The 144,179-nt window shown below is 41.3% G+C and overlaps 4 protein-coding genes, 2 long non-coding RNA genes and 1 pseudogene across 15 annotated transcripts; 3 read left to right on the forward strand and 4 right to left on the reverse strand.

Moving 5' to 3' along the window:
• Positions 1-3,301: 3,301 nt before the first annotated feature.
• Positions 3,302-5,592, reverse strand: LOC135528516 (uncharacterized). The gene is made up of 3 exons (XR_010453553.1): positions 5,124-5,592; positions 4,384-4,601; positions 3,302-4,148 (listed from the first exon to the last, which is right to left on the reverse strand). It is a non-coding gene; the product is annotated as an uncharacterized LOC135528516 (long non-coding RNA).
• A 295-nt stretch (positions 5,593-5,887) lies between these two features.
• Positions 5,888-21,226, reverse strand: LOC135528517 (probable E3 ubiquitin-protein ligase DTX3). Of its 7 annotated transcripts, XM_064957654.1 has the most exons (6): positions 20,843-21,226; positions 20,619-20,660; positions 17,368-18,034; positions 15,058-15,271; positions 10,345-10,562; positions 5,888-8,447 (listed from the first exon to the last, which is right to left on the reverse strand). In XM_064957654.1, exons 2-6 carry the CDS (start codon positions 20,629-20,631, stop codon positions 8,372-8,374), a joined length of 1,188 nt encoding a protein of 395 aa, XP_064813726.1. In that variant the 5' UTR covers positions 20,632-20,660; positions 20,843-21,226; the 3' UTR covers positions 5,888-8,371. The 7 variants fall into 7 exon arrangements, with proteins under 7 accessions (XP_064813726.1, XP_064813728.1, XP_064813727.1 ...); XM_064957656.1 differs by lacking the exon at positions 20,619-20,660 and having other exon boundaries at positions 21,098-21,226; XM_064957655.1 differs by lacking the exon at positions 20,619-20,660.
• A 2,760-nt stretch (positions 21,227-23,986) lies between these two features.
• On the forward strand, positions 23,987-28,859 carry LOC135527483 (nascent polypeptide-associated complex subunit alpha-like; annotated as a pseudogene).
• A 771-nt stretch (positions 28,860-29,630) lies between these two features.
• On the forward strand, positions 29,631-34,788 carry LOC135528518 (prostaglandin E synthase 3-like). Its single transcript, XM_064957660.1, has 8 exons — positions 29,631-29,848; positions 30,896-31,009; positions 32,354-32,423; positions 32,560-32,658; positions 32,909-32,998; positions 33,113-33,184; positions 33,360-33,378; positions 33,555-34,788. Coding segments are annotated over exons 1-8 (486 nt in total). The 5' UTR covers positions 29,631-29,846; the 3' UTR covers positions 33,575-34,788.
• Positions 34,789-36,792: 2,004 nt separating this feature from the next.
• Positions 36,793-48,001, reverse strand: LOC135528521 (lens fiber major intrinsic protein-like). Its single transcript, XM_064957664.1, has 4 exons — positions 40,638-48,001; positions 39,563-39,727; positions 38,798-38,878; positions 36,793-38,582 (listed from the first exon to the last, which is right to left on the reverse strand). Exons 1-4 carry the CDS (start codon positions 40,995-40,997, stop codon positions 38,397-38,399), a joined length of 792 nt encoding a protein of 263 aa, XP_064813736.1. The 5' UTR covers positions 40,998-48,001; the 3' UTR covers positions 36,793-38,396.
• An 841-nt stretch (positions 48,002-48,842) lies between these two features.
• stat6 (signal transducer and activator of transcription 6, interleukin-4 induced) lies at positions 48,843-100,128 on the reverse strand. 3 transcript variants are annotated; one of them, XM_064957662.1, is made up of 23 exons: positions 99,820-100,128; positions 90,728-90,890; positions 87,729-87,874; positions 83,552-83,694; positions 83,286-83,430; positions 80,156-80,239; positions 79,616-79,805; positions 75,586-75,695; positions 75,094-75,242; positions 68,370-68,486; positions 67,591-67,767; positions 61,558-61,645; positions 61,210-61,332; positions 60,491-60,583; positions 60,111-60,314; positions 56,621-56,715; positions 56,129-56,262; positions 55,787-55,936; positions 55,496-55,562; positions 55,228-55,296; positions 55,064-55,111; positions 53,080-53,187; positions 48,843-51,758 (listed from the first exon to the last, which is right to left on the reverse strand). In XM_064957662.1, exons 4-23 carry the CDS (start codon positions 83,680-83,682, stop codon positions 51,698-51,700), a joined length of 2,343 nt encoding a protein of 780 aa, XP_064813734.1. In that variant the 5' UTR covers positions 83,683-83,694; positions 87,729-87,874; positions 90,728-90,890; positions 99,820-100,128; the 3' UTR covers positions 48,843-51,697. The 3 variants fall into 3 exon arrangements, with proteins under 3 accessions (XP_064813734.1, XP_064813733.1, XP_064813735.1); XM_064957661.1 differs by lacking the exon at positions 90,728-90,890; XM_064957663.1 differs by lacking the exons at positions 87,729-87,874; positions 90,728-90,890.
• A 580-nt stretch (positions 100,129-100,708) lies between these two features.
• On the forward strand, positions 100,709-120,739 carry LOC135528522 (uncharacterized). Of its 2 annotated transcripts, none has more exons than XR_010453554.1 (3): positions 100,709-100,795; positions 103,016-103,073; positions 118,741-120,739. It is a non-coding gene; the product is annotated as an uncharacterized LOC135528522 (long non-coding RNA). The 2 variants fall into 2 exon arrangements; XR_010453555.1 differs by lacking the exon at positions 100,709-100,795 and adding an exon at positions 100,938-101,371.
• The last annotated feature ends 23,440 nt before the right edge of the window (positions 120,740-144,179 follow it).

A 144,179-nucleotide genomic window follows, 5' to 3' on the forward strand; every position in this document is an offset into this window, starting at 1 on the left:
AAGCTGGGGATGATTCGGTGGCCATGATGGTATGAGGGCCAGATTGGGAATTTAAATCCATCGGGGGGCACAACTAGTATTGCTTCAGAGCCCTAATAAAACAAGGTAGATTGGTGCTACTGCTGTTCGAATGTACAAAAATGTATCTGAAATGCAGCCGCAGACCTACACATTATTTGCGCCTACCAACATGCACAGATCAGCTGGACAGGATGAACACCACTAGGCTATCAAAGATTCTTACAGGCTTCATAACTTAAACTTCAATAACTCAAACTATAGGCTACACTTTCCATTACAAAAGGTCTTTATTGTAGATAGAAATACTCAGTTGCATTAGCTGTCCATGTGGCTGGTCTCTGAAGAACTCGTAATGATCATGCTGTTTATTCAGCTTCTTGATATGCCACACCTGTCAGGTGAATGCATTATCTTGGCAAAGCAGAAATGCTCACTAACAGGGATGTAAACAAGTTTGTGCACAATATTTGAGAGAAATAGCTTTTTGTGCATTTCTGGGATCTTTTCTTTCAGCTCATGAAAAATGGGACCAACACTTTACATGTTGCATTTATATTTTTGTTCAGTATATACATAATATACACATAATAATATATATAATATACATATACACACTGAGTATACAAACATTAAGAACACCTGCTCTTTCCATAACGTAGACTTATCAGGTAAATCCAGGTGAAAGCTATGATCCCTTATTGATGTCACATGTTAAATCCCCATCAATCAGTGTAGATGAAGGAGGAGGAGAGGATAAAATGCAAATTAATTACTTAAAAATCATACAATGTGATTTTCTGGATTTTTCCGTCTCTCACAGTTGAAGTGTACCTATGATAAAAATTACAGACCTCTACATTCTTTGTAAGTAGGAAAACCTGCAAAATCGGCAGTGTATCAAATACTTGTTCTCCCCACTCTATATATATATTTTAATAATATAAATGTTCTCTTAGCTCTCTGATACATGGATCAAAAGCTTTTTTTCTGCCACATAATGTAACGGTTGTCGTCTGGAGAAAGAGAGGACCAAGGTGCAAGGTGGTAAGAATTCATTGTAATTTAAAAAATATAAATAAAACGAACAGTCCTGAACGGTGCAACAAAACACAGAACAGAAAATAAACGGCCGCAAAACCTGAACCTATAGGGGAGGATCTGGGTGGGTGTCTGTCCGCGGTGGCGGCTCTGGCGCGGGACGTGGACCCCACTCCACCATAGTCTTTGTTCGGCTCCTCAAGCGGCAACCCTCGCCGCCGACCTTGGACTGGGGACCCTAGCAATGGGTTCCGAATGGACGGGAGATTCCGGCAGCACCGGACAGGCGGGAGACTCCGGCAACGCCGGACAGGCGGGAGTGAAGGGCGATTCTGGCAGCTCCTGGCTGACTGACGGCTCTGGCAGCTCCTGGCTGACTGATGGCTCTGGCAGCTCCTGGCTGACTGATGGCTCTGGCAGCTCCTGGCTGACTGACGGCTCTGGCAGCTCCTGGCTGACTGACAGCTCAAGACAGACTGGTGGCTCTGGCAGCTCAGGACAGACTGGCGGCTCTGGCAGCTCAAGACAGACGGGAGACTCTGGCAGCTCAAGACAGACGGGAGACTCTGGCAGCTCAGGTGCGGGGGGCTGCCACCGGAGGGCTGGTGCATGGAGGTGGCACCGGACCGTGAAATCACACTGGAGCTCTCGAGCACTGAGCCTGCCCAACATTTACCTGGGTGAATGTTCACCGTAGCCAGGCCAGTGCGGCGAGGTGGAATAGCCCGCACTGGGCTGTGCTGGCGAACCGGGGACACCATGCATAAGGCTGGTGCCATGTACCCCGGGCCGAGGAGACGCACTGGAGACCAGATGCGCAGAGCCGGCTTCATGGCACCTGGCTCGATGCCCACTCAAGCCCGGCCGATACGGGGAGCTGGGATGTAGCGCACCGGACTAAACACGCGTACTGGGGACACCGTGCGCTCCACCGCATAACACAGTGCCTGACCAGTACGACGCCCGCCACGGTAAGCACGGGGAGTTGGCGCAGGTCTCCTACCTGACTTCGCCACACTCCCCGTGTGCCACCCCCTACATTTTTGGGGGGGCTGCCTCTCGGGCTTCCTTGCCAGCCATGTTCCCACATACCGATGGTTCCTCTCTCCGGCTGCCTCTGCTCTCCTAGCTGCCTCCACCTGTTCCCATGGAAGGCGATCCCTTCCCGCCAGGATCTCCTCCCATTTGTAGACTTCCTTGCCGTCCAGAACGCCCTCCCATGTCCAGGAGTCCTGAGATCGCTGCTGCCTGAAATCAAGCTGCTTGGTCCCTTTTTGGTGGGTGTTTCAGTAACGGTTGTCGTCGGGAGAAAGAGAGGACCAAGGTGCAGCATGATAAGTATTCATTGTAATTTAATAAAGAATGAATACTGAAACAAAAACAATACACGACAAACAAACGGCTACCTAAGTATGATTTTCAATCAGGGAAAACGATTGACAGCTGCCTCTGATTGAGAACTATACCAGGCCAAACACAGAAAATCCCAAATTATAGAAAAAAGAACATAGACAACCCACCCAACTCACGCCCTGACCATACTAAAACAAAGACATAACAAAGGAACTAAGATCAGAACGTGACACATAATCAGTGGAGAAAAATACACATTTTTAAACAAATAAACTGCAACATAGTACTGAGAACACAACTTTCAAGCATGGAGTCAAAACCCACATCTTCGATGAACCATCTTAAAGCTATCCTACCATATACAGTGCCCTCCATAATTATGTATTTATTTTAATTGTATTAAACCTTCATTTAACTAGGCAAGTCAGTTAAGAACAAATTCATATTTACAATGATGGCCTACCCCGGCCAAACCCTGACGACGCTGGGCCAATTGTGCGCTGCCCTATGAAACTCCCAATCACGGCCGGTTGTGATACAACCTGGAATTGAACCCGGGTCTGTCATGAAGCCTCTAGCACGGAGATGCAGCGACTTAGACCGCTGTGCCACTCGGGAGCACAAATACTTATTGGGACAGTGAAAAATCTTCTTCTTTTGGCTCTGTACTCCAAAAGTTTGGATTTGAAATTAAACAAAGACTGGCTGCTTTAATTTGAGGGTACTTTCATCCATATCGGGTGACCCATTTAGAAATTACAGCACTTGGTCCCATATTCATAGCACGCAATGACCTCATCAAGCTTGTGACCACAAATTTGTTGGATGCACTTGCTCTTTGTTTTGGTTGTTTCAGATTATTTTGTGCACAATAGTAAATAATGCACTGTCATGTTGAAGTCACTTTTATTGTAAATAAAAATCAATATTTTTCTTAACACTTCTAGTTGCACAAATATCACCCCTGTTATTGTAACAGTGAGAGGATAACATGTCTTGGAGATATGATATTTTTGTACGTCTGTAACCAACCTTTTTGGGAACGGTTGGCTACAATCATAACTGCTCAGTGTTGGGGAGTCGTGAACAACATGTCGTTCAACTAGTAATTTAACTACATTTTACAGTAGTTTGGTGGTAGATGAACTGAATTCAAATCTAGGTAGTGTTTTCAGTAGTTAATTACTTTTCATGCCATGTGGTGGTGTAGCTAACTACTGGAAATCCACACTGTTTTGTTTTGCGAAAAGAAAAGAAAATATGGGCGAAGTAAAGCAATACCTTCCTTTCTTAATTTGAAGTTGTTGTGTTTAATAGGCCAAATTACACATTCTGTTAACATTTGACCAGTAAAGTGATCTGTTCTTGCAACTTGTAGTCTATGACATTTCAGATTTAAATTTGATAATTTTTCACAAAGTAGTTTTGATGTAGTCTACTACTTTGTCAAAGTAACTTTAAGGAAACTACATTTTTCTTAAGGGCAGCTAAGCTTCTAGTGTGAATTGGTAGCTCGGTAAGCTATATTTTCAGTGTAGCTTCCCCAACACCGTTACTGCTCTTCTCGTCTTGTGTTTGATTCCTGAGCGTGACAATATGTATAGAATTTGAACTAAGAGTAGTTCTAGTTCTATGGTTTCATGAAGCTCCAGTGGAGTCAGCTCTCCTCTGTCACTCCCTTCAGACGAAGCTCCTCCTGGACCCGAGAGAGGTAGCCTGGGTCTGGATACCCGAAACTAACAAGGAGAAAAGAGAGAGGGCGTAACAGCTTCAGTGTCACATTGATCTGCCATTTCAAAAACATGGCAATGTTCGAATGCTCTCAAACGTCAATAACACTGCTGCAACACCGTCAATCACTGATATGGGTCTTAGGGATAGAAATGTCACAATGGAACTTCAGGAGCATTCAAACCGTGTGTGAGTATTCTGATTCTATTTCATCAGACTAGGATAGATAGGCCTACTTACAACTGTGGTCCTCCACTAATGTTGGTCTTGTGGTGTATGTCGTTCCATGTGATGGAGTTGTTGAGGCCGGTAGTGGCTGATGTCCCGATCGTGAAGATGAGCCTCCTGTGAAAGGCTGTCTGGAGTAGCCTCAGTACCTTCTCTCCTTCCTCACAGGCTGGCAGAAAGGCTGTCCTGGATGTGCTGCAGTACTTCTCACCCGGGTTCGGATGCTCAGGCTGGAGGGATGTGGCGAGAAAGAGGAATATCAATCAATCAACTGTGTCTATAAAACCATTTTCCACAGTAGCAAGGAAAAACTCCCAAGAAGGAAGAGACCTCAAGAGGAACCAGACTCAAAACCGGAGATGGGTCTTCTCCTCTGGCTGTAGGCCTAATCATGTTATTTCAAATAACTGACTGGTGGTGGTAAGATGAATCCTACTACTTATAATTAGGGACTCATGGAGGATCACACTCCACCTTAGGTGATAAAGAAGTCAGCAGCTAATCTGTCTGGCATGACATCACCAGCAAGACTGTAATGCCATGGAGGGGCAGTACCAAAGCAATACATCGACTTTCATATAAGGGCTTTCAAGAACAACATTAAGATGAATCTCTAACTAATCTCCGACTTTACGCATTCCATCTTCAAATCAATTGTGGCACAATGTCTATTGACACTTTCAATTCTGCGATACAATATAAAGCCCATCTGCGTCACATATAAAGTAAACATAGGCTACAATAAATCTCACCCCTTGTACTCCGGCTGGAAAGTGATAATCAATCGTGATATGTCCATTCCCCTCCTCATAGCCAGGTAAACACTGCCAGTTGCGTCTCACTGTCATGATCCCGTTCCGGGGCTGCGTTCCTTCGTAGGTCCCGTAAAAACTATTACATACCGGACATGCGGGTTTAATTTTGAAAAACGAGTCAATACAACTTGAACAGAATGAGTGAGAACATTTTAAAGTTGTCTTTTCCTGAAAACTATCCATGCATATTATGCAATGGTCCTCCGAGTCGCCGCCGAGTCGCTGCTCTGTTGCAGAAATACATCTGTCGCCTATGTTGGAGAATCCAGATGATGTCATTATAGATTAAGCGTTTGAGGACATTTTGTACATAGCTAATTTGAGGCAGAAACAGGAAAACCCAAAGTCATCTGACCAACTCGTCTGTGCTGAACTATGATTTCCAGGAAGACTATGTCGACAGAAAGAGGACTAAAGCCTCCCACATCTAGTCATTACCATACGTCACCCGTTGCTAATGTTCGACAGAAGGTACAATGTAAGTGTAAAAGCTACAGTAACGTTCCACTTCAATAGTTTACACTGCCATGCGTGAACCAAGAAATAGGATATCTTCCTGAGGGTTGAGTTGTGTTACAACCATAAATAAAATAGTCTTGCTATAATATTGCAATATGGAGTGAAAAACATGTGATCATAAATGTCAGATTTGTACTGAGGCTATTTACATAATATGAAATCAATAATTAATACCACCACCATAAACAGAACCTTTTTTATTCAAGTATTAAAAATGTAAACCACATAATTGTTTAACATCAGACAAACACAAATGAACACAATTAGAAAAGCAAATATTTAACTTTTCACAATCAATTGGCAACACAATCCTTTTCAGTATTCATTCCCCTGCCTGTACCCCAACCCCCAGCTCACTTACATAGTTTACTGCATAGAAATATTTGCGTGGTAGCTTGATTTGAACTACTATTCCGGTCTCTCAAAGATATTCAAGTTGGTCCCTAAACAATAAAAATACAAAGAGATGGGGGAAAAGGCCAAGTCACAAATGGCACCCTTATGTAGTGCACTACTTTTGCTATCATAAATAGGGTGCTATTTGGGTCGTAGAAAGGGATATTTAATGTATGGGCCAAGTAAATTCTTTCACATCCGAATGCAGACAAATAAGAGGTTAACACCGACTGGACTATATGCATATTCTTCTCATCAAAAGGTGTTTTATTTATAAATCACTCACACACAGCTTGATCATATGAGTGAGACTACATTTTTGGACCACGTCGACTGTTTATAACAAAGGTTACGTCAAATACACATCCGTTTCTATATTCTCAAACTGTAGAAAGGCAGACAAAGCACAAACATAATTCCTGCTGCGGCTGACCCTCCAAATAACAATGATACAGTCTACTAAAGAATTGCTTATCATTCGTTAGTATCAACATGCTACATTTTCTTCAAAACTTGAATAGAAGGCACGCTAACAATGAGAAATGTATCAAAACAAGGTAATTAAATAAATCACTGACAATACACCTATAAGGGACTGCAGTATTCTCCTTAACATTTTCATATTACAGGTACTTATTGTTAATCCTAGATTATCTCTTAAGACAAACTTTAATTACAGCAGATAGATACCTCTTTATTTAGAGACAATCAAACATCTGGTCAGACAGGGCTGGCGTCCAAAATGGCACCCTATTCCCGACACAGTACACTACTTTTAACCAGTCCTATGGGTCCTATATAGTGCACCACTTTTGACCAGAGCCCTATGGGCCCCTATCAGCACTCGTGCACTATATTGGGAATAGAGTGCCATTTCAGACACATAGTTAATTATTTCAGAGCCCTTTTGTCTTTGATTTGGTTTAAGTGGTTCGACATCTTGCCCTTCTCATTTGACATCGTGTAAATCTGGTCATCAGGAAACGAGAACCAATGACTGACTGGACATCAAACTGAACTGAACTCAAGGCAGTTCAAAACCTGGTTCCGTATTCATAAAAAGAGTCTCAAGAGTACGAGGGCTGATCTAGGATCAGGGTCACTCATTTATTCATTATGATTTAAAAAAGGCCACACCGATCCTAGACCAGCACAAATAGAAAACCTTCCTAAGTGAAGAAATCAAAGGAGAGGAAGATCAAAAGGGAAATGAAGGGCTCAAAGCAAATTGACATCAACTTCTAGCTTACCAGGCTATTAGCTTCAGGGCTGTTAACGACTAACACCTGCCCGATTTGCTCAGAGCACTATTCCATAGACTAGTCTTCCCTGAAAAGGTAGCAGAGAACCATGATCATTCTAATGATATGCAGAGAACAACCAGCCCTCCACTGAACGACTGACCGACTCCCTTGGTCAAAGTGCCTGTGAGTGCTTTAGATTGCAACGTCTTTTAGAGAAATTAAATTATTTAGTTCAAAGCTTTCTATTGAAGCAGACAGTGCTATTCTGCCAGCCACCTATCTCAGATATGGTCTTTATACAAACTGTAAGTAACAGGTTATCACGGAAAAGAATTAAAGAAAAAGATAATTATTCTACGAACGTACTGGAAAGACCACCAATACTGTGCGCTTGCAACTGGTAAATAAAGAACGTGTCCCCCAGCATGGAAATAAAGATATCAGGCAAAATAGACTTCTCTTTTACTTAGATTTCAAAACAATATTTAAGTACTTATTACTTATCAACTTATTAAATCCCTATATTATTACTGCTCGGATGAGTTCAGCAAAAAAATGTCCTGCTATTGTCAACACCAGGTGAAAGGTAGAGAGGATTGTGTCACACAGAAAATCACATTGCTCTCACTTTTATGTTTTCTTCCACACAAAGTGCTGCTGGATTGAGCAGAAGATAGATACCTAACACAGGAACACAAGGGTGAAACCTAAATTCCACTTAAGTGGAAGTGAAAATTTGTCTTAAGTTGAATGGTTTCCCATTGACATCAATGCATGATTAAATGAAAATTCAATTTAAGTGGAAGTTAGGATTTTCCACATAAAAGAGGTCTTGGAGTGATACGAGAGTCTTGTAGTCCTGTTTCTGCTGTGGAGCTAAAAGCCCTGTCCCCTGTCGAATTCATCCACAGCCCTGCCGGGTCTAGGTCCAGGAGCCTGCAGCCTAGCAACCACCAGCAGCAGGACAACTAGAGGTTCCTAGAATTCCTAGTGTTCCTAGAATGGAACATTCTGAAATCTGGACGGTCAGTCCGCAGTGATGCCTTTCTCTCTGAGTTCCTCAGTCACTCTCACCAGGTAAGTGGGGTCTGGGTAGCCAAAGCTGCCAGGGAAGATGAAATAAAAACACAATTAGCATGTCATTGAGAGTTGTCATCGCAGGAACAGCTAGAGTGCCTTCTATGAGCAAATGGCCGACAGAAATCATAATTGAACCTCTCACCACATGCTCAAAACATGGATAGCTTTCTTGTTCGGTCACATCTCATAAGACTAAAGCCATGTGATTCTATGTAACTTGTGAGTGATCGAGTGAAAAAAAGAGTTAGAGATACAGTGGGGCAAAAAAGTATTTAGTCAGCCACCAATTGTGCAAGTTCTCCCACTTAAAAAGATGAGACCTGTAATTTTCATCATAGGTACACTTCAACTATGACAGACAAAATGAGAAAAAAAATCCAGAAAATCACATTGTAGGATTTTTAATGAATTTATTTGCAAATTATGGTGGAAAATAAGTATTTGGTCTCCTACAAACAAGCAAGATTTCTGGCTCTCACAGACCTGTAACTTCTTTAAGAGGCTCCTCTGTCCTCCACTCGTTACCTGTATTAATGGCACCTATTTGAACATGTTATCAGTATAAAAGACACCTGTCCACAACCTCAAACAGTCACACTCCAAACTCCACTATGGCCAAGACCAAAGAGCTGTCAAAGGACACCAGAAACAAAATTGTAGACCTGCACCAGGCTGGGAAGACTGAATCTGCAATAGGTAAGCAGCTTGGTTTGAAAAAAATAAACTGTGGGAGCAATTATTAGGAAATGGAAGACATACAAGACCACTGATAATCTCCCTCGATCTGGGGTGCCACGAAAGGGGGACCTAGTGAATGACCTGCAGAGAGCTGGGACCAAAGTAACAAAGCCTACCATCAGTAACACACTACGCCGCCAGGGACTCAAATCCTGCAGTGCCAGACGTGTCCCCCTGCTTAAGCCAGTACATGTCCAGGCCTGTCTGAAGTTTGCTAGAGAGCATTTGCATGATCCAGAAGAAGATTGGGAGAATGTCATATAGTCAGATGATACAAAAATATAAATTTTTGGCAAAAACTCAACTCGTCGTGTTTGGAGGACAAAGAATGCTGAGTTGCATCCAAAGAACACCATACCTACTGTGAAGCATGGGGGTGGAAACATCATGCTTTGGGGCTGTTTTTCTGCAAAGGGACCAGGACGACTGATCCGTGTAAAGGAAAAATGAATAGGGCCATGTATCGTGAGATTTTGAGTGAAAACCTCCTTCCATCAGCAAGGGCATTGAAGATGAAACGTGGCTGGGTCTTTCAGCATGACAATGATCCCAAACACACCGCCCGGGCAATGAAGGAGTGGCTTCGTAAGAAGCATTTCAAGGTCCTGGAGTGGCCTAGCCAGTCTCCAGATCTCAGCCCCATAGAAAATCTTTGGAGGGAGCTGAAAGGCCGTGTTGCCCAGCAACAGCCCCAAAACATCACTGCTCTAGAGGAGATCTGCATGGAGGAATGGGCCAAAATACCAGCAACCGTGTGTGAAAACCTTGTGAAGACGTTTGACTTCTGTCATTGCCAACAAAGGGTATATAACAAAGTATTGAGATAAACGTTTGTTATTGACCAAATACTTAATTTCCACCATAATTTGCAAATAAATTAATAAAAAACTCCTACAATGTGATTTTCTGGATTTTTTCCCCCCTCATTTTGTCTGTCATAGTTGAAGTGTACCTATGATGAAAATTACAGGCCTCATCCTTTTAAGTGGGAGAACTTGCACAATTGGTGGCTGACTAAATACTTTTTTTGCCCCACTGTATATACATACATTTATCACTAGATAATGTTTGAAATTTGTAAAAATAAATAAATAAACATTTTAAAGCTACTGTCACATCTCACATCTTAGAAACACACTAAAATCTCCATTAGCCTTCAGTAAAGACAGGCGTTTTCATACCAGCGTGGTCCGCCCCATATGGAGGTTTTGTGGTGGATGTCATTCCAGGTAATGACGTTATGCATTCCCGTAGTCATGGAGGTCCCTATAGTGAAGATGAGGCGCTGCTCAAAGGCCCGGCGGAGCAGGCCCAGGACCCGGTTCCCCTCTGGGCTGTCTGGGAGGTAAGCCACGCGGTCCGTACCCGGGTAGCTTACACCAGGGTTAGGGTGCTCCGGCTGCATGACCCAGGGATAATTCAGAGGAAAGTTTGAAAAGAACAGGAACAAAAATTAGATTTATATATATATATATATTTATTTCACATTCTGTTGTGCAAATGGAATAGACAACAGGTGGAAATTATAGGCAAGACACCCCCAATAAAGGAGTGGTTCTGAAGGTGGTAACCACAGACCACTTCTCAGGTCCTATGCTTCCTGGCTGATGTTTTGGTCACTTTTGAATGCTGGCGGTGCTTCCACTCTAGTGGTAGCATGAGACGGAGTCTACAACCCACACAAGTGGCTCAGGTAGTGCAGCTCATCCAGGATGGCACATCAATGCGAGCTGTGGCAAGAAGGTTTGCTGTGTCTGTCAGCGTAGTGTCCAGAGCATGGAGGCGCTACCAGGAGACAGGCCAGTACATCAGGAGACGTGGAGGAGGCCGTAGGAGGGCAACAACCCAGCAGCAGGACTGCTACCTCCACCTTTGTGCAAGGAGGAGCACTGCCATAGCCCGGCAAAATGACCTCCAGCAGGCCACTAATGTGCACGTGTCTGCTCAAACGGTCAGAAACAGACTCCATGAGGGTGGTATGAGGGCCCGACGTCCACAGGTGGGGGTTGTGCTTACAGCCCAACACCGTGCAGGACATTTGGCATTTGTCAGAGAACACCAAGATTGGCAAATTCGCCACTGGCGCCCGGTGCTCTTCACAGATGAAAGCAGGTTCACACTGAGCATGTGACAGACGTGACAGTCTGGAGACGCCGTGGAGAACGTTCTGCTGCCTGCAACATCCTCCAGCATGACCGGTTTGGCGGTGGGTCAGTCATGGTGTGGGGTGACATTTCTTTGGGGGGCCGCACAGCCCTCCATGTGCTCGCCAGAGGTAGCCTGACTGCCATTAGGTACCAAGAAGAGATCCTCAGACCCCTTGTGAGACCATATGCTGGTGCGGTTGGCCCTGGGTTCCTCCTAATGCAAGACAATGCTAGACCTCATGTGGCTGGAGTGTGTCAGCAGTTCCTGCAAGAGGAAGGCATTGATGCTATGGACTGGCCCGCCCATTCCCCAGACCTGAATCCAATTGAGCACATCTGGGACATCATGTCTCGCTCCATCCACATTGGCGGATGCTTTAGTCCAGGTCTGGGGGGAGATCCCTCAGGAGACCATCCGCCACCTCATTAGGCGCATGCCCAGGCGTGGTAGGGAGGTCATACAGGCCACAAACACTACTGAGCCTCATTTTGACTTGTTTTAAGGACATTACATCAAAGTTGGATCAGCCTGTAGTGTGGTTTTCCACTTTAATTTTGAGTGTGACTCCAAATCCAGACCTCCATGGGTTGATCAATTTGATTTCCATTGATAATTTGTGTGATTTTGTTGTCAGCACATTCAACTATGTAAAGACAAAATTAGTTAATAAGAATATTTCATTCATTCAGATCTAGGATGTGTTATTTTAGTGTTCCTTTTATTTTTTTGAGCAGTGTATATACGCGCACACACACACACAATAACCACAAAAATGGTTGGTATAGTGGTATAGAAATTCAATAACATTACTTCAAGCATGGCATGTTTTCATTGAAATATCCAAGCTTTTTGTTAAAACAAACATTTGGGTAAGATACTAATTGAGTGCCCAGTTATGAAAGATATGCTATTCCTGGATTTTCATAGCCCCAGGAAAACTACCAAAGTGTATGAATTTTCTTAAGTGCAAGGAGACCTGAAATGGACTTAAAATGATCCCACCACACCGGCACGGTGGTGAAGGTGGCACAACAGAAAATCTTCAACCTCAGGCGGCTTAAGAAATTTGGCATGGCCCGTAAGACCCTCACAAACGTCTACAGATGCACCATTGAGAGCATGTACATGTACATGTAGGTATAGTTAAAGTGACTGTGCATATATGATGAACAGAGAGTAGCAGTTGTGTAAAAGCAGGGGATGGCGGGAGGTGGGACACAATGCAGCTAGCCAATGTGCGGGAACACTGGTTGGTCGGGCCAATTGAGGTAATATGTACATGGGATGTATGGTTAAAGTGACTATAAATATAAGATAAACAGAGGGTAGCAGCAGCGTAAAAGAGGGGTTGGTGGGGAGGGGGGGGGGGCACACAATGAAAATAGTCCGGGTAACCATTGGTTACCTGTTCAGAAGTCTTTTGGCTTGGGGGTAAAAACAGTTGAGAAGCCTTTTTGTCCTAGACTTGGCACTCCGGTACCGCTTGCCATGCGGTAGTAGAGAGAACAGTCTGACTGGGGTGGCTGGGGTCTTTGACAACTCTGTGCCAAAGGACGGCCAAAAAGAACATTAAGGACCTTAGCCACCCGAGCCAAGATCGGTTTACTCTGCTACCATCTAGCAGATAGAGACGGTGCAGGTGCATCAGAGCCGGGACCAAGAGACCAGGCCATCAGACTGTTGAACAATTATCACCAGCCGTAACCTAAAATTGATTTTTTTTTTTTTACCTCAACCTAAACACAATGCCCCATAATGACAAAGCAAAAACAGGTTTAGAAACGTTTGCAAATTTATTTTAAAAAACTGAAATAGTACATTCACATAAGTATTCAAACCCTTTACTCAGTACTTTGTAAAAGCACCATTACAGCCTCGAGTCTTCTTGGGTATGACGCTACAAGCTTGGCACCTTGACACACCAGAGTTTCTTCCATTCTTCTCTTCAGATCCTCTCAAGCTCTGTCAGGTTGGATGGGGAGTGTCGCTGCACAGCTATTTTCAGGTCTCTCCAGAGATGTTCCATCATCGGGTTCAAGTCCGGCCTCTGGCTGGGCCACTCAAGGACACTCAAGAGACTTGTCTCAAAGCCACTCCTGCATTGTCTTGGCTGTGTGCTTAGGGTCATTGTCCTGTTGGAAGGTGAACCTTCACCCCAGTAGGAGGTCCTGAGAGCTCTGGAGCAGGTTTTCATCAAGGATTTCTTTAGGAAACCTGGCACCATCCCTACGGTAAAGCATGTTGGTGGCAGCATTATTCTGTGATTTTCAGCGGCAGGGTTTGGGAGACTAGTACCTGGTACCTTTCCCCAGATCTGTGCTTCTACATTCCTGTCCCGGAGCTCTACGGACAATTTCTTTGAACTCATGGCTTGGTTTTTGCTCTGACATGCACTGTCAACTATGGGACTTCACATAGACAGGTGTGTGCCTTTCCAAATCATATCCAATCAATTGAATTTACCACAGGTGGACTGTTGTAGAAACATCAAGGATGATCAATGGAAACAGAATGCTCAATTTCGAGTCTCATAGCAAAGGGCCTGAATACTAATATATATATATTTTTTTTTTAAGGGGTCTGAATGCTATGCGAATGCGCTGTATATAGAGTAATTGAACACTGGGTCACCTCATATTCTGTTTATGGGTCTTTGTATAAATAAAATGGGGCCATTGCCTAACATTGGAGTCAATTTCAAAATGGTTTGAAATAAAAAATGATTTTCATGCAGTTACACCTGCACTTAGGGGAATAAAAGTAAATGTATGCAAAATGGCTCATAACTCTAGCTATAAAACATAGACCTAAGACTATGCATCCTTTAAGCACGGTTCTAACAGATAACTGGCTACAATAATTACAACTTTTCACCACCAAATGCTTGAAATGTCTGATTTTCAAGCTAGTCCTATTCCAGTACTTAATTTCTGAGCTCCAAATTCAAGTAGGCTACTTCAAGCTCCTTGTAGTTTAAAACTGCAGCTCTAACATGGAAAACTAAATTGATTTGTCAGGTTATTTCATTACCAGATCATATTGTCAATAAACCCACTACGCTATGTAATTTGTTGTCATTGTATCCAGAATAATTAATAGGAATAGCGTTGTGTGTTGTGCAATAGTCTATCCTACACAGGCACAACAGTAGGCACAAAAACAAGTGGGAAAAAATTAACTCATTACCTTTTCTGTTAAATCTAACGAGACCCTGCTGTAAGTCAATCAGACAACAGATAATCAACATCAATTCTCTAAGGATATTCGATCCAATGTGGATTCAGGCACAACAGTCTTAACTTGCGTAATGAATGTGGAAACCAAAATATTCTGGACACTCCTCGTGAACAATTGACTCAAATGATGTCAATTAGCCTATCAAAAGCTTCTAAAGCCATGACATCATTTTCTGGAATATTCCAAGTTGTTTAAAGACACACTTTTGTACATACAAGTTGACTGTATGTAAAACTTCTGACCCACTTCTGACCCCCCAATTGTGATACAGTGATTTATATGTGAAATAATCTGTCTATAAACAATTGTTGGAAAAATTACTTGTGTCATGCACAAAGTAGATGTCCTAACCGACTTCCCAAAACTATAATTTGTTAACAAGAAATTTGTGGCATGGTAGAAAAACAAGTTTTAATGACTCCAACCTAAGTGTATGTAAACTTCAGACTTCAACTGTTCCTCCTTGTGGTTTTTCTCATGAAATTGTTTCTTTTGTCATATATACTCACCGCCTGTAGACCAGGTGTGAAGCTATAGATGATGCAGATACACCCGTAGCCCTCGTGTCCCGGCAACTCCAGATCTGGGTCCCTCTCCACCATCATAGTCCCGGAAGCCGGCTGATTCCCTATGAGCTGGCCGTACACCAGACGACACACCGGACATGCTCTCTTCACCTTGAAGGCCTGGTCCAGACATGACCGGCAGAATGTGTGGCCACACCTTGGGAGGGAGTGAGAGAGAATGGTTTTACTTTCAATTTTGAAAACATTACATACACTGCATGGTCTAGAGTATGTGGACACCTGCTCGTCAAACATGGGCATTAATATTATGTTGGTCCCCACTTTGCTGCTAACAGCCTCCACTCTTCTGGGAAGGATTTTCACTACATGTTCAAACATTGCTACATGGACTCGCTTCCATTCAGCCACAAGAGCATTAGTGAGATCGGGTGATTAGGCCTGACTCGCAGTCGGCGTTCCAATTCATCCCAAAGGTATTTGATGGGGTTGAGGTCAGGGCTCTGTGCAGGCCAGTCAAGTTCTTCCACACTGATCCACAAACCATTTCTGTATGGACCTTGCTTTGTGCACGGGGGCATTGTCACACTGAAACTGGAAAGGGCCTTCCCCAAACTGTTACCACAATGTTGGAAGCATAGAAATGTCTAGAATGTCATTGTATGCTGTAGCATTAAGATTTCCCTTCACTGGAACTAGGGGACCTAGCCCAAACCATGAAAAACAGCTTCAGACCATTATTCCTCCTCTGCCAAACTTTACAGTTGGCACTATGCATTTGGGCAGGTAGCGTTTTCCTGGCATCCGCCAAATCCAGATTCGTACGTCGGACTGCCAGAAGTGAAGCATGATTCATCACGCCAGAGAGCATGTTTCCGCTGCACGGTCTCCATGTACACTCACAGGGCACTACACACAAGGCACACTGATACTCCAAACCACATACAAACAATCCATTTGCTTACACACATAATATGCACATACATTTATACTGACTCTACACACACAGTCATATGTGCTGCAGCTTCTCTGTTTATCATATATCCTGATGCCTAGTTACCTTACCCCTATACATATCTACCTCTATCGATGCAGTATGCATTTTTTAACCTTTATTTAACTAGACAAGTCAGTCTTAGGGATAGGAGTCCCGTCAACGGGACAGTTGTAAATCATGCAGCGCCGTGTGTCACGATCGCAGATTTGAGAGAAACAACAAATGTCAGTACATAGAAGTGTCTAACATCGGCTGAAAGCTTAAATTCTTGTTAATATAACTGCACTGTCCAATTTTACAGTAGCTATTACTGCAAAAAAAATGCCATGCTATTGTTTGAGAGCTCCTAACAATAAAATACTTTTTTCACCACGATAGGTTTGATAAATTCACCTCTGAAGGTGAAACTTGCTCTGATTTATCATCTAAAAGGGTCCCAGAGAGAACATAAAGTGTTGTTTTGTTAGATAACTTGGACAGAAATTATAAGAACATGGAGAGTTATGAAAACTAGGTGTTTTACAAATGTTGAACTTATAATATGGCTACTAATACTAGAAAAACGAAATCAAAGTCCAAGTATAAAGATTTTACGATATTCTTGCAGAAAAACTTCACACTAAATGTCATGTAGTTCTCATACTACAAGTTATCCGTCTGAAACTATGCACATACACTGTTGCCATCTTGTGGACACCATTGGAATTACAACCAGAGTGATGGCTAGATTTGGAACCTTTCTGTTGCATTTCAAAGATGGTGGTAGAAGAAAAAAAAAACAGTTGTTTTTTCTTTGTATTTTCTTCTACCAGATCTATTGTGTTATATTCTCCTACATTCAATTCACATTTCCAAACTTCAAAGTGTTTCCTTTCAAATTGTACCAAGAATATGCATATCCTTGCTTCAAGGCCTGAGCTACAGGCAGTTAGATTTGGGCATGTCATTTTAGGTGAAAATTTAAAAAAAAGGGGATATCCCTAAGAAGTATGAACAAATTCTTATTTACAATGACGGCCTACCCTGGCCAAACCCGGACGGCGCTGGGCCAATTGTGGGCCACACTATGGGACTCCCAATCACGGCCGGATGTGATGCAGCCTGGATTCAAACCAGGTACTGCAGTGCCTGCACTGAGATGCAGTGTCTTAGACCACTGTGCCACTCGGGAGCCCTACCCTGTTATTTTTAGAATTACATTGTTATTGATTACTGCATTGTTGTGGTTAGAGCTTGCAAGAAAGGCATTTCACTGTACCTGTGCACATGACATTAAAACTTTAAATATGTAGCTATACCTCTCCAGCGTGGTCCTCTCCACCATGTCTCCCATGCAGATGGAACATGAGGTGTGGTCGTCTGCTTCACTCTGGGAGTGGCTATGAGAAGATGCCATCATACTGCAGTTGACTTCCATGTTGTCCTGCTTCCTCTGTCCTGATGCATCGTGGGACATGCAGTTCATGGAATTCATGGAGTTGGAGAGGACCACACAGGCCTCATCCTCCGCAGGCTTCCTACACCTCTGTTGCTGCCTCTGAGAGCGTCTGGGCTGGGGAGGCTGAGGTGTTAGCAGGCTCCCCTCTCCATCCCCCTCCAGGACCCTCACCCCAACACAGGGCAGCACGGACCTCTTCCACTTAGGACCCCCCTCCTGTTTGCTCATCTCTTTCCGGGCACAGCGGCATAAGTCTATGAAGGACTTGCGTGTCTCATTGGAGATGGGTCCCCCCTCCATCATCCCTGGTCCTCCCCCAGAACGGGAGCCCTCTACGGGGCGTAGCCGCACTGCGCAGCAGCCTCCCCGCTCCCCTCTGCGGATAATGCCTGCGCTGAGGCCCTGCTTGTCCTGGAAGTCTATGAGCCAGGGCCGGCCGGCGGCGGCCAAGTAGTCCCACACCGCTTGGGACACCAGAACCTCGTCGCTACCCTGCCCCGCGCGCACACTCATTTCAACAGATGAAACTGCATAGGGAAACACAAGAGAGAAACCATTAGACACCAGTAGTGGTCGGTGACGTTTAAGATGAGGGAGGAAGATTTTTTAATTTTATTATGAGCATGGCCTTATTTCTATTATAGCATATTGGATGACTGTTATTCATATTCCATTCATACTGCTCAATAAAACATTGATAGGTTTAAGCTCCTACATGATACTCAAATTTTCCCTATGACCATCATGAGGCTGCTACAACCTAGCCTATGAATAAACGTTTACAACGTAGGTGCTCAGGTTGAGAGAACATTATGAGTTATCAAGGTAACAGACTGACACATTCAATACCGCCTTGCACTCTTGCCTGCATCTAGCTGATCTAGGGTGTAATCATTAGTCCAACAGTTGCAAACGAGAGATTCTATTGGACAAATTCAGGTATGTTTATCCAAGTTTCATTTGCTTCCGTTTAAGAAATGGATTTCAACAGAATTGGCAGAATGAACACACCCCTGATCATGAAAACAGTTCACTTTCATAGCATCCAAATACAAACATGATAATTTTGCTCATATAATTCTCTCTCGCATCAAAGCTCTCTCCTCCTCTCACCTTTTCCCTTGCTTGTGGACTTCATAGCACAACACATCAACTGCCTGTGTCCAGGCAAAAAAACTTTCCAAGCCAAACCTTCATAACATAACCGCTACACACAGCCTACATAGTTGTCAACATATTAGCTAATATCATAATCAACATAGCTACTAGAACTAACGTGTTAGTACAATCATGCAGTAGAGTACAGTCAGCAAGCAGTTTAGCAGTTACACTGGCAGGCAGGCCCCGGTGGCAATAAATTAATAAAACCAAAAACTTACCTTGACTTGGAAGAGTTCCAATGTTGTATAGCCATACCCAGCTAACTAACATAGCATCCCTCTCTGTTTGAGTAGGCTAAACTATCTAGCTGCATTCGCTTGCTAAGAGAAAGTGAAAAATAAATACAACAAAATATAGCTCTCTCCATGTCATTCTTTTTTAAAGAAATTAATTTGTTCAAAACTGTAAAACTATTGTCTTTCATTCTCTTTGAGTCACATTTTATGCACTGCAATGCTAGCTAGCTGTAGCTTATGCTTTTAGAACTACATTTAAACTCTGATCGTTTGACTGAGTAGACAACATATATTAATGCTGCAAGTGCTCTGATAACTCCTGAAGGACGTCCTCCAACCTTTCATTATTGCTGTCCAAGTCTATGGAAGGGGGTGAGAACCATGAGCTTCCTAGATTTTGTATTGAAGTCAATGTACCCACTAGGAGGATGTAAACTAACTGTCCTCAGGCTACACCATGGTGCTGACCCACAGAGTGCTGTTTAAGCTACTGTAGACCTTTGCAAAAGTGTGTTTTAATAAATTATTTGGTGAATATATTGAGTAGTTTTATATAAAAAGTATAACTAATGTTTCACTATTTCAAAAAAGCCATGAAATGGCTGTTAGACACATATTCAAGCCATTAAAGGAAAATATGTCATGTTAAACTTATTACACCGGGATGAGACTGTACTGTAAACAGGGAATTGAACCCGTAATCCATTGCACGTGCCATGCTCTACTAACTGAGCCATACAGGACCAACAAAGTTTCTAATATATATGTCATTCTCTTATTTCAGGCAATCCCAATACACTCTGATCTGTATACATTTTTGAAAAGCTGAGCTAAAATTAAACTGCACAGGAAACACCAAGGGGGGGGGGGGGGGACATACAGCCACCTCATAATCAATAGTGGCTTGTGTTTAAGGCAAGCCACTTGTGAAACAAAAACATGTCACGTGAAATAGGCAACATCAGGCAACATCCTTAATAGGAAACGTCAGAATTAAATGAACATAATTAGGGAATTTGGCTAATCCCATATTCTGAAATGACTAATTTCAGTTCATAAAACTTTAAATGAACACAATGTAATTGACTCCTTCCTTAATCTGAACCATAACAGTGTAACAATGCACTGTTTACTAGCCTACCATGACAATAATGACAAATTAATGAGATGAGAACACCACGACTAGACTACATATAAACAGTTTCCATTCGGTGCTTGAATGGACTGTTACAACAATAACAAAAAGCATGCAGCCAGGTTAAAATGTTGACTTGTGGATGTTCTTTGAACCAAAAAACGATTAAATCACTTATTTCTGCTGGTACATCGTTGCTACTCGGCCTACCGGTATGTTGCGTGAGGCAATGAAAGCAAGGTGTATGCACCGCGACGCAATACAGACAGAACGTTCGAAAATCGCTAGTCTTAAACCACTACAAATAACAACATGTCTGTTTTTGCGAGTGCTACCATTCCGCTTGAGCTCGTATGTTTGGTGTCAGTGGTCGCAGGACAAGTCAAAGTACAACACGCTGGCTGGCAGTATCGCGGCAGTGCTGAAATGGACGTATCAGCTGTTCTGAAATGCAGACTGAGTAAACAAAGGAAACTGAGACTAGCTCAACCCGATCTTCTATCAACATGTTTGGTTGTGTGCAACGTTTAACCTCTGACAGTCATATGAAACAATTATAAATATTTATTAGACAGTTACCTTGTGATCCCATATATTCCCTTCAATCGAGATAATATCCCCCTGTTGAACATGAAGAGAAAAACTGAAGTAGTACAAAACGTGACACGTCAGATTACTAGACAAATATTAGCTGACATTCGAGTTGCGCAGCTAGGAACCCGATGAATCTGTTCAAATTCCAAAGTGGAACGTCCATAATCAATTTAATAAATTAGAATGCGGTGTGGGGTGAACCGTCTCACCTTTTGCCGTAGCTGTCGGATGGGGTTTAGATTACGGAACTAGCTAAAACATATATGGACATGGCCTGAAAATCGTGTGCTGTAGTGGATATGTTGATAACACGTATTTTGTAGTCAATATATACTTAGTATCCATTTGAATCTATCCATAACGTAAGCTAACAATTAATCGAGTCCCCTTCTCCATATTCGAGGTTGTCTTCCTCTTTCCACGTCCTTGAGACACAGCCTAATACAAAATCAACCCCTACTTACATCATACACATTCTGAACTTTCACATAACCACGTTAGCTGTTTCATTATTATGACAACCGCGTACTCAAGAATATACGTATAGAAATTGTTTGTACTTTCAAGCCATGACCAACAGTTTAATGACGAGAGACAACTGAAAGCAGGAAGTTCGTCATAGAACACTCCGTGATTGGTTAAAAATTGTTGGCAAGGAATTGGGGAGACTCAAGCATCTTCATTAGCAATCCATTGCAATCTACAGACAGAACTCCAAAAACAAATATGTACAGCGCATGCATTACCTTAGTGAAACGACCTATTTAACCTTGTTCCCAACATTTTCCCTAACATGCCACTATGCAAATGTAATGCCATTAGGAACCCTAACATGTAACCCATATTGCTTATATCTATAATAAAATTAACAGACATTTACCTCTATTACTCAGCCCCAATATCTATATACCTCAGCCCACATACCCACATACCCACACACCTAAACCCCATTACCCACACACCTCAAATCCATTACTCAAACCCCCATGTCCTAACCCTAACACCCATATGCCAATAGCCTAATATTGATACAATCAAGTACCGATACACCCATGTCTTAGCCCTAAATGCCCTATTTGTTACTCATAGACCCAGTTCCTTCGCCAATACATCTCATATCTGTTACTTGCCTATCCCAACCCTGTTACCCACATTCCTTAGGCCTGCATTCCCCAATTCACCAACAGTAACCTATATCCAGCTATTCACTAGACACCCCAACGCTGTTATTTGCATATGTTAGTCCTGTGATCTCGGACATGTATACACTCATAATTTCATAGATAATTTCTGAGTACAGTCGTATAATAAAACATGTGCCCCAGCCCCATTGGTTGATACTTCCTGCTTTAGTTTTTACTTGTAAGCAGAAATCAGGAGGATAGAATTATGATCAGATTTGGTCAAATGGAGGGCGGGGAGTGCTTTGTATGCATCTCTGTGAGTGGAGTAAAGGTGGTCTAGAGTTTTTTTCCATCTGGTTGGACATGTGACATGCTGGTAGAAATTATGTAAAAGGATTTTGACGTTTGCCTGCATTAAAGTCCCAGGGCCACTAGGAGCGCCGCTTCTGGATGAGCATTTCTTGTTTGCTTATGCCTGGCCTTATACAGCTGGTTGAGTCCGGTCTTCGTGCCAGCATCGGATTGTGGTGGTAAATAGATGGCTATGAATAATATAGATGAGAACTCTCTTGGTAGATAGTGTGGTCAGTGTGGTCTACAGCTTATCATAAGGTACTCTACTTCAGGCGAGCAATACCTTGAGACTTATATTAGATAATATTATATTATTAGAAATCGCGCACCAGCTGTTATTGACAAATAGACACACACCCCCACCCCTCATCTTACCAGACGTAACTTCTCTATCCTGCTGGTGCATGGAAAATCCCGCCAGCTCTATATTCGTCGTTCAGCCACGACTCAGTGAAACATAAGATATTACCGTTTTTAATGTCCCGTTGGTAGGATAATCTTGATCGTAGGCCATCGATTTATTTTCCAATGATTGCACGTTGGCCAATAAAATGGCTGGCAGTGGGAGTTTACTCGCTCGCCTACAAATTTTTAGAAGGCAGCCCGACCTCTGCCCCCTTTTTCTCTGTCTTTTCTTCACGCAAATGACAGAGATTTGGGCCTGTTCCCGAAAAAGCAATATATTCTTCGGGACGACTCGTCGGACCTGTTAAAGGAAAATGTTTCTTCCTGTTCGAGGTCAGTAATCCAGAAGATCTTCTCGGTCATAAGAAACGGTAGCAACAACATTATGTACAAAATAAGTTTAAATAAAAGTTACAAACAACGCAAAAAAACTAACAAAATAGCACAGTTGGTTAGGAGCACGTAAAACATATATTTTTTATAAATATATATATACACTCTCTATTATATATATATATATATATATATATATATATATATATATATATATATATATATATATATATATATATATATATATATATAATATTACCATTTTATAAATGGTAAATTGTGTGATATAATTACATTTTGCAATCCCACTCCCCCCCGTTTACCCAAGATCAATGGTTTTGACCTCTAAAGTTTTGCTTCACTACACGCTCCACTGCTTTTATTGGTTCAGCTAGAAACCACAAGCCTATAATTTCACTTCCCCTGTGAGAACTATGAGCACAGGACTTGGCTTTATTGTACCGCAGCCAAATAGCCTGCCAGCCTACCAAAGCTTGCACAGTGTCCATTACAGTGTAGAAGAACTAGTCTCTAGCCCAAACCATTCAATATTTACCCATATTATCAGAGCTTCATCTTATTCTTTCTATTTCTATGGCGGATTTGAGTCCGCAATTTATGGAAAATGCCAAAACATTGGAGATAACAATCAATGGGGAAGTCAAATATACTGGTTTCCGCTATCCAACTATGGCTAAGTTTTCCCCTTAATGCTTATGACAAATCCAGCTCCAGAACCAGCCATAGCCTCGACAGCTGGCAAATCTTTTGTATACGGTGTAGTAAAAAATAAAAAACAGCAACAACAGATAGTATTAAATAGCAAGATAAGGTTAGCATGCTAGCTAGCTACACCTACTGCTGTCAATGCCCCTTTTTGTTGTTTCTCCACTCAACCTGGAAATCACTGCTATGTAATTCTTCAGAGGTGGAACCTAAACAAGCATTTCCACTATAGGACAGGAATTATGTTGAAATAGGGGTCTGCCTTGCCCTCTGGTGGGGCCCTTTTTAATGGCTGTAATGACTTTCAGATCAGTTTCCTACGGACAATATGTTTCTTGCACACTATAGGCAATACGTTTCCTATGGACAACAAGTTTTCTATGGAGAATAAAGCAATGAACTTTCCTATCAACACCAGGCCAGGTGATGGGCATAACCAGGGTTAACATCAGGAAGTCCAAGAACATCCTGTTTGTCATCCCCAAGCCAGACGTCTACAACAGCTCCGCCTCCGACGCATATATTTTCTTCGGGTAAGCTAAGGCAAGTGACACTATTTGAACCATTGTGTGTGTTACAGTTTTCTTCCGTCGAAGGAGACTCGGACCAAAATGCATATCTTTGATACATGTTTAATGATGAAGAAAAAACGAACAATACAAAAACAACAAACGGAACGTGAAAACCTATACAGCCTATCTGGTGACAACAAACACAGAGACAGGAACAATCACCCACGAAACACTCAAAGAATATGGCTGCCTAAATATGGTTCCCAATCAGAGACAACGATAAACACCTGCCTTTGATTGAGAACCACTCCAGACAGCCATAGATTATGCTAGATACCCCCACTAAACCACAAACCCAATACCTAACAAAACCCCAAGACAAAGCACACCACAATAAACCCATGTCACACCCTGGCCTGACCAAATAAATGAAGACAAACACAATATACTTCGACCAGGGCGTGACAGAACCCCCCCTCCCTAAGGTGCGGATTCCCGGACGCACACAATAAACCATAGGGGAGGGTCCAGGTGGGCGTCTGTCCATGGTGGCGGCTCCGGTGCGGGACGTGGACCCCACTCTATCAAAGTCTTAGTCCCTCCTCCTCGCGTCCTTGGATAGTCCACCCTCGCCGCCGACCATGGCCTAGTAGTCATCACCCAGAACCCCACTGGACTGAGGGGCAGCTCGGGACTGAGGGGCAGCTCGGGACTGAGGCAGCTCGGGACTGAGGGGTAGCTCGGGACTGAGGGGAAGCTCGGGACTGAGGGGAAGCTCGGGACTGAGGGGAAGCTCGGGACTGAGGGGAAGCTCGGCACTGAGGGGAAGCTCGGCACTGAGGGGAAGCTCAGCACTGAGGGGAAGCTCCGCACTGAGAGGAAGCTCAGCACTGAGAGGAAGCTCAGCACTGAGAGGAAACTCAGGCAGGTGGTTAGATCTGGCAGATCCTGGCTGGCTGGCGGTTCTGGCAGATCCTGGCTGACTGGCGGATCTGGAAGAGTCTGGCTGACTGGCGGATCTGGAAGAGTCTGGCTGACTGGCGGATCTGGAAGAGTCTGGCTGACTGGCGGATCTGGAAGAGTCTGGCTGACTGGCGGATCCTGGCTGACTGGCGGATCTGGAAGAGTCTGGCGGATCTGGAAGAGTCTGGCTGATTGGCAGATCTGGAAGAGTCTGGCCGACTGGCAGATCTGGAAGAGTCTGGCTGACTGGCGGATCTGGAAGAGTCTGGCTGACTGGCGGATCCTGGCTGACTGGCGGATCTGGAAGAGTCTGGCTGACTGGCAGATCTGGAAGAGTCTGGCCGACTGGCGGATCCTGGCAGACTGACGGATCTGGCTGCTCCATGCTGACTGGCGGCTCTGGCTGCTCCATACTGACTGACGGCTCTGGCTGCTCCATTTAGACGGGCAGCTCTGGCGGCTTCTTGCAGACTGGCAGCTCTGGCGGCTTCTTGCAGACTGGCAGCTCTGGCAGTTCCATGCAGACTGGCAGCTCTGGCAGCTCCTTGCAGACTGGCAGCTCCTTGCAGACTGGCAGCTCCTTGCAGACTGGCAGCTCCTGGCAGACTGGCAGTTCCTTGCAGACTGGCAGCGCCTTGCAGACTGGCAGCTTCTTGCAGACTGACAGCTCCTTGCAGACTGACAGCTCTAGCTGCTCCATGCAGACCGACAGCTCTGGCTGCTCCATGCAGACTGACATCTCTGGCTGCTCTATGCAGACTGACAGCTCTGGCTGCTCCATGCAGGCTGGCAACTAAGTCTGCAAATTAAGGTCGGACTACACACACAGTTTTACTGTGTGTTGCAAATGTATTTTTTGCACTTAATCTCTGTCTTACTGTCCTTCTTGATGCTACCGGCTACAATCTAGAATGTTGAAAACACTTAGTTCAGGAATTGTACTAACATCTCACTCACTCACATATATAGTTACAGCAGGCCAAGGCAGGAGAGTCAGACACACACACATGCAACAACATCACTCACACTTACTTCCAGTATTGGAGTTGTTGGTTCTGTGGGTCGGGCAGATGGGGCACCAGCATCCTCCTCCTGAATCCTCTTCACGATGGCTGCAGAAGCTGTGGTCCTTGGGATATGTTGCCTACTCTGGATTTGAGGTCTTACCAATGCCTTTCCCAGCTCATCAAGAAAGAGCCGTCTCCTCTGGAGCTTCCTTCTGTTCCAATCTTGGTTCAATGCCATTCAGATGATGTCCAAGATTTGAAGAATATCACAAGTCAACTTCCTCTTGAGGAGCTCCTGTCCCAGCTTGTGCGAAGTACATTTTTTATTCCATGTGATGTTGTGGCCACGGAGTCCCTGTGTCACGTCCAGGACAACCTGCATCCCTTGATTATTCTCTGGGGCTCCTCCATCTGGCTTCCCCGTATACACTTGCAAGTTCCACGCATATGATGAAGCAGCATCACAGGCAGCCCAGATCTTGATTTCATATTTAGAGGGTTTAGACCGTATGTACTGCCTGAAGAGGCAGTGGCCCCTAAATGGCATAAGCTGCTCATCAACGTTGGGCCCTGGGTTGTAAAACAGGGGAAGGCTGTCCACCCACTTGTCCCACACTGACCTGATTGCAGCTAGCTTGTCTCTCTACCGCCGAGCTGGTCTGGTGTCTCAGTTATCAAAGCGGATAATCCTGAAAATAATGTGGAAGTTTTCCAGAGACATTGTAAAATGGAAAAGTTCTCTGCCAGTTTCTGCATCCCATAGGGATTCTGTGGATTCCACATTGGATCTGAAAACACCAGCAAGGATAAGAACCCCAAAGTATCCACGTAAATGAGTTTGGTCAATTTCCTTCCATCTCTCTACAAAAATGTGCCTTCCCTCCAAATTAGTGTGGTCCAGAATGATTTTCTGGATGGTGTCTGGGATGAACAGTTCAAAAGAAGACTTTATGTCCTGCACATGAGTAAACGCCATCTGCGTCGGCCCTAGTTTTATCCATCTGCGGGGTGGCTCATTCCTTGGGCAAGAAGACCATTCAATTACACCATTCTTTTTACATGCTTATTTCTCCTCCTGCAGGCTGCTGATGAACTGGTTGTTGAAGGGCTGGTCCTGGGGCTGTCTGCTGATGGGCTGGTCCTGGGGCTGGCTGAGGGTCAATCTTCTCCTCTTCTTCCAACTCACTGTCAGACTCCGAATTGACAGAGCCTTGATCCTCATATGTGGAAAACACTAGCTTCTCTCTCTGCAAAAATGATTTCTAAGAGATCATTTTTGCTATACTGATTGATTGTGGTATGGAGCCACACATGCAAAGCTATTTATTTGTTGTGTCTCAATTTGTACCAGCTGGGGTAGAGTGTGGGAAAATATAGAATTTTTCACAATGTATCGAAATAATGTATTGTAAAGACATTGTGCTTCTACACCTGCATTGTTTGCTATTTGGGGTTTTAGGCTGGGTTTCTGTACAGCACTTTGAGATATCAGCTGATGTAAGAAGGGCTTTATAAATAAATTTGATTTGATTTGTGTAGTTTCACGCACTACAAAGGGTAAAGAGTGCGAGAAAAGTTGGAGACAGGCAGACAGGTTCTTGGTACTATGTTGAAACAGCAGGCCTAGGGAGGAGGAAGACAAGAGTGAAGTCCCACAGCAAACCTTTTTGTTTAATTTTGATGTGTTTGTACCTACACACCCACCTTTCCACACTTTTATTACACTTGGATAACCACATATGTAATATAAATGTGTAGGGGGGTGTGCACTCAATGAAAATGTAATCTTTTACATGTTCGTCACAGAAAATGAGCCAAGGCCAATGAGTCTCAGGTTAAAAAAATAGTAATTGTATAATAAATATTTTAGTAAACATTGAAAATGTAACCACACAAGGGTTAAGTAGTAATCAGAAATGCGAGGAGAATCATTTATCCATTGCATCTTGGTTGGATCTGAAAAAGTGTCTTCTCATTTCAGATCGGACGTGATTTACTTTCAAATAGTTTACAAATACCTTAAAAAATTGCTATAAATGCCATAAGAAATTTATTTATTAAAGTATTTATGTTAAGTTCTTTATGAATCAGCGATATTCTTGCAATTCTGTTTTCTGAGAGTGGATTTCCTTTTCTTCCAGATTGAGGAGTTGTCCCAACAAGCTCAGCTGGCAGCGGCAGAGAAGTTCAAGGTCCAGGGAGAAGACAGAACGTCCAGCATCCAGGAGAACACACAGAAGCCCACAGTATACAAGAGGAGAGCAGAGAGGAAGAGGTGAAGGGTCGAAGTTAGCGTGGCCCCATATCTGTTTGTGCTGTTCTGTCAGATCTTGAACCAGGCTTGTTCCAACCTCCATCCTCTGGTGTTTACTTAACTATCATAAAACATTGTTTATGATGTCAGCAGTTTTTACTTCCTCATTATGCTCTAACAGTATAAGCAGTTCCTTATTCACTACCAATGTGTTCCATCATGCTTTGCAGGTTGATGAGACAGCCGTGAAGGACATTGAACTGGTGATGTCACAAGCCAAAGTGTCTCGACTGAAGGCTATATGAGCGCTCAAAAGCAACAATGACATCGTCAATGCCATCATGGTAAGAATATTTAATTGGTTGTCAATCTGTTGTAAATGTAATATCATGTGTAATTAACGTTTTTCTTTGATTTCTATGTTGTAAGGTAATTACAGGCACATCTGGACATTACAGTTCTAGATTATATTCTGTTCTATTCAATGTTGGAATCTCCTAAAATGCAAAAACCTTTTGAATTCTTCTTTGCAGGAGCTGACCATGTAAACACCTAACAACCATGAGGACCAGCTCCAGTCCAACCTTTTAATAGACGTTGTCGGAATTTATTTCAAGGCTAGAAATAAAGTTGTTGAATAAGGAGCCAGCAGCATACCACCCTGCATACCACTGTTGGCTTGCTTCTGAAGCGAAACAGGGTTGGTCCTGGTCAGTTCCTGGATGGGAGAACAGATGCTGCTGGAAGTGGTGTTGGAGGGCCAGTAGGAGGCACTCTTTCCTCTGGTCTAAAAACATATCCCAATGCCCCAGGGCAGTGATTGGGGACACTGCCCTGTGTAGGGTGCCGTCTTTCGGATGGGACGTGAAACAAATGTCCTGACTCTCTGAGGTCATTAAAGATCCCATGGCACTTATATTAAGAGTAAGGGTGTTAACACCGGTGTCCTGGCTAAATTCCCAATCTGGCCCTCATACCATCACGGTCACCTAATAATCCCCCGTTTACAACTGGCTCATTCCTCTCCCCTGTAACTATTCCCCAAGTCATTGCTGCAAATGGGAACGTGTTCTCAGTCAATTTACCTGGTAAAATAAAGGAGATGGAAGATTTTGTTTCTGTTTAGTGTATTTATGTTTCCCATTTATTGGTAATTAAATACAAAAATCACGTGTATATATATATATAAAAAAAATGTTTACACACGTAACACCTGTTCGTACACACCTGCGTTGTACAGGTGAAATCGTTGAAATGTTACAGATCGTGTGTGTGCGTGTTGCCACGATAACAGCGTTAAACCTAGGCTTCAGGTAAAGCGCGCGCAAGAAACTTCCCCCGGCACGAGAGAATGATCCAGAAAGGTCTCCAGACGGTGATAGTGAAACCAGCGATTTCGAGAGATACGTCATTGCGCAGGAGAACGAGGAAACATTTTGCCTTGTCATATTTAGCTACGGATTGAACTCGATTATCCAACAGTACATTGTGACGAATACTGCGTTTTTGGAGCGGAAAGAACTAGATAGCAAGAGATGTAAGTGTGGGATGGAGGGTTGGATGAGAGAGCTAGCGTCCAAAGCAATGGCCACCCTTGCGAATGCAGGGTAGCGTGCTAGCAATTTAGCCATAGCTAGCTTCAAGTTTTGTTACTCAGAGCTTAGCTATGTTAGCTAGCCAACGTTACTTGTCTGGAATGATCCGACGTGTATGTATAGCAACTGCAATAAAATTAAATTTTGTCCACGGGACATAAACGGCAACGCTATAGCTTTAGCTAACCGTAGCTAGCTAACGTTAGGCCTACATGCACATGGGTTTACGATTAGTGGGAATGAATGGAGCGCTTGTCAGTTCACTCTAGTCGAATTGTCAGCTTTACACGCCAGGAAAAGTCTCATTTGAGCCGTAATGAGATATTATCAGTAATACAGGCTGGGCTTTAGTTCTCCACAACGGTTAAATGAGCAGATAGTCCTTTATTCACGTGGGCTAGCTATTTCCTTGCAAATAGACTAGACTAGCAAATGTTACTGGCTTGCAAGTTGGAGTGACATTCCATGTGACCTAGCTAGCTCATGAATTAATATATGGAAGGGTGTTGAATCTGGTTAGCCAAGAATAACCATTCGGAATTGCTAGCAAAACCACTGAAATAAGGTCAGAGACCAATGAGCCACCTGATCAAGTATAACCCTGGATCAGGTTGAATGGGTGGAGGAGCTAGACTAGCTTGGCCACCTGATGATGAATGTACTCGATGTATTGTATTGAATGTAACCAAACAATATTATCTATCTTCGTTAGCTAGGTAATGCTTAAATTAAACGTGCATGCTTTTTCTCTTTCTCCTGATGACGCATGCAACAGACCCAGAGACTGCTTTCTAAACAGCAATTTTTTCAGTTTTGCATCCAAAATGAAAGTCTTTTATCCCTTCATTGTTTTCCATCCCAATTTCCTAATGATGGGTTTGCAATTTCCCAAATCTTTATGTTTGGATTTTATGAACAGAGCCTAGAAGACATTGGCTGGTGCTTTGTATTGGACTAATAAGTCATCTCTCTTCTCTATTGTCTAATAGGCAGCCAGCAACAGCAAAGTGGTTTGACAGAAGGGACTCAGTGTTCATTGAGTTCCTGGTAGAAGACAGCAAAGATCTTAAAGTAAAGTTTGAAAAATCAAAACTTGATTTTCGGTAAGCTGCTTCACCATTACCCGGGACACACGGCAGTTTAATTGACACTGATGTTAGCGTCAATTATGAGCTGTCCATAAATTACGCCTATTGCACTTGCAGAAGCAGTTTCCCGGACACAGATTAAACCAAATCCTGCCTGGACTAAAAAATAATATTTATTTTCCTTTTAGTCCAGGAATAAGATGAAATTTATGGCCCTTACTGTCTGAATGAGCCAACCGTTCATCTACAGTGCCTTCAGAAAGTATTCACACCCCTTGACATTGACTATCCCTTTGAACATGGTGAAGTTATTAATTACACTTTGATGGTGTATCAATACACCCAGTCACTACAAAGACACAGCTGTCCTGCCTATCTCAGTTGCTGGAGAGGAAGGAAACCGCCCTAACCCATGAAGCCAATGGTGACTTTAAAACAGTCAGACTTTAATGGCTGTGATAAGAGAGAACTGAGGAAGGATCAACAACATTGTAGTTACTCCACAATACTAACCTAATTGACAGGGCAAAGAAGGAAGCCTGTGTAGAATACACATTTTCCAAAACATACATTGTTTGCAACAAGGCACCAAAAGTAATACTGCAAAAATGTGGTAAATCAAATCACCTTTTAACCTGAATACAAAGTGTTATGTTTGGGGTAAATACAACACATTACTGAGTACCACACTCCATATTTTCAATCATAGTGGTGGCTGCAGCATGTTATGGGTATGCTTGTAATCGTTAAGGATTTGGGAGTTTTTTAGGATATAAATGAAACTGAATAGAGCTAAACACAAGCAAAATCCTAGTGGAAAACCTGTTTCAGTCTGCTTTCTACCAGACACTGGACAATAACCTAAATCACAAGGCTAAATATACACTGGAGTTGCTTACCAAGAAGGCAGTAAATGTTCCTGACTGAGTTACAGTTTTGACTTAAATCTACTTGAAAATCTGTCAAGACCTGAAAATGGTTGTCTAGCAATGATCAACAACCAATTTCACAGAGCTTTTTTTTTTTTTAAAGAATAATGGGAAAATGTTTCACAATCCAGGTGTGGAAAGCTCTTAGATATTTACCCAGAAAGATATGGCCGTAATCGCTACCAAAGGTACTTCTACAAAGTATTGACTCAGAGGTGTGAATACTTCTGTAAATGAGATTTCTGTATTTAATTATCAATACATTTGTTTTCACTTTGTCATTATGGGGTATTTGTGTGTAGATGGATGAACAAATATATATATTTAATCAATTTTTAATTCAGACTGTAACACAACAAAATGTGAAGTAAGTCAAGGGGTATGAATACTTTCTGAAGTCACTGTATTTTACTCTGTTCTGTCTTTTCAGTTGTGTTGGCGGGATTGAAAACCTCAAACACCAAAATGAATTGGACCTTTTTGACTCAATTGACCCCAATGTAAGTATTATTTTTTTTCATTTAGCTGCTGAATCACCAACTGCAATGACCTGGATGTTAAATAGGATGAAAAGATGATCCCTCATACAAAATGACTTGTAATATATTATGAGCATCTCTCTTCATCTCCTTGTAGGAGTCCAAGCACAAACGTACAGACAGGTCTGTGTTGTGTTGTCTAAAGAAAGCAAAGGCGGGTATTGCATGGCCACGGTTAACGAAGGACAAGGCAAAGGTCAGAAATGTTTTGGTACAATATTCTACATTCCCTCTTCTGTTTTGTATTTCTGGGCTCTTCTTCAGAAAGTGTCTCGGAGTAAGAGTGCTGATCTAGGATTACATCCCTCATGTTCATGTATCTTATTCATCAAAAAGGTCAAACTGATCAGCACTCCTACTCTGAGACTAAGATCACATAAGAGGGGCATTTTGTCTTAAATGTTGGTTAAAATGTTGATTTGCGATGTCTGTTTTGTTTTCCATAGTTTCAATGGCTGGGTGTCGACTTCAACAACTGGAAAGACTGGGAAGATGATTCTGATGAGGATCTGTCCAGTTTCGACAAATTCTCAGAGGCAAGCTAAAAGCAAACATGTCATGTTGCACAAAGTGTGTAATGTTTATAAATGTGTTCAATTATTGTAGTTTATTTTTATGTCCAAACAGTGATTGTTGTCTCTTATTTTCAGATGATGAATACGATGGGAGGAGAAGACGGCATGCCAGATCTGGGCATGGGTGGTATAGAAGGTCTAAAAGAGGTTTGTGTTTCTCTCTTCTTTTTTTGTTATCTCCAAATGAACTTTACAGCAAATGTCGAAGGAATTGCAAACATTACTGTGATATGATTATGTATGGAAAAGGATATCTACTTGCTTTTATGTTTTGCAGTTTCGAGTAAATTTGACACTAATCGTCCATTTCTTTTATTTACAGCACGACAGTGATGATGAAAGTAAGTTTTGATAACATTTTAGCACACGACCAAAGAATGTAGCAAGCAGACATTCTTGAGCATTTTCACAGTACATTTAATTTTAAGTTTCTTGAAAATCCTCATACCATCCACACATGAGTGATGTTGTGGAATTGGTAGATTAACTTTTTACCTTAAGTCTTCTAACTTTTCAGAGATGCCAGACTTGGAGTAATGGGAGCATTAAAGGATGTTTTGTAACCGATGACAACAAGGAAGTAAAGCCTCCGAAGGTCGGTTGAAGAGAAAAATTAGAGATGAGTTATTGGTAGCCGTATTTGAAAGGAGGAAACGTCACCAGTTTTCCAAACACATCACAGGAAACTCGCTGATGAAAGACTGTCTGTCGTAACATGACACCAGAGCATTCTTTAGCCACTGTCCTAGTGTGGTGCTGTTCTAATTCTGCATGGAAAATTCAGTTGTTTCCATGATGTGTTGTTGTGGGGTTTAGTACCATCATCCTTTAACTTAATCAGGGGCCACGTTGTGGAACATTCAGATTGAAATACGTCATGTAGATCACACACGCCTCTGACATGTAGAGTTAAGGAATCATGTCGGTTCTATTCATGCAATTTCTATCTGCAACGTTTGACAATGTTTGCCTGCTGAATGTGGCCCTGCTCTGATGGGATAATATCTTAGTTACACCCCACCTCTCCCTTTTTTATTTAATAATGTCTGTGAGGTTACGTATTAAATTTAGACATATTTGTGAATTGTAAATTAGGGGGAAAAAACAGGTTTCAAACAACCGCCTATTTTCAATAAAGTAGTTTCTTTTTTAAATAAAAAATGTCCCATTTTATTGTTCATACTGTTCATTTTGTTTCAGTTTGATTTTTGTTATGTATCTATAGTTTTAACTCCAAGCAAATATTTTCCCAGTGTACATTAACGTGCAAATATTACAGGTAATAGTTCATTCATTGATTTTAAATATTGAGGTATTTAAATGAATATGCATGTTAACCTTATTTTACAGTATAACTTAAGTTGTACGTTATAATGATACAACCTTTCCTTGCAATCACATTTTGCGAGGATGTTTTTTCTTTAGTGTATATCAATGTAAATACCGAACATTTTCAAAGGATATACCGGTAGTTTATTTCAACATTTTGGACATTTTGTATCAAACAAAAGTGTTGGAGCAGATGTCAAATATTATTTATTCTATTTTCAAAAGCGTGCAGAAACATAACAAAAACATAACTTGTCAATAAATTACCTAATTTAATTTGCAAGTGTTAAAGCAAATGCACTACTATGTTTCAGCAACTTTTTTTTTTTTTTTTTGCAGATCAGGTTAAATAAATTTCAGTTTGTTAAATGCAGTGGGAATTTTTGTTTCCGTATTTCTAATAAACTGTGAGACTAAGTTGATGTTTGGAGGTTGTCTGGTTTAATACAGTGTCTCTTGCTTCTTAAAGTGAGAATAACATGTCTCCAATAGAGGGTATGAACAAAGATAATTTGTTATTTCAGCATTGTCACTTACATGCTTATACATCCTCTGGCCACTTGGGAGTGCTGATGGTCTACCATGGCTACAAACCCAGATATAGTCTATTGAGAGAATCTATTCAGATTAGGAACCATCATATCAATATTATGTGCTGCCAGTCTAGGATACCTTGCCTTTTGGACAGTCCCACTTGAAGTTTTCATTTTCCTCAATAAAATGATTTGCTATTGGGTCAGTATAGGAGCATGCTAAATGTCACAACTGTGTGCCATTCAGAGAGAATAATATGAGACTTTAGTAAACACTAACACACACTAATTGAGTTCTTAATGTTGGTAATATTCTCCTTATTGAAGATGTATGCACAAACCATTAATTCCAGGTCCATTTTTACTTACATAAATTCAATCCCTGTTGGAGTTAATAAATATCAAATTTATATTGCGGTTTGATTTTCAATTTGGTTAGAAATAATGTATATTCGGTTCAAGGAGATTGGAGCCAATTGAGTTTATCTTATTGAATTTAGTACCCTAAATGAACGCTCTGTAATATTGTATGTCATTGAGACCAGTAGAGACAGTGCCCATCATTTACCAAAATATATGTGTAAAATTGAGAGTTGTGAAAATAAAGATATAAAACGCCTGTCATCTCCCTGGTAATAATGAACATCAAAACTGTTTTTTCCTACAGTTCAATCTAGAAAAAAACAGACCGACAGAAGAATCTGAATTTTAGGAAGTTTTTTTTTTTTTACATGTTAAATAATAAATCCAGGGTTCTCTGCTTATGAAAGTATGTTTATAATATGTTCTTGATAGGATCCAAGCATATTGTTATACTGTATCACGTCTTTTCCCATACCTTTCATAACCAAATGGCCAAAGAGGAGACATTGTATAGATTTGAAATTATATTGTCTATCCATCCAGTTTCAACAATCATGGTCAATTAAAAAATAACATTTTACACTGTACATCACAAAGCTTTTCAATGGAATACAAACATAATTATTTTAATTTCAAAATGTTCAACATAAGTCATAAACTAAAATAAGGAATGAAATCTATTCTATCTACCGCTGGAGAAATCAAGCGAAATGAAAGTGAATGTAAAAGGAGAATCAGCTTCATGTCTTGTTCAGTTTATTGCTCTATCAAGTAGTGAAAATGGAAGTGGTTTGTAATAACACTATGAGCTGGTTCAACACTGCAGTACCCCTCCATCGCATCACAAGAGTCCCTGCAGCATCAACTGTCCTGTCACCTTTAGATCGGAACACAAAATGGCCGCCTTGTAAAGAGCGGGAGGAGGTAGGGTGTGAAAGCAGGAAGGAGGAATGGAGGGAAGAGTAGGACTTAGGAGTCAAAAAAGGGGGGTTTGACCTCCAAGTTTAATGTCCCTCTGATGCAGATGTTATGAAGAGATCATACAGGTGCACATTTAGTTTACCTCACGTCCACACCTAGTAACACAAAGCTAATGAATTAAATCGCCTCAGTTTAGGTGATTATCTTCTCGATTCTTCTCAGTTTTTACCCCCCAGGTTTAAGAACCATAGCCTGGTTTCAGATCTGTTTGTGCTGTCTTGCTAACTTGGTGGCAACATAGCACAAACAGAACTAGGACCAGGTTATATGAACCTGAGTTTGGAGGGCAAAACAGACTAGATATCAGAGAGGTGGATGGAGGTGGATACACTGAAAATAACTCCCTGATCTTAAATCGATCCCGCTTCCCCTAGAGAGAAGAGAAAACGCACCAGGTGTCTGCTAACACCAGCAAGAAGCCACTGCATCATCATGCACTCGTTTTGGTTTTCAGCCACATTTGGGTGATTTTTTTTCTTTTAAAGGTTATGTATAAGAAAGAACTACAATCAACTAAGAAAACGAGCTTGATCCACATAACAAAGCCAGTCAGGTTTTTTGTCATTGTTGTTATTACATAAAATGACACAAAATGAAAGCCAATCCAGCTGTCACACCTCTGTACATAAATCCGCTCTAAGGGCACAAGCTTTAATGAAAAAAAAAAGGCATTCCAGAAACGGAGTAAAACGTAACAGTCTGGTACAGACAATACTGGTACTGAACTGCATACAGTAAAAACCCTTTTATCTTCTTAGGCACTTAACATGGCTGTATCGAAGTCAATGAGAGCCAACAGGTCAAAGAAGTGGAATTTTGTAGTAAAAAAATGTATAATAATGTACAATTTGGTAGCTTTGCAGTAGGAGACTTGCGCCAGTAACCGAAAGGTTTCTTGATCAAATCCTCGAGCTGACAAGGTAAAAATCTGTCATTCTGCCCTTGAGCAAGGCAGTTAACCCACTGTTCCCCGGGCACCGATGACAATTAAGGCAACCCCCCGCACCACTCTGACTCAAAGGGGTTGGGTTAAAAGGTGGAAGACACATTTCAGTTGAATACATTCAGTTGTACAACTGACTAGGTATCCCCCTTTCCCTTTCAAGATGTGTTGAAATAGAGATTGAGTTAACAAAAGACCTGTTCAATTTTGTGTGTTGTGTGTTTATTCTGATATAAATCTGACTGTGTTTGTGCTCCCCTTGAAGAGACACAGACTCAGCACAATTTAACTTCAACACAAAAATTGAAGGGCTTTGCACTCTAAACATGTTGTCTGTAAAACTACTAGTGAAACAGAACTTTACTGTAACAAAATCAATGAAGGAGGGGGGGGGGCAAAGGATGCTTCTTTCCCTTAGAATAGGCTACAGCGTGATGAATAAAACAACAAAGCATGATAACGAACAAAGGAATTGTGGTAATGAAAAAAGGCCAGAATAAAAATGGTTTGCTAAAACAGGCACACACACGCACACACAACACACGCGAGACTTGAAAATGGAATTTGAGTCGAATAAAATCCTCATAAATTCTTTAAAGGTATAATATAACATACATGTCAGGTTCCCGAAGTTTCATGAAACAAAAACAAAAAAAACACAAGGGAGAGATTCAAACTGGATGAAAAAAATTAAAAAGCATGCAGAAGTCCACTGCTCTACTGTAGCTTCACTCCTAGCAGACTACAAACGTGCGCGAGAGAGAGAGAGAGAGAGAGAGAGAGATGCCCCTGTCCTGAGCAGTTATAGCCACCTGGTCAGCCAGGAGTGACCCATTCCCTACACCACAGGCCACAGCAGGGTGCTTTCTTCAGTGGCAACTAAGTCCTCTTCTTACCCTACATCTTTATCCTGCAGTCCAAGGGGGGAGGTATGGGTGAGGGTCAGTGGTGGAGTGTTGGAGGGTGGTTAGGGCTGTTTCTGGAACAGCAGAGTGAGAATGAGGATGGTGAGGAAGGTGGAATTGTTGTGAGGGTGAGGAGGGTTTGTGTCTATGGTCCATATGTACTATGTGTGTGGGTGAGTTAAATGGGAAGGGGGGGAAGAGGTATGTGTGTGCGTGTGTGTTGGGTGGGGTTGAGGGTTCGGAGGGAGTTTGGGTACAGAATAGGGGGATAGGGGGTTCAAAAAGCCAACCTTCTTCCACTAGGCTTATAGGGCCTGAGTCTTGAGCTCAATGGCCTCTCCTCGGGTGTCCTGCTGGCTCTCAGCCTCTGGGGGCCTGGTGCCCTTCAGTATGGCCATCCTCTCAGAGAGACCGCGCATGCGGGGAAACAGCATGAAATCATAGATAATAGCTCCCATAGCACCACCAATCATCGGACCCACCCAGTACACCTGGCACAGGACCAGACCAGACCAGACCGGAGAGGGAGACAGAGACACAAAGAGAGAGATAGAAAGGGGAATGTGTTGGTGAGTTCATCTAGCTATTTCACAGTTCTAAACTCCAAACAACATATTGTAAGTTGTTGCAAATTGCTATAAATTGTTGTAAAATCTTTAAATTGCTGTATGTTGTGGATTTGTAAGGTGTGAACAAAGTGTCTTACCCAGTGGTTGACAAAGTTTCTGACCAGGACAGCGGGGGCGAAGGACCTGGCAGGGTTCATTCCAGTACCAGTGTAGTACATCTATATCAAAGAGAATATCCTGGGGTTATATTTTGGTAACAGTATGTAGAGTGCAGTGGTAAAAAACCTACCTACATCATACAATAGTACTTTTTAATGCCTTCATATTGGTCTATCTAGAGTCCTGACCAACCCCATCAAAACAATGGATTTACACACCCCTTCTCTTTTGTAGTCACAGAGATGGGGATTCCCATGTTTAATTAGGCATTCTGCTTCTGACATCATCTACTCATATACATTTGTGGAATTGACCTATCCCTAAATATCCCACTTTGACTGATGTTCTATATTGTTCAGGGCCAGTTTTCCCAAAAGCATCGTTATTGTAGCACTAAAATCATGTTTCGTCCACTCAATTTCAATGGAATTAAGATGATCTTAGTGCTCCACCGCATTTAGGAAACCTAGCCCCGATCATATCATAATGAGTCATAATGGTCTCTTACCACCCCACTCCAAGCCTATGTCTCTTAGTTTAGTTTATTGCTCTTTCAGCATTATTACAAGTTATTAAAAACAGTTGTCAAAAAAGTTAAGTAAATACAACATTTTTAAAGTGCAAAAAATCTCAACGCTTCAACCAACCCAACCCTGTGCCTAAGCCCATTTTCACCCAATACAATTCCCTGTATTCTGTGGTCTATGAACATATATTTTATATATTTGGAATACATGTCTTACCCCCAGCAGGTGTCCTATGAGGACAGAGAAGCCGATGGCTAGGGCGGCAGAGCCCAGGCGTCCATTACGCCTCTCATCTGTCACAGCGAAGATGCAGACAACCAGCTGCAGAGTGAGGAACACCTCCATGGTGGTGGCCATGCCCAGGCTGATACCTGGCTGCAGCTGGAGAAGGGGGCGAGATAGAACAGACAGTTGAATGAATGATTACTGTTCACTTTTTGAAGTTATATCTACTCCATTGGCCGGTATGAAAAACTCTAACAGTCAGTCAATCAATCAATAGGTTAAACCTTGAAGGCATAAAAATAGCTCACTAAAAAAATATAATTGGCAAACCTTACATCGCGCATGCATTCTAAAGTGGAGTGGTGTTTTTGTACACATTTAATTACAGATATTTTATGACTATTCATTTATTCATTCATAACATCTAACCTTGTTCAAATATATATATATATTTACGGTACCAGTCAAAAGTTTGGACTCACCTACTCTATCCAGGGCTTTTCTTTATTTTTTTTTTACTATTTTCTACATTGTAGAATAATAGTGAATACATCAAAACTATGAAGTAACACATATGGAATCATGTAGTAACCATCCTTTGCCTTGATGACAAGTGCTCAGCATATTTGGGAACTCCTTCAAGACTGTTGGAAAAGCATTCCCCATGAGAGAATGTCAAGTGTGCAAAGCTGTCATCAAGGCTACTTAGAAGAATCTCAAATATAAAACATATTTTGATTCGTTTAACACTTTTTTGGTTACTACATGATTCCATATTTGTTATTTCATAGTTTTGATGTCTTCACTATTATTCTATGTAGAAAATAGTAAAAATAAATAAGTTGTGGTTACACACACAGATGTTCTTTATCACCTGTCAAGTTAATTTCATTTATTCATGGCACATGACAATGGAACACTGAAATGTGTGATTGTCTCCACAGATTTTCCCATCAGGGTTGTGATCAATTCCATTTAAATTCAGCTGAATTGACAGAATTGAAATGGAATTGACCCCAACCCTGGTTCATTCCTACATCACCTGTCATTGGTCAGGTAGTCTTACCGTGTTGAGTGCCAGGTTTCCCCTCATGTTGTTGGGGGTGACCCCATAGAGCACGGCGGCCCCAGCCAGCGCCCCCAGACACTGGGCCACAATGTAGAAAAAGGCGCGGAACAGGGACATCTGGGAGCCAATCAGGTAGGCGAAGGTGACGGCCGGGTTGATGTGTCCCCCGCTGATGTGACCGATGGACTGGATGAGGGTGGCAGCGGCCAGGCCGAAGCAAAAGGCCACATGGAGAACGTTGTGGGGCCCGGTGGTCCAGCGCAAAGCCGCCCCCAGACCAAAGAACACAAAGAACATGGTGCCATAGAACTCGGCAAACACTGCCCGCCAGAACGACATGGACCGGAACTCCCACATTGTGGCCAAAAAGTCAAGAGGCGACCCCAAAGCAATGGAGGGATGAAAAGAGGAAAAACAGGAGAAAATGTGTATTCTCCTTTTGAGTCACCAATCTCTGTTTACCGTATCAATAATGACTATCTCAGTGATGCCTTCAAGGTAGTATAAACAAAAAACAAGACAGCAAACTTAAAAGCATAAAGTGCCTCTCTAAACCTAAAGATGCTTCCGCACTTAAACAACAGTTCCACATGCAACTCTCTAGGAGTCACTAACTTTACTGACTTCCAATGACCTACAACGTCGCTTTCTGTCTAGTCTAGTCATAGAGACCTGTGTCCTGTCTGTGTGGAGCGGAGCGTTGGTCTCTATATGCCAACCCTGCTGGTGGTTAGTAGAGGAACATTGATAGACAAAGGTTGAGCATGTCCTGCAGACATTTAGCCTCACTGTCAGAGCAGGGGGAGCCCACGGGACTATTTATAACGGCCCCAGGGCCACAGACCCCAGGGGAGGGGGCTGGGAAGGGCCACCACACAATACAACAAATCAAAACAAAAATACTTAACCCTTCTAACACCCTGACCTCTCTCTGCCCAGTGCCCATGCCAGGGTTCATCACCCTAACTATGAGCTTCATATTGCCCAGGGGACATGTAGAGAAGGACACAGCTGAAAGGTTTAAAGGGGATATTTTAGAAAAGATACATTCAAATACATTAGGTTTTTATAGACATATTACTTTTGATCATGTGTCAACTCAGGAAATTCATATTGAACAGGAATCATTATTTTCAGTGGGATTCATAAATGATGATGTTGTTAATGTTAGATGTTAGTTGAGGACAGGAAGGCAAGATAAATGGTTTATTGACCTTCTGCTACAACCAGTAGTGGATTGCTTCAGACAAATATAAGACCTGGGCTAAACATATGGGTCTGGCCGTGCCTGGTTAGCCTTTCCAGAGTCCCATTTGGCCCATCTCATCTCTCCACGTGGGGTAAAAAAAAAGGTCTGGTCTTCCTTTCTCAACATTCTTCAAGTGCTGACAGACGCCAGAGAACAATCCCAGTATTCATAACACCATAGAGCAGGTGAGGCCCCATACTGCTGCCAATAGAAAGACTGAAATCATATGTGTTGTTATGCATGCAACTCCTATGGACACAGAGAGGAGTAGTACTGTTATCTCATTATGACGTGAAAGATGGGCCGAGTTACTGTCTGTTATGACAATATCAATGTAACTCTGACAATATTCTTTAATTACTGAGGATTTATAATGTGTTGCTTTACGTCAATGCAAATCAGTGATATAAACTATACTCATATTAAAAAAACAGATTTGCCTCTACAATGTTGTTCTCAACTGTCAGCCTTTTCCAAAGTAGATCTCTAACACTGGCTTGAACTAGTGACAGGACTTCAACCTGTAATCATGTGTCATGTTCTGTTTAACCCCCTCAATTGGCAGCATGCCGAGTAGCACACTGCACCCAGAGGAATCCCTCACTATCAATCGGCCTTTCTCAATACTCTTTTGATTAGGTCCTTTTGTCCCACATACTCAACTATTCTCATTCTCACACATCCACTCTATTAAACACTTCAATTAAAACTCCTAGTGAATGATCATTACATTCATTGCAATACATGCAATACTTTATTCTCCATATGTAGTGCTCTCCATAGTATTCAGGATGTGTGCAGTGCAATGCAAGTTGGTTCTACGCAGCCCCAGAATTGATTAGGCAGACTTTTACATTGTATATGGTGACTGAGAGGAGATGTTTGGGCTCAGGACAGATAAAGCTGCAGATAAACCCGTGTTTGGAGGGGGGGGGCAGCAGAAGGTTTGGCATTGAGCTTCTGCACTGGAGCATCCAGCATCACGCTGACCAGGCTAGCCCGCCAGAGGGGCGGATGGACTGAGCCGTGAAAGCATAGTGCTGTGGTCAGGGGCTTTTCCCCTCACGTCCTTTCATACGCTGGAGAAACAAAACGCTGGCAGTAACAGATTCTGTCGCTTTCCACGATCTGTTTTTGTCTTGCTGCGCCTGCTGTCGAATGTATAAGAGCTTCCCTTATCCATGGTGGAGCAATAGCTGGTCATTTAGCCTACTCTTTCTATCCGATCCCTATATGCACTATGTAGCCTACCCCTTACAGGATTGTTTATAATACAGCCCCATGGAACTAAGAATACATTGATTTTGGGTGAGCCATGTATGATATAAATGACCATGTGTATTCAAAGGGAAAGGGATGTTTTATTTTATGGTAAGATCAGTGTAACTCTAAGCTATTCTCTCATGCCAGTCAGCTGAACACTTAAATGTAATTTCCAAGTCACCTCTGGAGAAATGAAGGAAATTCAGTTGAGCACGTTGGATGCTATCACAATATTTTCGTGAGTTGGCAAACAACTGAAGTAAACGAAGAACACTCAATTCTGTATTATCTCCAAGTCTGAGACGATCACATTTGTTAAAACCAAGCAGAGAGAGTCATTAGATCATTTGTTTTGGTGCTGTCCCTATGTGGCTTGTTTTTGGTGGCAGGAATGGCTGAAGAATTGCAACATTTACCTGGAGATAACTCTGCAGATAGCACTGCTGGGTGGTTTGAAAAGTCATAGTCAAATCGATCAATAATATAGTAATACGTTTAGCTAAAATGTTCATCTTTAGTTTACAATCTGTAGAAACAATGAGAACAGAAAGGTTCAAAACCTTTGTGAAACTTCACAGCACAGTTGAAAAATATATGGCAAATAGGAAACAAAACTGGACGGTGTTCAGAGATAGATGGGAGGAGCTGAGTGGAGCTGAAGGGTGGGGCTAAAAACAACTAGATAACTCATGTAAAATATACTGTGTCCGGAAAATGTATACAGGTTCAGAACTTTGTTGAAACAGCACAGTTAAAAATATACGTCAAATAGAAGATAGATGGGAGGGGTTGAGGGGAGCTGAAGGATGGGATTGAAAACAAAGAAAAGTTAACTATTGTAAAATACATTGTGCCCGTATAATGTGCATAAGCTGTAAGTAGAAGCCTACAGTAAGTGTTGTTGTCCATTCGTTTACTCCAATTAGGGGAGGGGTGGTAGGGTTAGGGGAAATGAAAATAAAAATGATTTAAAAAAAAATCTAATATATATATTTAGCCAAAAATATATGGGGGATTGGAAATGATGCAGAAAATTACATTGATGGAAGCTACAATCTATCCTCAATATTAAAAGCTGTTTTCTGCCTGGCCTGTAGATATTGGTATGGCAAGGACAAACCAGACTCAGAATGAACTTGTTGGGTGGTGGGATGCTGTATCTCTTTTGTGGTCTATGCATTCTGCCTCTCTCCCGGCCAGTTCTGCATTGGTAAGCATTCTATTGTGGGTGTAAGCCTGTTTTACAGAGGACGGGGTTAAAACCTGCAAGAGTGGGGAATTTATCTTCTATCACCTCTCTGCTTCAGACTGCTGACACCAACACAACTAACCAATCCACAGCCCCTCTCTCTACCATCCAACCCATAGCTCGCTACCATCTATCTCCTACTCTCCAACATCAGCTCCAACACTATGTGGTAGAAACGCACGTTACAGCACACAGAAGCCAGGACAATTTCCTACTCTCCTCAATACCAGTCCTGGGCTGCCTCACAGGCACTACATTGTGGTAGAAATACTTATTACAACTCTCACTACAGCACAGACAGACACCTGGAGAACAGAGTAGAACATACATGGCCGTAGACTAGTAATATAAGAATATAATGCACTGTGTACAAAACACTAAGGACACCTGCTCTTTCCGTGACATAGACTGACCAGGTTAAAGATGGGAGGGGTTGAATGGAGCTGAATGGTGGGACTAACCAATGTAAAACATACGGGGTCTTTAAAATGTATATAGGTTCAGAAATTTGGTGAATAGCAGTTACAAATAGAAATAGGGGAAGGACTAAAAACAAACAAAATATCTATTGTAAAATAGATTGTGTCTGCAAAATGTGTATAAGATGTATAAACTGAGAAGCCTAAGTGTTATTGTTTATTAGTTTACTCCAATTAGGAGAAGGGTGGTAGGGTTTGCGGGGAATATAAAGGTATATTCTAAAAATATATATGTATATCTATATACAGTCGGAAGTTTACATAGTTTACATACATTTAAATATATTTAAACTCAGTTTTTGACAATTCCTGACATGTAATTCTAGTAGAAGTGGAGTGGCTGCTGCCAACACACTGACTCAACTCCAGCCACTTTAATAATGGGAATTGATGGGAAATGATGTAAAATATATCACTAGCCACTTTAAACAATGCTACCTAATATAATGTTTACATACCCTACATTATTCATCTCATATGTATACGTATATACTGTACTCTATATCATCTACTGCATCTTTATGTAATACATGTATCACTAGCCACTTTAACTATGCCACTTTGTTTACATACTCAACTCATATGTATATACTGTACTCGATACCATCTACTGTATCTTGCCTATGCTGCTCTGTACCATCACTCATTCATATATCTTTATGTACATATTCTTTATCTCCTTACACATGTGTGTATAAGACAGTAGTTTTGGAATTGTTAGTTAGATTACTTGTTGGTTATTACTGCATTGTCGGAACTAGAAGCACAAGCATTTCGCTACACTCGCATTAACATCTGCTAACCATGTGTATGTGACAAATAACATTTGATTTGATTTAGAAATTCCCTGTTTTAGGTCAGTTAGGATCATCACTTCATTTTAAGAATGTGAAATGTCAGAATAACACTAGAGATAATTATTTATTTCAGCTTTTATTTCTTTCATCACATTCTCAGTGGATCAGAAATTTACATACACTCAATTAGTATTTGGTAGAATTGCATTTAAATTGTTCAACTTGGGTCAAACGTTTCGGGTAGACTTCAACAAGCTTCCCACAATAAGTTGGGTGAATGTTGTACCATTCCTCCTGACAGAGCTGGTGCAACTGAGTCAGGTTTATAGGCCTCCTTGCTCACACACGTTTTTTCAGTTCTACCCACAAATGTTCTATGGGATTGAGGTCCAAGCTTTGTGATGGCCACTCCAATACCTAGACTTTCTTGTCCTTAAGCCTTTTGCCACAACTTTGGAAGTATGCTTGAGGTCACTGTCCATTTGGAAGACCCATTTGCGACCAAGCTTTAACTTCCTGACTGATGTCTTGAGATGTTGCTTCAATATATACACATGATTTTACTTCCTCATGATGCCATCTATTTTGTGAAGTGCACCAGTCCCTCCTGCAGCAAGTCACCTCCACAACATGATGCTCCCACCCCTCTGCTTCACGGTTGGGATGGTGTTCTTCAGCTTGCAAGCATCCCCATTTTTCCTCCAAACATAACAATGGTCATTATGGCCAAACAGTTCTATTTTTGTTTCATCAGACCAGAGGACATTTCTCCAAAAAGTACGATCTTTGTCCCCATGTGCAGTTGCAAACCGTAGTCTGGCTTTTTTTATGGCGGTTTTGGAGCAGTAGCTTCTTCCATGCTGAGCGGCCTTTCAGGCTATGTCGATATAGGACTCGTTTTACTGTGGATATAGATACTTTTGTACCTGTTCCCTCCAGCATCTTCACAAGGTCCTTTGCTGTTGTTCTGGGATTGATTTGCACTTTTCACACCAAAGTACATTAAACTCTAGGAGACAGAACGTGTCTCCTTCCTGAGCAGTATGAAGGCTACTTGGTCCCATGGTGTTTATACTTGCGTACTATTGTTTGTACAGATGAACGTGGTACCTTCAGGCATTTGGAAATTGCTCCCAGGGATGAACCAGACTTGTGGAGGTCTACAATTTTTTTCTGAGGTCTTGGCTGATTTCTTTTGATTTTCCCATGATGTCAAGCAAAGAGGCACTGAGCTTGAAGGTAGACCTTGAAATACATCCACAGGTACACCTCCAATTGACTCAAATGATGTCAATTAGCCTATCAGAAGCTTCTAAAGCCATTTTCTGGAATTTTCCATGCTGTTTGAAGGCACAGTCAACTTAGTGTATGTAAACTTCTGACCCACTGGAATTGTGATTCAGTGAATTATAAGTGAAATAATCTGTCTGTAAACAATTGTTGGAAATATTACTTGTGTCATGCACAGAGTAGATGTCCTAACTTACATGCCGTAACTATAGTTTGTTAACAAGAAATTTGTGGAGTGGTTGAAAAACTAGTTTTAATGACTCCAACATAAGTGTATGTAAACTTCTGACATCAACTGTAGGTATGTGTATTTATATATGTATGCATATGTGTATGTATATATATATTTACCCCAAAAAAGATATGGGGGATTGGAAATGATGCAGACAATTACATTGATGGAAGCAACAATCTTTCCACAATATTAAGCTGATCCACTCCTTAAAAAAAAACTACAAAACTGTGGGAAGCATTTGGAGTCAACATGGGCCAGCATCTTTGTGGAATGCTTTCAACACATTGTGGAGTCCATGCCCTGACGAATTGAGGCTGTTCTCAGGGAAAAAGCAGGGGGGGTTGCAACTAAATATTAGGAGGGTGTTCCTAGTGTTTGGTATACTCAGTGTATATGCCAAAGCGACTTACAGTCATGCGTGCATATATTTTACATACATGTGGACCCAGGAATTGAAACCACTATCCTGGCGTTGCAAGCACCATGCTCTACCAACTGAGCTACAGAGGACCACTCGTCCAGTGCGCTTTAGAGCAAGATGTTAATCTGCCTATGAACAACAATCTGTGGCCATTCTCCTTCAAGAGGCAGTGTGACTTTGGTGGGAGTGCTGATCTAGTATCTGTTATTCATTATGATTTAACAGGCAAAACTAATTCTAGATCAGCAGTCCCACCCTGGAATGTTTTTTTGAATATGGGCCCAAGTGCCATTGCTGGGAGGGAGGTGAATAGAAGTATGCTTATCATTGAACTGTGGAAACTACAGATGGCAGTTGGTCAAGTTGTAGAGTTGTTTTAATCCCTGTCTTAATCCTCTTGGTGTTGATCTTATATCTGTTTTGTATGTTTCTTTGTCTATAAAAAGGAAATCAATCCAAAAATCGAGAAAGAGTCGAACAATTATATTGTTTAGAAGACATACAAATACTGTTACATGCAAAAGGATTGTTACCTATATTTGATGATCATGATGAAGTCAGTCAGGCAGGGGTAGTTAAATTGAATCAGCTGGGCAATAAGGGCATCTATGATGATGATACACAAAATCAACTATTAACAAATGTCTCACTCAATTGAATGGAAAATATTAAGGATAGCTGAGTAGTTCTTGAGAAAACCTCAAATGCATTTCCTTGATTCCTCACATCCTTTCTTCCATTGGATGAGTTCAGAGGTCTCTGACAGAGTTGATAAAAGCTGCTGTTGAGAAAAGCCTGCAGTTATATTTTAGTTTTGCTTCAGACTCTGTTACATTGTACTTGAACCCTACTTACAGATGTAGGATCTTAATTTAGTCACTCTTTTGTTGCTGAGAATTTTCCTGCATAGCAGGAAATGCAAACTTGTAGTGTATTCAAGGTTTAAAAAGGCTTCTAAATTTCCACTTTAAAATATGAAAAATGTATCAACCCCTACAAAAAATGTCCATTATTTATAATGCACATAATAATTCACAATTCCTGTTGCTTTAGGATTATTATCCTGCTGTAACAAACTGGCTCAAATTAAGATCCCACAGCTGTACATAAGGACTAAATAAGACTGTCATAGCGATGACATGACAGATATCGTAAACAGTTGTGACAGTTTATGATAACTCTTTTAATAGTTCAAAGGAAAATAAATCTGAGTGAATGGTTGGTTTATATAACCATGGGATTTACAGGAAATACATTTATTGTGGAACTATGAATAATTATAACTTGTGAAGCATTCTGATTATAGTGCACACCCGCTTCATTTGCTCACAACAAATTTAAAAAAGAAGAGCGAATGCTCCCGAATACGTGTTTGAGCAAAATATCAAGATACCTTTTCATAGTTGAGAATAAGACAGAATATATAATGGAGTATGGCATTCCTTTAGAGATAACAAAAGCGCTACTGGTCATTTAAAGGTAACGTAGTAAAAATGACAGAGAAATAACAAAGCATTGAATAGAAAAATGTTGTTTTGTATAATACATATACTATCATAATAGCAACCTATATTTGTGTCTGCTCATCTGAAACAACTATATTTAATCTCAACAATCAATGATTTAATATCACTCTACTATGTGACTATGTAGGTTATGTCATGGAATACTGTATAAGATGCCATGTAGAATCAACCATCTCTTTGTGTTACAGACATTAAAACTAGGTAAAACTAAGTTATTTACAATAAAAAGAAAACTTAAAAATGGAAAGATATTTTCATTTTAAGCATTAGAGATCCAAACAGAATAACAATTATTTTTTGTGGGGGTTCTGAAAGTGTGGAAGTCCCCTAAGAATCTACTAGGATATGAGGAATGTATAATTTGTACATACAAGCAAACAGTGATAAATCATCAAACATAGTGAACTATCATATTGACAGCTAATAATGATGCCGGTGTATTAAAGAAACACTTCACCTATTTCTAACCTCATATTCATTATATCCAGCCCCATAAGTGTCTACATATGTGCAAATGGTGTGTTTCTGAAATAGTCCTTTAAATGGAAACTACATTTACTATATAGAAAATATGTATATAAGTACTGTATGAACACCCAACATGTACTTAATATGGCTGTGATCTGGTTTATTCCATTGTGTTAGAAAGCCTAGAAGTTTGTTCTCAGTCTCATACTGTAAGTAGCCTGGTTCCATATATGTTTGTGCTGGTATATTGCTCACTCATTTGGTCGTTGTCTTGGCTATACTATTTATGTTGTCTGCATAATGTGGTAGTCTTCCCTTAGTGTACATCCATCAGTCTCATATCCTTTATCCCAAAGTAGACAGAATCGTGACAGACGAAACAGACCAATGCACATGCGAGATTTGGTTCTGGGTGCCAAAATGCCAGGCCACAGCCTTTGCAAGAGTTTTACTAAATAGATGATCCAATGCCTTTTAACACACTTCTATATTATAAACTAGGGCAGTCGTTCCCAGATCTGGTGGTCCTCAGCAAGGAAGAAGTTGAGAATGGGAACCACTGAACTAGGAGAAAGGAGTGATAGGTAGAATGTCTATGTCTCTCAGAACATCTCATCTCTCTCAACACTCTTGAGTCGATATTCACGTCATAAGAAGAATAGAATACAAACATTGTTTCCCATTCACCTCCATTATAAATGGGGGTCAATATACTATCATAATAGCAACCTAACTTCGTTGTACATTTTTTGTTATACATAAATAACAAAACATGCCGAAAAGCTGCTGTGTTGTTCAATGTACTTGTAACCAGGTAAAAAGAGGAAATAAGAGCCTGCGGGAAGAGCCCTGGGGCATCAGGATTTTTGGCGTGGGAGAGTGGGAAATGTGGGCACCCGGTGTCCAAGTAGGCTACACATAGCTATGTGTATGGAAAACATTACATCACAGGTAAGATATTTAACTTATTTAGTATAATCTGTTTGTAACTCTACTCACTACTTGAAGCTTAATGTTCCAATCGGTAGCTAGCTATCACTCACTCCCTCACGTGGCTGCCAGCACCGTCATGAAAAGGGGCATGACAGAAGCTCTACAATATTATGTTTTTCTAAGTATTGAGAACGCTCGGGAGCAGGCAATGTTGAAAAGTAATCTTTAAATATGTTTTACTTATCTTAAATGTAGTTTTGTAATTGACTAAAACAAACAGACAACAAGAACATTGTGTTTGAAAAAGGTTGAGGTGTTGCTGTGAACCAACGGGGTAACCTAGGTAACCCCAGGTCATTTTCCCCACAGGCGGGCAGGGGGCCACAATGTTCTAATACCGACTGGGAGTATAGATTAAGTAAATAGGTCAATCAAACTCAACTAAAACAATGGAATTGCTATGAAAACACTTGGGGGAAAGATCCCGATTCTTCTCATTGCCCCCCAGCAAAATTAGCTTACATTTAGGATAATGTTTATAAGCGTATTTTACACTATGTTGAGGTAAAAATCGGAGTATAATGCTTGTATAGATGTCAACTGCATCACATGTTCATGTCATCATTACCAATCAACTGAATTACAGTTAAAAAATTACTACCACCGATTTCTGTATGCAAGCTATGCTAACCATTTTATACAAACGGGAGTTAGCATTTAGCAGTCACTTCTAAACCTGAAAAGGGACAACTTCTACATGTTACGCAGTGGAAATCCTTGCTGTCAGAGTGCAGTATAACTGCAGTATGCAAAAAACACTGTTTTTTTACTGCTGTAATTTTGCAGTGTAACTGCAGTTAGAGTGCAGTATAATTGCAGTTATTCTACAATTATGCTTCTAAAATACCACAGTCGACTGCAGTTCATGCACTTTTACTGCAGTTTCAAAACTGCAATCTTTTTTTGTAAGAGAACAGCCAAATACATCCAAAACAGACTTAAGTAAGCACATTTTGGCCTGTTACAATACATAAATCAAGACTGATTTGACGAATATCCACTTGTTAGATCAGAGTGATGAGAAACTGTCTCCACTGGGCTCCTCCTCCTCTTACATTCCCCCCTCGTCCTCTTCCTCCACTTCTTCCTACTCCGAGAGAGTGTTCAGAATCTCATCTAGCTCCATCTCAGAAGTCGGGCCCTGGGACCTGAAAACACAAACACACAGTATATGGAGGGGTCTGAAGTGCTGTCCCAGTGAGGGGTCAAATGCAGTGCATTAACATACCCCTCAAAAACATACCCCTTCATTTATTATACAACTTGTTGTTACAGCTAGAATTCAAAATCCATTAAATTCCCGTTTTCACCCATCTACACACAATAAATACCCCTTAATGACAAAGTGATTTAAAAGTTATTATTTTTTTAAATGTTTGCAATTTTATTGTAAATGAAATACAGAAATATCTCATTTAGATAAGTATTCACACCCCTGGGTCAATACATGTTAGAATCACCTTTGGCAGCGATTACAGCTGCCAGTCTTTCTGGATAAGTCGTTAAGAGCTTTGCATACCTGGATTGTACAATTTTTGCACATTTTTAAAATTATTCAAGCTCTGTCAAGTTGGTTATTGATCATTGCTACACAAGTCTTACCATTGATTTTCAAGTCAATTTAAGTCAAAACTGCAACTAGGCCACTCATGAACATTCAATATCATCTTGGTAAGCAACTCCAGTGTATATTTGGCCTGTTTTTTGTTATTGTCCTGCTGAAATGTTATTGTCCTGCTGTCTTCCAGTGTCTGTAGGAAAGCAGACTGAGACAGGTTTTCCTCTAGGATTTAGCCTATTCCATTTCTTTATATCCTGAAAAACACCCTAGTCCTTGCCGATGACAAGCATACCCATACCATGATGTAGCCACCACCAGACTTGAAAATATGAAGTGGTACTCAGTGATGTGTTTCATTGTATTTGCCCCAAATATAACACTTTGTATTAAGGGAAAAAAAAGAATTGATTTTTTTATTCTGTCCAGGCTTCCTTCTTTTCACTGTCATTTATGCTAGTATTCTGGAGTAAATACAATGTTGTTGATCCATCCTCAGTTTTCTCCTATCACAGCCATTAAACTCTAACTGTTTGAAAATGACCATTGTCCTCATTGTGAAATCCCTGAGTGGTTTCCTTCCTCTCCGGCAACTGAGTTAGGAAGGGCAGCTATATCTTCGTAGTAACTGGGTGTATTGATACACCATTTAAAGTGTAATTAATAACTGCATCATCCTCAAAGGGATATTCAATGTCTGTTTTTTCCCCCCCATCTACCAATAGGAGCCCTCTAAAAACATAATTCCACTTTGACATTATGGGATATTGAGTGTAGTAGATCAGTGACACTTCTCAATTTAATCCATTTTAAATTCAGGATGTAACACAACAGAATGTGGAAAAAGTCAACAGGTGTGAATCGTTTTTGAAAGCACTCTATATCTCCTCTTCGAGTGTGGTGTCACTCACATGTCCGGGCCAGGAAAGAGTCCATTGGGATTGGAGAGGGGGTCAGGATACATCCCCCCCTGTAGGGGTACTGGGGCCAGCTGGAAGGGGGTTTGGAACTGGTTGTTCCTGATGAGAACATACAAAAGACTTAGATTTGTATTTGTAGCTATATTCAATTATGTAACTTATTTAACCAGATGAGTCAAGTTAGCCTGTTTTTGATCTTGCCAACTCCAGTGACAACGAGTTGGCATGATAGCAGCAAACAGATTGGCACTCAGGCGAGAGTCCTGTCAATGGTCAACACAAGGTAGCTCACAATTGCATGAGACATGAAACTGACGGAGTCTGTCTGGGATTTAAAGCAACTGTCCAGTGTTTCCAGATTCCTATGAATTAATGATATGAGGGGAATCGTTTTCCTTACAAATTAAGTATGTAAAAAAGCAACTTTTCTGTATTGGAATGGTGTGGGTGTATACCAGTCATAAAACAATATTGCAAACACATGCATAAACACACAAATTTACTCAGAATATCATGTTGTTCTCAAGGCATAAAAAAGAAGAAGATTCTTGTTCGGAATATTGTTTGATCAAAGAAAGGCTAGTTCTAAGACTCTGTGTGCTCCATTGCTTCATTTCTTGTTACAAAAGGAATAAGCTACTATCATTTATTATTGTGACAACCAACCCCATACTGTGTGACATCCAACCCCGTGATGGGGCTGTTTGTCACAATTGAACCGAGTGTGTTTTCTGACTAACGACTCCATGTTGGAATAAGAGACGTTAACGGTGAAATGAGTCTTAATATATACTGGTGCTGAGAAATACGCATCAGATTAAAAAGTGTGACAACCAAATACCCTACACCCTACTGTTGTACTTGCCTGTCTTGCAGGAACACTTACACTTCTCTTTTCTTACTAGCACTGACTTTGCTGATAGCTGCTTTGTCGAGGACAACGTTTACTATGACATGCGGTTGTCTTACCTACAGTGTCGTGAAAAAGTATTTGCCCCCTTTTTAATTTGTTACTGAATGTTATCAGATCTTCAATCAAAACCTCATATTAGATAAAGGGAACCTGAGTGAACAAATAACACAACAATTACATAATGATTTCATTTATCGCATAAACAAACGTATGCAAACGTATGCAACACGTGTGAAAAAGCAATTGCCCCTCAGTAGCTGGTTGTGCCATCCAAACACTTCCTGTAGTTCTTGATCAGTCTCTCATGTTGCTGTAGAGGAAATGGAGAACTGCTGTGACTAAGCAACATTTGTGGGTTTTTAAAGCATGAACTGCTCGTTTCAAGTCCTGCCACAACATCTAATTTGGGATTAGGTCTGGACTTGTCTAGGCAAGTTGTCCAGGACTTGAGGCAGCAAAGCATCCACAAACCATGGTATGAGGTTCTTACTGTGGAATGCAGTGTTTGGTTTTTGCCAGGCATAATGGGACCCATGTCGTCGAAACTTTTGAATCTTCTGTCCATAGAACATTCTTCCAAGTGTCTTGATGATCATCCAGGTGCTTTCAGGTGATATTTGGCAAACTTCTGTCAACTTTTTGGATGACATGGGTCCGATTATGTCTGCCGAAAACCAAACACTGCATTCCACAGTAAGAACATTTAACCAACAGTCAAGCATGGTGGTGGTAGTACGATGGTGATGGTGATGGTGATGCTTTGCTGCCTCAGGACGTAGACGACTTGTCTTAATAGAAGGAACCATGAATTCTTCTCTTTTTTAAAGAATTCTACAGGAGAATGTCACTCATCTGTGAGCTGAAGATTGAAGATCCAATAACATTCAGTATCAAAAATATGCAACAATAAAGAAAATCAGAAAGGGTGCAAATAGTTTTTCACGGCACTGTAGCTACCTTAATATGAATGCACTAACTGTAAGTTGCTCTGGACAAGAGTGTCTAGTAAATGTGTCTTCCCGGCACGGTAGAGTTTATCACATTGACTAACAAGGTACTTACGGAGAGAGAGAGTAGAATGGTGATGCACTGGCTCCATTCCCCTGGTCCCTAAGAGAGAATGATGAAGACCTTGTGAAGTCTCTGTGTGTGTGTGTGTGTGTGTGTGTGTGTGTGTGTGTGTGTGTGTGTGTGTGCGCACATGTGAGTGAGTGATTCAGACTCACATGGAATAGAAAGAGGAATTGTTGTCCTGTGGGGTCTCACTGCGCTGAGGAGAGTCACAGTGGGCTTCCCTGCAAACACACACACACCAATAAGTCACCACACATAGTTTGCGTTCAACAACATCATGTTAGCTAACAAGGTTGTTAGGTAACAAGGTTGTGTCCCAAATGCCACCATATTCCCTGGTCAAAATAATGCACTATATAGGGGATAGGGTTCCATTTGGGACAGAACCTTGGTTAGTTACATAGCTTATGTGTAACTTACACTCCTACTTTGGTCTGGATGGAGACTACGAGGTATCCCGAGGTGGTATCCCGAGGTAACGGGTTATCTGGTCAAATGAGGCAGGGAAGAAGATTGGAATTCCCATTAAAACTGATATAAACAATATTATTGTCATAATATTAATCTAATTCAAAGCTTCTTCTCACAAATAATATTCTATCGCTCTCTGTGTGTCTCTGTCTCTCTCGTTCTCGCTATCTATCTGCCTCTCGCTCGCTGTCGCACCGCCCCCCGCGCCCCACTTTCTGGTTGGTCATAAATAGGACTTGCCTGTGTAGTATTTTCTGAACACATCATTCTTCGGCAGATCTGGATAAACGTGTGTGATGAAGTCGATGTCTTGAATACGGTCACCAAGGGAACGGATCTCCAAGTCTCTCTTGGTGGACGGTTGAATATTCTGGATCTTCTGGCCCCCGTCTGGAAAGAGGGATGGAAAGGAGAGAGAAAGAAAGGCCAGTTTAATAGGAATGTATCTCAGAATTTCTGGATTCCAGTGTTCTATTCCAGAGGTAAGCAGTCAGAATGGAAAAACAGAGCATGAGAAACTCCAATAGAGACTGTAAACCAAGTCGTACAGTGGACAGACAGACGGATAGACTAAACCCTTACTCTCTGATGGAGCCACGTATGCAATGGTGATGCCTCCTATCTCAGAGTCGCTGAAGCGCAGTAAAAAGGTCCCGTTGGGCCGGTCTTTCAGAATCAGGTGGAGGTGCTGCTTACCGATGAAACCAAATATCAACCTAGAGGAAGGAAAACACCAGGACACACAGTTATCTATGTGTGTGTGAGTCATATTAATTTTCTTTCAAATACTTTAACTGTGCTCGATTGAACCAATGGAATAGTCCCAAAGGTGAAAACCCTGTCCATCTGACACTCAAAACACTATTTGAAACCAGGTCTTATCTGTGTCTCTCACTGGTAGACAGTCTTATTTATGAGGACACACTGTAGCAAAAACATTTTCAAAGACAAATTAAAACAAGCGTTTCTTATTGGATAAGTTCAGGTAGTCCTTTCCTGTTTCAGTCTATTTTCTTCCGTTTGGTGCTTAATGAACAAGCCTAGCTCTGTCTCTGACAGGCAGACATGACTCACCCGTCACTCCAGTAGCTCTTCAGGTGCTTCTTGGTAAGCTCTATCACACCATCAAACCACTGCCAGAAGGTGAAAGGTCGTCCAGGGAGCACCTCCTGACCAACGAAATGACACTGTTTAATCCCTCTGCTTGTTATATTTCACTCTGTTCTGTCCACAATATTACTAGCAATCATGTGGCACATGGAGTTACCCTAGAGGTGGTAGGTGCACAGGACTTCTTGCCGACCCACTGGGCACACCACGTAATTTCAACGTAGAAATGTGGGTAATATTTGGTTGAGACGTTGATCAATGAGATTTCAACCTTTATTCACCCACTCAGCCAGAAGTTTGTTGAATTCCCAATGTGTTATCCCTATGCTTCAACCCATCTAAAAGCACAATTGTAATGATGTGCACTGAGAGTCGGGAAGCAAGTTCAGAGAGTGAGTGTTAATAAATAAACACAACATAATACAAAAATAAGAAACACGAACAATGCACAGAACTGACACAGGAACAGAAACAATGATGCCTGGGGAAGGAACCAAAGGGAGTGACATATATAGGGAAGTGATGGAGTCCAGGTGAGTCTGATGACACGCAGGTGCGCGCCATAACAAGCTGCCTGGTGACCTCGAGGCCGGAGAGGGAGCCCACGTGACAACAATGTTCCAATGGAAAAACTATGTCTGACTTTTGGTTTAAACTTCACATCTAAATGGCTGCACTTTCAGCCATTTAAAAGCAGAACAAAGTTCAAATTGGGATACTACAGATATTTTGTATTTATACAATTTAATATCTTATCATTGTGCTTCATCTAATAGCACAACCAAATGACCAGGGCCTGGTTTCCCAAAAGCATCTTAAGGCTAAGTTCTCCTTCGTAGGAGCATTGTTAAATCTCTGAGCTGTTTCCAAAAACCATCGTTACTAAAGTTGCACTTGAAAATGCACTTCGGCGACGGCCTCAGACCACATAGAACAGCTAAGTCCGTCGGCAGATGCATCTTATTATTCATAGAAGATTGCTTCTAAACATACATTTCAATATGTTTATCTGTCTCTCTGTGACCGCTGATAACTTCGCCACAAATTTGACTACAAATACAAAGTTGCCAATGTATGTGCAATTGTTACAAACAAGCAAAGGATTCAAATGAAAACTGAGATGATTGCATTAACAGATAACTGACTCCAGTGCTTCCTACAGTTGTGTCAAGTTGGCTGGATGTCCTTTGGGTGATGGACAATTCTTGATATACACGGGAAACTATTGCGCCTGGCACCTACTACCATACCCCGTTCAAAGGCACTTAAATATTTTGTCTTGCCCATGTCTTGCCCATTCACCCTCTGAATGGCACTCATACACAATCCATGTCTCAATTGTCTCAAGGCTTAAAAAAACCTTCTTTAACCTGTCTCCTCCCCTTCATCTACACTGATTAAAGTGGATTTAACAAGTGACATCAATAAGGGATCATAGCTTCCACCTGGTCAGTCGATGTCATGGAAAGAGCAGGTGTACCTAATAATTTGTACACTCCGTGTACAGTAGGCCTATAGGCCAGATAGGTGTTTACATTTCAAAGATATTAAAATCAATTTCATGTTCATTCAATTGAATTTTATTTAGCTATTTGGGTAGTCTGTCATTTTTGCCTCAATATATTTCATGATGTGTAGCCTAACGTGCTTGATGATGTGCCAAATCTTGATTGAGTGCATTATTATAGGGTAAGCATTAGAATAAGACGCCCCAATATTTGCTGCCATAGGTGATAATATCTCTCTCGGACCTGATCTGTCGTCAGTATTGTGGAATAACTCTAATGTTAAGGTAAGATTTGAATGGAGAAAGCCGATCGAAGGGCAGCACTGCCTTTCTTTTGATCCTATCAGTATCGAAACATGCCTCAACGACGCATTTAGCGAGCGTTTTCTCTGCGTGGTGTTTTGGGAAACGCATGGTACATCTTCGGTCGTTGCAGGAAAGAGGCATCCTTAAAATACTCATGACCCTAAATTCCATTGCTATCGGGAAACCGGGCCCTGGATTGTAGTTGAGATTACATTAAAAGTACATGATCAATGTTGTTCAAGATTCTGTACAGATTATAATAGCAATTGTGAAGATCTCTATAGACCTGCAACCTTTGCGTGCTATCTTGAACATGCACGCTTGCTATGATTACATAAGAAGACATTTATTAACAGAAACCTCAAAATGTGGCCATGGATGTGTTACTCATTTTAAGGTTGAATAAATACTGTTACAGTCGTTTGTAAGACAGCCTTAACGTTAGGCTATTTACTCTATTAGGAAAGTCATATTGAATTGTGTTTGGTTGAAAATGCAACCAAATATCAACATTTAAAGGATATGTACTGTATCTTAGGCTTGGATAGTTGAACCACTGGCTAAATCCTATTCTTTCCCTTTGGTTTTCGGTCATGAATCCAACATATGAATTATTAATTTGTACACAAACTGGAATTAAAACCAGAGTCAGGGGCCCAAAACCAAGTCAGTTGCCCAGATAGAACTAGCCTAGCAGAAGATACATCTCATTCAAATGTTGATATTTGGTTGCATTGACAACCAAAACACAATTCAAGATCCGGTTTGTCTACAAATTAGTAATTTATATGTTGGAATCAGGTCTGCATCCTAACCAAAAATCAAAGTTAAATAGGACTAAATCAAATCAAACTTTAAATACACTTTTAAATAAAGTTTGACTTAGTTAGATGTTTGGTTGAGTTGTGAATCCAACATATTAATTATTAACTATATATATATTGTCTATTTTTAGTTGAACCCTGGGTTGAATTGAAACACTAGCTGTTTCAAATGCTATATAGGCCGAAATAGTCTCATTGATGATATATGACTTATAAAGTATGGTTACATTTAATTTGCTCTGTTAAATCTACCCTTTGGAATTACTTCAATAGCAACAGTGAATCTATTTAGTTATTAAGAGATCTCTCATGAGTCATTCTCACTAAAGCACGTTGCTAATAGTCAGTGACAAAAATCAAAGCTGGGCTTGGTTAAAACACTGGATGGGAGACCAAATGGATTGCTGTAGATAGATCCAACTCTCCAGTAGGAGGTGCCGCCCAGTCTATTGTTTTTTATTTCTGATAGTGGATATAAGATTGAATATCTGACGTTGTTTCAAAGTTACAAATTCAACATAGACAAACTTTGTATAAAATATGTTGAAAATTGGTTACCATGATGACATAAAATGTGGTTGAAATTTCACCATCAAAATAACTGTTTATGTATAATATATATGTATTCAAATCCAATGTTTTGTCCATGTAGATTCCACGTCACAATACGCTGACAAAATACATTGAAACAACATTGATTGAACCAGTTTGTACCCAGTGGGTAAAGACTGGTGTGTGTTCATGTGTGTGTGTGTGTGTGTGTGTGTGTGTGTGTGTGTGTGTGTGTGTGTGTTCATGTGTGTGTTCGTGTGTGTACCTTGTTGAACTGTGCCCAGGATACTAGCATGTTGCTGTAGTCTCCAGCGATGTCTGGCTTGTCGAAGATCTTTTGGGCCAGGAAGTGTTGGTTGTAGTTGTCTAGGCAACGCTGCGTTCCGACCTCCGACATGAACTTACTGTTCAGGGTCCTGCACATCTGCTTCCAGGGAACGCGTTCCGGAACCAAAAACGGAATCCTTTCCTGATGACGTCATAAGATTAGAGGTCAAAGGTTGATGTTGTGAGTGAAGTGAGCAGACATACTGTTTAGTCTGTGTTGATAGTGGGTGTGATATGAGAGGGAAGAGAGTTGAGAGAGCGAGAGTGAGAGAGCAAGAGAACGAGAGCGAGAGATGGCCAAAGGCAGCAGGCACTCACTGGTTCAGAAAAGGCACAGTCCCAGATGATGGTTGCTAGGGCATTGTTATCCTGACTACCGTGAACGATCACCACCACCGGCACAGAGATCATCTACAAGCACACAGGAGAGCAACACCATGTCAGTACAGCCATACTAATAACTGATCATCAAGACAAATCCTTTCCATTGAGGATCTAAACTATGCTTGTACAGTGTGTCATGAGATACTGTATATTTTGCAGTTCAAATTAATAACACTTCAGCCTGGGTGCCAGACTATTTCTGCTCTCTTGTCAACTGCTTATGGAATTGTCATGCCACTGACAGCAATGGAGTTGGCATGAGCATAAACTGATCTGGGACCAGGTTAATAACACAAGTCAACCTAAGAGAATTTAGAGATGTGGCACAATCTGTCTGCATGTCTTAGGCCTGCTGTGCTATAATACTGCTATTACTAAGACGTTAAGGTCACCCAACAGTGATGTCTAATCGTACATGTCAAACCTCAATTGACATTACACAGGCCAAAGGGCGAGACCAGAAAAAGAGTGTAGAAAGAGACCAATACTTTGCTGCCATACCACACATTGGTGTCATTCAAGCTTTGACACTTCTATGTTTGATCTGGCTGTACAAGTGTTATTGAATCTTGAATTGAATAGAATATCAACATTACAGAGGTCAAAGGGAGAAAGGGTTTAGAGCAGAAAAGGAGGGGAGAAGGACACCTGACCTGTATTCTGTAGGGAATGTCACAGCCAGTGATGCTGATCTCTGTGGTGAAGAAGAGAGCAAACTTCTCCTCTGTAACAGACTCTGACCCCTTTCTGTCTGCTCGCTTGATTTTCTTTATAGACTGGAGGAAATGACAGAATAAGATATCACTTTATGAAGACTAACTAATTTTTCATTTTGACATAATTATAAGAATTTCACTTTCTCTTACATATCCTTAAGAAATATAGAATTTTTAAAAAAAGCTTCAAATCTGGTTGATTAAAAAATCAAGCAAATATGACATTACAGGAAGCTTCACAAGAAGTTTGAAGTTGCATGGTAAAAGCAAGGCTGCAGTACATACCATATTCCTGAAGGTGGCACATGTACTCTTGCCGGAAGTGTTGTGTTCCAAAATGGCTGTGTTATTGATCAACTCTCCAACATTCTCACTGGAATAAACAGAGCAAAAACACTTATTTAGACTCGAATATAACTTCTTAAAGACCTACAGAAATATGGTGAGGTGATATCAGTGTCTATTGTAGATTATGACTAATTGGCCTACTATGCGCTCGTCACAACTATTGACAGCCACCAAGGAAGTTGCTCACAGAAATGTGTTAAGGGATGGATTGAAATGTACAGAATGGTACCCGGAGAAAAATGGGGAAGGGTCATGCTTTTTTACATTTCAGGCAAGGGAAGGGTTTAGTATACATATATACATATATATATATATATATATATTTTTTTTAATTAGTCCAGGGGAGGGACATGGAAATTTGTAATTGCTGAAAGTTCAATATTTTTCAGTGCTTTGGAATTAGTGGCTTATTAGGCTATACAGTGCATTTTCCACTATAATTTGCAAATAAATTCATTAAAAATCCTACAATGTGATTTTCTGGATTTTTTTTCTCTCGCATCTGGTCTGTCATAGTTGAAGTGTGCCTATGATGAAAATTACAGGCCTCTCTCATCTTTTTAAGTGGGAGAACTTGCACAATTGGTGGCTGACTAAATAATTTTTTGCCCCACTGTATTTAGTGGATACAATATTCCCAGCTCTGCAGATTTTGCTGCGAGGAGGCAGAGTCATTAGATCATTTATTTTGGTACTGTCCATATGTAGCTTGCTTTTGGTCACAGCTCCAAGAATGGCTGAAGAATTGCAACATTTACCCAGAGCTAATGCTGCAGATAGCAATAGTGGGTGATTTGATAAGTCATAGCCAATCAATAAATAATATAATAGTTATTTTAGCAAAAATGTTTCTTTAATTTACAATCTGTAGAAACTATGAGAATAGAAAGGTTCAGTACTTTTGTGAAACATCACAGCACAGTTGAAAAATATATGTCAAATAGAAATCCAATATGGATGCTGTTAAGAGATAGATGGGAGGGGTTGAATGGAGCTGAAGGGTGGGACTAATAAAAACAAGATAACAAATGTAAAACATACAGGGACTGTAAAATGTATATAGGTTCAAAACTTTTGTGAAATAGCACAGTTACAAATATATGGCAAATAGAAATCAAACTGGATGGACATCTGAAATAGAGGAAGGCCTGGGCTAAAAACAAACAAAACATATCTATTGTAAAATAGATTGTGTCTGTAAAATATATATAGTATGTATGAACTGGAAGTAGAAGCCTAAGTGTTATTGTTAATTAGTTTACTCCAATTGGGGGAGGGGTGGTAAGGTTTGTGGGGAATAATAAAGGCAAATCTATTCTAAAAATATATGTATATACAGTTGAAGTCGAAAGCTTACATACACTTAGGTTAGAGTCATTAAAACTTGTTTTTCAACCACTCCACACATCTCTTGTTAACAAACTATAGTTACTTTGTGCATGACACAAGTCATTTTTCCAGCAATTGTTCACATACAGATTATTTCACTTGTAGTTTACTGTATCACAATTCCAGTGGGTCAGAAGTTTACATACACTAAGTACACTGTGCCTTTAAACTGCTTGGAAAATTCCAGAAAATTATGTCATGGCTTTAGAAGCTTCTGATAGGCTAATTGACATAATTTGAGTCAATTGGAGGTGTACCTGTGGATGTATTTCAAGGTCTACCTTCAAACTCAGTGCCTCTTTGCCTGACATCATGGGAAAATCTAAAGAAATCAGCCAAGATCTCAGAAAAGAATTGTAGACCTCCACAAGTCTGGTTCATCCTTGGGAGCAATTTCCAAATGCCTGAAGGTACCATGTTCATCTGTACAAACAATAGCATGCAAGTATAAACCGCTGAGGAAGGAGACGCGCTCTGTCTCCTAGAGATGAATGTACTTTGGTGCGAAAAGTGCAAATCAATCCCAGAACAACAGCAAAGGACCTTGTGAAGATGCTGGAGGAAACGGGTACAAAAGTATCTATATCCATAGTAAAACAAGTCCTATATCGACATAACCTGAAAGGCTGCTCTGCATGGAAGAAGCCACTGCTCCAAAACCGCCATAAAAAAGCCAGACTATGGTTTGCAACTGCACATGGGGACAAAGATCGTACTTTTTGGAGAAATGTCCTCTGGTCTGCTGGCACAAAAACAGAACTGTTTGGCCATAATAACCATCGTTATGTTTGGAGGAAAAGGGGGAGGCTTGCAGGCCGAAGAACATCATCCCAACCATGAAGCACGGCGGTGGCAGCATCATGTTGTGGGGGTGCTTTTCTGCAGGAGGGACTGGTGCACTTCACAAAATAGATGGCATCATGAGGAGGTAAAAATATGTGAATATATTAAAGCAACATCTCAAGACATCAGTCAGAAAGTTAAAGCTTGGTCGCAAATGGGTCTTCCAAATGGACAATGACCCCAAGCATACTTCCAAACCTGTGGCAAAATGGCTTAAGGACAACAAAGTCAAGGTATTGGAATGGCCACCACAAAGCCCTGACCTCAGTAGAACACAGCATTGTATGAGATCTTCAGTTTCTTGGCATTTTCTCGCATGGAATAGCCTTCATTTCTCAGAACAAGAATAGACTGACGAGTTTCAGAAGAAAGTTCTTTGTTTCTGGCTATTTTGAGCCTGTAATCGAACCCACAAATGCTGATAATCCAGATATTCAACTAGTCTAAACAATGCCAGTTTTATTGCTTCTTTAATCAGGACAACAGTTTTCAGCTGTGCTAACATAATTGCAAAAGTTTTTTTTATGATCAATTAGCCTTTTAAAATGATAAACTTGGATTAGCTAACACAACGTGCCATTGGAACACAGGAGTGATGGTTGCTGATAATGGGCCTCTGTACACCTATGTAGACAATCCATAAAATAATAATCTGTTTCCAGCTACAATAGTCATTTACAACATTAACAATGTCTACACTATATTTCTGATCAATTTGATGTTATTTTAATGGACAAAAAATGTGCTTGGCAAACTCAGCCTCAAGACTTCTTGGGTATGACACTTCAAGCTTGGCACACCTGTATTTGGGGAGTTTATCCAATTCTTCTCTGTAGATGCTCTCAAGTTCTGTCAGGTTGGATGGGGAGCATCGCTGTATAGCTATTTCCAGGTCTCTCCATAGATGTTCAAGTCCAGGCTCTGTCTGGGCCACTCAAGGACATTCAGAGATTTGTCCCGGAGCCACTCCTGTGTTGTCTTGGCTTTGTGCTTAGCGTCATTGTCCTGTTGGAAGGTGAACTTTCGCCCCAGTCTGAGACCCTGAGTGCTCTGGAGCAATGTTTTCATCAAGGATCTCTCAATACTTTGCTCTGTTCACTTTTCCCTCGATCTTGATTAGTCTCCCAGTCCCTGCCTCTGGAACACATCCCCGCAGCATGATGCTGCCACCACAATGCTTCACCGTAGGGATTGTGCCAGGTTTCATGCAGACTTGACGCTTGGCATTCAGGCCAAATAGTTCAATCTTGGTTTCATCAAACCAGAGAATCTTGCTTTATGCAAGAACCAAGGAAAGATGTGGCTCCAATGTATATGGGGATATCATTGTTTAGTTTCTTTGACATTCAGAGGCTGATCTACAACCTTTTATAGCTGAGGAGACAAGAAATTGACTTTGCTTGAGAAGTAAACTAATTCTGTCACTATCAATTGATTAAGCTATTTAGAACAGTTTCTAAAACGACATATCTAAGGCTCTGGACAGTCCAAGAAGTGAGAATAAATGGTAGACATGTTTTCTGCTATCCACTTTGTTTTAATTATTATTTTGGGTATAGGGGATGGTCACTTGTTTTCTTTTAAGCGTTCCAGGGGGGTTTAAGTAAAATATATATTTTGCTGAAGGGAGGGCCATCCATTTTCAACCCTTATTATAAGTAATGTTAACTCTCTAATCAGATTGAGAGAAGACTCTTTTTTGGCTATCTATTTTAGTTTGTATGCATTCTGTCTAATTGACTGAGTGGGCTAAGTGTAAACAAGTAATAGAGGAAGCCAAATGCTAGCAGACAAATATGTAAACAAAGAAATAGCCAATATTAAATTAGTTTCAGGAAGTTAATTTAACTTCCTCAATCCAAAATCTCCCATTGGTGAAAAATGATGTATACTACAAAACGACATTTGGCAGGAGCTTTAACAGACCAATTCAACTCTATAGCTTTTCTCTACCTTCTGATCACAAACCATGTCATGGCATTCCTGGGTCTAGGACAACAATGCTTCATGTCTCATACAGTGGGTATTAATAAGTATTCCTCCCCCTTGGATTTTTTTCACATTTTGTTGTGCTACAAAGTGGATGGAAATAGATTTAATTGTGATTATTTTTGTCATTGATCTACACAAAATACTCCATAATGTCAAAGTAAAATGTTCATTCAATTTTTTTTCTTACAAATTAAATAACAAAAATATAGTCGTTCCATAAGTATTCACCCCCTTTCTTTAGGCAAGCCTATATTGCACACAGGAGTAAAATGTGGCTTAACAAATCACAAAAGTTGCATAGACTCACTGTGTGAAATAATAGGTGTTGACATGAATTTTGAATGACTAACTCTTTCACTGTCCCCATACATACAACATATATAAGGTCCCTCAGAAAAGAAGAATACAAATATACAGAATACAAATATTCCGAAACATGCATACTGTGTGCAACAAGGCACTAAAATAATATTAATAATAAATTATATCAAATTAATGTGTTAAATATCAATCCATGCATGTCAACACAATGCAAAAGCAGATGACAAACAAACAAGACGTCTTCACAACATTCCTCCTATCACTTCACATAAACAAAGAGAAAACAATGGCATATTTTCCATTTAAATAAAAATACTTTGGCAAGTGAGTAAATACATCTGTGCAAGAAAAAGAAACACAACAGAGGAATACACTTTTTGGCCTAAAAAAGTTTAGGGCAAATCCAACATAACACATCACTGAGTAACTACTTCCTTATTTTCAAACAGAGTGATGGCTGTATCATGGTATGGGTATGCTTGACATCGGCAAAGACTGTTGAGTTTTTCAGGATAAAAATAAATGGGATGGAGCTTAGCACAGGCACAATACTAGAGGAAAACCTGCTTCAATCTGCTTTCTCCCAGACACTGGGAGAGGAATTCACCTTTCAGCAGGACAATAACCTACAACACAAGGCCAAATCTACATTGGACTTGCTTACCAAGAAGACATTGAATGTTCCTGAGTGGTCAAGTTACAGTTATGATTTAAATCTGCTTGAAAATGTATGGCAAGACCCCAACACCTTGACAGAGCTTGAAAAATGTTGAAAAGATTAATAAGCGAATATTGCACAATCCAAGTGTGCAAAGCTCTTAGAGACTTACCCAAGAAGTCTCCCAGCTCTAATTGTTGCCAAAGGTGTTTCTAACCTGTATTGACTTAGGGGGTGAATACTTATTTAATCAAGGTAAATAAGTGTTTTATTTTTCCTCCACTTTGATTATGTTCTGTAAATCATGGACAAAAAAGGTAGCCTAGCGGTTTAAAGCTTTGGGCCAGTAACCGGAAGTTTGTTGGTTCGAATCCCCGAGCTGACTAGGTGAAAATGTGCCCTTGAGCAAAGCACTCAACCCTAATTGCTCCTGTAAATTGCTTTGGATAAGTGTCTGCTAAATGACTCCAATGTAAAAAATAAAAAAATAAAAAGACAATTAAATCCATTTTAATCCCACTTTGTAAGTAACAAAATAAAATGTGAAGAAATCCACGGGGTGAATATATATGATACCCACTGTAGTTCAGCAAGACAGTAGTGATGCAAACTTAACCATCCACCAGTGTTTTTCAACATCCGGTTCGCTGATGGAAACAGTCACAGAAAGAAGGACCATAACATACTGGTCCCAACACAAAAAAGACTGTAGCTTGCCTGTCTCCGGTGAAAAAAAATGTTGAGAAGTACTCCACTACATCACTGACCTGGGTAAGCTGCCCAGCTGTCCGAGGTTCCTAGCCTGGGCCTCAGTGATGATCTGGGCCTTGAAGAGGACTGGTTTCCCGGGTGCCACCTTCTCCCCCAGCAGGTAGCGCACCGTGGTGGAGAACTTAGACTGGGTCTTAATCACCTGGGGAGGCTGCTTATCCACCATCAGGGAGCTGCAACCATAGAAATAGAGTTAGTAGAATGATCAATGGGTCTGTGATGTGTGTCCCCCCACCAGAGAGCTGCAACAGGGGTACTTGTCTGGGGAAACATTGTCGATTCTGAGCATTTCCTGAAAAAGGGAAAATAACACCCAAAAATGATATGACACGCAACAACAATATGACTAGGTGTTAGAAAGGCCCTCCCACTGCCCAAACTGGTTGAATCAACGTTGTTTTCATGTCATTTCAACAATAAAAAAATCTATGTGACGACATTTGAATAAACATGGAAAACTGAGTGAATTTACAAAAAGTCATCAGTGTAAAGGAATTTAGTGTTTTACATTTTTTTTAATCCAACTTTTATATATTTGTTGATTGCACGTAGAATTCACGTTAGTTGACAATTCAATCAAATGTAAATCAAAATTAAGATGTTGAACTGACATCTTACAGGACAATATACAAAGCATAGAGGACAGGGGATTTACTAGGGGACTATGCAATTGAACATAGAACTAACAGCATTCCCTATAGAGTGCACAAGTATTTAAACCAGTCTTATTGGCCCTGGTCATAAGTAGCGCACTATTATAGGTAACACAACCGACCTCTGGATTAGAGTTTGCAGCAAACATCCCAGTCTCTCTTGCAGCTCTGGGATTGGCTCCCCGGCCAGCATCACTTCCTGTCTCAACTTCCCGTTCACCCCCAGGAGTTGTTCACACCTCGAAGAGGAAGAGATAGAGTGTTAAATTCATCAGAGAGAAGGGGGAGCGAGAGCGATACGGGGGAGGGAGAGAGAAAGAGAGAGAACACCAAATAATACATGCAGAGCAGAATTAGGCCGATACCCACTAATTATCAAAATCCAGAAGAGCCGTTAAATTCTATAACCACCTAAAAGGAAGCAATTCACAAATATTCCATAACAAAGCCATCAAAGAGCCAGAGAGATTAACCTGGAGAAGAGTCCCCTAAGCAAACTGGTCCTGGGGCTCTGTTCACAAACACAAACAGACCCCACAGAGCCCCAGGACAGCAACACAATTAGACCCAACCAAATCATGAGAAAACAAAAAGATAATTACTTGACATATTGGAAAGAATTAACAAAACATTGAGCAAACTAGAATGCTATTTGGCCCTAAACAGAGAGTACACAGTGGCAGAATATTTGACCACTGTAACTGACCCAAACATAAGTAGAGCTTTGACTATGTACAGACTCAGTGAGCATTGCTATTGAGAAAGGCCGCCGTAGGCAGACCTGGCTCTCAAGAGAAGACCCACAAAATGAGGTGAAAACTCAGCTGTACTTCCTAACCTCCTGCCAAATGTATGACCATATTAGAGACACATATATCCCTCAGATTACACAGATTCTCAAAGAATTCAAAAACAAACCCAATTTTGATAAACTCTCATATCTACTGGGTGAAATTCCGAGAAAAGGGAAAAAAGTGAAGAACAAACACCATTGTAAATATAACCCATATTTATGTTCATTCATTTTCCCGTTTGTACTTTAATTATTTGCACATCGTTACAACACTGGATATAGACATAATATGACATTTGAAATGTCTTTATTCTTATGGAACTTCTGTGAGTGTAATGTTTACTTGTAATTTTTATTGTTAAATTCACTTCTATTCATTATCTACTTTGTTAACATATGCTTCCCATGCCATTAAAGCCTTTGAATTGAACTGAGAGAGAGTGGGGGGGGCTGAAATGTCAGTTGGTCACAAAGCAATGTTACACTTCGAATCGTGCATCTGCAAACATATACAACTGTTAATGTGTGTCCTAACTGATTAGACAAACCAGTCATTCACAGAGGATTAACCTTTGCAGACAGATTGAATAAAGAGCCTTTAATATGCAAACACGACAATCTGAAACTTGAGCGTCTTCATTTGTATATGTGTTTAGCCATAGGCTTTAGCTGTTTAATTAGTCATTTGCCTAGAGAAGTTGTTTTATATGGATAAATGCAGTCGGGTACGCGTGCGCATGGAGGTGGGGGGGCAGGGACATGTGTCTCGGCGGCTGGGCATGTGTCTGCTTGTCCGTGCGTATGGACAGGGTAACATGGCTCCTCGGGTATCTGAATATCTTTGTGGTATGGTTGACTGTTTACAGGTAGCCTATGTGAGTCGAGCTCTATGTATATGAAGGAATGCTGTTGTTATGTGTGTTATGTTATACAGTGGCAAGAACAAGTATGTGGACCCTTTGGAATTACCTGGATTTCTGCATAAATTGGTCATAATATGTGATCTGATCTTCATCTAACAATAGGCAAACACAGCGTGCTTAAACTCATAACTCACAAATGATTGTATTTGTCTTGTCTATATTGAATGCATAATTTAAACATTCAGTGTAGGTTGGAAAAAGTATGTGAACCCCTTGGCTAATGACTTCTCCAAAAGCTAATTGGAATAAGGAGTCAGCTAACCTGGAGTCCAATCAATGAGACGAGATTGGAGATGTTGGTTAAAGTTACCCTGCCCTATAAAAAACAGTCACATAATTTGAGTTAGCTATTCACAAGAAGCAGAGCCTGATGTGAACCATACCTCGAACAATAGAGATCTCAGAAGACCTAATTTTATTTTTTTATTTTATTTCACCTTTATTTAAGCAGGTAGGCTAGTTGAGAACAAGTTCTCATTTGCAACTGCGACCTGGCATATTAAGAATAATATACTAATATTAAGAATTGTTGACTTGCATAAAGCTGGAAAGGGTTAAAAAAGTATCTTTGAAAGCCTTGATGTTCATCACTCCACGGTAAGACAAATTGTCTATAAATGGAGAATGTTCAGCACTGTTGCTACTCTCACTAGAAATGGCCGACCTGCAAAGATGACTGCAAGAGCACAGTACAGAATGCTCAATGAGGTTAAGAAGGATTCTGGAGTGTCAGCTAAAGACTTACAGAAATCTTTGGAACATGCTAACATCTCTGTTGACGAGTCTGCAATACATAAAACCCTAAACAAGAATGGTGTTCATGGGAGGCACCACAGAAGAAGCCAATGCAAAGTTAGTTACTTTAACTTCTTAAGGAGAGGGGGCAGCATTTTCACTTTTGGATAAATAGCGTGCCCAATTTCAACTTCCTGCTACTCATGCCAAGAATATAAGATATGCATATTATTAGTAGATTTGGATAGAAAACACTCTGACATTTCTAAAACTGTTTGAATCATGTCTGTGAGTATAACAGAATATATGTAGCAGACAAAACCCCGAGAACTAACCGTTCAGATTTTTTTTTTTAGGTCTCTGTCTGTTCATTGAGTTCTCATTGGCAAACGATATTTCTTAGGAACATGTTTTCAGTGCCTACCGCTTTCACTGGATGTCACCAGTCTTTGGAATTTGGTTGAGGTTATTCCTTTGTGCAATGAAGAAGTCCGGCCATCTAGGAAATGGGCAACACTGTTGAGAGTTGTGTTAGACTTGAAAAGTAGCGTTAGTTTCCTCTCGTCCTCTATTGAAAACAGATAGACCCATCTTCAATTTGATCGATTATTAACGTTTAAAAGTACCAAAAGTTGTATTACAAAAGAAGTTTGAAATATTTTGGCAAAGTTTATAGGCAACTTTTGAAATATTTTGAAGTGACGTTTTGGAAGCAGTTTTTTTCTGGATCAAACGGGCATGTTTTATATTTTATTTATGCGTTTTGTGTAGCACCTGCAGTGTTGAAATATGCTACCCTCTTTGTTTACTGTTGTGCTATCATCAGACAATAGCTTTTTATGCTTTCGCCGAAAAGACACACGCGTGCGAAAAAATCTGACATGTTGGCTGGATTCACAACGAGTGTAGCTTTAAATGAGTATCTTACATGTGTGATTTAATGAAAGTTTGATTTTTATATCATTTTTATTTTATTTGCCGCGCTGTATTTTTCCTGGCTTTTGCCCAAGTGGGACGCAACCGTTCCCTATACCATAAGAAGTTCGAACCTCTTCGACATAGGGGACGCTCTTTTAATTTTTGCATAAAAAAACGTTCCCGTTTTAAACAAGATATTTTGTCACGAAAAGATGCTCGACTATGCATATAATTGACAGCTTTGGAAAGAAAACACTGACGTTTCCAAAACTGCAAAGATATTATCTGTGAGTGTCACAGAACTGATGCTACAGGCGAAACCAAGATGAAATTTCAAACAGGAAATGGTCCAGATTTTGAGGGCGCTGTGTTCCAATGTCTCCTTATATGGCTGTGAATGCGCCAGGAATGAGCCTACACTTTCTGTCGTTTCCCCAAGGTGTCTGCAGCATTGTGACGTATTTGTAGGCATATCATTGGAATATTGACCACAAGAGACTACATTTACCAGGTGCCCGCTTGGTGTCCTCCGTCGAAATTATTGCGTAATCTCCAACTGCGTGCATTTTACCATTTGATTCAGAGGAGAAAGTCAACTGCCACGAATGATTTATCATCGAATAGATATGTGAAAAACACCTTGAGGATTGATTCTAAACAACATTTGCCATGTTTCTGTCGATATTATGGAGTTAATTTGGAAAAAGGTTTGGCATTGTAATGACTGAATTTTCAGGGTTTTTCTTAGCCAAACGTGATGACCAAAACGGAGCGATTTCTCCTACACAAATAATCTTTTGGGAAAAACTGAACATTTGCTATCTAACTGAGAGTCTCCTCATTGAAAACATCCGAAGTTCTTCAAAGGTAAATGATTTTATTTGAATGCTTTTCTTGTTTTTGTGAAAATGTTGCCTACTGAATGCTAGGCTTAATGCTATGCTAGCTATCAATATTCTTACACAAATGCTTGTGTAGCTATGGTTGAAAAGCATATTTTGAAAATCTGAGATGGCAGTATTGTTAACAAAAGGCTAAGCTTGTGAGTGAATAGATTTCTTTCATTTCATTTGCGATTTTCATGAATAGTTAACGTTGCGTTATGCTAATGAGCTTGAGGCTATGATTACGCTCCCGGATAAGGGATTGCTCGTCGCAAAAAGTTAAGGAGCAGTTCTCTCTGTGGGTTTAACCCAAGAAGTTCTGGAAAATGGTTAAAGACCTGGAGAATATACCCAACCCTCCTCATCACAGCTTCCCATGTCCCTTAATGTTGATGATATGGTTGTCACTGACAAGGAGCACATGGCTGAGCTCTAATCACCAGTTCATTAAGTCGGGATTCCTATTTGACTCTGCCATGCCTCCTTGCCCATCCAACATTTCCTCATCTCCCACCCCTTCTAATGTGACTATCCCTGATGCTCCTCCCTCTTTTTTACCCTGCCCCGCTACAAAGTTTCTCCCTGCAGGCGATCACTGAGTCCGAGGTGCTAAAGGAGCTCCTTAAACTTCACCCCAAAAAAACATTTAGTTCTTTAAGGTTGCTACCCCTATCATCACCACGCCTATCTTTGACCTTTTTAACCTGTCTCTTCTCTCTGGGAGGTTCCCATTGCTTGGAAGGTAGCCACAGTGGATCCTTTATTTAAAGGGGGAACTCAAGCTGATCCTAACTGTTTTAGGCCAACTTCTATTTTGCCTTGTTTATCAAAAGTGTTGGAAAAGTTGATTATTGACAAGTTAACTGGCTTTCTTGATGTCTATAGTATTCTCTCGGGTATGCAATCTGGTTTCCGCTCAGGTTATGTATGTGTCTCTGCAACCTTAAAGGTCCTAAATGATGTCCTTGATTCTAAACAATGTTGTGCTGCTATTTTTATTGACTTGGCCAAAGCTTTTGATACAGTAGACCATTTCATTCTTGTGGGCCGGCTAAGGAGTATTGGTGTCTCTGACGGGTCTTTGTCCTGGTTTGCAAACTACCTCAAAGAGTGCAGTGTATAAAGTCAGACAATCTGCTGTCTCAACCACTGCGTCTCACCAAGGGAGTACCCCAAGGCTCAATCGTAGGCCCCACGCTCTTCTCAATTTACATCAACAACATAGCTCAAGCAGTAGGAAGCTCTCTCATCCATTTATATGCAGATGATACAGTCTTATACTCAGCTGGCCCCTCTCCGGATTTTGTGTTAAACGCTCTACAACAAAGTGTTCTTAGTGTCCAACAAGCTCTGCCCTTAACCCTGTCTTGAACACCTCAAAAACAAAGGTGATGCGGTTGGTAAGAAGAATGCTCCTTTCCCCACCGGTGTGATTACTACCTCTGAGAGTTTAGAGCTTGAGGTAGTCACCTCTTACAAGTACTTGGGAGTATGGCTAGATGGTACTGTCCTTCTCTCAGCACATATTAAAGCTGCAGACTAAGGTTAAATCTAGACTTGGTTTCCTCTATCGTAATTGCTCCTCTTTCATCACAGCTGCCAAACTAACCCTGATTCAGGTGACCATCCTACCATGCTAGATTACGGAGACTTAATTTATAGATTGGCAGGTAAGGGTTCTCTTAAGCAGCTAGATGTTCTTTACCATTCGGCCATCAGATTTGCCACCAATGCTCCTAATAGGACACATCACTGCACTCTATACTCCTCTGTAAACTGGTCATCTCTGTATACCCGTTGCAAACCCACTGGTTGATACTTATTTATAGAACCCTCTTAGGCCTCACCTATCTGAGATACCTACTGCAGCCCTCATCCTCCACATACAACACCCGTTCTGCCAGTCACATTCTGTTAAAGGTCCTAAAAGCACACACATCCCTGAGTCGTTCCTCTTTTTAGTTTGCTGCAGCTAGCGACTGGAACGAGCTGCAAAAAACACTCAAACTGGACATTTTTATCTCCATCTCTTCATTCAAAGACTCAATGATGGACACTCTTAATGACAATTGTGGCTGCTTTGCAGGATGTATTGTCTCTACCTTCTTGCCCTGTGCTGTTGTCTGTGCCCAATAATGTTTGTACCATGCTTTTGCTGCTACCATGTTGTGTTGCTACCATGTTGTTGTCATTTTGTGTTGATACCATGCTGCGTTTTCATGTGTTGCTGCCATGCTATGTTGTCATCTTAGGTCTCTCTTTATGTAGTGTTGTATCTCTGGTCGTTAGGTGTGTTTGTCCTATATTTTTCATTTTTAAAACCAGCCTCCATCCCTGTAGGAGGCTTTTTGCCTTCTGGTAGGCCGTCATTGTAAATAATAATGTTCTTCACTGACTTGCCTAGTTAAATTTAAAAAATGATGTCTGAGTGATCGAGTCTGTCTGTGTGTAAATAAAAAACAAACAAGAAAAGTGTTGTCTGGTTTGCTTAATATAAGGAATTTTATGTATAGCATTTGCTTTTACTCAAATATGACAAATTCATATGTTTTCCACCACTGCACACACACACACACGCGTGTGCAGGCCTCACCACGTCTGCAGAGGGCTGAGGTTGTCATCGAAGGGGTGTCCAATAGTAGCTTGATGCTGTTCCCACCTCCAGGCTTTGATCCTGTTGATCAGTCGAGACTGACACTTCTCCAGACTAGACACTGCCTCCTGGAGCAGCTGGACACGCTTCTGCAAACAGGCACACACACGAACACACGTACGCACACAGTTTAGCTTACAGAGAGAGAGAGTTATGCAGAGAAAGGCAAACGCAGTTTACAGTACTGGGAAACTCCGACCTCAGGGAGACAAACAGTTCAGACAGGGAGAGACAAACAAAACTAGTTTAGACAGCCCTCCGGCCATAGAGATACACTTAGAGTATAGGTGTAGCAGGGTCATGTTCAGAAGGGCACACCGTCGCAAAATGTTTTAGACAACTTCAGGTATAGTCTCTCATGACAGACATAACAATAGCAGGCTCACATGTGAGAACAACAATTGTATGTGTGTGTGTTACGTAATAGCTTACCTTGGCTATGACTTGGCCATTGTACTCATGCTGTTTGATGTTAGTCTGGAGTTTGGTGACTTCTGACATGCTGGGGTCCATCCCATTGGTCTGGGTCTGCTGGAGAGTGCCTGTCACCCAATTAAATTGAACATTTATTTATTTTATACAGCCAAATGTGGATATTTTTTCCACTAATTGGTCTTTTGACCAACCACATCAGATACTTTCACATCAGCTCTTTTCCAGAGCTGATCTGATTGGTCAATAGACCAATTAGTGAAAAAAATATCAGAATTTGCCATGCTGTGTAAATGCAGTCAAAGTAGCCCTGTCCGAGCCAGAATGGCCCATAAGCCGGGAGCCTGTTTCTATAGCGTGAGGCAGCTGTACAAGTCAGGGGAGAACGACTGCCCCCTCTCACTGAAGCCAAGGAAGTTCAAGGATGACCGCGGTACTGCAGGCATTGTTAGCAAAACAGGATCCCCCATTATAGTGAATGGAAAAATTACTATCTTCGTGGTTAATCTTAGTGTAAAAAATAAATAAAAATTTAAGACAATCATGGTACCAATAATTGCTTCTAACACAACAGATGTATGTCCTTGAACGGATTATTTTAAAATTGTGCACAGAAGAAGTTATAAGGATAATTGAGTTGCTTTTGGCAGCCTGCAGTAACCATATAAGTTGCTTCTAGCCCCTTCTTATTAATGGTATCTGTTGCTTTTATACATGTCCTACTACTCAAAAGTCGTCTTAATTCTCACTCCAAAACCTCCAGTGGCTTATTTCTCAAATTTACATGTTTTGTTTCTAAATGTTTGCACAAGAGTGAAGGTTTCCTGCGAGAGAGTAAAGGTTAATGTGATTGGATGTTAATTATTTGACTCGGCTACCTGTATTTGACATTGTGTTGTTATTTCGCTGAACACTAGATGGCTTAATTTGATTTTTGGCAGTGAGAAAAAAACATCACCCAAACGTATAGCCCCGTTGAAAAATCTAAATGGACTATTTGAAAATGTGAATCACATTTTTATTATACCCCGACGGCATTGGGAATGGTTTGGGAATAGCCGTTCTAGAGGTTCCTATCTAGTTTCCTGCCATTCTAGGGAGTTTTTTGTTGCCAACTGCTTCTACATCTGCATTGCTTGCTCATTGGGGTTTTATGCTGGGTTCTGTATAAGCATTTGCTGATGTAAAAAGGGCTTTATAAATACATGTGATTGATCAAACCATGTTTGGCTGTGAAAGCCATGATTTCCATTGTGGAAGACCCGTTTCATATGAATTGACTTAATCTTGACACCATAGGGATTACAAACAGACTCTGCTACATCAAGCTGCTTCTAGCATTGAATTGGAATAGAATGTGATTGGCCAGGTTCTCAAACTAACAACAGTGAGGAGTCTGGAATAGGAGTTGACCTTAGGGGTCAAACTAAATTCCTCAGAATAACTATGAACCACATACACTACATGACCAAAAGTATGTAGACACCTGCTCGGCAATAAATTTGTTCCAAAATCATGGGCAATAATATTGAATTGGTTGTCAATTTGCTGCTATGACAGACTTCCACCCTTCTGGCAAGACATTCCACAAATTGTTGGAACATTGCTGCGGGGACTTGCTTGCATTCATCCACAAGAGCATTAGTAAGGTTGGGCACTGATGTTGGGCGATTAGGCCTGGCTTGCAGTTGGCGTTCCAATACAACCCAAAGTTGTTCGATGGGGTTGAGGTCAGGGTTCTGTGCAGGCCAGTCAAGTTTTTCCACACCAATCTTGACACACCATTTCTATATGGACTTCGCTTTGTGCAAGGGGGCATTGTCATGCTGAAACAGGAAAGGGCCTTCCTCAAACTGTTTCCACAAAGTTGGAAGCGTAGAATAGTCTAGAATGTCATTGTATGCTGTAGCGTTAAGATTTCCTTTAACTGGAACTAAGAGGCCTAGCTCGAACCACAAAAAAACGCCCCAGGCCATTATTCCTCCTCCAACCACCAAACTGTACAGTTGGCACTATGCATTCGGACAGGTACCCAGATTCGTCCATCGGACTGCCAAATGGTGAAGCATGATTCATCACTCCAGAGAACGCGTTTCCACTGCTCCAATGGCAGCAAGCTTTACACCACTCCAGCCGATGCTTGGCATTGCGCATGGTGATCTTAGGCTTGTGTGCGTCTGCTCAGCCATGGAAACCCATGTCATGAAGCTCCAGACAAATAGTTCTTGTGCTGACGTTGCTTCGAGGCAATTTGGAACTCTGTAGTGAGCGTTGCAAACGAGGACAGACGATTTTTAGAGCTACACGCTTCAGCACTTGCTGGTCCCGTTCTGTGAGCTTGTGTGGCCTAACACTTTGCGGCTGAGCCATTGTTGCTCCTAGATGTTTTCACATCAAAATAACAGCACTTACAGCTGACCGGGGAAGCTGTAACACTGCAGAAATTTGACAAACTATCTTGTTGGAAAGGTGGCATCCTATGACGGTGCAATGTTTAAAGTTACTGAGCTCTTTAATATGGGCCATTCTACTGCCAATGTTTGTCTATGGAGATTTCATGGATGTGTGCTCGATTAGACTGAAATAACCAAATCCACTAATTTGAAGGGGTGTCCACATACAGTGGGGCAAAAAAGTATTTAGTCAGCCACCAATTGTGCAAGTTCTCCCACTTAAAAAGATGAGAGGCCTGTAATTTTCATCATAGGTACACTTCAACTAGACAGACAAAATGAGAAAAAAAACGTGAGAGCCAGAAATCTTGCTTGTTTGTAGGTGACCAAATACTTATTTTCCACCATAATTGCAAATAAATTCATAAATAATCCTACAATGTGATTTTCTGGAGAGAAAAAAATGCTCATTTTGTCTGTCATAGTTGAAGTGTACCTATGATGAAAATTACAGGCCTCTCTCATCTTTTTAAGTGGGAGAACTTGCACAATTGGTGGCTGACTAAATACTTTTTTTGCCCCACTGTACATGTATTGTAGCTGACAAAGTAGTATGAGCATGAGTAATAATCCATACAGTATATTTAGGTTGTGTCTCAAGTGGCAACTGACCAATTCCCTATACATAGTGCACAACTTTTTAACGGAGCCCATGGGCCCTGGTCAACAGTAGTGCATTATATAAGGAATAGGGTGCCATATGGGGGCCAATTTGTCAGAACATTTAACCCAGATCAAATAAGTATGTTGTGTTAAATTCTGTAGCTTCCTTCCATATTTGTATAGGTTCCAACTGGCTCAACTGGTAAGTTGACAAAAAATGTATGGACTCAATATACAGTATTTTTGGATAAAAATGTCTGCTGAGTGGCATATTGGGACGAATCCATAAAGGGACAAGTCCAAGTCCAATTCCAAGTCTCAAGTCCAAGTCTCATTTTACGTCACATCCCATAAAAGTCCATGCATGACTAAGGGGGAAATATTACTTAAAGACATGCTCTGGAAATTTAGCGACAACTATTTTTTAAACTTGAGCTGAATGTGTCAATGTGTAGTTCATACATGCATAATCTATGAGCAGAATTACTGTTTTATCTCAATTAGCCACAAAATCCCTCGTTTAAAAGCGACTGTTTACTGGAAGCTGTGCGGCACCATTTTTCCTACATTTCCTCCCACACGGACCAGCCCACTAGCAATTTGAGTTCCAGCCAATGAGATTCAGAACCTCGCCATTTAAGTGACAGGTAGCAAGATGCACAATGACGTGGTGCATATGATGTATGCACGCTGTAAGTCAATGTTTTATTAAAAACTACTAAATAGGGCCACTTTTGGCTCGTGAGCGCTACTTTCAGCGCTACTGGCTAAAAAGTATACAAAGTACCAGAGAATCTCTTTATCCCCAGCCATCTCACGCCCCGGAATGGATTCATAGTTCCGCTTCTCCCATAACTATTTGCTATGCAAATGCTCATCTCGAATTAGCATTGCGGCTAAGTGTGACATGTTTTGCTATGGGGAAATGCTAACTGTTCCCCGTCTTAGTAATACGTGTCTTTGGTAATTCTCACCCTGCATGGACTCATAGTTCTGCCTCTCCCAGTTGAGCTCCTCCTGCAGCTGGTGTATCTGCTGTCTGCAGTCCTGGATCTCAAGCACCTTGAGCACAAGCAGGTCCACGTCTCTGGTGGGGGGCGCTGCAGCCATGGAATCCTGGGCTGGTGGTTGAGAGAAGCGGGCTAGGGCCGGGAACTGGGTAGACTGTGGATGGGGGAGACAAAGTATTAGAGGTGTGTCTGGTGGTGGGTGGGGGCAGGGCCCATGGGGTCCTGGACTGGGTTGGGGCCAGGGGGAAGTGGAGTGAGGGGATTTGGGTAAACTATGGAGGAGGGGGGCGGACTGGTATTACCTATTATGCCCACATATTAAACATTCAAATGTTTTAAAAGTCAAATGTAAAAAAGTAAACATTTTTTACACGCAGCTTTCTTATCATGTTAACAATCCAAAACATATTTTGTGTTGGAAGTGAACTTTTGTGGTTTCTGTGGCCCTCCTATGTGCCACAAGACTGTGTTGGCACGCTGAGCTAAAGGCTCTGTTTCACTTACCGCCTGACTGAGCAGCTCTCTCTCCTTCCTCAGGACATCCCTGACTGTGAGTACCAGCTGGAAAGGTTGGGAGCGGAACATATTCTGGAAGACAGGCAGAGTTCCCATCATACACCAGACCACATCCACATAGTCAGGTCAGTTGATTCAATATAAGATGACATTATTACTGAGGACAACATGTTCCCTCTGAGTACTGAGAACTGTTAGACTGGTCCTAGATCTGTTTGTGCTATCTTGCTAACTCCACGTGTGACAATTCCATAAGGACTTGGCTCGAGAGTAGAAACAGACTGGCACCTAGGCTACTGAACTGTATGTTTTCAAACCTGTATTTTCAGTTTCTCTGTCTACAGTTTCTCTCTCTACACACACCACAGTGTGTGTGTGTGTGTGTGTGTGTGTGTGTGTGTGTGTGTGTGTGTGTGTGTGTGTGTGTGTGTGTGTGTGTGTGTGTGTGTGTGTGTGTGTGTGTGGACTTGACCAGAATGTCCTGACAAACTAGGAAAACAAGAACAATACTGAAAAGTAAATATGCTCTTTTAGGTTTAAGGTTTAGGGTCAAATGCCCACACCAGTAGAAATCCACTATTTAGAGCTGAAAGACGATGGCCGAAGATTACCCATAATGTTGCCAACAATTTAAGTCAACAAGGTATTGTTTTAGTTCAAGTGTGATATACACTGTGTACAAAACATTAGGAACACCTGTTCTTTCCATGACATAGACATAGACTGACCAGGTGAATCCAGGCGAAAACTATGATCCCTTATTGATGTCACTTGTTAAATCCACTTTAATAAATGCAGATGAACGGGAGAAGACAGGTTAAAGAATGATTTTTAAGCCTTGAGACACAGAGTTTCCCATGCGGGTCAAAAATGGACCACCACCCAAAGGACATCGAGATAACTTGACACAACTGTGGGACGCATAGGCGTCAACATGGGCCAGCATCCCTGTGGAACGCTTTCGACACCTTGCAGAGTCCATGCCCTGAAGAATTGAGGCTGTTCTGATGGCAAATATTAGGAAAGTGTTCCTAATGTTTTGCACACTCAGTGTATTAGGGCTTGAAGTGACACATCCGAAATGCCCACTTTATACAAAACCATGAGCTAGGTTAGGTTAGCAAGATAGTTAGCTAGGTAGCTACATAAGGTTAGCATGCTAGCTAGCAACACTGACAGCGCTGTCAGTGGCGTATTTGTTGATGTTTATCAGCTCCATGTAGAGATTCCCCCCAAAATTTGTGAATGTGTATAAATAGCCTTCGTCCGCTGGTGTAACCTAAACATGCATTTCCTCTCTAGGACAGGAAATTGCTTAGATATAGTGTCATCAACTTCCTCAGGGGGGTCCCTCTAGGTTAGGGTTAGGTTTATCCCCACCACCTTCTTCAAAACTGTTTAGAATTGAATATCTGAAGAAGTGCAAGCTATTGTTAATCACTCCCTGTTCACAGTCACTTTCCCCACTGCAGTAAAAACTACTATGTGTCTGAAGAAAAGTAATCGAGATTCTTCAGCTGTTATACATTTTCGGCCACTCTCCAACCTTCTATTCTTAAGTACATTTCTGGAGAAATAGATTTTTAAACAGCTAAATGATTTTTTAAGCTCTAGCTGTATTTTTGAAAAAGTCCTATCTGTTTTTGGTGCCCACCACAGTACAGACAGCCTTAGTTAAAGTGGTTTATTATCTTAGAGCCAACACAAATGCCAAACAGCTCTCTTGTACTCTTGGATTTAAGTGCTGCATTCGACACTGTTGACCATGATGTCCTTCTGGACTGAATGGAGAGGTGGGTTGGTCTCTGATCCAGCTCTAAATTTTGTTCAGGGCCTATAGTATTTAACTGGTCAAGAGTTTGTTACCCTTGGTGAACATAACTCAGAGAAAATAGATATCACGTGGCGTTCCACAAGGTTCGATTTTGGGTCCGTTACTGTTCAGTTTATAAATGTTACACCTTGGCAGCGTTACCAGATAGCACAGCATTGATTTTCACTGCTACACAGAAAATACCACGCTTTACATGTATGTGTCATTTACTTTAGCTCCACGGATATATTTTAAGACTGTATTGATTTACAGTTTTTCTTTTTCTTTGTCCAAACAGAATGGACTTGTTCAAAACAATTAACAAACTTACACCAAACCAATTACCTCCATCAAAACATACAACTTATTATCTAATGAAAACTCATTTCAATCAATCGTTACATAATGGCCCAATAAATACTAACTACAACTATCAATATACCCTAACATGGTTAGCCTTCTTTTATACAGTATGTCTGTGCCATTTGTTGGTACTATAATTATAGTATGACCTTAAAAGGTAAGTAAACATATTATCACATCATGGTCTGCATTAGTGTTTCCCAAAAATGTTTTTTTTTACCAAAGATGAGCAATGCAGAAAGAATGTCACTCAAGAGCATGAACATCCATAAACAAAAGGCTTCAATTCACCTTTTTCCATTTCATCTGAGGGCCCCTCTATCTCTCCTTTGTCCTTGCCCTCGGCCTCTTGGCCCATTCTTGCAAACAGCAACTCAGAGGTGAACTCTTTTATGCCTGAATTAAGGACTGATTGTTGATCAAACAATTGTGCGAGGAAGTTTTGCACAAGTGCAAAAGAGGTTCCCATTCATTCGAGTAATTTGTATCAGCTGTGACCAAATGTGTTTTTTAAATGATTTACACAACTGAGTTTTGCGTCTTTTGTAGAGTTGAGTTTACTGTATAGCAACAATGTGCTTAGCATTTGCATTGTGTGTGAAATCAATGAGAAATGACTTACAGTTTTGCGAAAAAGAATACTGTTGTGCTCATTATGTTATGATGGAGATCAAGTGGAACCCAGTTTCATTAAAAGTGACAGTAAATACTTGGATGGCTCACAACTTCCTCCAGCTAAATCAAGATAAGACTGAGATTCTTATTGTTGGACAGAAAGAGAATCTGTCCACACATTTTAATTTCCCGGGCAATAAAAATAAAAAACTCAGTAAAAAAATGTTGGGGTTAGGGAAAATAGGATTTTGAATGCGAATCCATTTTTACCAGTGTGTGTGTGTGTGTGTTTGGTGGAGAGGATAAGTGTGTGTGTATCTACTGTACCATGTTCCTGGAGATACGCTGCAGCCTCATCCTCTCCACCACATTGGGGTTCTGCCCGGCTAGATTCTGTAGGCAGGATATGATCTGATCGAGCAGGGTCAGAGCCTGGGGCTCCTGGTCTACCTTCTCTGGTTCAAAGTCCTCCCTGGGGAGGGAAGAAAGAAAGCGAGAGAGAGGTGTGTTTAGGGTGTGTTTGTGTATCCACTTTCCCACTTTTATTTGTCAAAATTCAGACTGTATGTATATGCTATATGTGTGTGTCATACCATCTCTGCTCCTCGATCCAGTTGGCCAGGTAGCACCTGACGTCCATGGGAAAGGAGGGGGAGTAGAGCTCGTTGAGGATCTGTGTGGCCAGATAGGGGATCAGCTGTTTCATCTGCGTCCACTGTGCCATGGTGAAGCAGAGCTGGAAGAGACAGGAATAAAGGCCATTGGATGATGTAATATATCCATAAACATATAGTCTGCATCACAAATAGCACCCTATTCCCTATATAGTGCACAATGTTTTACCAAACCCTTTGGCTCAATCCATTCAAAGCCACATTGCTGTGTTATTAACAGTTAATGTGGCAGCGAATGTAGCTTTGATTGAATTCCATCTTAAACCAAAGGGAATAGGGAATATTTGAGATAAATCTGTGAATATAAATCCATTATAAAGAGGTCTTTTTTTTTTTTTAGAGATTGACACGAGGTCAATGTAGGGTCAATGCAAACACCAAAACACCAAAACACCAGAGGGGTACACTACAAAGCAGGATCAGGATTGCGGATGTAGTCTTTACATTTTTTTTTGAAAGATAAGCTTGAAATGGGCATGGTCTAATTGATTTAATAAAAAAAAAATAAATATATATATATCTAAGTTTAGCTATAGTTATTTCTTGTTGCTTATCAAAGTTAGCTGGCTAACTCCTCGATTCTGCTTTGTAGTATACCCCTCGGAACAGTCACTGTGTTTACAGTCACTTCCAGACATGTCAATTATTATCCTAACTCAGTAATAAAATAACATACAGTAAGTCCCCAACAGGACAGTGGAGGGACTGAGACAAGTAAAATGTTTCATCATTGTCCATCTAGTGTTATGTTAATAACGCAATGCCATCACCCCTTAACAGATTAAAGCAACAAAAACGTTGCTGTGAGAACGACAGAAGAAATGCGGTGCAAATGCAAGACATGCCGAGCAGACAATACATCGCAGTAGGATAAACAGTACAGAACAAGACAGGACAGTCGTGAGACTGATCCCCAATCTATTTTGGTCTGAGTTTTCTAAATCTGAAACACATGGAGGAGAGGCTAACACAAGACATGAAGGCAGTAAAAGTCTGTGAGCAAAGTGAGGATATAGAGAGGGTCAAGTCCCCAACAAGACAATATAATGCCGACCCCCCCCCAATCTATCTGGTTCTGGGTGTTCTGAAATCTGTTTTGGGGAGGACAGGAGAGGCTAGCACTTCCTGTGTTGTCTTTATCTTTGGCCCACAGGTGTAGCTATACTAGAGCCAAGAGATGACAATACAGAAATTACGGTATTGTTTGTGTTGTTACACATAGCTGAATATTGTCACATCTTAATACACCTACAGCCTATTTTCACCTGTAAAACAAAAGGTAAAGAGAAAAAGTAAAGAGTGGTATTATTGTGTAACATGGGGTGAAAAGCACCAATACTGTATCTGATACTGTAGAACTGGGACGATAAACTGAAAATGATCAACACTGACCATACGGATCACTTATCACAAGCATTTTGACGATAATGTTCATAACGATAAGTAGCCTATACTAGAGAAATGTGAGGTTTGAAATTAATTATATTTCTCAAACAGTTCTACAGCTGCAACATCGAGAGCATCCTGGTTGCATTACTGCCTGGTTTAGCAATTGCTCGGCCTCTGACCGCAAGGCACTACAGAGGGTAGTGCGTACGGCCCAGTACATCACTGGGGCTAAGCTGCCTGCCATTCAGGACCTCTACACCAGGCGGTGTAGGAGAAAGGCCCTAAAAATTGTCAAAGACTCCAGCCACCCCAGTCATAGACTGTTCTCTCTACTACCGCATGGCAAGCGGTACCGGAGTGCCAAGTTTAGGACAAAAAGGCTCCTCAACAGTTTTTACCCCCAAGCCATAAGACTCCTGAACAGGTAATCAAATGGCTACCCGGTCTATCTGCATAGTGTCCCGCCACCCGCCAACCCCTCTTTTACACTACTGCTGCTCTCTGTTCATCATATATGCATGTCACTTTAACCATGTCTTCATGTACATACTACCTCAATCAGCCTGACTAACCGGTGTCTATATGTAGCCTCGCTACTTTTATAGCCTCGCTACTGTATATAGCCTGTCTTTTTACTGTTGTTTTATTTCTTTACTTACCCATTGTTCACCTAACACCCTTTTTGCACTATTGGTTAGAGCCTGTAAATAAGCATTTCACTGTAAGGTCTACACCTGTTGTATTCAGCGCATGTGACAAATAAACTGATTTGATGGGTGATTGTTAATGGGGCAATTGATGGCGACAACCATCAAACTAGTAGTGGTAGTTTAAAGGATAATAAAATAAAAAAATGTGGTGCACATTAATGTTATAAACGTATTGCTCTATTTTATCGTTAATCAATTCAGGAAAGTTATCGCATGATGGATGTTTGGCGATAGCGCCCAGCCCTATGACTAGGACCCAGTTTAGTGGCGCTACAACACTTTCACTTCTTCCTCTTCTCTACAGTATATGGCTGTGTGACCTACATCCAAAATGGACCCCTATTCACTACATAATGCACTACATTTGACCAGAGCCCATCAAAAGTAGTGCACAATGTAGGGAATAGGGTGCAATTTGGTACGTAGCCTATTGCACCATTTGGGAAGCAACCTATGGCTAGCCCCATGGTTTCCTGTTTCTCTCTAACTGTACTGTACTGTCAGTTGGCATGTTTGAAGTGCAGAATTCCTAATCTTGGTCACATACTGTGATTAGTATTTATTTGGAGTGCAAGACCCGTATTCACAGAAAGTCTCAGAGTATTCATATAATTGTATTCATTATGATCTAAAGGGGAAATAGGATCGTATATCAGCCCTCTTACTTTAAAACTCTTTGTGAATACGAGCCCAGACTGCAATGTAGTTCATCTTAAACACGCACTTTGAAAATGAGCAATCACCTGCTATTCTAGTCAAAGAGCTCTTCCTTAGTGAAAACATTTCCTGGCTCCTAAATGGCACCCTATTACCTTTAAAGTGCCCCCCCCACATACTTTTGTATATACTGTACCAGTCGAAAGTTTGGAAAACTCAGTCGGTGTCTCAACTTGCTGTTGAGAATTAGAATAATAGAACACACCAGGTGCAATTTAAAAATCTGGTTGTGCATCAGCAGTCATTTAATTAGCCCATGTCAGCTAACACTTTTTAGATTGGCAAGTTAGTCTAGCGGCCAGCTATCTAAACTTAAAGTAAGCATGGTCAAATTACCGACCAGGGTGGGGCCCACTGATCATCAGTTATCATATTATTAAGATACTTTGTACCTGTTTCCTCCAGCATCTTCACAAGGTCCTTTGCTGTTGTTCTGGGATTGATTTGCACTTTGATTTGCACCAAAGTACGTTCATCTCTAGGAGACCTCATCCTTCCTGAGCAGTATGACGGCTGCGTGGTCCCATGGTGTTTACACTTGCAAACTATTGTTTGTACAGATGAACGTGGTACCTTCAGGCATTTGGAAATTGTTCCCAAGGATGAACCTGACTTGTGGAGGTCGACAATTTTTCTGAGGTCTTGGCTGATTTCTTTTGATTTTCCCATGATGTCAAGCAAGAGGCACTGAGTTTGAAGGTAGGCCTTGAAATACACCCACAGGTACACCTCCAATTTACTCAAATTATGTCAATTAGCCTATCAGAAGCTGCTAAAGACATTACATAATTTTCTGGAATTTTCCAAGCTGTGTAAAAGCACAGTCAACTTAGTGTATGTAAACTTCTGATCCTGTGGAATTGTGATCCAGTGTAATAAGTGAAATAATCTGTCTGTAAACAATTATAGTAACAATTACTTGTAAGTAGATGTCCTAACCGACTTGCCAAAACTATAGTTTGTTCACAAGAAATTTGTGGAGTGGTTGAAAAACAAGTTTTAATGACTCCAATCTAAGTTTATGTAAACTTCCAACTTCAACTGTATATTGGGCCTCTAAGGCAGCAGCTTCTGTAACTAGATTAATGCTGGTTTGTTTAGTATAGCTTAACCAAAACATTTGGCATAAGAACGTATGCTACTCAAAGCATTTGAGCACGTGGATCTGATAAACAGAGAGCTAGATCTCTTCGTGGCCATATAATAGAATAGGATGGACATTTGTCTACATCATCACCATACATAAATTATTAAAAAACATCAGACTAATCCAAACATACCTTTTTACTGCGCTTTCTGACTCACTGACCAGTGTTAAGACAAGGACTCTTCTGAAGACTTTAGGAAAAGGCAGCAGCACAAAGGCAGCTCTATGAGGACACTCTCATCCTGTCCGGTGTTAGTGGGAACCTCCTGCTCTTCACTCCTAGAGTTAGAACATGTTATGTAGGTGTCACTCCAAAATATTACAGTACACAATACAGATTTAAAAACCACATTGTGGACACTGTAGGCAACCATAGTATGCAATCATAGTACATCATGTCACTGGTATCACCTATCATACATTAGATTACCTATACACCATTGGTATCCTATGGAATAAACAGTTACTTCTCAGTCAATTTGACCGGAACTTGATGTATCAAGGTTGAAATTGATGTAAGGATTGAGATGAGGAAATGTTGAGTTTAGCAAGAACTTTCTGGGATTACATAATTATTCAGATATCCTAATTAAACCGCAAACTGCTTAAATAGACACACACACACGCCCACGCGCACGTGAGCAAGTGCACACACACACAATGCATGCATGAGCACATACACACGCACACACATACACACACACATACACTGCTGGATTATTGTTGTGTTATGATGGGAGATAGAGCTTTAATACAGGTTTTCTTTATCACTTTGGTGTCATTTTCACAAGTATGTGCTACAACTCTAAGCACAAAAATCTAAACAGATCATCGAAATGGCTCATGTTTCAAAACACTAAGCACATTTGCAATTGACTGAAGACAACAAACAAATACAAACTATATACACTACCATTTAAAAGTTTGGGGTCACTTAGAAATGTCCTTGTTTTTGAAAGAAAAGCACATTTTTTGTCCATTAAAATAACATCAACTCTGGGATGCTGGCCTTCTATGCAGAGTTGCAAAGAAAAAGCTATATCACAGACTGGCCAATAAAAAGAAAAGATTAAGATGGGCAAAATAACACAGACACCGAACAGAGGAACTCTGCCTAGAAGGCCAGCATCCCAGAGTCGCCTCTTCACTGTTAATGTTGAGACTGGTGTTTTGTGGGTACTATTTAATGAAGCTGCCAGTTGAGGACTTGTGAAGCGTCTGTTTCTCAAACTAGACACGCTAATGTACCTCCCCTCTTTCTCAGTTGTGCACCGGGACCTCCCAATCCTCTTTCTATTCTGGTTAGAGCCATGTTTGCGCTGTTCTGTGAAGGGAGTAGTACACAGCGCTGTGCGAGATCTTCAGTTTCTTGGCAATCTCTTGCATGGAATAGCCTTCATTTCTCAGAACAAGAACAGACGGACGCGTTTCAAAAGAAAGGTCTTCGTTTCTGGCCATTTTGAGCCTGTAAATCGAACATACAAATGCTGATGCTCCAGATACTCAACTGGTCTAAATAAGGCCCATTTTATTGCCCTTTAATCAGCACAACAGTTTTCAGCTGTGCTATCATAATTAAAAAAGTGCTTTCTAATGATCAATTAGCCTTTTAAAATTATAAACTTGGATTAGCTAACACAAAATGCCATTGGAACACAGGAGTGATGGTTGCTGTTAATGGGCCTCCGTAAGCCTATGTAGATATTCCATAAAAAATCTGCTGTTTCCAGCTACACAATACTCATTTACAACATTAACAACATCTGCACTGTATTTCTGATCAATTTGATGTCATTTTAACAGACCAAAAATGTATGTTCTCTTTCAAAAACAAGGACATTTCTAAGTGACCCCAAATTTTTGAACAGTAGTGTACATAAGTGTTATCAGTTTAGAGTTGAAACCGTTTAAAATGCAGGCCCCTATCCCACCCCTCTGGAAATGTCTTTCTCAAATCAAAGGATACAAATCACATTCTGTGCATGTGTTATAAACACACACGTTTCTCACGGTTCTCTTTTTACTCACCCTCTTCTGAACCCTCAACCAATTTGGTCGATAGGATGATGTAGCCTATCTCTCTGCCTCAAATTTCAGAACAGCTGCGGTTTGAACGAAGGTTCCAAAAAGTGCAAATATAAAGTATTCAGACCACTTGACTTTTTCAAAACATTTTTACATTACAGCCTTGTTCTAAAACGGATTAAATTATTTTATCAATCTACACACAATACCCCATACTGAGAAAGCAAAAGCAGTGTTTTAAAAATGTATTACAAATAAAAAACAGAAATATCTTATTTACATAATTATTCAGACCTTTTACTATTAGAATCTAAATTGAGCTCAGGTGCATTCTGTTTCCATTGATCATCCTTGAGATGTTTCACAACTTGATTGCAGTACACCTGTGATAAATTCAATTGATTGGACATGATTTGGAAAGACTCACACCTGTCTATATAAGGTCCCGCAGTTGACAGTGCAGGTCAGAGCAAAAGCCAAGCCATGAAGTCAAAGGAATTATCCGTAGAGCTCCGAGACAGGATTGTGTCGAGGAACAGATCTGGGGAAGGGTACCAAAACATTTTTTCAGCATTGAAGGTCCCCAAGAACACAGCAGCCTCCATCATTCTTAAATGGATGAAGTTTGGAACCACCAAGACTCTTCCTAGAGCTGGCCGCCCGGCTAAACTGAGCAATCGCCCGGCCAAACTGAGCAATCAGGCATTTATGGTAGAATGGCCAGACAGAAGCCACTCCTCAATAAAAGGCACGACAGCCCGCTTGGAATTTGCCAAAAGGCACCTACAGGACACAAGCTTCTCTGGTCTGATGAAACCAAGATTGAACTCTTTGGCCTGAATGCCAAGCGTCACCGTGACGTGGTAAGGTCGGACCCAGGTGCAGAGAAGAGACCAGATGAGGAATCAGTGGTTAAGGATAAACATATTACTTTACTGAGAAACAGTAGCCACAGGATCACAGTACACTTGAGAAAAAACCCCACTTAGTCTCCAAAACCTCACTCAGGAAACAAACACACACGGTAAACATTTCAAGCTTCTGCAAAGGACAACAGAAAACATACCTCTTTTAACAGAGAAACCATAATGAGTAAATTGGACACACCTGAGTGTGTAATGTCTCTAGGACGGTCTCTGCCGCCCACTGGTGACAGGTGGAACCATGACAGTCATGTCTGGCGGAAACCTGGCACCATCCCTACGGTGAAGCATGGTGGTGGCAGCATCATGCTGTGGGGATGTTTTTCAGTGGCAGGGAGACTGGGAGACTAGTCAGGATTGAGGGAAAGACGAACGGAGCAAAGTACAAAGAGATCCTTGATGAAAACCTGCTACAGAGCTCTCAGGACTTTAGACTGGGGCAAAGGTTCACCTTCTAACAGTACATTGATCTGAAGCACACAGCCAAGACAACACAGGAGTGGCTTCGGGACAAGTCTCTGAATGTCCTTGAGTGGCCCAGCCAGAGCTCAGACTTGAACTCGATCGAACATCTCTGGTGAGACCTGTGCAGCAATGGTCCCCATCCAACCTGACAGAGCTTTAGAGGATATGCAGCGAAGACTGGGAGAGACTCCCCAAATACAGCTGTGCTAAGCTTGTAGCGTTATACCCCCAAAAAACTCAAGGCTGTAATCAGTGGCGGTTCTAGCTTGTATGGCTCCCTGGGCAACCCCCCCATATCACCTATACCTAATTCTGAATACTTATGTAAATGTCAATGGGTCTGAATGCTTTCTGAATGCACTGTGTAGCCAGCAGTCTGCCTCCTGTTTAGCCAATGTTCGCAATGATGATGAAAAAATAACAGTAAATCGCTATTGACTGACTGTCTGTGTCTTGCTTGTTTGATATGCTGTGTAGGCTACATATAGCTTGCCTAAATAGCTGCATGTCACTCCCCTCCAGAAAAATAACATTAAATTACTTTTCAACCTTTAAGAAAAATATAGTTTACTTAACTAAAGTTACAGTTCGATACTTCCAAACAACCTTGTGAAAAAATATAATATCTAAATCTGAAATGTCATAGGCTACAAATTGCAAGAACAGATCACTCTGTAGTCAAATGGTAACAGAATGTGTGATTTAGCCTATTAAAAAAAAAAAAAGTGATATTCGGCACACAAAAAGTGTTTCTTGTCAGAATTAGGCAGGTCTGATGCCAGAAAAGAAGGAAATTCTTGCCTACTTTACCCATATGTCATTTTATTTAAAAAAAAAAAGTAGTGTGTAAATCCACTAGTTAGCTACACCACTACATGGCAAAAAAAGTAGTTAACTACATAAAACACTCCCAAGATTTGAATGTACACTACCGTTCAAAAGTTTGGGGTCACTTAGGCAGAGTTGCAAAGAAAAAGCCATATCTCAGACTGGCCAATAAAAAGATTAAGATGGGCAAAAGAAGGCCAGCATCCTGGAGGCGCCTCTTCACTGATGACGTTGAGACTGGTGTTTGCAGGTTCTATTTAATGAAGCTGCCAGTTGAGGACTTGCTGTTTCTCAAACTAGTCACTCTAATGTACTTGTCCACTTGCTCAGTTGTGCATCAGGGCCTCCCAATCCTCTTTATATTTTAGTTAGAGACAGTTTGCACTGTTCTGTGAAGGGAGTAGTACACAGTGTTGTACGAGATCTTCAGTTTCTTGGCAATTTCTCACATGGAATAGCCTGCATTTCTCAAAACAAAAATAGACTGACGAGTTTCAAAATAAATTACTTGTTTCTGGCCATTTTGAGCCTGTAATCAAACCTAGACATGCTGATGCTCCAGATACTCAACTATTCTAAAGAAGGACAGTTTTATTGCTTCTTTAATTAGCTCAACAGTTGCAAAACATAATTGCAAAATGGTTTTCTAATGATCAATTAGCCTTTTAAAATAAGATTAGCTAACTCAAAGTGCAATTGGAACATTGGAGTGATGGTTGCTGATAATGGGCCCCTGTACGCCTATACAGATGTTCCATAAAAAATATGCCGTTTCCAGCTACAATAGTAATTTACAACATTAACAATGTCTACACTGTATTTTTGATCAATTTGATGTTATTTTAATGGACAATAAATGTGCTTGTCTTTCAAAAACAAGGACATTTCTAAGTGACCCCAAACTTTTAAACAGTAGTGTTTATAGTTGGAACTACCACCAAGCTACTGCTGTTGGGGCGGCAGGGTAGCCTAGTGGTTAGAGCGTTGGACTAGTAACCCGGAAGGTTGTGAGTTCAAACCCCCGAGCTGACAAGGTACAAATCTGTCATTCTGCCCCTGAACAGAATGTGTTCTTAACTGACTTGCCTGGTTAAATAAAGGTAAAATAAAAAAATAAATAAACTGCAAAATTAAAAGTTATATAAATTACTAGTTGAACTGCATGTAGTTCACTACACCCCAATCCCCAACACTGAAATTAGGCTAGTGAATCATGCATGTGCAGAAATCTCTGTGTTTTTACCAACGGCAGAAACTGATAAATGTGAAAGTGATTTTAGAACACTGTCATGTGACCTCCCACTGCAGGATAAAACATAGTTAGTTATGTCTGAACCTGCACCAAGCATTATTGCTCAATGAGTATGTGTGCAATGTGCTCGAGTTCTTGGATTTCTAAGGAAAGGATCTGTGATAGGACGATGACTCACAAGCAAATTTAAGTCCCCAGAAACTTCTAAATCTGGACCTAGGCCTAACGATGATACAAGGTTGCTTCTCCTTATCAACCATTTTTGGTGTATCCCTGAGGTAGCCTAACTGTCAATGGTGTATAAGTCAGGTCTGGCATTGAAGTATGCATGCAACACACAAGGTTTACAAAGATACTGTACATACCAGTTGGGGTACTATCGCTCAAATTGGTCTCATATTGGAAACTTTGGTACAAAACATATCACTTTGTCAAACTGAAAATGGCTAATATGTGACATCCCCCCTCATTCTAGACAGCAACCCATATAGGTAGTAGGTGTAAACCTACATTCTAACAAATGGTTCCTTCAGTCTAAAAATGTCCTTCCTGTTCATCATGTTAAGTTTGTCTACCGCAAATGTTAAGCTTGCACTTTTAATATTTTATTATAAAATTATTGACATTGTTATTTATGTACTGTATCCGAGTGGTAACTATCCCAACATTGGGATATGCATAGGTTCTTATTAATGTATTAGTATAAGCCATTCAGCAGATGCTTTTCTCCAAAGCAATTTACAGTCATGCGTTCATACCAGAATGGTATCAAACCCAGAATGAATGGTGGATTGGCCACTGTGGGTGACAATCCAGCACTTGTGGAAAGAGGAAATTAGGAATAAATGTATAATTATTTAACTACAAGTAGATGTGAAGCGAAATAGCTGTAAGTAGCAGTGGAAGTATTATTTGTCTGTTAGTTGACTTCAATTAGGATAGCAGTGTTGTGTTCGAGACCACTTAAAGCGAGAATGGTTCAAGATCAAGACCGGGACGAATCGAGTACGAGTCAAGACCAAGACCGGAGGGGGGTGAGACCGACTCAAGACCAATACCGGGAGGGAGACGAGAGGTCCGAGACAGAGTCAAGACAGAGACCAGAAAAAATGTGAGACCAATGCAAGACCATGACTGTAATTTTGTCAAATCATCAACATAATAAAAGTTCAAAATGTCCAATATTTCTGTGTTCATATTTCAGAAGAACAGACAGCATGGACATTTATTCTTTACACATTCAGAATGGCGAAGAAAATGCATGCCGAGTGCAAATAGAGCCACTCTACACATTTGTACTAACCCAAAGACAGTGGGGAACAATGAGGGCCATCTATGCTTTCAGAGAAAGGCTAAGGATTTATAAAATAATTATTATTATATTATTCTTTTCAATTATGTTCTGATTCAATCTTTTCAGTTTTTGTTAGAAAGGAAAGGGTTAGCAAAAAGATCCAATCAGGATTTTTCTTTGGTGGTCTCAGCTAGCTACGTCTGTCATTGGCTAGGCCATCAGAAGCTTGATTGAAGGCATCTGCCATTCAACTGTATTAGTCCCACATTTTGGAGTGACAGTGGAATCAACCAATTACATTGACTTGTAATGGGTGGGACCGTTTTTACGAAAACATGTTAACTTCTGCCTTTTCGAAGGCCAACGGGTCACTGTGCAATAGCTAGCAGTAGTCTTCCCACGGTCGCTAGCTAGCTAGCTTTTGTTGTAGGCTAGTTTGCAGCAGCTGCACCAGGTGTTATCGAAGAGGACGTTGTTGCTAATTTGTTAGCTTCTCCCTTTTCAAGAATAACTTTCAACAAGAAGTTTCAAATTATCATCATGTGGTGAGTGGAACTGTGTTAATTATTGCAACAATGCTGTTGTTTGCCATCGCTTTGAAAATAACTTGTGTGTGAAACATTGTTGCATTTAAACTTTACATCACCTTTGTTGCAAAACGTGAAATGTTTTTTGCAATAGGCTGTAACAGCTGTAAATTTAGATTGGGAAATTCTTAGCCTAATGGTTGTGTTTTTGTATTCTTATGATTGGGACCTACTGGCTTATTATCTCAGACTGATAGGACTGCTGTCTTTCCATTGGCCCTATGCAGTAGTGTAGTGGTGCCTGGAGTGTGAAAAATCCTAGATTTTCCCCTAGATTTTTCAGATTTTCACTGTCGAAATCACACTTTTTAAAATAAAATACAAAGAATGACAGAAATGTGATGTTCTAAGTCCACAACAACGCTTAAACCACATCGTGAGACCATTTTTGAGGTCTTGGAAAAATATATTTTTGGAGTGTGTAGTTGCCCTTTAATTCTTTCCTACCTACCAGCTACTGATGTCATTATTCTGTGAGCTGCTCCATGTGACAACTAGTTGAATGCTGCATGCTCTTGCTGCCTGCAGATTATATTCTGCTGAAACTAGGCTATGTGTGCTGCACGGATGTGAATATATTTCACATGCTTTGCAATTGGGTAGGTTACTTCGTGCATGATTTCTCTATTGTACTACATAATTAATAAGTCGTATACCTCCACTAAACTACTTTGATACGTAACAGAAGGGATTAAGAAGTGAGTATAGGCAATGCCCACTGAAAAACAAAGTGGGTATACGGCTTATACCTGCGTATAGCTTCTACTACACCACTGGCCTTTTGTGATTTACAAAAAGTGCCCTCTCCTACATGAGTGCGCTGGTATTACGGTTGCTGTCCTTTCAGCATCAGGAGCCTGTCAGACACTGAAGGCCTATGTCCTATAGGTTTGCTACTGTGCAAACATGTCTATAATAGGGAATAAAATAAAGCCTGTTAATATTACCTTCTGTCAACTCTTACTAATAGTGAGATTGCAAATGTCAAACAATTTCCTCCACTCTTCCCTACCAGCGAGTCAAAGAAATTCTGACAGTTTGAGGATTTAAAAAAAAATCAAAGGACAGTAATGTTAATATTAAAGTAGGAATCCAATGTTTCAATAGGTGATGAGATAATATTGCTTCAAGAAAAGGGTGTACATATTTTGCCTGGCGAATGAATGAAGCCGATACACTACATCACCAAAAGTATGTTGACACCTGCTCATCATACATCTCATTCCAAATCATGGGCATTAATATGGAGTTGGTACACTCTTTGCCACTATAGCAGCCTTCACTCTTCTGGGAAGGTTATCCACTAGATGTTGGATCATTGCTACGGGGACTTTCTTCCATTCAGCCACAAGAGCATTAGTGAGGTTGGGCACTGATGTTGGGCTATTAGGCCTGGCTCGCAGTCGGCGTTCCAATTCATCCCAAACGTGTTCAATGGGGTTGAGGACAGGGCTCTGTGAAGGCAAGTCAAGTTCTTCCAAGCAAATCTCAACAAACCCTTTCTGTGTGGACCTTGCTTTGTGCATGGGGGCATTGTCATGCTGAAACAGGAAAGGGCATTCCCCAAACTGTTGCCACAAAATTGGACACACAGAATCATCTAGAATGTCATTGTATGCTGTAGTGTTAAGATTTCTCTTCACTGAAACTAAGGGCCCTACCTGAACCATGAAAAACCGTGCCAGACCATTATTCCTCCTTCACCAAACTTTACAGTTGGCACTATGCATTGGGGCAGGTAGCGTTCTCCTGGCATCCGTCAAACTCAGATTCGTCCATCCAACTGCCAGATGTTGAAGCGTGATTCATCACTACAGAGAACACGTTTCCACTGCTCCAGTGTCCAATGGCAGCGAGCTTTACACCCCTTTAGTCGACGCTTGGCATTGCGCATGGGGATCTTAGGCTTGAGTGCGGCTGCTCGGCCATGGAAAACCACTTCATGAAGCTCCCAACGAACAGTTCTTGTGCTGACGTTGCTACCAGAGGCAGTTTGGAACTCGTAGTGAGTGTTGCAACTGAGAACAGATTATTTTTACTCTCTACGTGCTTCAGCATTTGGCGGTCCCGTTCTGTGAGCTTGTGTGGCCTACCACTGCGCGGCTGAGCCATTGTTTCTCCTAGACGTTTCCACTTCACACTAGCAGCGCAGAAATTTGATGAACTGACTTGCTGTCAAGGTAGCATCCTATGACGGTGCCACGTTGAAAGTCACTGAGCTCTTCATTAAGAACATTCTACTGCCAATGTTTTTTCATGGAGACTGCATGGTTGTGTGCTCGATTTTAGACGCATGTCAGCAGTGGGTGTGGCTGAAATAGCCAAATCCACAATTTTGAAGGGTTGTCCACATACAGTTGAAGTCGGAGGTTTTCATACACCTTAGCCAAATACATTTAAACTCAGTTTTTCACAATTCCTGACATTTCATCTTCGTAAAAATTCCCTGTCTTATATCAGTTAGGATCACCACTTTATTTTAAAAATGTGAAATATCAGAATAATAGTAGAGAGAATGATTTATTTCAGCTTTTATTTCTTTCATCACATTCCCAGTGGGTCAGAAGTTTACATAGTATTTGGTAGCATTGCCTTTAAATAGTTTAACTTGGGTCAAATGTTTTGGGTAGCCTGCCACAAGCTTCCCACAGTAATTTGGGTGAATTTTGGCCCATTCCTCCTGACAGAGCTGGTGTAACTGAGTCAGGTTTGTAGGCCTCCTTGCTCGCACATGCTTTTTCAGTTTTGCCCACAAATCTTCTATAGGATTGAGGTCAGGGTTTTGTGATGGCCACTCCAATACCTTGACTTTCTTGTCCTTAAGCCATTTTGCCACAACTTTGGAAGTATGCTTGGGGTCACTGTCCACTTGGAAGACCCATTTGCGACCAAGCTTTAACTTCCTGACTGATGTCTTGAGATGTTGCTTCAATATATCCACTTAATTTTATTTCCTCATGATGCCATCTATTTTGTGAAGTGCACCAGCCCCTCCTGCAGCAAAGCACCTCCACAACATGATGCTGCCACCCCTGTGCTTCACGGTTGGGATGGTGTTCTTCGGTTTGCAAGCCTCCCCCTTTTTCCTCCAAACATAACAATGGTCCTTATGGCCAAACAGTTTTCGTTTCATCAGACCAGAGGACATTTCTTCAAAAAGTACGATCTTTGTCCCCATGTGCAATTGCAAACCGTAGTCTGACTTTTTTGGAGCAGTTCTCGAGCAGTGGCTTCTTCCTTGCTGAGCGACCTTTCAAGTTATGTCGATATAGGACTCGTTTTACTGTGGATATAGATACTTTTGTACCTGTTTCCTCCAGTATCTTCACAAGGTCCTTTGCTGTTGTTCTGGGATTGATTTGCACTTTTCGCACCAAAGTACGTTCATCTCTAGGAGACCGAATGCATCTCCTTCCTGAGTGGTATGACGCCTGCATGGTCCCATGGTGTTTATACATGCTTACTATTGTTTGTACAGATGAACGTGGAGCTTTCAGGCATTTGGAAATTGCTCCCAAGGATGAACCAGACTTGTGGAGGTCTACCATTTGCTTCTGAGGTCTTGGCTGATTTCTTTTGATTTCTCATGATGTCAAGCAAAGAGGCACTGAGATTGAAGGTAGGCCTTGAAATACATCCACAGATACACCTCCAATTGACTCAAATGATGTCTATCAGAAACTTCTAAAGCCATGACATAATTTTCTGGGATTTTCCAAGTTGTTTCAAGGCACAGTCAACTTAGTATATGTAAACTTCTGACCAACTGGAATTGTGATACGGTGAATTATAAGTGAAATAATCTGTCTGTAAACAATTGTTCGAAAAATGACTTGTGTCATTGCACAAAGTCGATGCCCTAACCGACTTGCCAAAACTATAGTTTGTTAACAAGAAATATGTGGGTGAATAACAAGTTTTAATGACTCCAGCTCTAAACTTCCGACTTCAACTGTACTTTTGTATATACAGTGTAATTATTCGTTTTTTACTCCGCTGGTCTCGGGAAGAAATTACGAATCCTCACTGTCCGAGACTGAGTCAAGACCATGTAAAAATGTATCCGACACTGATACAAGACAGAGACTTTCAACGTATGGTCTCGAGACTAAACAACACTGGATGGTAAGAGAAATTCTTTTTACATGCATAAGTTCATTCAATAAAATGGGGGGTTTTGAAAACCACACAATCAATAATGATTGTAGGCCTGATACACATGATACACAACTCAGACAACAACAACAGCAACCACTGGTGACACTTTACACTACAGTGGCCTAGGCTAATGTTGAATTATTCCAGTAAGTACAGTGTAGCTAGCCTTTGGTACTTACTTATTCTTATTCTGTACTTCTTACAGTTAAACTACTTAGGGTTAACAACCATATAATAATGGGTTAATAAGCCACAGTGATCATAACCATGATGACTTTAAATAAGTTAAGACTACTGAAAAGCACTAGTTTGAGAACTTCATTTCGGCCTAGAATAGCAGAACATAGAGACAACTCAAGACATAAACAGAGTGAGGAAGGCCGACCTTGACAACTAAACTTTACGCATCACTGAGTTTATTATGGTTGCCTGAATAATCATGGGTCTGCTTATGCATGTTGATATAAATTATAATTATATGACAGGGTTGGTAGTTGTATTCTAAAAATATTTTATCTTATACATTGTTGACGAACTTCAACTGAAGGAAGCACTTTCGATTGCGCAGTGAACGCACCAACAACAGGCTGCCAAAACGAGTAAAACTTGAACGTTTGATAAAAATCGATCTTCTGTGTAGTTAATGCATAATTTAACACCAATGAGACATATTTAGGATATCAATAACTTACCGTTCACAAACTCAATAAAAGTCAGCTATAAACATTTCAAAAGTGTTTAGATATAATTCCGTTCCGTTTCTTCTCTCCGTCTTCCCCCACTCATGTGAAGACAGATGAATATGTATATCGTACAGTTGTAACGTCAATCCATCTACAACAGCATAGCCTGTTGACTATTAGACTATTTCTTAAAAGTTTAGCAAAGGAAAATAAAAATGTCGCGGCCGAATAATGTTTTGGGGCAATGGGGTGAACGAAAGAACGAGGAGGAGAGGACTTCCCTGTTAGGCATAACGCAATAAACGCATTTAATAATGTAGTCTACGGAAGTGATCGTGGATCACGTTTATAAGGGGGAGGGGGAATTCAAAAAATACATAGCAGGGTAGCCTGCTTATGGAACAACATTTTCATGGTATCAATAACATTTGGTTTGTATTCACACATTATGTTTTTTTAAAACAAATTTACCACAAATTAGTGAGTTGTTTATGTTTCGGTTTGCTCTAAATTGTGCAAGAAACCATCCCCTTCTTATAAAATATATATGGAGTTCTTATGTATTATTATACAGATATATATGGCCTATAATATTTCAATAATACCAATCCACTTCTACATATATTCAAATTAAGGGTCCTACAAAAATGGTATAGTCATTGGCTTTATCTGTAAAATAGATACCATTTAAAACGATTATAGAATTTACATACTGGCCTATCTGCTATTGAGGAAACATTAAATACATTCGATAGGCTTATGCATATCATAGCTCTGGTTTAGATCCCTCTAATATGGATACCGTCCATAGGACGTTGTCGAGTTTACTTTGCTGTTGCATATCCGTGTAAAATGACTGCGTAACAGCTTTAAGCTGCTGGCACTCTGAAAACGAAACTAACCAAGCATACAGTGCTAGCCAATGGGCATGATATTATAGTAACAGACATGGTAAAGGTCCATTGAATGGTAACCGTAGGCGGACGTAAGTATTGCCGCACACTACACACAGTAATTTACGGTAACTTCCAGTAAACAGGTGTTTGTTGTAGGGCTCTCAGGACTCCGGCATGCACGTCCACGCAGTACTGTTGGCAAACGTTCATGAGGTGAATAGACGAGACATAATTGGTGCATCATGTTTGGGGGACATAGTCATAGCATGTTGGTTTAAAAAGTACTGACATATACATATTTACTTTAGTTAATGTGTAATAATGACCAGACACTTGTATCCTTACGCGTCATTTCACCTTTCTTGGCATACTTGAACGTTGGGCCAGTAATCGAAAGGTCCCAAGTTCGAATCCCACGAGCAGACAATGTAAGATGGGGACATTTCCATATCCGTCATTAAGTGTATGGCTACAATCATATTAGGACAAGGCCTTTTGCCAATTAGGCTACTTTAGCCACCGCCTACATGTCATGTAATCATGATAGATGTCTGCTGCCTTCGAGTTGCGTGCGCCTTAACCTCCAGCTCTGACAGGCCACCATGCCCACATGAACGCTGGTGGGCACTAGATCAAATTCGATTGAACATGATAATACATCATAGGTAAGTCCTAATTAACTTCATTTAAAATATCGTTCAACGGCCTAACCATGAGCGTGTTATCTAAACATTTAGGGTATGGTACTGTAACCACAGATGAAAGGGGAAGTCAGTATCAGTATCTTTGCTGTAACTTTCCATTGCAATGTTTGACTTTAGATGTGATAACATAGATATGCCACAAGAGGGAGTTGTTAGACTGCATAAATTTGATTCCTTTTCATTCACTGCCCTCAGCAGAGGCAGCGAGGAGGCCAGGGCACGACATGCGGTGGAGGGATGTTCTCTGATGGATAGAACAGTTGGGATGTATGCAATGACCTCAACATGGTCAGTGAATGTGTCGGACATAGAACCACCATATGATATAAGCCTGGTTGTAGATCGATTAGGGCCTGTCAGTGTTTGCTTCTTCCTGCTTGGGTTAGCATTGGGACAGGGAATGCAGATTTTTTTATATCAGTGATCGGGTTGGTAATAGGGGACCCCGAAAACAGTTAAATTGTGTGTTTCACTGAGTATGTTTGTATGTGTTTCTCTTTGTGTTCTTGTCTGTGTTTTTGTATGTAAAGGCTTCCTGTGTGTGTGTACAGATTGGTTGTGTGTGTGTGTGTGTGTGTGTGCATCATGGTGTACTACTAACGTTTGCAGGGATAAAGCTTAATGTGTCTGTACCACAATGCTGTAATCAATATCAATTATGCACTTAAAATAACATAAGGTAGAATAAAAAACACAGTAACAACAATAAAATACAAGGGTCAACTCAAATAGTCTGTGTAGCCATTCTGTTAGCCATTTAGCAGTCTTATGGCTTGGGGATAGAAGCTGTTCAGATGCGTGTTGGTGTCAGACTTCATGCACCGGTACCGCTTGCTGTACAGAGAGTTGCTGTACAGAGAGAACAGTCTATGGCTTGGGTGGCTGGAGTCACCCAAGGCCAATTTTCCGGGCCTGGATGGCAGAGTGTGTGGCCCCAGTGATGTACTGGGCTGTCCACACTACCTTCTGTAGCACCTTGCAATCGAGGGTGGTGCTGTTGCCTTACCAAGCAGTGATGCAGCCAGTCAAGATGCTCTCAATGGTGCAGTTATAGAACTTTTTGAGGATTTCAGGGACCATGCCAAACCTTTTTAAACTTCCAGGGGGGAAGAGGTGCTTTCGCACCTTCTTCACGACTCTACGCGTGTGAGTGGACCATTTTAAGTCTTAGTGATTTGGACACCAATGAACTTAAAGCTCTCAACCCACTCCACTGCAGCCCCATCGATGTGGATGAGGGCGTGCTCACCCCCCAGTTTCCTGTAGTCCACGATCAGCTCCCTGTGTTTACTGACACAAACACACACACCATTCCCTGGCAGACCTCTCTCTCTCAACTCTCTCTTTCTCTCTCAGAACAGAAGTACCGCAGTTAGGGTTTCCTGTGTGTGTGTTTTGTAGTATTTTGCCCTGTCCTCTTCGTTGCTATTTTCATTTTCTGCATGGCTGAAGGACTGCACCATTGAAACACTGTTTGAGATGGTCCGCATACCAGAAAGACACAGTTCAGCTGAAGGTTGTCATGACTGAAACACTAGCAACACACACACAATATTGTACTTGATTGTTTTCTTATGTCTTAACCAAGGTTTTCTTTTTCTACAGGTTTTGAACAGCGCCACAGAAGGGTGGAGAATAGAGCCAGAGTATTGATTTGAGTAAGGTAAGGCTATCTTGCTTGAAAGTGAGAAGGAATTATTTTCTTTCTTTCTTTCTTCAGCCCCTTAGCTTCCCTGTTTCTAAATTGCCCAATAGTAAATCAGTCATTATATTGGATGTAACACATAACAGAATTTGTCCCTCACAGCAAATAAACCTTTGAAATGGGAACTAAAATTACAGTTTGAAATATGGTTTGAGACAAAACAATAATGGTCGGGCCTATTAACATCACCACCAGGGGTCAACAGTTCAGCACGTCATCTTTAAAATGTATTTAGCCTGTTAATGATGGCCATCAGATTCCTATCTCTCTTTCCTGCTTACTCGCTCCCTTGCTCTCTCTCTCCCTGCCATAGCCTGGAGGAGTGTTGTAGCCAGCATCTGGAGTCAGGCTGAATGAATGGGAGCCTTTCTTACGGGGGCCTGCGCTCCAGTGAGCGCACTCGGGGCACTGCACTGCAGGCCTACCAAGATAGGAGTAGGCAGCGGAAAGGAGGTGCAGGGGTAGGGCCAGGCAGGCAGGGAAATGGAGAGGCAGGAGGGATGGAGTAGGATAGGGGGTTGGGGATATTGGGAGACCACAGAGTTTATCACCAAACATGGCCACTAGCTTTGAGGCTCTTTTCAGAGTCTCACCTTTCCTGCTATATACGATCTAATTTCATGTTCTGTCCTCTCCCCAATTTATTTCTTCTTCCCGTCCTCTCTCTCTGTTTTAGGGGAAACAGTGGGGACAGGTCTGGTAGTATAAATGAAATGGAGAGGGCCAAGTGGCTGGGGTTAGGGAGGCAGATTTATTGGGGTTTGGGATGAGAGGAAGAGGCTTGGTGGTCCAATGCTGGGACTGGGGCTGGTGGGGAGACTAACTACATAAAAATGGTTGCCGGTCTTGTCTTGTAATGAGATAATAAAATCTAAAAATGCTGGGGATCATGGATAATACCTTCCAAGGCCCTCCTCTCCACAGGGGACCTGGTGGGTGGGCTGACTGCTCTCTCTATTTATTTTACTAAGCATGTCTGTTAAGATCAAATTATTATTTTCAATGACGGCCTAGGAACACTGGGTTAACTGCCTTGTTCAGGGGCAGAACGACATATTTGTATCTTGTCAGCTCAGGGATTCAATCTTGCAACCTTTTGGTTACTAGTCCAACACTCTAACCACTAGGCTACCTGCCACTCTCTCTATGGTGGCGGTCAAGTTGGGGATGAGGTGGTAGTTATAGAGATCAGATGAGGTGTTGGTTCTATTTTCAGGTTCTATACAGAGTTGTATTTTCTGAGGTTTGAAGTGCAGGCCCACTCCTTTCGTAGTTCTTTGAGCTTTTTATTGAAGCGATAGTAAAGATGGGGGAGGGTGAGTCAAAGGGCAGTGAGTGGGCCAGATTCAAACCCATGTCGACTCTGGCATACACATGTGCCGGGGTCAGTGGCTGTAACTGCTGGACAACGCAGGCCACGGTTTGAAGGAAGTTTCAGACAACTGGAGGCATGTGCCCAGAGCAGACAGATGTTGCATTGATGTTACAAGTCATTATACCACCCCGCTCTTAATGATCTGCCCGCTTTGTCCCCCAAAGGGTCAAATGCGAATGCTCCCTACATGTGGTTGCGTGCAGTACAACGGAAGCGTAGGCTACTCCAGTGGTTATAGGCCTGCATCAGCTTGCATACATTTAAATGGAGAATTATATGGAGTGTTTTTCTCTTATTGACCCTAAGAGGGATAGCCTATTCCTTTTCTTAAAAAAACAAAAACAAGAGGTATGCCAATCATGCTGGGCAGGATAAAGGATCAATGCATACTTTAGAAGTGTCTAATCTATCTCAGAAGGCAGAACCAGTCCTAGACAGGACTCCTTAATAATTATCACTATATTTACATACTTCACAAACACTAATTATGCTAGCTGACTGCACATAGCATAGACACATAGTGCTGACACTCACTCCGCAGTGGTTGGGAATGCGTATGGGAGTTGAACATGCAGCGACCCAGACCTCCTTTACTGTCAGAGATTACACATAATGGATTTTTAATTTTTTAAATAAAAAATAATAATAATGAAAGAAGTGTCTCATTTAGGTCTAGTTGGGCAATGGAATCATAAGTGTGTGTGTATATATACTGTATGTATTTTTTTAAATTCTCCTTCATAACGCACCTTGCTTAAAGGGATACTTCTGGATTTTGGGAATGAGGCCCTTGATCTACTACCATAGAGACAGATGTGTGCATTTTGAAGGAAGTTTAAGTCTAAGACTAGCGTAATTGCTAACTAGCATTAGCACAATGACCGAAGTCCATTGGTCTCTTCTAGCATGTTGGAAATCACAGCTGGCCTTGTACATTGTTTGCTTCCTCCAGCCATTCGGGATAAACTGTTTCGGTTTCAATGGCTCAATATTTTGGACAAAAACTGATGAATGTAAATAAGGCTGGGAATGTAAATACAATTGAACTAGCAAGTCAATCATAATGTGGCTAATAGGCTAGCTTAGCTATTTATTTAGCAAGCTAAAAACAGAGCAAGAAATTAGCTAGCTGCTGGGAGGATTTTTTCATTGGACGAGTGGGTGAGTGACCAACTTTTTCCACTCATATCGTTTTTGATTCAGGTGTCATTTTAGTTAGGTACACTGAAGAAAAATATAAACGCAACATGCAACAATTTCAAAGATGTTACAGTTCATATAAGGAACTCAGTCAATTGAACTCAATTATTTAGGCCCTAATCTATGGATTCCACATAACTGGGAATACAGATATGCCTCTTGGTCACAGATACCTTAAAAAAAATATTGGGGCATGGATCAGAAAACCAGTCAGTATCTGGTGTGACCACCATTTGCCTCATGCAGTGCAACACATCTCTTTCGAATAGAGTTGATCAGGCTGTTTATGGTGGCCTGTGGAATGTTGTCCCATTCCTCTTTAATGGCTGTGCGAAGTTGCTGGATATCAGCGGTAACTGGAACACGTTGTCGTACACGTCGATCCAAAGCATCGCAAACACGCTCAATGGGTGGCATGTCTGTTGAGTATGTAGGCCATGGAAGAACTGGGACATTTTCACCTTCCAGGAATTGTGTACAGATCCTTGCGACATTATGTTAAAAATGTGAGAAATAAGCTTTTGTGCATATGGACAATTTCTGCTATCTTTTATTTCAGCTCATGAAATGGGACCAACTCTTCACATGTTGCATTTATATGCTGAACTTGAACGGCTTTTATCCGCAGTTAGCATACCTCTTAGTTGTCAATGAAATGTATTTGTCATCGATCAAATGGGCGGGTAGGCAGGCAAGTTCCCATTGAGTTGTCAAAACGTGAGTTGGGACAAACATGCAAGGGCGAGTAGACTACTATTCCCCATTATTTATCAGTGCAATTTCTGTCAACCAACTACAAGCTGAAAAAGTTTGAGAGGGTTTATCTACTGTTCCCTTGTTAGATTTTAGCTCATCTCGCTCTGGCCAACATTTGTTTGTTGATCTTTTTGTTGTTGATGAATAGTTCCCAAATGTAAGAGTACTCCCGTGGTATTTACATATTTGCAGAAATCCATCCAGGTGTATTGGGGCTTTTGGCGAATGCTTTCTAATGATCTAAAGTTGCGCTTTTGGTACTGTAAACAGAAGTGCTTCAATGTCAGAAAGAAAGAAAGAAAAAAGCATCGTATTCTTCCTGGGGGTGTATATGAGCAGATTTTAATAAGATTTCTTATTGCTAAAATGGTGTGAGTTCCACTAAGTCTGGCCAAGACTTTATAATGTATATATTTTATTTTGTAGGGTACAGAGACATAGTCACTGACCAATAACCTGCATTAAGGGGAAAGACCACTACAGAGGCACCAATAAGGTCGCTCTCTCATCTGTGCAACAGAACAGGACAGGTTTATATGGGAAGCATCAAAGGGGAAGAGGTGAAAAAGGAACCTGAGGGAGTTATTGTTCTGTTCAGTTTTTGTATGTTTTGTTAATATATGCCCATTAAGAAGCTTGAGGATTGAGCAATACTATTTTAATTGTAGCTGTGTATGTAGTGAATCAACAACGTACATAATGTATGGAGTCAATATGAGACCAAAAATATGTAAAGACTAAGGTTATTGCAGTGACCACAGTAAATTCCACGTGACCATTGAGTCATGGTAATCTCCTTTTATGCTCTCTGGACATGTGTTGGTAGTACCCAACTAGCTAACGACCTGGCTAATGGCCTGGTACTCAGGGCTTTATTGTCCCTCTAACCACTCTGACATCAATGCAAATGCAATCAAAAATCACATCAAACACATCATCAAAACAGTATGTGCTTTTAAAACTCACCTCACTGTGAGCTGAGCTGAAAACATGGTCGTTGTGGAAGTTGTTTGAAAGCCTAACACAACAAAATGGACAGTGCTCTCTAATGTGGTGATTCATTCAAAACACTATATGCATATTCAATCTTATGCATAGGCCTATAATGTGTAACAGTATAATTTTAAACCGTCCCCTCGCGAACCAGGGACCTTCTGCACACATCAACAACAGTCATCCTCAAAGCGTCGTTACCCATCGCTCCACAAAAGCCGTGGCCCTTGCAGAGCAAGGGGAACTACTACTTCAAGGTCTCAGAGCAAGTGACGTCACTGATTGAAACGCTATTTAGCGCACACCGCTAACTAAAGTAGCTGTTTCACATCCGTTACAAATGCATAGGCCTATATATGAGCCCAAGCACCACCCTATTTATTGAAAAAATTAATAATGATTGAGCCATTATACAATACATAGCCTACTACATATTACGCACAGCAGAAGAAAAAAACAAACATTTTAAAACGCTGAACATAGTTGGAGTAGCCTATGCTCCAAAATTTAAACAAATTCTAGTAATCACATTTGACTGTAGACTGCATTATTATGCATCCTGGATGGACTGGTTACCTTATGCTAAACTCCAAACTTTCTATCCATGAGTCTGGGAGAGAAAATATAGGCCTAGGCAATGCTGTTGGTTCATTGATTGTGCAGAGTTAGCCTACAATTCTAATGCATTTGTATTTGATTTTGAATAGCCTAGAAATAGGGAACTTTTTAAATATTTTCATAATTAATAGACTTACACATCACCTTTTTAGCTACAGAATATCTCACCACTGTGCGTTTCCATCTCTCCATCATTCCTTTCTTGAGCGAGCATAGAGAGGGGCTGTCAATAGTTTAATGAAATGTTTCGCTGTGAAAACATGTTACTATTGATGTTCCCAAACAGATTTCAATTGGTTTCCCAAACTAAGCATTGGGTAGCTACAGGGACAGGATTGGGGAGCCCATGGCATACAGAGTTTGAGCGAAATCTCACCTGTCTGACAGACAGAGGCTGTATGATCCTTGAACAGTGGTTGATGAGTGGAGTGAAATAACTGGAGTAGCCTATCCGAACAAGCAGAAAGCGGCCTCCATTTGATAAATAGCACTCAAATGAGTGCATACGGATGACATCTTTTTTCCCCTGCCCATTTGAGAAGTGGCTATTCTAAATCTTAACTCATTTTACAGATTCAATTGAGAATAGTATGATGGGTGAAAATATGATCACTTGATGAGAGAACAGTGTGTGTGCAGCCTGAGGCAAGGAACTGAGCTCTTTCTCAAATCATCAATAGCCTATAGTCACATCATGCAGCCCATCTATGTTTTGATTTCTAAGACAAATAACTCTAAATCTAGAGCATAGGACCTGTTTCAAATGATAACTTTTACGCTCAACATCGTCACTTCATATGCGCACTAGCTTCGGAATGGAAAAAATATCCTTTATATTTTATTCAGCAAAGTTGTCATTATATTCTTCCTACTATAAAACCATATAATATAAAATAATGGCACATGATTATCTACTAAATGGACAAGCCTATGGCATGGCCCATACAGTAGGCCAACTCATATTCTGTTCTTCTGAAAAACATTTTCTTCGTATCATATTGTTTCTTTAGAACTGCCGAATATAAATAATGGATTTATTGTGATGGTATATATTAAATTGATTTATTAGACTTTTTATATTGTTCATATTAATTAACATCAATTACTGTGAGACCGGCAGTCTTTTGCATGACAATAATCGGCTGACATTTAATGGCGGCCACAACCCTAGTAAAGACCTATTTCAATATAATGTGTTATTGAATACATGAACATGTGTGCCATGGAATGTCAATGGAATTGTGCAGGCAGTCAAAATAATTAAGGTATATTCTTATAATAAAAAAATAATAATGACACCGTCATCAGGTTTAGGTAAGCTTGGGATGTGTTGTCATTCTCCTCCACCTACTACTTAAAATTCAGAGGAGTATACATTTTCATTGATAAAAAAAAAGTCCCATTTAAGTCTACAGAATTTACTCCAAACCCAAATGGACGTTTTATAAGGGAAACCTAGCACATAAAAAGTCACTCTACTGAATTGTTATTGCCCAGATGAAGAGGACCCAATGTTCATTAATGATTTTATACTAAAATGTTCTCAATGTAAGTGGAATATTATATGGAGAGAGGGGTATTTTAATTGTGAGCGGGATACAACTCTAGACAAGTCATCAACAAAACTTCAGGACTACCTGTAATAAGGAAGTACGCGTACTGGGATATGTTCCGGGTAACCTCTGAGAATAACATCGACGAATATACGGTGACTGAGTTCATCAGGAAGTGTATAGGAGGTGTTGTACCCACTGTGACTATTAAACTACCCAAACCAGAAACTGTGGATGGAGGGCAGCATTTGCGGTAAACTGGAAGCGCGAATGACCACATAACCATGGCAAGGTGACTGGGAATATGGCAGAATACAAACAGTGTAGTTATTTCCTCCGTAAGTCAATCAAACAGGCAAAACCTCAGTACAGAGACAAAGTGGAGTCACAATTCAACGGCTCAGACACAAGACATATGTGGCAGGGTCTACAGACAATCACAGACTACAAAGGGAAAACCAGCCACATCGCGGACACCAACGTCTTGCTTCTGGACAAGCTAAACACCTTCACCCGCTTTGAGGACAACACAGTGCCACCGATGCGGCCGGTTTGTGGGCTCTCTTTCTCTGTGGCCGATGTGAGTAAGACATTTTAAGCATGTTAACCTTCACAAGGCTGACGGCCCAGACTCCATCCCTAGCCGTGTCCTGAAAGCATGCGCAGTCCAGATGGCTGGAGTGTTTACGGACATATTCAATATCTCCATATCGCAGTCTGCTGTTCCCGCTTGCTTCAAGATGTCCACCATTGTTCCTGTACCCAAGAAAGCAAAGGTAACTGAACTAAATGATTATCGCCCCGTAGCACTCATTTCTGTGTTCATGAAGTGCTTTGAGAGGCTAGTTAAGGATCATATCACCTCTACCTTACCTGACACCCACTTCAATTTGCTTATTGCCCCAATAAATCCACAGACGATGCAATCGCCATCGCACTGCACACTGCCCTATTTGGACAATAGGAATACCTATGTAAGAATGCTGTTCAATGACTATAGCTCAGCATTCAACACCATAGTAACCTCCAAGCTCATCATTAAGCTTGGGGCCCTGGGTCTGAACCCCGCCCTGTGCAACTTGGTCCTGGACTTCCTGACGGGCCGCCCCCAGGTGGTGAAGGAAGGAAACAACACCTTCACTTCGCTGATCCTCAAATCAGGGGCCCTAGAAGGGTGCGTGCTCAGCCCCCTCCTGTACTTCCTTTTCACCCATGACTGCGTAGCCACGCACGCCTCCAACTCAATCATCAAGTTTGCAGACGACACAACAGTAGTAGGCCTGATTACCAACAATGACGAGACAACCTACAGGGAGGAGGTGAGGGCCCTGAGAGAGTGGTGCCAGGAAAATAACCTTTCACTCAATGTCAACAAAACAAAGGATCTGATAGTGAACTTCAGGAAACAGCAGAGGGAGCACGCCCCTATACACATTGATGTGACCGCAGTGGAGAAGGTGGTAACAGCGCCTCTTCAACCTCAGGAGGCTAAAGAAATTTGGCTTGTCCTCTAAAACCCTCACAAACTTTGACAGATGCACAATTGAGAGGATCCTGTCGGGCTGTATCACCGCCTGGTACGGCAACTGCACCACCCGCATCCGCAGAGCTCTCCAGAGGGTGGTACAGTCTGCCCAACGCATCACCGGGGCACACTGCCTGCCCTCCAGGATACCCACAGCACCCGATGTCACAGGAAGGACAAAAAGATCATCAAGGACATCAACTCCCCGAGCCACGGCCTGTTCACCCCGCTATCATCCAGGAGGCGAGGTCAGTAAAGGTGCATCAAAGCTGGGAGCAAGAGACTGAAAAACAGCTTCTATCTTAAGGCCATCAAACTGTTTAATAGCCATCACTAGCCAGATTCCACCCAGTAATGCAACCCTGCACCTTGTTGGCTGCTGTCGGAAGTTGACATACACTTAGGGTAGCGTCATTAAAACTTGTTTTTCAACCACCACAAATTTCTTGTTAACAAACTATAGTTTTGGCAAGTCGGTTAGGACATCTACTTTGTGCATGACACAAGTAAGTTTTCTAACAAATGTTTACAGACAGATTATTTCACTTATAATTCACTGTATCACAATTCCAGTGGGTCAGAAGCTTACATACACTAAGTTGACTGTGCCTTTGAACAGCTTGGAAAATTCCAGAAAATGATGTCATGGCTTTAGAAGCTTCAGATAGGCTAATTGACATCATTTGAGTCAATTGGCGGTGTACCTGTGGATGTATTTCAAGGCCTACCTTCAAACTCAGTGCCTCTTTGCTTGACATCATGGGAAAATCAAATGAAATCAGCCAAGACCACAGAAAAAGAATTGTAGACCTCTACAAGTCTGGCTCATCCTTGGGAGCAACTTCCATACTCCCGAAGGTACCACGTTCATCTGTACAAACAATAGTATAAACACCATGGCTTCACACAGCCGTCATACCGCTCAGAAAGGAGACGCGTTCTGTCTCCTAGAGGTGAACACACATTGGTGCGAAAAGTGCAAATCAATCCCAGAACAACAGCAAAGGTCCTTGTGAAGATGCTGGAGAAAACAGGCACAAAATTATCTATATCCACAGTAAAACGAGTCCTATATTGACATAACCTGAAAAGCCGCTCAGCAAGGAAGAAGCCACTGCTCCAAAACCGCCATAAGAAAAGCCGGACTACGGTTTGCAGCTGCAGACTGGGACAAAGATCATACTTTTTGGAGAAATGTCCTCTCGTCTGATGAAACACAAATTGAACTGTTTGGCCATAATGACCATCGTTATGTTTGTAGGAAAAAAGGGGAGGCTTGCAAGCTGAAGAACACCATCCTAACCGTGAAGCACGGGGGTGGCAGCATCATGTTGTGGGGGTGCTTTTCTACAGGAGGGACTGGTGCACTTCACAAAATAGATTGCATCATTAGGAAAGAAAGTTACGTGGATATATTGAAGCAACATCTCAAGACAGTCAGGAAGTTAAGCTTGGTCGCAAATGGGTCTTCCAAATGGACAATGACCCCAAGCATACTTCCAAAGTTGTGGCAAAATGGCTTAAGGACAGGAAAGTCTAGGTGTTGGAGTGGCCATCACAAAGCCCTCACCCCAATCTTATAGATTATTTGTGGGCAGAACTGAAAAAGCGTGTGTGAGCAAGGAGGCCTACAAACCTGACTCAGTTACACCAGCTCTGTCAGGAGGAATGGTCCAAAATTCACCCAACTTATTGTGGGAAGCTTGTGGCAGGCTACCCGAAACGATTGACCCAAGCTAAACAATTTAAAGGCAATGCTACCAAATACTAATTGAGTGTATGTAAACTTCTGACCCACTGGGAATATGATGAAAGAAATAAAAGCTTAAATAAATAATTATCTCTACTATTATTCTTACATTTCACATTCTTAAAATAAAGTGGTGATCCTAACATGCTGGCCAGACCGGACACATCGCATGCGTGAGCGTTGCAAAATAAATTTAGAAATCCATGTTATTAAATTATTGCACCCACATTGCTCGTGCGTGCCAACAAGCGTCTGCGATGCCAAGGGCTAAAATAGAAGTCTTTCCTATTTCTGACGCAGATCGTGCTGAAAGTCCTGCCTCTCCCATCTCCTCATTGGTTTATAGAAGCAGGTATCCACGTGCCATCTTCGCATTGGTTATACCCACGTGGGTGATTGAAAGACAAACAGTTTTGTTGGTAGTTGTGGTAATACTATGAAAGTTTAAATGCCAATCACCATATAAATTAAAACATGAAAAAGCCTGGAAGGAGGAGAGATGACTAGAAACGATTCGGTTGGCCGTTTTATGTGTGGTTAATTGGCAGAGTAGAGGAGTTTGTGCATTTCAGATAAAATAACAACTAAATGTTTATATCCCAGGACAAATTAGCTAGCAACAGCAAGCTAGCTAAATAGGACAAATTAGTTAGCAAGTGCAAGCTAACTAGCTAAATTGCCATACATGTTTAATGCTTTTCGACCTAAATTAATGTAATTGGTTCAGAGTTTGTTTTGATATTTTAACCTGCGTGTCGTGATCGCATTTGGTGTTGGGGGACAAAATTCATTTATGCACGATAGCGCACTATGGCGCACGCGTGCAGCCGGTTTGGGTTCCGTGTTACTGACCTAAAACAGGGACTTTTTTTTCTTGGATTAAAAAAATACGTTTTTAAATATATTTGCCTAAGGTGTATGTAAATTTCTGACTTCAACTGTACATAGACTTGGAATCACTGGCATCTTTAAATAATGCAACACTAGTCACTTTTTATTAATGTTTATATACTGCTTTACTCATCTCATATGTATATACTGTATTCTATTCTACTGTATTTTAGTCAATGCCACTCCGACATTGCTCATTCTAATATTTATATATTTCTTAATTCCATTCTTTAACTTTTAGATTTGTGTGTATTGTTGTGAATCATTTTTAGATACTACTGCAATGTTGGAGCTAGGAATACAAGCATTTCGCTACACCCGCAATAACATCTGCTAAATATGTATGTGACCAATAAAATCTTATTTTAATTTGATGGTAGCATCCACTTTAATGTACAAGTGTTTTAGAAACATATTCTACTGGAGAGCAGGGAGCTGTGAAGAGGCTCACACTTTATTGAGGCAGGAGAAACCAACAGATGGACGCCACTGCGTCAACCTCCAGCCAATAGGCAAAAATGAAAAACGAGCAAACGGTCACAATAATTATGTTCAAACAAATAATCATACCTCGTGACAAAAGACGGAATGAACGAACACCAGTCTTAGCGCTCAAAATTTACATATAACACAAAACAATTTCACACAAAGACATGATGGGGAACAGAGGAATAAATACATGTAGTGTGATTGGTTAATGAAAACCAGGTGTACAGGGAACAAGACAAAACAAATGGATAAATGAAAAATGGAGCAGCGATGGCTAGAAAGCCGGTGACGTCGTCCGCCGAAAGCCGCCCGAACAAGGAGAGGAGCCGACTCCGGCGGAAGTCGTGACATCTATTCTTATTTACAATAAAAGTGGTATAATACATTATTCACCATTCATTTCTAATGGGCACAAAATGATCTGAAACTCCACCAAACAAACAGCAAATGCATCCAACAAGTTTGTGGAGTCACAAGCTTGATGTAATTATTGCATGCTTGGAATTGGGGACCAAATACAAACATTCTGACTACTTTAATGCACATATAAGTGAATTTGTCCCAATACTTTTAGTCCCCTAAAATGTGGGGACTATGTACAAAAAGTGCTGTAATTTCTAACCGGTTCACCCGATCTGGATGAAAATACACTCAAATTAAAGCTTACAGTATGCACTCTGTATCATTTCAAATCTAAAGTGCTGGAGTACAGAGCAAAAAAAAAAAAATGTCACAGTCCCAATACTTTTGGAGCTCACTGTATGTTGATGTTGTATGAGGTTGAAATATGCTCGATTTGAGGTCAATGGAAAAGCAATAAAATTTTTTTTTAGAAAAAAAGAGACAAATAATGCTTGTGAAACAGTGTGATCTAACCATTTGATCTGGCTGTTCATCTACAGAGTTCCTCTATAGCCTAGCAGTCCATTGATGACATTATCCGACAGTGTTAACTCTTCCCCTGCATGTTCTTTGAAGCCTCGCGCCTGTCTCCTCTCTATTGATCCTGCTGATGCTGTGAACCTCTGAGTTGTCGTGTCTTTGATGCATCCATGCTGTAGCTGCCCAGTGCCGTTACAACCCAGATCAATGTCTTGTGTCTGCTGCGTTGTGGTGTGTGGTACGGTAGAGTGGAGCCCGAGGACGGATCATCCACAGACACTCACATGGGCGTACGCACACGCACACACACTGGAGCTGTGGCTGAAAGCCAAGGCTGGAGCTAGGTAATAGGATTGTAAGTGTCTGGGGAATGAAGGGTAATGAAATGAGCATCCAGAGCAATCAGAGGGAGAGAGGAACCGAGGAAGGAAGGGAGGGGGCTAACTGACAGAGACAACCTGCAAGACCAGAACAACACTTCCCCTTTCTCCCTGGCCATGACACCATTACTGCGGTACACACATTTCAGGATTAAAGGCGTGGCAAGCTTTGGTACTTCATACTCTGCTGATAGCCTTGTGTTAGAGAGAAAAGTTAAGACATGGGATTATGGTATAATGGTGTTCCCCACAGTCAAAATAACTTTTATGTCTCAAAGATATTACAGAGCTCAATCTGCCTCTGAAAAGACACATACAGATTCCCATGTAGGCCCACAGCACAACATAGCACAGTGTGTCCATGCATGAGCTTTAAACTAGCAGGGGGTCATTTTGGCTTCTTGAAACTGAGAGCTTCGGTTTTGTTGTCTGTTTTCTATATCTTGTCCCATTCCCCGACTCCTTACAAATATTATTCTTCCTGTCTATTCTCAGAATCCCAGTCCTGCTTCCATGTGCTTTTTAACCAATGTTTCAGTGCATTATCTTTATGTGATATGTATTCTATTCCCATTGTGATTTGATTTGTGGAACAGAAATAGCAGATTAGTCTTAAATCCTCCCAAATAGATGATCCACTCATCTGTATAGCTCATGCATCCAGGGCCTCAGCATAATTGCTGGTGAAGGCTGGACAAGACCTGGGTTCAAATAATGGTTGATATCTTTCAAATACTTTTGAGCGTTTACTTTAGCCTGCCAGGAGTAACAATTCGGCAGAGTTAGCAGTTTTGGGACTATTATATTGGTCCATTAAGCCAGGCTATCTCAATCAAGCATAGATCAATTCGTTTTAATGATTGCAAATAGTATTTAAAACCAGGTCTGGACAGGACAATGCTTGGCTTATAGCCTATGCTGGACCAGGAGAAAAGGAACCAATCTGCTCTGCATCCTTCTATCCAACAATACCATCTGATCCAGCATGTGCTTATTAAAACCATTGTGGACCAGGGCATTTCCCCAGTGTCGCCTCTCCCTGTTGTGTCCTATCTGATTGATGTTGACTGGGGTCACCTAAACTTGCTGTGTGTGTGTGTGATGGTGCACACAGGGGACTAAATGTTTACATGCATTCATTTGACTTAATTTGACTGGTGGCCTAGGCTGAGGTACAGACGTGAGGCCTTACAGATATCGGATCTTAATTGGACTTGTACTGTCACAGCTCAATAATTTTGCCACAACAGGATTTGAACTGTTAGTCCATCACGTTGCTTGATCTGTGATTAGTCTATTAGCTGATCAAAAGTAGGCTACATGGAGGAAGGATTGTTGACATTTGTATCTAAAATCATAATTGAGAAGTAATTAATCAAAGTTGGCATATTTATGATATGTGGGGCATACCCAGGCCTCCTTCAAGACTCCATAATGTTTCAGCTGTAGATGCTACAAAGCAAACATTTGTACAAAGCATCTTATACAGATAAATTGGCATAAATAGACCATCATTGCACATCCTGCAAATCACCAGCAGAGGGTGTCCATTTTGAATCCATTTTCACATTCACTCTGTTGGTAATGATTACAAATTGGATCATAACTCTAAAAGTAGCAGACATCCCATTCTGGAACTTTGATTTCCACGTAGGGTATGTTATGTTCAACAATATATTGAAAGTAAACTTTTTTTCCTCCAATATTCAGAAATTAATGTTTTAAGAAGTTATTGATATCAAAATACTACTCATATTAAAGAGCAAGCGGTAAAGCTTCATATGCGACCAATGTTTGCTTTGTAGCACTTACAGATTAAACACTATGGAGTCTTAAAGGAGGGCTTGGTAAGGCCAAAATGTCATAAATATGCTAACTTTTATCAGTAATTACTCAGTTATGCTTTTAAGACACATGTCAAAAATACTTCCTCCAAAGGACTATTCTAGGGATTGCTTTTCGTTGAAAATCCCCAAAATCATGGTCTTCCTTTGTCTGTGTTTTCTTGAGGAATCACTTCAGAAAGTTTTCAAAACCCTTGACTTTTTCCACATTTTGTTATGTTACAGCCTTATTCTAAAATGGATTACATTTTTTTTAAACTCACACAATACCCCATAATGACAAAGCGCAACGTTTTTTTTAAATGTTTGCAAATTAATTTGTAAGTCGCTCTGGATAAGAGCGTCTGCTAAATGACTTAAATGTAAATGTATTGACAAGAAACAACAGAAATACCTTATTTACCCACAGTTGAAGTTGGAAGTTTACATACATCTTAGCCAAATACATTTAAACTCAGTTTATCACAATTCCTGACATTTTAATCCGAGTAGAAATTCCCTGTTTTAGGTCAGTTAGGATCACCACTTTATTTTAAGCATGTGAAATGTCAGAATAATAGTAGATAATTATTTATTTCAGCTTTTATTTCTTTCATCACATTCCCAGTGGGTCAGAAGTTTACATACACTCAATTAGTATTTGGTAACATTGCCTTTAACCTCTTGATGCTATGGGGGCGCTATTTAATTTTTGGATAAAAAGACCTGCCCGTTTTAAGCGCTATATTTTGTCACAAAAAGATGCTCGACTATGCATATAATTGGTTGCTTTGGAAAGAAAACACTCTGACGTTTCCAGAACTGCAAAGATATTTTCTGTGCGTGCCCTAGAACGTGAGCTTCAGGCAAAACCAAGATGAGACGGCATCCAGGAAATGAGCAGGATTTTTGAGGCTCTGTTTTCCATTGTCTCCTTATATGGCTGTGAATGCGAGAGGAGTAAGTCTGCCCTTTCTGTCGTTTCCCCAAGGTGTCTGCAGCATTATGACGTATTTGTAGGCATATCATTGGAAGATTGACCATAAGAGACCACATTTACCAGGTGTCCGCCCGGTGTCCTGCGCCGAAATTGGTGCACAAAAGTCAGCTGCAAGTATTTTTCCACAGAATTCAGAGAAGAATGCAGGCTTCCACGAACGATATATCAATGAAGAGATATGTGAAAAAACACCTTGAGGATTGATTCCAAACAACGTTTGCCATGTTTCGGTCGATATTATGGAGTTAATTCGGAAAAAGTTTGACGTTGTAGGTGACTGAATTTTCGGTTCGTTTCGGTAGCCAAATGTGATGTACAAAACGGAGCGATTTCTCCTACACACAGGTCTTGTATGCTCTCTCTAATTCCCTTTCTTTCTCTCTCTCGGAGGACCTGAGCCCTAGGACCATGCCTCAGGACTACCTGGCATGATGACTCCTTGCTGTCCCCAGTCCACCTGGCCGTGCTGCTGCTCCAGTTTCAACTGTTCTGCCTGCGGCTATGGAACCCTGACCTGTTCACCGGGCGTGCTACATGTCCCAGACCTGCTGTTTTCAACTCTCTAGAGACAGCAGGAGCGGTAGAGATACTCTTAATGATCGGCTATGAAAAGCTAACTGACATTTACTCCTGAGGTGCTGACTTGTTGCACCCTCGACAACAACTGTGATTATTATTATTTGACCATGCTGATCATTTATGAACATTTGAACATCTTGGCCATGTTCTGTTATAATCTCCACCCAGCACAGCCAGAAGAAGACTGGCCACCCCTCATAGCCTGGTTTCTCTCTAGGTTTCTTCCTCGGTTTTGGCCTTTCTATGGAGTTTTTCCTAGCCACCGTGCTTCTACACCTGCATTGCTTGCTGTTTGGGGTTTTAGGCTGGGTTTCTGTACAGCACTTTGAGATATCAGCTGATGTAATAAGGGCTATATAAATCAATTTGATTTGATAGGTTAATTCCAATCAGAAGCTTCTAAAGCCATGACATCATTTTCTGGAATTTTCCATGCTGTTTATACACAAAGTTGACTTTGCCTATGTAAACTTTCGACCCACTGTAATTGTGATACAACTTGTCAAAACTATAGTTTGTTAACAAGAAATTTGTGGAGTGGTTAAAAAACAAGTTTTAATGACTCCAACCTAAGTGTATGTAAACTTCCTATTTCAACTGTAAGTATTCAGAGAGACTTGAAATGTAGCTCAGGTGCATTGGACTCCACCTGTGGTGAATTCACTCTACCAATCAGGCCTTTTTGGTAGAGTAGCCAGACAGAAGCCACTTCTCAGGTTAGCCCGCTTTTAGTTTGCCAAAAGGCACCTAAAGATTCTCAGACCATGAAAAACAAGATTCTCTGGTCTGATGAAACCAAGATTGAACTATTCGGCCTGAATGCCAAGTGTCACATCTGGAGGAAAACTGGACAGGATTGAGGCAAAGATGATCTGAGTAAAGTACAGAGAAATCATTGATGAAAACCTGCTCCAGAGCGCTTAGGACCTCAAGACTGGGATCAACGCTTCACCTTCCAGCAGGACAACGGCCCTAAGCACACAGCCAAGACAATGCAGGAGTGACTTTGGGACAAGTCTCTGAATGTCTTTGAGTGGCCCAGCCATTGCCCGGAATTGATCTCTATTGAATATCTCTGGAGAGACCTGAAAATAGCTGTGCAGCAATGCTCCCCATCCAACCTGACAGAGCTTGTGATGATCTGCAAAGAAGAATGGGAGAAACTCCCCAAATACAGGTGTGCCACGCTTGTACTGTAGCGTCATACCCAAGAAGTATGGGGTATGGTGTGTAGATTGATGAGGGGGGAAAAAAACAATTGAATCAATTTTAGAATAAGGCTGTAACGTAACAAAATGTGGGAAAAGTCCAGGGGGCTGAATACTTCCCGAAGGCACTGTATTAGTGTGTTAGTGTGGGTTTTCAGTGAATGTGTTTTAAGTCACAAGGCTCTTCTGCATTTCCTGCAGTGCAAGAAATAGCTTTTGGCTATTTCAAAGCGGAATATAAGAAATCCAGATATCAATGTTTTTGTGTGACGAGTCTGAGTTTCGACAGTGAAGTCAAGTACACGCTCAGACTGGGTGGGTCGTTAACTGACTAATGACAATGTTGTGTAAGAGTTGCATGCTGATTTTGCTCCTCTGTTGGCGTTATTGAGAGCTGATCGACTGACTTACTGACCGCCGTTAAGGAGAAATATAGGTCAATTTGGCCATCTTAAGTTTGATATAGAAAGACGGTAAGGAAAGAGAGAAGAGAGACAAACTATTGTTGTGCTGAAGGTGAAACAAGTCCTGGGTGTTACTGTAAAGCTTCTGTGTCTCTGTACTGCTTAAAATCACTGAATGATTAAACAGGTGGCCATTGATTCTTGTGGTAAACATTAATTGCATACAAAAAAAGCCTTTTTCACTCTGATTGGATCATCTTTCTGTCTCTGTCTCTCTCACTTTTCCTCCTTAATACCAATACAGCTTGTGAAAGTGTTACAAATTGGAATGTGCTTTTGTGCTTGTGCATGTCTATGTTTTGAAATTAACGTTAACCTGCATGGGGGGGGTGGGGTTTTCTAGGGTAACTGATTGTAGAGTGATTGAGTGTGTTTGTGTGTGTGTATCTTTGTCTGAAAGAACAGAGGAGAGAGCAGACAGTGTGAGAAATGACTGATTGTGTGCTAGTTTCTCTCAGCCATTAACCAGACTGGCCCATTGTTATTTTCACATCCCCACTGGCACAGTATTGCTTTGAGTGACAGGCTAACACGCTGGCTCTGTAGGTTGGCCACATGGTGAGTAGACTGAAAGAGGAATGCATGGCATCACTGCTGCTCTGACTCAATATACAGCGTCTAGCTACACCCTCTCATTCTCAAGTCAACAATAACAAAAGCATGAAACAGCACTTTGCATTGTTGTTCTGGAATGTGTGTTAATTTGTCTGTATGTACAAACCTTTTTGCTCAAATCATGTGCGAGTGTTTGTTTTTTATAATGAATTGAAGTAGGCCTAAATACTAATGGTGTGTGTGTGTGTAGTGCGTGCACACACACAGCTCCCGTCCCAGACTTCCGACTCCACAGGGCTGCAGAATGGAGAGTGGCGAGACCGTGAGTTGAGAAAGTGTGGGATGTCTTTCCCAGTCCCAGAGGAGGGGAGGCTGTCTCATGGAATCCTGTCCAGACCCAGGCTGACCAGGAGGCAGAGAGAAAGAGGAGGCTGATGGTAGGAGCCTGGGAGAGAGATCTAGCTGATGGCTAGAACAATAGCCAGGGACATCTGTCATGCGTGGCTGCATTTCCCTCCGCAGCTCCACTCACAATAGGGCCAAGGGACCAGCAAGTGGTGGCTTTCTTTCTTTTCTCTCTCCCTCCTTTCTGGGGACACTTCTTCCCCTTTACAATGGCCCCTTTGTCCCCTTCCCTCCCTCCACACTTTGCCAACGCTTTAGCCCTTCAAGCCTGCTCATTTTCTGCCCTCCCTCTCTCACTCTCTATGTATCTTTCTGTCTTCACTGGAAAACAAAACCTATTTGACTATTCGCCACCTCCTGCTCTCTGATTCTCTGCTGCTTTGTCTCTAGATGTGCAGCTGCTGTGTTGTTGTAATGTGTGCGTGTATAGAGAAGATTCCTGCATGGTGTGGTCCTGGACTATAGGAATAAACTGAGACAAACTAAGCCTCACACTCCAGCGCTTGCCTTGCATAGCACTTTCACACGTCTCTTATTTCCCATCACATCTTGCCCCTTGCAGCACAACATGGTTATAGCCTCTGTCACTAGGAAACCACCTCTCCTCTTCCCCTCCCTTCCCTCAATCTGTTACAGTTATCTCAATGGTGTCCTCTTCCCATTGCCTCCATTGTGTGTCAGTCCATCCCCAGATTCCAGGAAGTCAATCTTACTTAAGATGCAGCTACATAGCACACACTGCCCGTTGGTGCGACACAAATCCGTTCCTCCCTGGTTGAGACCTGTCAGTGTGTGTCTGTTTGTGTATCAATGTATTGACCAGCCAGTGTATAATAATGGCAGGCCTGTGGATACCTGGAGCTGTGATCCTGAACCATTGATTATCACATCCACAACTGTTGGGTGCGTGTGACTGTACGTGTGTGTTTTTGCGTGTGTGTGTGTATGTGTGTGGGGGGGCGTGCGTTTGTGTTAGGATGTAATTACGATGCAGTCCTTGGCACTGTCTTCTTTCTTACCATTTTAAACACATTGGACAGAGGCTGATGTAAATTGTAAATGGATTATTTTCCCCTGCCTCCCTTAAAGACTTAAGGGGTTCAATCCGGTCCACGATTGATTGGAGTCAGATTGCAATTTGTTATTGGTGTCAGCAACAAGACTTTTCAAGGGGAAACTTCTACATCCGATGAGTAAACTCATCCGGATGATGTTGGTTTGCCAACTTGAGACAGTGAACACACTGCCGGACTTACCATTAGGCAAGAAGAGGAAATTGGCCTCACATTATCAAGGGGCCTCATGAGCTGAGTTTTAAAAAAATAAAATGCTAATTTAAAAAATCATCTCCACTTGAGGCATAATAAATACATAAAATCCCCCTAAATCTGTCTGTTTAATCTAGAGATATCTGCCGTTTTTTGCATGGGCTGTGTCTTAATCGACCACAACCGCCAATGTTGGCCTTCCACATCTGCTGTGGAAGGTGGTCGAGCTACAGCGGTCTTTGTCATCATCCCGAAAATCGGTCTCCTCACGTAAACGTCTGTAGCGTCCAAACGGTTTTGGCTACATACTAATATGACCCCTCTATGGAAAGTTCTGTTTTGCTCTACAACCACCACAAGTGTCACAGGACTCGCCTGAAGGTAACCTGGTACCGGGCGGAAAGTGAAAGGGCATTTCCCACATGAAAGGTAATCTGGTAATTCTATGGTAAAAAAAAAATCTTGAGCTTTCTGATATCACTCAGATATACTGTAGGACAGTAACTTCAAAATTATCTGTTTTTCCATGTATCAATCTGTTTTTCTACGCGTTTTTATGGGCTAATAGCAGCAGAGGGCAAATTCAATGTTTCATTTTTTTTTTTTTTTTTTGATACCTACAGCGGTCTTAAAATTCTAAATCAAATAGCAAATTGATCCTCGGTATGACCATCTTAAAACAATTCCATATGTTAGCTTAGTAGAAACCCAGGCCTTAGACTCTAGCGGAATACAATACACATTTTATTTAGTAAAAGACAGGTGCTGCTGAAAATACTGCCGTCGTCATCGAGGCAGATGACCTGTACAGTTGAAGTCGGAAGTTTACATACACTTAGGTTGGAGTCATTACAACTTGTTTTTCAACCACTCCACAAATTTCTTGTTAACTAACTATAGTTTTGGCAAGTCGGTTAGAACATCTACTTTGTGCATGACACAAGTAATTTGTTTACAGACAGATTATTTCTCTTATAATTCACTGTATCACAATTCCAGTGGGTCAGAAGTTTACATACACTATGTTGACTGTGCCTTTAAACAACTTGGAAAATTCCAGAAAATGATGTCATGGCTTTAGAAGCTTCTGATAGGCTAATTGACATCATTTGAGTCAATTGGAGGTGTACCTGTGGATGTATTTCAAGGCCTACCTTCGAACTCGGTCCCTCTTTCAACCAAGTCCTCAGAAAAACAATTGTAGACCTCCACAAGTCTGTTTCATCCTTGGGAGCCATTTCCAAATGCCTGAAGGTACCACATTCATCTATGTATACAAAAGTGCGCAAGTATAAACACCATGCGACCACGCAGCCGTCATACCGCGTTCTGTCTCCTAGAGATTAATGTACTTTGGTGTGAAAAGTGCATATCAATCCCAGAACAACAGCAAAGGACCTTGTGAAGATGCTGGAGGAAACGGGTGCAAATGTGTCTAGATCCACAGTAAAACAAGTCCTATATCGACCAAATGTTTTCTACTGTTGTGGATCAGACATGCACAACGGTCAGGAAGAGTTTTGGGCCATTGCTTTTTACAAAACTGTTTCAGTTCAGCAATATTCTTGGGATGTCTGGTGTGAACTACTCTCTTGAGGTCATGCCACAGCATATTTTCATCTGTTGAAGCCATTCTGTTGGTATACTAATGTGTTTTGGGTCATTGTCCTGTTGCATCACCCAACTTCTGTTGATCTTCAATTACCGGACAGAGAGCCTAACATTCTCCTGCAAAATGTCTTGATGAACTTGGGAATTCATTTTTCCGTCGATGATAGCAAGCTGTCCAGGCCCTGAGGCAGCAAAGCAGCGCCAAACAATGATGCTCCCACCACCATACTTTACAGTTGGGATGAGGTCTTGATGTTGGTGTGCGGTGCCTTTTTTTCTCCACACATATTGTTGTGTGTTCCTTCCAACCAACTCAACTGTAGTTTCACCTGTCCACAGAATATTTTGCCTGTACTGCTGTGGAACATCCAGGTGCACTTTTGCAAACTTGACATGCGGCAATGTTCTTTTTGGACAGCAGTGGCTTCTTCCGTGGTGTCCTCCCATGAACACCATTCTTGTTTAGTATCGTAGACTCGTCAACAGAGACATGTTCCAGAGATTTCTGTAAGTCTTTTGCTGACACTCTAGGATTCTTATTAACCTCATTTGAGCATTGTGCTCTTGCAGTCATCTTTGCAGGACGGCCACTCCTAGGGAGAGTAGCAAAAGTGAACTTTCTCCATTGATAGACAATTTGTCTTAACCGTGGACTGACGAACATCAAGGAGTTTAGAGATACATTTGTAACCCTTTCCAGCTTTATGTAAGTCAACAATTCTTAATCTTCTGAGATCTCTTTTTGTTCGATGCATGGTTCACATCAGGCAATTCTTCTTATGAATAGCAAACTCAAATTTTGTGAGTTTTCTTTATAGGGCAAGGTAGCTCTAACCAACATCTCCAATCTCGTCTCATTGATTGGACTCCAGGTTAGCTGACTCCTGACTCCAATTAGCTTTTTGACAAGTCATTAGCCTTGGGGTTCACATACCTTTTCCAACCTACACTGTGAATGTTTTAAATTATGTATTCAATATAGACAAGAACAATACAATTATTTGTGTGTTATTAGTTTAAGCACACTATGCTTGTCTGTTGTTGTGACTTAGATGAAGATCAGATCACATTTGATGACCAATTTATGCATATATCCAGGTAATTCCAAATGGTTCATGTACTTTCTCTTGCCACTGTATGTTTATCCCATTGCATCTGATGCTGTCTCAATAAAAAGATTATGGTATGTCATACTCTTTTTGGCCAGACAGCATCAGATACATGGGCTACATATAGTAAGACAGAGGGGTGCTGTTTCGCTCACTCGGATGCTTTTTCTGGTGACATAGTTTCAGCAAATTGCGAATTGAAGGAAAGTTGGCAGGTGCACAGCATGAATGTTACCAGGACCTAGCTTTCAGGGCTTTAACCCCGGATGATTTTGGGACAGCCCCGAATATTTTGCGCTGCTGCAATGGTGTAAAAAAATAATGAATTCATAGAGCTGTGGTTATGTGAAACTCCCAAAGTCATCCAATGTTATAATCAGGGGTGTAGTTCTGCCGGTGTGCACCACTTCTCAGAATAGTGCTATGTCTCCCAAGATTAATTAATGATTCATTAGTATTAATCTGCTCTAAAACACCATTGACAGTGATGATGGCCTAATTTATAATAAGGTAGGCCTAATTTGGTGTTTTAGGATTGTATATATATTATTTTTCCTTTAGCCACTTACAGTATGTATGCAATTTTGGATGATGCATTTTATGTATAGGCCTATTTTAAAATGATTTTATACAATAGGTTTCATGTCAGTACCAACTTCCATTCAGAAATGATGGCTTAGTTATAATAGTAATAAAATTGTCTCTGGTAGGCTAACTATAAAAATAGCACTAGACCACTAGTTACCGTCTAACGCAATTGCCATGTGTGGTCAACTGATAATTTCAGAACCATTTTGATTGGGACAGAGTAATTGCGCTGCTTTGAGACAAGCATGGGAACTCTTGATAAATCAATCAATGTCAGATTTTTGGTTTTCACTGAATCTCCGTTTTGGATCTTTGGTAAAATTAGGCTAGGAAATGTTCGTTGAGGTGAGTGCTCATGCTCAATGGTCTAGAAATCGAAAGCAATCCAGATCTTGTCTACACACACACACTAGACCTGATGAGCTTCCCTGATGTTTTCCTAAACTTTCCAATACTTTTCTGATGCATTTCAGTCACTTAGCCTACTGATGTGAATACATGGTTTGACAACGACAGAAGAGTTGGCTACTCTACAGCAGTATTGGACCAAGCTATGAGTAGCGAGATTGAGGATTAGGCTTGAAAAACTGTCTGTAATTTACCAAAGTTACTGTAATTTTGGTAATTAACAGATAATCTATAGTAATTTAGGTAATTTATAACAAAGAATATAGTATTCTTATTTCTTTCATTCATTTTATCGTGTTCATGGGTTTCTAGTGGATAGACTATGGTTCAAGAGAAAATAGCCTAATATTTGGAAATAACATCTAGTCAACAATGCCATTATTTCCTGTTACCTCTGCAACTCTTCTAACTATTGTCTTTTTTTCAAAATGCCACCGTTTTGGCCCACAACACATTTAGACATTGGAAGACATGTTGACATAAAATGTTATATTGTCCCATATTGTCGTTTATCCTCTTGCTCTTTTGCACCCCAGTATCTCTACTTGCACATCTATCACTCCAGTGTTAATGTAATTGTAGTTATTTTGCCTCGATGGCCTATTTATTGCTCCCTGCTCTTCTACATTTGCACACACTGTACATAGATTTTTCTATTGTGTTATTGACTGTACGTTTGTTTGATTTTGTCACACTGCTTTGCTTTATCTTGTCCAGGTCGCAGTTGTAAATGAGAACTTGTTCTCAACTGGCCTACCTGGTTAAATAAAGGTGAAATAAAAAAAACAAGTGTGTTGAAATATATAAAGGATGTTTCTGCATGAAATCCTCATGTTAAACACCAATGGTATTCACTAAGTTAATGGTTTATACTGTAAACTGAAAAAATATATAAACGCAACATGTGAAATAAAAGATCCCAGAAATTTTCAATGTGCACAAAAATGTATTTCGCACAAATTTGTTTACATCCCTGTTAGTGAGCATTTCTTCTTTGCCAAGATAATCCATCCAACTGACAGGTGTGGCATATCAGGAAGCTAATTAAACAGCATGATCATTACACAGGTGCACCTTGTGCTTGGGACAATTCAAGGCCACTCTAAAATGTGCAGTTTTGTCACACAACACAATGCCACAGAAGTCTCACATTTTGAGGGAGTGTGCAATTGGCATGCTGATTGCAGGAATATCCACCAGAGCTGTTACCAGATAATTGAATGTTAATTTCCAGACCTTAAGCCGCCTCAATGTCATTTTAGAGAATTTGGCAGAACGTCCAACCGGCATCGCAACCGCAGACCATGTGTAACCACGCCAGCACAGGACCTCCACAGCCATCTTCTTCACCTGCATGATCGTTTGAGACCAGCCACCCAGACAGCTGATGAAACTGTGTGTTTACACAACTGAAGAATTTCTGCACAAATAGTCTCAGGGAAGCTCATCTGCTTGCTCTTCGTCCTCACCAGGGTCTTGACCAGACTGTAATTCGGCGTCGTAACTGACTTCAGTGGGCAAATGCTCACCTCCTCACTGGCACGCTGGAAAAGTGTACTCTTCACGGATGAATCTTAGTTTCAACTGTACCGGGCAGATGGCAGACAGCGTGCATGGTGTCATGTGGGTGAGCGGTTTGCTGATGTTAACGTTGTGAACAGAGTGCCCCATGGTGTCGGTGGGGTTATAGTATGGGCAGGCATAAGCTATGGACAACGAACACAATTGCTTTTTAACTATGGCCGTTTGCATTCACAGAGATACCGTGACAAGATCCTGAGGCCCATTGTCATGCCATTCATCCATCACCTCACGTTTCAGCATGATAATGCAAAGCCCCATGTCACAAGGAACTGTACACAATTCCTGGATGCTGTAAAAGTTCTCAGTTCTTCCATGGCCTACATACTCACTAGACATGTCACCCGTTAAGCATGTTTGGGATGTTCTGGATTGATGTATACAACAGCATGTTCCAGTTCCCGCAAATATCCAGCAACTTCACACAGCCATTGAAGAGGAGTGGGACAATCAACAGCCTGGGCACAAACAACAGCCTGCTCAAGCAGGAGATGTCATGCTGCATGAGACAAACGGCGGTCACACCAGATACTGACTGGTTTTCTGATCCACGCCCCTACCTTTTTTTTAAGGTATCTGTGCCCAACATATGCATATCTGTGTTCCCAGTCATGTGAAATCCATAGATTAGAGTTTAATGAATTTATTTCAATTGACTGATGAACTGTAACTCAGTAAAATTGTTACTCGTTGCGTTTTATAATTTTTGTTCAGTGTAGTTAGGATGCAGCTTTGTCATTCAATTTTGTATTTGAAAATCATCCTATTAGATTTAAAAATATATATTTTACATGTGATAAGGCCACACGGAGCGTCAGAGAAATTTACAGACACCTGTGATCATCTGAAGTACCCAAAAAGGCTATCAGATGTCATCTGATAAAATTCCATGTATTCCTTAAGTTAGTGGAATTATGGTAGTTTACTGGTGATTTCCCATAATATTCCCTGCCTTTGCAACCCTATTGAGGATGCACTGTGGCAGATGCAACGATACAACAAGGGAGTGAAGGGGTACACCGTCCGTAGGACAGATATCATTTACAGCGCTATGGTTTTAGCCAGAAACCATACAATGTAATGGACTAACTAGCAACTGAGGCAATACTTTCTGCCACTGTGTCCTATGTCCTGTCCTGACAGATAATAGTTCCCAGCTGTTGTTGGTTCAGGGGAACAAAGGGCTGTTTGAAAAAGTGATCGGTTGATTGGTCCTATTGGTGCTGTTTTAATAGGACGTGGATCAGAGGAGAGCTGGCATCTGTGTACGGTACTGCCTTACACCCACGCACACACGGACACGCACGCACACACACACATTTCGTTGACTGGCCCAGCATACTGTAACAACACTGGCCCATCTGTGTGTGTCCAAGTGGAGAGCGAGAAAGCGTTGAAGAGGGAAAGAGAGATTTTTACATTTGACATTTTAGTAATTTGGCAGATGCTCTTATTCATATTTAACTTGTTTTCATACTTGAGATAAGAATGTGTATGTTATCTTTGTATTTGCTGTAAGGTAAGTAACTAAGCCAGTGCCCAAAGGGCAGGAGCCGACCTCCTGTTTCTGCAGCGAGGCAGCTTGATGGATAAGTCCACCCCTTGTACAGGACTCTTATTTGTGGTGTTGTGCTACCACTTCTTTTCTATTTTGGGGAGTTTTGCTACCTGCTGGCTGGCTATGACATGCAAGGTAAAGCATGTACGTTTTTAGTACCACAGGTAAAAATGTGATCCTCAAATTCCGGTCTCCATCAATGGGCACTTTTCATAATTCTTAGAACAGTTCAAAAGATCCCGATAATAATAATTATAGTGAGAAGAGTATGGTACATTCAGACTGTATCTTATCTGCCTCGTAAATACTAGATATTTTATGGCTGCACATAACTTTCACCGCAATCAGGTTTGAACTACAAGATAGAGAGGAGGAAAGGGTGAGGAGAGAGTGAGTGAGCTAGACATGGCTTCAAATTTTTGTTTCCTTTCAAATACTTAATGTTAGATTGAGGCTTGAGCATGCCTAGATTCCCAAATTGTTTGGACCTGCACTTTTGGGACTATTTTCATTGTTTCAAGTCCACTGGGCAAGCTGTGTGTGTGTGTGTGTGTGTGTGTGTGTGTGTGTGGAGATACAGAAGTGTGCCTTGTCTTCGTGGAGAGAGAACATTATTGTCTTCTCCCTGCCAGCATAAAAAAGTAGGGTAGATTGAGGTAAAATGAGCCAAAGAATTAGTTGAGCCTAGGGCTATTGCGATGACCGTATTACCACAACACTGGCGGTCACGAGTCATGAAGGCAGTCAAATTTCATTTGACCGTAGCCTACCAAACTTGCTAACTGCCTGGTATTCAATCACTCTGACATCAATGCAAATGTATTGAAGATCTAATCAAACACTTCATGAGAATGCATAAGTTCATGTTGCTAGACTTACTATATTTATTTCTCAACTTACCTAATTTTAAGCACCGCTTATATTTACAACAGGAGTATAGCCTACCTGGCTGGCATGAAAATGAACCACGGGGAAAGCTTCCTCCATTCGCTATTTAAGTGCATAGATGACACATGGTCTAAATCCAAACAAATTTCACATACATATTATTTAGTAAATATAAAGACAAGATTAAATGAAGAATAGTCTGATTTGGTGACAATATTAGCCTATCACTTGTGAATTATATATTATCATGTCACGCCCTGACCATAGAAAGCTTTTCATGTTTCTATATTTGGTTCGGTCAGGGTGTGATTTCGGTGGGCATTCTATGGTCATGTTTCTATGTTTTCTATTTCTTTGTGTTTGGCCAGTTATGGTTCTCAATCAGGGACAGCTGTTTGTCGTTGTCTCTGATTGGGAATCATACTTAGGTAGCTTCCCCCCCCTCCCCCCTCCTTCTGTGTGGGATCTTGTACTTCGTTTGTGACCAGGTAGTTTACACAAGGAAGCTGGTCGGTCGTTGGTTTCGTTTTGTCTAAAAGTTTCACTTCAGCAATAAATATTATGTGGAACTCAAGGATCGCAGCATAAGAAACAATGCCTTGTTTTGCATCTTAATCAAATCATAGTCGCGCTCCTCATGTAGCCTAGCCCACAGGCCTATATGTTTTGATAAGGTTTGTATCACAACTAAAGTGGTCGAATAACTTAATCTGATTTACAAGGGGTGTAGAGCATAACTGGCATACATAAGCAGTGCGTCAGTTTCAAGTTTGGGGAAAATAAGTTTTACTGTATAAATGCACCTTAATAATAAAAGCATTACATGCATAATTGCATTTGCGGTCAGTTTTGATAATGGTGTGTTCCCGCTAATGGAACATTTGCCCTTATAGTCTACTGCCGTGTGCGCATTGCTGCGCTTATAATGTGAAGAAATAAACTATTAGGCTATCAACATTTGGCTATTAGGCTATCAACGTTCTGATCTGTTGCATCAGCCACATAACTTTTTTACGCTTTTTGATGATAGTTGTATTAATTGGGTATCTTTTTTAAAATGTATTTTATTTCACCTTTATTTAACCAGGTAGGCTAGTTGAGAACAAGTTCTCATTTGCAACTGCGACCTGGTCAAGATAAAGCATAGCAGTGTGAACAGACAACACAGAGTTACACATGGAGTAAGTCAATAACAGTAGAGAAAAAATAGTCAATATACATATATGTGCAAAAGGCATCCCACAACTATGTTTGGAATATTTATTTCTTGCATAGAATAGAATAGGTCAACCTTTGTACTATGTGGGATAGTAGATTGACATAGGCTAGTCCTTTTGCTCTTTGTTAAGCCTACTCATCATGTTGGCTGACGGAAAGTAAATGTGGACAGTAATTCCAATATCTTCAATATGCACCACATCATTATGCACACCTGTCACCATCCAATTACACAAATCTGCGCTTCATTGGACTCACCTAGACTCCATCACTTTATTGATTGCCACCCCTATATCTGTCTATTCCTCAGTTTCATCCCTGTGTCAGAATTAATGTTATATTTCCCTTGTCCAGAAGCTGTCCATGTTTTGTTTCATGTCTGTTATTTATTAAATATTCACTCCCTGTACTTGCTTCTCGTCTCCCAGCGTCTGTCCTTACAGGAGTTGTGTCCCCGACGTCTCGGTCTTCACTTGTAGCCTGTGAGAAAATCCCGATCGCATGATGGGGAGCCATGTGAGTGAGAGGGGATTCGGAGCGCAGGGAGAATCAGTGTTATACATCAGTTGGGGTCACTATAAGCGAAAATATGAGGTCCAAAACCTAGCTTGACAGTGCATCCTTGTAGCTGTGTGGGCTAATATAGTCTAAATGTTTGCCTTGGGGTAAGTTGAGCCAATTGCAACCACACCCCATACAAATGATGAATACATTTAGTCAGTTTTGTGCATTCAGAAAGTATTCAGACCCCTTGACTTTTTCCACATTTTGTTACGCTACAGCCTTATTATATTTATTTTTTTAAATCATCAATACCCCATAATGACAAAGAAAAAACAGATTTGAAATTTTAGCAAATTTATAAAATGAAAAAAATGATTTACTTAATTATTCAGACCCTTTACTCAGAACTTTTTGAAGCATCTTTGGCAGAGATTACAGCCTTAAGTCTTCTTGGGTATGACGCTACAACCTTGGGAGTTTTGGAATTCCTCCCATTCTTCTCTGCAGAACCTCTCAAGCTCTGTCAGGTTGGATGGGGAGCATCGCTGCACAGCTATTTTCAGGTCTCTCCAGAGATGTTCGATGGGGTTCAAGTCCGGGCTCTGGCTGGAAAACTCAAGGACATTTGGAGACTTGTCCCGAAGCCACTCCGTCGTTGTCTTGGCTGTGTGCTTAGGGTCGTTTTTCTGTTGTAAGGTGAAACTTCACCCCCAATCTGAGCAGATTTGAATCAAACATCTCTCTGTACTTTGCTCCATTTATCTTTCCCTCGATCCTGACTAGTCTCCCAGTCCCTGCTGCTGAAAAACATCCCCACAACATGATGATGCCACCACCGTGCTTCACCGTAGGGTTGGTGCTAGGTTTCCTCCAGACGTGACGCTTAGCATTCAGGCCAAAGTGTTCAATCTTGGTTTCATCAAATCAGAGAATCTTGTTTCTCATAGTCTGATAGTCTTTAGGTGCCTTTTGGCAAACTCCAAGTGGGCTGTCATGTGCCTTTTCCTGAGGAGTGGCCTTTTTCTGGCCACTCTAGCATGAAGGCATGATTGGTGGAGTGCTGCAGAGATAGTTGTCCTTCTGGAATGTTCTCCCATCTCCACAGAGGAGCTCTGTCAGTGACCATCGGGTTCTTGGTCAATTTCCTGGCCCTTCTCCCCGATTGCTCAGTTGTGTGTAGATTGATGAGGAAATGTATTTATTTTATTTAATCCATTTTAGAATAAGACTGTAACGTAACAAAATGTGGAAAAAGTCTAGGGGTCATGCATAGGAACTCAAAATAGTGCATTTTTATTGTTACATAGCAGATATCATGCCCCGTGTGTACAAACGTAAAACAATCAGGGGTCTAGCCCCCCTTGAGGTTCTTGAAAGAGCAGCGAAGGAAGTGACAGAAGGGAAGAAGTCAATTTGAAGAGGCAGCAACAGATTTTTTTTAAATAGACTGAATGATACTGAAGAGGAAAATGTATGTCTTGCTCCCAGGCAGACTAAATAACTTTTTTGCCCGCTTTGAGGACAATACAGTGCCACTGACACTGCCTGCAATGGAAAAATGCGGTCTCTCCTTCACTGCAGCCGAGGTGAGTAAAACATTTAAACGTGTTAACCCTCGCAATGCTGCAGGCCCAGACGGCATCCCCAGCCGCGCCCTCAGAGCATGCGCAGACCAGCTGGCTGGTGTGTTTACGGACATATTCAATCAATCCCTATATCAGTCTGCTGTTCCCACATGCTTCAAGAGGGCCACCATCGTTCCTGTTCCCAAGAAAGCTAAGGTAACTGAGCTAAACGACTACCGCCCTGTAGCAATCACTTCCGTCATCATGAAGTGCTTTGAGAGACTAGTCAAGGACCATATCACCTCCACCCTACCTGACTCCCTAGACCCACTCCAATTTGCTTACCGCTCAAATAGGTCCACAGACGATGCAATCTCAACCACACTGCACACTGCCCTAACCCATCTGGACTAGAGGAATACCTATGTGAGAATGCTGTTCATCGACTACAGCTCGGCATTCAACACCATAGTACCCTCCAAGCTCGTCATCAAGCTCGAGACCCTGGGTCTCGACCCCGCCCTGTGCAACTGGGTACTGGACTTCCTGACGGGCCGCCCCCAGGTGGTGAGGGTAGGTAACAACATCTCCTCCCCGCTGATCCTCAACACTGGGACCCCACAAGGGTGCGTTCTGAGCCCTCTCCTGTACTCCCTGTTCACCCACGACTGCGTGGCCACGCACGCCTCCAACTCAATCATCAAGTTTGCGGATGACACAACAGTGGTAGGCTTGATTACCAACAACGACGAGACGGCCTACAGGGAGGAGGTGAGGGCCCTCGGAGTGTGGTGTCAGGAAAATAACCTCACACTCAACTTCAACAAAACTAAGGAGATGATTGTGGACTTCAGGAAACAGCAGAGGGAACACCCCCCTATCCACATCGATGGAACAGTAGTGGAGAGAGTAGCAAGTTTTAAGTTCCTCGGCATACACATCACAGACAAACTGAATTGGTCCACTCACACAGACAGCATCGTGAAGAAGGCGCAGCAGCGCCTCTTCAACCTCAGCAGGCTAAAGAAATTCGGCTTGTCACCAAAAGCACTCACAAACATCTACAGAGGCACAATCGAGAGCATCCTGGCGGGCTGTATCACCGCCTGGTACGGCAACTGCTCCGCCCTCAACCGTAAGGCTCTCCAGAGGGTAGTGAGGTCTGCACAACGCATCATCGGGGGCAAACTACCTGCCCTCCAGGACACCTACACCACCCGATGTTACAGGAAGGCCATAAAGATCATCAAGGACATCTACCACCCGAGCCACTGCCTGTTCACCCCGCTATCATCCAGAAGGCGAGGTCAGTACAGGTGCATCAAAGCTGGGACCGAGAGACTGAAAAACAGCTTCTATCTCAAGGCCATCAGACTGTTAAACAGCCACCACTAACATTGAGTGGCTGCTGCCTACACACTGACACTGACTCAACTCCAGCCACTTTAATAATGGGAATTGACGGGAAATGTTGTAAATATATCACTAGCCACTTTAAACAATGCTACCTTATATAATGTTACTTACCCTACATTATTCATCTCATATGCATACCTATATACTGTACTCTATATCATCGACTGCATCCTTATGTAATACATGTATCACTAGCCACTTTAACTATGCCACTTTGTTTACATACTCATCTCACATGCATATACTGTACTCGATACCATCTACTGTATCTTGCCTATGCTGCTCTGTACCATCACTCACTCATATATCCTTATGTACATATTCTTTATCCCCTTACACTGTGTATAAGACAGTAGATTAGGAATTGTTAGTTAGATTACTTGTTGGTTATTACTGCATTGTCGGAAATAGAAGCACAAGCATTTCGCTACACTCGCATTAACATCTGCTAACCATGTGTATGTGACAAATAAAATTTGATTTGATTTGGATTTGAGGAAAATTTACAAAAAAGATAATGAAAATGCACCTGTGCGAAAGAGAGGCTATGATAGCAAAGGCACGCATGGTCTTATCTGATGACATGGAGTCTTAGCTTGCTAAACATATCAATAATTTTTTTGGACCAGTTTCATGGTCTTTGTTAAAATAATGGGCATAATGACAACTCAGATGGCGCTAGTGGAGCACCTATCTAGGATATATAAACAGGTGCATTATGAGTGTCTGATTAGGATGTCGTGACCTGTAACATGTTATACCTGAGTAAAGGATTATGCTTTAACTTTACCAAACTCTCCGACGTGAGTTATTCACATTCGCGTAAAAGACTTGTGTCAGAGAAATGAACCCAAAGTCGAGCGCTGTGGAACAGAGGTTAAGGCATGTGGACAAGGTAATAGCTGTCGGATAAACACAAATGAGTGGAACAAATTAGCGAGGACGAAGAAGACGATTTTAAAGACGATTTGTATCAAAACGGGTTGTTTTTCTGTGATCAGCGGGAGAATTTTCAAAATCACTACGGGTTTAGATAAATACCTGCATGTGAGAGTGTCAACACTGCTGTGTTATTGGAAGAGTGCCATATGCTTCAGCGTCACCTAGATCTGGGGGAAGATGATAGAAAAAATTATCCGAAAATCCTTGATGTTTTTCAAAGACATTTTGAACCCACACATAATGTGATTTATGAAAGATTCATTTTTAACACGTGAACAAACTCAAGCAGAGACGCCTGGTCAATATGTTGTGAGGTTGCGTCAATTGTCGGATTCATGTGATTGCGGGTCAATGAGAGACGAAATGATCAGAGACAGACTTGTGATTGGCTGTAAAGATAACTGAGTAAGAGCAAGTAGGCTGCGTGAACCACAACTTGCGCTGAATAAAGCCAATGATATATGCAGGGCAAATGAACAGACACAGATCCAATGAAAGAAGATGAACCCTGTCCCTGAACAGGCAGAATCTGTCAAGTATGCCACTCAGAACAAAGACAGAGACCATGTCGATAGAAAATGGAAACATAATTAATCAGACAGTGATCTACAGTGGGAAAATACTACGGAAGGGTGCATGTACTGTGGATCAACACACGCTAGAGCCAAATGCCCAGCAAATGTGGTTAAATGCAAATTTTGCAAAGACAAAGTGAGCCTGTCAATCTGCTAGAACAGGATACATGCAGTGATCATAATGATGATGAAGAAGCGGACATGCTACACATGACAGAGGTTAATTCTGTTCAAAGTGGCAAAGACAAATGGTTTGCAAACTTAAAGCTTAGCCCACTGACATGTGATAACTGTGATCATGATCCAAGCAGCACTATCAAATGCCAGCGAGACAGTTGCTCAACTGTTAATATACTCCGCTACAGAGACTTTATGCCAGTAATGCAGGACGGAGATGCAAGGCTAAGGCTGTACGATGGCTCGGTTATTACACCAGTAAGGGAGTGTGAACTACAAGCCAATCATGATGGGGAAACATGCTAAAGTTCCAAGTGGTAAAGTGCTAAAGTTCCAAGTGGTGAAAACCTTGCAAAAACCTCTCCTTTCAGGAGAAATGTGTGAAAAGCTTAAGTTGCTACAGCTCAACCACCAACATGTTATTTATCGTGTCAGCACTAAAGAAAAACAAAAGGTCCCATCAGACTCGAACACCTCAGAGGCAATACTGAAACAGTTTGAGGATGTTTTTGACGGGATGGGGGCTCTGCCAGGTGAGCTTCACCTGGTGACCAGTTCAACAGATTCCCCGCCGAATCCCCATTCCACTGAAGGAAAAGATACGAACGGCTGTTGATTCAATGGAGGAACAGGCTGTCCTGTCATTACAAAGGTCACCAGACCTACTAAGCGGATAAGCAACATGGTTGTGGTGGAAAAGCCTGGCAAAAATAAGAGTGCCTAGATCCAAGTGCACTGAACAAAGCCTTATGTATGGCACATACATGCCTACCATTGAAGAGATACTGCCAAGCCTGGCAAAAGCAAAAGTCTTTTCGGATATGGATGCAAAAAATGGGTACTGGCAGGTACGTCTGGATGAAGATGGTAGTTACCTCACCACATTTTGGACCCCCAATGGACAAGGTTATCTTTTTGGAGTGAAACCAGCTGCAGAGGATTATCGGCAAAGGCAACATGATGCACTTCAGGGGCTGCCCGGAATAAGCATCACAGCTCATGACACCCTGGTATACGGCTGTGGTGCTACAATGGAAGAAGCAGTGCAGGACCATGATCCCAACCTGATTTACAAGGAGCAAGGGAGATGACTCTAAAGCTGAATAAAGACAAAGTTAAGCTCAGGCTCACAAGTATTACAAACATGGGACATCTTTTGACAGCTGAAGCCCTGAAGTCAGACCCCACGAAGGTGGAGGCAGTACAGCAAATGCCACCACCTACAGATGCAAAATCAGTGCAGCGACTGCTTGGTTTTGTAAATTACTTAGACAAATTCCTACCTCATCTGTCTGACATATGTGAGCCATTGTGTCGGCTGAACAATAAAGATGTGCTGTGGGCATGGCTTCCTCAACATGATGATGCATTGGAGGAAATCAAGAAATTGGTAAGCAAGCAAGCAACCAATACTGAGGTACTATGACCTTGCTGAAGAAGTGACCCTACAATGTGATGCAAGTGACAAAGGCCTAGGGGCAGCCTCCTGCAGAAGGGACAGCCCATTGCATTTGCTTCAAGGACATTGACACCCACGGAGCAAGGACCTTCCCAAATTGAAAAGGAGTGCCTAGCCATAGTGTTCACCTGTGACCATTTTGATCAATACCTTCATGGTAGGGACTTTATCACGGTGCACACTGATCCAATCTATACCTAGCTAACAAAACTACTAACGTTAGCTTTGTTAGCCTAGCTAGATAGCTAGCTAACACTAGTTTGACAGGTTGACGCAATCATGCAGCCAGCAGCTAACGTTAATAATTTACTCACTGAATAAGGAAACGATCTGCTACTTTTACCGTCAGTCTTTTGCGACTAGCTAGTGCATAGTGACACTTACTGATTCACAGTATATATACAAAATGATGTGGTCACCCCTTCAAATGAGTGGATTTGACTATTTCAGCCACACCCGTTGCTGACAGGTGTATAAAATCGAGCACACAGCCATGCAATCTCCATAGACAAACATTTGTAGTAGAGTGAAGAACTCAATGACTTTCAACGTGGCACCGTCATAGGATGCCACCTTTCCATCAAGTCAGTTCGTCAAATTTCTACCCAGCTTGAGCGGCAATGGCTCAGCCGCAAAGTGGAAGGCCACGCAAGCTCACAGAACGGGACCGCCAAGTGCTGAAGCGGGTAGTGCGTAAAAATCATATGTCCTGAGTTGCAACACTCACTACCGACTTCCAAACTGCTTCTGGAAGCAACGTCAGCACAATAACTGTTAATTGGGAGCTTCATGAAATGGGTTTACATGGCCGAGCAGCCACACACAAGCCTAAGATCACCATGCGCAATGCCAAGCGTCGGCTGGATGGGTGTAAAGTTTGCCGCCATTGGGCTCTGGAGCAGTGGAAATGTGTTCTCTGGAGTGGTGAATCACGCTTCACCATCTGGCAATCCGACAGATGAATCTGGGTTTGGTGGATGCCAGGAGAACGCTACCTGCCCCAATGTGTAATGCCAACTGTAATGTTTGTTGGAGGAGGAATAATGGTCTGGGGGTGTTTTTTATGGTTCAGGCTTGGCCCCTTAGTTCCAGTGAAGGGAAATCTTAATGCTACAGGATACAATGACATTCTAGACAATTCTGTGCTTCCAACTTTGTGGCAACAGTTTGTGGAAGGCCCTTTTCCTGTTTCAGCATAACAATGCCCCCGTGCACAAAGCAAGGTCCATACAGAAATGGTTTGTCGAGATCGATGTGGAGGTAGGTTGAGAACAAGTTCTCATTTGCAACTGCGACCTGGCCAAGATAAAGCATAGCAGTGTGAACAGACAGCAACACAGAGTTACACATGGAGTAAACAATAAACAAGTCAATAACACAGTAGAATTAATTTTTTTACATTTAAAAAAATAGTCTATATTGTGTGCAAAAGGCATGAGGAGGTAGGCGAATAATTACAATTTAGCAATTAACACTGGAGTGATAAATGATCAGATGGTCATGTGCAGGTAGAAATACTGGTGTCCAAAAGAGCAGAAAAGTAAATAAATAAAAACAAAATGGGGATGAGGTGGGTAAATTGGGTGGTCTATTTACCGATGGACTATGTACAGCTGCAGCGATCGGTTAGCTGCTCAGATAGCAGATGTTTAAAGTTGGTGAGGGAGATAAAAGTCTCCAACTTAAACGATTTTTGCAATTAGTTCCAGTCACAGGCAGCAGAGAACTTGAAGGAAAGGCGGCCAAATGAGGTGTTGGCTTTAGGGATGATCAGTGAGATACACCTGCTGGTGCGTGCTACGGGTAGGTGTTGTCATCATGACCAGTGAACTGAGATAAGGCGGAGCTTTACCTAGCATGGACTTGTAGATGACCTGGAGCCAGTGGATCTGGCGACGAAAATGTAGCGAGGGCCAGCCAACTAGAACATACAGGTCGCAGTGGTGGGTGGTATAAGGTGCTTTAGTAACAAAGCGGATGGCACTGTGATAAACTGCATCCAGTTTGCTGAGTAGAGTATTGGAAGCCATTTTGTAGATGACATCGCCGAAGTCGAGGATCGGTAGGGTAGTCAGTTTTACTATGGTAAGTTTGGCGGTATGAGTGAAGGAGGCTTTGTTGCGAAATAGAAAGCCGATTCTAGATTTGATTTTGGATTGGAGATGTTTGATATGAGTCTGGAAGGAGAGTTTACAGTCTAGCCAGACACCTAGGTACTTATAGATGTCCACATGTTCTAGGTCGGAACCATCCAGGGTGGTGATGCTAGTCGGGCGTGCGGGTGCAGGCAGCGAACGGTGGAAAAGCATGCATTTGGTTTTACTAGCGTTTAAGAGCAGTTGGAGGCCACGGAAGGAGTGTTGTATGGCATTGACGCTCGTTTGGAGGTTTGATAGCACAGTGTCCAAGGAAGGGACAGAAGTATACAGAATGGTGTCGTCTGCGTAGAGGTGGATCAGGGAATCGCCCGCAGCAAGAGCAACATCATTGATGTATACAGAGAAAAGAGTCGGCCTGAGAATTCCCATAGACTGCCAGAGGAAAGGACAACATGCCCTCCGATTTGACACACTGAACTCTGTCTGCAAAGTAGTTGGTGAACCATGCAAGGCAGTCATTAGAAAAACCAAGACTACTGAGTCTGCCGATAAGAATATGGTGATTGACAGAGTCGAAAGCCTTGGCCAGGTCGATGAAGACAGCTGCACAGTTGTTAAGGGGATTTTAATCAATAATGACTAATTATGTATACATTTCAATGCTGACTGACTAATCAGAATACTATTATGTTACTGTATATGTATGAATTTTCTTTTTAATCCTAGTACTGAATATAATGTGTGTAAATATAATCAAGAATTAGAACAATGACTGTCTGTTCCTTGGTAGAAATTAATGAACTATATCGCCAGACTGGCGAGAATGCTTATCTGTACAGGCTGACCTTGGCTCTAGACGATGTGGGAAGGCTTGAGAACTATATAGCCTTTGTACCAGTGTCAAGAAGAGACGGAACTGTTAGAAAACGCTGACGTCATTTTCAGTTTATAACCTGTGATAAAATGTATCATGGGCAGTACTCTCGAGAATAAATGCTTCTGGTTGATTTTAAAGATGGGTCTCTGTTCATTTTATACAAATAAGAGTCTTACAAATTCTTATGAATTGACAGAGTGTTTAATTTAAATTGGATATTAAAACATAGAGGAATTTAATTCCTTTAACAACAGTACTGTCTTTTATCGATGGCGGTTATGATAGTACCAAAGAGGGGACCAACTCCATATTAATGCCAATGATTTTGGAATGAGATGTTCGACGAGCAGGTGGCTACGTACTTTTGGTCATGTAGTGTACTGATTGGTAATACAGATCTGGTTAAAATCTACTTCATGAATGGAGAGATATTATTTTCAATGAAAATGTTGAAAGTAGTTGATTTAATTATTTGAAAATATGGATTTTACGGGCAATCAGTTCTTACAGCGAGCACCAAGGAACCAACCTCTAGTGGGCCAGCCCAGGACAACAACACAAGGTTACTGTGACACTACAGCTGACGTAACTCTGAATAGTATCACATGTACTAGAATAATGTTTGAAAACTTTTATTTTGTGCCATATCAAGTGCAGCTTTTAAACAGCATACAGCATAATACAATCTACTGTGTGAAAAAGCGATATTATTTTCAATGAAAATGTTGAAAGTATTTGAATATATGATTTTACAGGCAATCAGTGACTACAATGCGCAAAAGCACAAGGTTGGTAGTTTTATGACTTACACATAAAAGACGTTGTTACAAAGTCTACTGTGTATAGGGTTAAATATAACCCTGCCTTACATAAAGCTTACAGAATGAGTAATAGCAGAAGAGCACTAACCAGACGAACAAATAATAGGTTTTATGCCACATTATTTTTTTTATAATTTTCTACATTGAAATCTGTCTGCCTTTTTTATTTTTCAAAGTCAAAATTTCAAACTGTTCAACATTGTGTATAGAGTGAAAGTAATATTTAAAGACACTGTAAACATTATTTGCATAGTAGTTCACTAAATTACAGAGTATGTGGTCTCTTGAAGTTGATGTATTTGGGTCTTTTTATATCATATTCAGAATAAATAATAGCAAGGTTTGTTGTAGTTTGAAAGGGTTTAATCCACCTTAGGCCAGGAGTGTTTCGAATTCACATGACGTGACTATAAAAACCTGGCCCTATAGTCATAGCACAGATGAAAAGGGAATCTATCCATACTGAACAAAACTATAAATGCAACATGGAAAGTGTTGGTTTCATGAGCTGAAATTAAAGATCCCATAAATGTTCCATAAACACAAAAAGCTTCTTTCTCTCAAATTTTGTACACACGTTTGTTTACATCCTTGTAAGTGAGCATATCTCCTTTGCCAAAATAATTCATCCACCTGGCAGGTGTGGCATATCAAGAAGCTGATTAAACAGCATGATCATTACATAGGTGCACCTTGTGCTGGGGGCAAAAAAAGGCCACTCTAAAATGTGCAGTTTTGTCACACAAACGTTGCCATAGAATACTTACATTTTGAGGGAGCATGTATTTTGGTATGCTGACTGCAGGAATGTCCACCGTAGCTGTTGCCAGACAATTTAATATTAATTTCTCTACCATAAGCCGCCTCCAATGTCATTTTAGAGAATTTGGCACCACATCCAACAGGCTTCACAACTGTAGACCACATGTAAGCCGCCAGCCCAGGATCTCCACAACTGGCTTCTTCACCTGCGGTATCGTCTGAGACCAGCCATCCGGACAGCTGGTGAAACTGGGTTTGCACAACCAAGGAGGTTCTGCACAAACGGTCAGAAACCGCTTCAAGGAAGCTCGTCTGCATGCTTGTCGTTCACACCAGGGTTTTGACCTGACTGTAGTTTGTCGTTGTGAACTTCAGTGGGGAAACGTTCACCGGCCACTGGCAAGCTGGAGAAGCATGCTCTTCAAAGGTTAATCCCGGTTTCAACTGTACTGGGCAGGTGGCAGCAGATGTTAACATTGTGAACAGAGTGCACCATTGTGGCGGGGGCTCCCCAGTGGTGCAGCGGTCTAAGCCACTGCATCTCACTACCGATTCCAGGCTGTATCACAACCGGCCTTGATTGGGAGTCCCATAGGGCGGAGCACATTTGGCAATCTCACATTTGGACTCATCAGACCAAAAGACAGATTTCCACCAGTCTAATGGCCATTGCTCGTGTTTCTTGGCCCAAGCAAGTCTCTTCTTATTATTGATGTGTCATGTCTTGTTATGTCTGTTCCTGTCCTTTCTCTTCATTCTCTCTCTCTGCTGGTCTTTTTAGGTTACCTTCTCTGTCTCTCATTCCTCAGCTGTTCTACATCTGCCCTAACTAGCTCTTTCACTCTTCCCCACCTGTTCTCTCTTCCCCCTCTGATTAGGTCTCTATTTCTCTCTCTGTTCCTGCTACTTTCAGTGTCTGATTCTTGTTTGTGTTTTTTGATGCCAGAAGCAAGCTGTCGTCTCGTTTGCTTCCACCTTGTCCTGTCCTGTCGGAGTCTGCCTGGCAGGAGCATCCTGCACTATACTAACGTTCTTTTTGTTCCGCTGACAACGTTGGAAGAGGATTTATGCCATTCCTGTATTTTCATTAAAGAACTCTGTTTTCTGTTAAAACCGCTTTTGGGTCTTCACTCAAGCTCATAACAGAAGAATCAGACCAAGAATGGACCCAGCGGCTCCGGACCCTTTTCAC

Source organism: Oncorhynchus masou, chromosome 33, assembly GCF_036934945.1.
Source record: "Oncorhynchus masou masou isolate Uvic2021 chromosome 33, UVic_Omas_1.1, whole genome shotgun sequence".
In the NCBI taxonomy this organism is placed as follows: domain Eukaryota; kingdom Metazoa; phylum Chordata; class Actinopteri; order Salmoniformes; family Salmonidae; genus Oncorhynchus; species Oncorhynchus masou.

Excerpts from the sequence above, each read along its gene's own strand:
- LOC135528517 (XM_064957653.1), bottom strand. The coding sequence starts at position 18,938 with ATGTTAGTTAGCTGGGTATGGCTATACAACATTGGAACTCTTCCAAGT. Across the intron at positions 10,563-15,057 it reads TCACACCTGGTCTACAGGCG|CCGGAGCACCCTAACCCTGG; the intron begins GTGAGTATATAT and ends TGGGTCATGCAG. Across the intron at positions 8,448-10,344 it reads ATATGGGGCGGACCACGCTG|CTTTGGCTACCCAGACCCCA; the intron begins GTATGAAAACGC and ends CTTCCCTGGCAG.
- LOC135528518 (XM_064957660.1), top strand. Across the intron at positions 31,010-32,353 it reads AAATCAAAACTTGATTTTCG|TTGTGTTGGCGGGATTGAAA; the intron begins GTAAGCTGCTTC and ends CTGTCTTTTCAG. Across the intron at positions 32,999-33,112 it reads GTTTCGACAAATTCTCAGAG|ATGATGAATACGATGGGAGG; the intron begins GCAAGCTAAAAG and ends TCTTATTTTCAG.
- LOC135528521 (XM_064957664.1), bottom strand. The coding sequence starts at position 40,997 with ATGTGGGAGTTCCGGTCCATGTCGTTCTGGCGGGCAGTGTTTGCCGAG. Across the intron at positions 39,728-40,637 it reads GAAACCTGGCACTCAACACG|CTGCAGCCAGGTATCAGCCT; the intron begins GTAAGACTACCT and ends CCCCTTCTCCAG. Across the intron at positions 38,583-38,797 it reads GAAACTTTGTCAACCACTGG|GTGTACTGGGTGGGTCCGAT; the intron begins GTAAGACACTTT and ends GTCCTGTGCCAG.
- stat6 (XM_064957663.1), bottom strand. The coding sequence starts at position 83,682 with ATGGCACAGTGGACGCAGATGAAACAGCTGATCCCCTATCTGGCCACA. Across the intron at positions 61,646-67,590 it reads CAGCTGGGCAGCTTACCCAG|TGAGAATGTTGGAGAGTTGA; the intron begins GTCAGTGATGTA and ends TGTTTATTCCAG. Across the intron at positions 56,263-56,620 it reads AAGAGCTACTGGAGTGACGG|GTTGATATTTGGTTTCATCG; the intron begins GTGAGTCATGTC and ends TCCTTCCTCTAG.